The sequence below is a fragment of the Tachypleus tridentatus genome, chromosome 11 (genome assembly GCF_004210375.1).
Source record: "Tachypleus tridentatus isolate NWPU-2018 chromosome 11, ASM421037v1, whole genome shotgun sequence".
Lineage (NCBI taxonomy): Eukaryota > Metazoa > Arthropoda > Merostomata > Xiphosura > Limulidae > Tachypleus > Tachypleus tridentatus.
The window spans coordinates 6223419-6367597 of record NC_134835.1 but is presented as its reverse complement, the minus strand read 5'-3'; the positions used below and the strand labels follow the sequence as shown (position 1 = coordinate 6367597).

The 144179-nt window shown below is 34.1% G+C and overlaps 2 protein-coding genes across 7 annotated transcripts; one reads left to right on the top strand and one right to left on the bottom strand.

Moving 5' to 3' along the window:
- Positions 1-25546: 25546 nt before the first annotated feature.
- LOC143231641 (uncharacterized) lies at positions 25547-63927 on the top strand. The gene is made up of 5 exons (XM_076466185.1): positions 25547-25680; positions 36722-36859; positions 54199-54272; positions 58504-58616; positions 61716-63927. Exons 2-5 carry the CDS (start codon positions 36732-36734, stop codon positions 61857-61859), a joined length of 459 nt encoding a protein of 152 aa, XP_076322300.1. The 5' UTR covers positions 25547-25680; positions 36722-36731; the 3' UTR covers positions 61860-63927.
- nbs (nibrin) lies at positions 62196-139171 on the bottom strand. 6 transcript variants are annotated; one of them, XM_076466180.1, is made up of 19 exons: positions 139050-139087; positions 137247-137385; positions 127795-127916; positions 110651-110784; positions 102384-102538; positions 97228-97387; positions 90475-90578; positions 88870-88987; positions 83834-84015; positions 82932-83023; positions 82468-82558; positions 81885-81954; positions 79903-80069; positions 79641-79735; positions 78546-78757; positions 78220-78312; positions 76018-76308; positions 63921-63958; positions 62196-62858 (listed from the first exon to the last, which is right to left on the bottom strand). In XM_076466180.1, the coding sequence occupies exons 3-19, from the start codon at positions 127823-127825 to the stop codon at positions 62825-62827; spliced, it is 2067 nt and encodes a 688-aa protein (XP_076322295.1). In that variant the 5' UTR covers positions 127826-127916; positions 137247-137385; positions 139050-139087; the 3' UTR covers positions 62196-62824. The 6 variants fall into 6 exon arrangements, with proteins under 6 accessions (XP_076322295.1, XP_076322293.1, XP_076322299.1 ...); XM_076466178.1 differs by lacking the exon at positions 137247-137385 and having other exon boundaries at positions 139050-139171; XM_076466184.1 differs by lacking the exon at positions 137247-137385 and having other exon boundaries at positions 63921-63952; positions 139050-139171.
- Positions 139172-144179: the final 5008 nt, after the last annotated feature.

Below are 144179 nucleotides of genomic sequence, written 5' to 3'. Positions count from 1 at the left end.
AGGAAACTGAAAAAACTCATTTAAATGAAGATAAACTATTATCAGAACATGCTTACAACAACTGAAATTAACTATCAGAAATCATCATGTCATATGAATTAAATTCTGAGAACAGGAACATCGAGACAGAGATTTGGAGCAAGTCTGACGTTTTCTAAGAAGCGAGAATAGACAAACACTGAAACTGATAGCAAATTCTGCCCATGTAAACGTAAGCAACATCATGTGGTTTATCAAGATAAGGTTTCCAGTTATACTTCCTGTTCAACCTTGACATAACTTCAAGCATCTGGAAAATACACGCATCCATGTTACTCCATGCGAAGACGTTGGGTACATTGCTAGACGCAAACCATCTTTGAATTTCTCTTTGCTCCGATTATTGAAAATGGTGCTTTAAAACCATTGCAATCCTAAGTAAGATGGATTATGGAAAGAATATAGAGAGGAGTTGTGTTCTTTGAACATAATAGCCTCAAGTCAATGCCTTTTACAATAACAATTACGCCATAGGGCTGTTGCCAAGTTCCACGATCGTTAGAGAAAGAATAACTTAATGTGGCGATATGACCTGTAACAAACGCGGGGAAGTTCAACACAAAATAGCTTTGAAAAATTTTATATTGAACTAAATTCCGATAAACAAGGACTTAAACTCTGACAAATTTATTCACATGATACACATCTAAATACAAACTAACTGCTCCCGAAAAAGACCAACAAAGACGTCAGATTTATTGATACAACACTTTTATAGATCTAAACTAAACAAAACATTAAACTATGCTGCACTTGCTGAACAAAACCCAGCTAACAAATCCTTAAAGGATATAAACATTACTGGTGTGAAACAATTATGATTTTAAAATTCTTGTCATTAAATATTTTTACTGTAATGATAAAAAAGAAAAATCGTTAAGTGTTATATTTTAAAAATATTTCTAAGTGCTCATCTACGTAGAGAATTAGTTGCAGACTAAGAAACGCTAGCCATCTTAATACAGTGTTGTATATTGTTTTTTATTACGAAAAAAACAAAGAAACATTCACCAAAGATGTCTAGGAACCTAAAGAATATTTTAAAAAGTTAATTTTATATACGTTTGTGTGTATTTTTTGGTGGAGCAAAGTCATATTTGGTTACGAGGGTAATCGAACGCCTTATTGTAGTTTTGCAAATTTGAATAGTTATCGTGTGTGTGGGACCGGTTGTGTGGAGCCGTGTAGATTTTGTGTATTGGAGAATTGTGTCTGTTGTTTGTTAAATAACACAAGTTTTAATTAGCATATACACAATTACATGAATCATACAATGTGTATGATGAAAACATGTGACTCGTAGCTACACTTATAGTATTGTTAATAATTTTACATCAAATATTCATTCTTTTCAGATCTCTAAGTTGTTTCATTTTGGAACTATATATATATATAGATGTCGCTTACACAGAGGAGCTCTTTTATTACTTTAGGTATAAGAGACATATCAGAAGCGTAGGGTGTTTTGATATATAAAATAATGGAAAGATAATTCAAGTTATACCAACAAAACGGCCTGGTTTAATCATGTGGTTGTGTGTTTTGGTTTTGTTCCATCCAACAATTTCTTTATAGTACAAATGGTAGAAAAGGCAAAAGCAAATGCGTTGAAATCGAAATAAATAAATAAACACAGTATCACTGTATCTGTTAACTAATGTGAAACTTTTCCAGTAATCTGTATCGACAAACCTCTCCTAAAACATTTAATTTTTTCCAGTATTCTATATCTTAGTAAAATACTAATACACCACATTATATGTCTTTTAACGTGGTCGATTCACCCAACAGCAATAAATAACGTATTTAGGTATCATTTTTATTGTGTTCAGGTATATAATAGCAAGGAGTGTTAAAAATACATTTATGTCTCAATAGTTCTTTCAAAATAATGAAATACAAAATACAAGGGCAGAAAGACATAAATAATTGTCTGTCAAATTCTTTACTGTTTTGTCCACAAGAATAGTTTTTTGTTACCGCCAAAAATAAATGTTGCACTGAACTTTAGAGCCGTGAGTACATTATAATGATGTCAGTCAAATCTAACTGATCGATTAGAGTATCCATGAGTTGGTGGAGGATGGCATTGTCTGCCCCTTGAAATTAAGGTCGTATAGAGCAACTAGTCCTCGCGAAATTCAACAAACACAGAAACAAAAATTCTTACATTTCATTTGGCTTCCGAGTTGAAAACTGCTTCAGCACAAACAACTAGTATTAATTTCAACTATATAAATACCAACCTTAAATTTAATTTAAAATATGTTATTTCAAATGTATAAAGAAAGAAAGAACAAAAATACTTGACATTAATCGCTACCTGAAGATTTGAAATTATATGGTTATAAGTTTAGCCCTGTGCTCACAGGTGGTGTAAAAAGGGCACTAACCAGGACCTTTTGCAGAGCGCCAGTCAACATGTTTGTTTGTTTTTAAATTTCGCGCAAAGCTACTCGAGGGCTATCTGTGCTAGCCGTCCCTAATATAGCATTGTAAGACCAGAGGGAAGGTAACTAGTTATCACCACCCACCGCCAACTCTTGGGCTACTCTTTTACCAACGAATAGTGGCAGTGACCTTTACATTATAATGCCCCGACTGCTGAAAGCATGTTTGGTACGACCGGGATTCGAACCCGCGACCCTCAGATTAGCAGTCAACATGATATTACTTATTATTGTAAGAAGTGTAAACTGTTAAATTTACCCCACTACATGGTTTTAGTTACAGTTCAGGGTAAGATAAATATCAAATATCTTATACGAGGGTGATGAAAGAAAGCTAATCATAAATACCTTTGTAAATTATCTATTTTTTATAACAAACGTATGCAATTCACCAAGAGTGTTTCACATTTCCCATAGATGTACATAGTAAATTCATAACTGTGGTTAATATTCCTTCTCTTACAAAAGGATCGGTCCAATACACAGAATCAGTACAATAAAATTAATGAGAAACTCGAGACATTTTGAGATCAACACAAGGATATTTAAAGTTGATGATCTTCGGAACTTTTATAGTCGCAGTTAGGCCTGAGATGCATTAATCTTAATCAAAAGAACCACAGATATACACAATTTCAAGAAAATAATTATTTTCACTATTTTTTGTTACACATATATATATATCTTAAAATCATAAAACATGCGAATGACTTGCTCTACATTCAACATAATATTTTTCGACACTAATTGTTTTAATGGAACAATTCCAAAAGAAAAAGATTAATTTGAGAATTTCTAAGCTAAAAAAATATTGAAAATCCTAAAGGAGTAAAATATTGTGTTCATTAAAATATTTAATGTAAAATAAATGAAAACTTATTTGTTCCTTTGTTTGTGCAGAGTGTTGATGGTGAAACGTTGTGGAAACTGCCTGTCGTGAAGACACAAGTGTAGAAGACGACGTTGCCGTCCATTCTACAACGTTTCACCATCAATACTCTGCACAAACAAAGGAACAAATAAGTTTTCATTTATTTTACAATAAATATTTTAATGAACACAATATTTTACTCCTTTAGGATTTTTATTATTTTTTAGCTTAGAAATTCGGTTGTTCTAAAGCATATAAATTAAATACAAATTATTATTCATTTGTCTGTTGTTTTCGTTCAAAGCTGCACAATAGGCCATCTGAGCTCTGTCCATCGCAAGAATCAAACTTCATATTTTAGCACTGCAACCTAACAAACTTAATGCTGACTCAGTAGAGGGCAAAAGAAAAATAAACTGAACCCATGTGTTTGACAATAGAGATGTTTTTTGATTTTTTGGTTTTCATATCACATTCTTTAATAAAAGGAATTAATTAAAGTTCGATTATACACAAAACCAAAACATTTTAAATGTCTATATGATCTGCATAAAGACCGATTTCTATATATATTAATCCGACTGACAGCATCAACAATGGTCAATAAATCTGTATTTTAATTAAATGCAACGGTCCCTTTAAAAGTGCTTCAGCAGGAGACAAGTCACAATAGTTACAAAGTGCTCTACATTGTCGTTGAACATGTGCTTATTTTTATTTGTGGACACGCAAGCATATAAAATATTTTTAAGTTTTAGTTTTAGGAATTTATCTGAATAGTCTTTCAATCACTGACTTAAAGTATAAAATAAAATGTTGGTAGCTGAAGCAATAATGGGTTCTTGTAGAAAAATGTTTCTTTCGTTCGCGCCAATGACATTAAACGAAAGCAACAGCACACGTGCGGTTGATTAGGATTTCTTCAAATAAACTGATGTCGTTTTAGGAAGAAACAGTTTCTCCTAAAGTTCCGCCACTGTTTCCAGTGCACTTCAAACTATGAACCAAGGTCGCACAGAGATCACACGGCATGGTAAGTAGTTCCGCCACTGTTTCCAGTATACTTCAAACTGTGAACCAAGGTCGCACAGAGATCACACGGCATGGTAAGTAGTTCCGCCACTGTTTACAGTACACTTCAAACTATGAACCAAGGTCGCACAGAGATCACACGGCATGGTAAGTAGTTCCGCCACTGTTTACAGTATACTTCAAACTATGAACCAAGGTCGCACAGAGATCACACGGCATGGTAAGTAGTTCCGCCACTGTTTCCAGTATACTTCAAACTATGAACCAAGGTCGCACAGAGATCACACGGCATGGTAAGTCTTCTTTCATTAACTTTTAGGTTTTTCGTAATTAATGGAACCATTTAGGAATAGTAAGAAAGACAAACAGTTTTCGTTCTTCAATCTAGCCCAGAAGAGTTCTTATTTTGCCAAACCTTATATCATGATCACTGAAAAATGTCATAATGGTTCTGTTAAGTGGGCCACTTTGGTGTGGAAACTGAAGAAGATCAAATGATGGAGAATCAGCATATTCTTTATAACTTAGGACGTTGTGCGTGAGGCTAGCAGTAAACTAGAAAAGGAAATACTTGTCATTGTCCATGGTTGAAGTAAATTGCATTTCCAACTCTGAATGACTGCATTTTGTGTTTCTTTTTAACTTATCGATAGTGGTCGATAGTAATAATCTCTAGGTGGATGTAGAAATCTCCTTCTGTTATAGTTTAATGAAGCTTACTTTGACATATCTTCTGTAAACATTGTACGATAACCTCTTCCAGAATATTCCTTCTAGATAAAATTTAAGTGATCATAAAACATATATCTTTATTTCTATTCCAGTATTGGTTGCAAAGAACCCGTTAAAATGACGAAATGATATTATGAAAGGTATTGTCCTCAACTTTGTCCTCTTAGTTCAAAGGTTTTTAATACACTTCGAAGGTACGTGTGTTTTTGTGAAATGACAAATAAAATGTAATTTCGAAATTAAATCGATTTTAATCATTATAACATTTAAAGAATCACCAATTAAAAAGTTAATTTCTCTCATTTTGCACTTTTCTTTAATAGTTTGTATGTCTGGTATCAAGGTAATGTATTTATTATTCATGATAAAATTGGGTTTCCTTAATGCACCTTACAACGGTAAATTCCTCTCGCAGAGACACAGCAAAAATTATATTTTTGGTGTTTCCAATTACAAATTGATTGCATGTGGTTAGATTATGATTTCCAGGCTCTCGTATATTGGTTTATAGAAACAGTTAATTTAATCAAAAGACGAATTGTGATTTTCAAGAAGTTTATATTCACTTTTAGCTAAACGTTGTTTTAACATCTATAAAAAAACTTCTACATTTTACAAACATTGTTATTTCACACTTTAGGAATTAGGGACTTTACTGATGAACTAAGTGGATTCAAGTTTTGGATTTCACACCTGGAATGTCAATCAGATATTAAGATAAAGTCTGTACAAGCATTTTTTCTGTCTCTTTTTCGAAGTAGCTACCATATTTCATATACACTAAATAACCAACAGCGAGAAGAAAAACATAGAGAAAAATTACAAAAATATTCTGATTGTGGGGAACAAAGTGTTAAATTGCATACTTAACTGCTGTCCTTCAGAAAACCTGTAATTTAACAAACAAAATCCGTTAGATAAGGAAAATCTTAAGTTATCAAAGCAATAGAATATTTTAATATTTATGGTATTAACATGGTATTATTTTAGTTGTTTTTGAGAACAGACAAACTAATCTGTAAATAACTGGGCAAAAGTCACGATTATTAGTGTGAATGTTTATGTTTATTCATGTGAATAAGGTTCGATAAACCTGACAAATATAAATTTATTAGTTTATTCTAATGGATAATCAATCTTGAGTACAACTGGCCTTTTTTTCTATTTTGCTAAAGAATAATATACTGTTTTGTGTAAATTATTATTCATTAGCAAATGTATATCTAAAATAAATCATTTATTCTATATCCATAATTAATTTCAAAGAAAAATAACCATTTTCATACTTTTTATAACACTTGTTAGATGATGTCTTCATAAGGATAATTACACTTAATGCCCCAAGTGAAAGAACAACGTAAAAATAATAATTATTCACAATAACCTGTCAAAATAAAACGTATTTCCTACAGCAAAGTTAGTAATTCTTTATTATTCTACAAGCTTTGTTCGTTTGTTTATTTTAGAGCAAATCCACGTTCATCATCTACAATGCACACCGTAAAATACCAGACCCCCAATTTTAGCATCGTAAATCTATAGACTTATCGCTGTCCCATCGAAGGATATTTTCTAAATTTATTAATGAACCAATTATTCATGATATGATAAACACATATAGGTTCAATAAGTCTAAATACAAGATGATCAAAACCCTGCAACCCGAGCCCTTTCTAAAGGTGAACCTTTCTTGTTCAGGAGTAAATTGAAGAAGAAATGAACCTACTATTTATGCTTCTAACCTTAAACTAGGAAATATTAAATTATCACAAATACCCTTTGTAGAAATGAACTAGCTATAATCAAATGTTAACTTCAAAGCAGAGAGTATGTTTGTTTGTAGTTAAAGACAAAGCTAGAAAATGGGTTATCTGTGCTATGCCCACCACGAGTGTGGAAACGTTGTACGGCTACAAACATACAGCTGTGCCACTAGAGGCTAAAGCAGAGAAAACTATATAGAATATCTAAACACATAAATTGAATTCAAATATAATGAAAAATATTTTTAATTGCTGAGAACGTATTTAGTGATTATTGCATTTATGATCAGATGCATATATCAGGTATAAAACTTTTTTTGTTTGTTTTGTTGTGGAATTTCGCACAAAGCTACTCGAGGGCTATCTGTGCTAGCCGTCCCTAATTTAGCAGTGTGAGACTAGAGGGAAGGCAGCTAGTCATCACCACTCACCGCCAATCTTGGGCTACTCTTTTACCAACGAATAGTGGGATTGAACGTCACATTATAACGCCCCCACGGCTGGGAGGGCGAGCATGTTTGGCGCGACGCGGATGCGAACCCGCGACCCTCAGATTACGAGTCGCACGCCTTAACGCGCTTGGCCATGCTGAGCCTTTTTTTTTTTTACTTACGGTCCGAAAAGCACACATGATACACTTAAGCGTGTTGACGCCTGTCCTGGCCTGGTTGGGGCACTGGACTCGCAATCTTTGGGTCGCGGGTTTGAATACTTGTCATCGAACATTCTCGACCTATCAGCCGTGGAGGCGTTATAATGGTACAGTCAATTTCACTTCCTTGTTAAAAGATTATTCCAGGAGTTGGCGGTAGGTAACATTGACGAGCTGCATTTCTTCTAGTCTGTCACTGATAAACAGGTGACAGCGAGCGTAGATATCCTTAGTGTAGTCTTTCGCGAAATTAGTAATAAATCAAACTAATTCTGCTTATGTTGTGCTAACAGTTCGAGTCACTAAACTTAGTGTAATGACAAGGAATATGGTTTTTTTTATAGGTGTAGGATCCTTTGATTCGATTAGAAGGGCGAATAACGTCTAGAATATTTTCGAAATCAGTTGTTGATTTTGTTCATTCTACACAAATAAATTTTCACATTTACACTTTGTTTGATCGAGGGCTCTCCCAAGATGATAATACAAAACGTAACCACATTTTCCTACATTAAATATGCCTTTATTAACATGATATTACAAAATTCACTCATATTTCATGGGTATGAATTCATGTAAATATAAATTGTACTGATCGGTCCAGCATGGCCAGGTGCTCGACTGGCACTTTGAGGGCCGCGAGTTCGAATGCCCGCCACACCAAACATGCTCGCCCTTTGAGCAGTGAGGATGCTATAATATGCCAGTCAATCCCACTATTCCTTGATAAAAGAGCAGCCCAAGAGTTGGCGGTATATGGTAATGACTAGTTGCCTTATCTTTAGTCTTACACTACTAAATTAGGGACAGCTAGCGCAGATAGCTTTCATGTAGCTTTGCGCAAAATTCATAACAAACAAATGTATACTTATATAAAATTAACGTATCGTGTTTGCAGAAGCTACGTATCTTGTAGAAGGTAATTCTTCTCTATATAACTATCTTATTATATAGTTGTTTGTTTGTTTTTTTACAATTCGATAAAATAAAACCATACAAGTGTGTTGAATAGATAATCTCTGATTTTGTAGAAATATTTAGTTACTTTAAGTAGTCAATTGTTCTCATCACAATCCAAATATTATCTACAACTTTAATCATATAGGAAAAGACAATGGGTATAATTAACGTTTGGTGATTCCTCTTTGTCCTTTTGAATATACTTAAACATTCTTTATACCTACAATGTCTTTTGTTCATAACATTAAGCAGCAAAACCTTTCATGCACAGTGCTTTTTGTGGTACTACAGCTCTATGTAAGTTACAAAAACACTTGTTTCAAAAATGTGAGATGTGTCAGAAGTGTTTGTGTAAAAGATTTACATTTATGAAACAAAACACTCTTAGATATTACCACGAGAATATGGAAAGCTTATATTTATCAACTTAGTTGTTTTAGGTCTTTTGACTTGATTGAACCCAAGTCAGCAACAAAAATCTAAGGCATATTTTTACCGGATAATTCTTTTTAGTGAGTGATATTTTTAAAACATAAGACAAGTTGTTCTACCTAGTTTTGTTTGTACAAAGAATTCTGGATAAGATTTGTTTTGGGTTTACTTCCACTTAATTAATGTCGATATTTTCTTTCAGTAACACTTCTCAAGTTGTATTTCAATATTTACTTACAATTCGGATGATTGAGTTATTTTTAGAATTTCCGTTAAGCTGCTAAAATACAGCGACGCTTTTCAATAGTTCTTGAACTGCCAGTTATTGCACGTTACACGCGCAGTGGTTGTTGAATTAGATGTATTTATTAACCAATGGTTGAGCTTTGGTAAGAATTTTAAAATAACCTTAATTTATTACCTTGGAATATTTATTTCTATTTTTTTCATTGATACGTGTGTGTTTTCTTCTAGCAAAAAGACATCGAGATATCTGCTGAGCCCACCGAGAGGAATCGAACGCCTGATTTTAGCATTGTAAATCCGTAGACACACCGCTGTACTGACGCGAGGGGGGCCATTCATACATAAATCTCCTTTTATACTTTTACCTAAATTTTTTTTTAATCACTTGGCGACGCTCTGAATATCTGTTCTTTTTTAGTTAACGACAAACCCTAAAGAACGTTTTGAAATGAAAGTAGACTTGAACACAGAATGTATCGTAGATACAGCAACGAGAATTCAACAGTCATATTTTGCACCGTTACGTATTATAATTTTATTTCGGACGAATCTCCGATTTATTATAATAAGTTTTGTATAACTATCTCAAGTAACAGGAAGTTGGAATTTGAATCTAGTATTCAATTGCTAACATGGATTAATTTTGTATTCGCCAACAAGATTGAAAGAAAGAGTTTCCTTTTCTAAATATAAAAACAAAACAATTTATAATTACAGTTATTTCTGATAGTTATTACAAATGATGGTTTACATACAACAGTTTTATGAGCTTACAAACAATGCTGAGCCGTATATCAGGTTCATAACTGAATATTTTATCTGCGATCAGATAGCCCGGCATGGCCAGGTGGGTTAAGGCATTCGACTCCTAATCTGAGGGTCGCGGGTACGAATCCTCGTCACACCAAACATGCTTGTCCTTTTTAGCCGTAGGTGCGTTATAATGTGACGGTCAATCCCACTATTCGTTGGTAAAAGAGTAGCCCAAAAGTTGACCGTGATGACTAGCTGCCTTCCATCTAGTCTTACACTGCTAAATTAGGACAGCGCAGATATTATTCTGAGATGAGTTAACACTCCTACGAAAAGTGGGGCCTAATAGGCCTCAGAGCAACTTGAAAGGTTATTAATATTAGGCTAATAATTTTGTATTTAAATGAAATTGCCATTTACATCCATTAATGAATGGATTAACGAGATTCCCACTGTCCCTATCTATTATCTAGCGAAACCACAGCTTCGGGCTTGGAGAAATCAGGACTAGAAACGTCTTTTCGTAGGAATGTTAATGATGATAAACACTGGAATGCGATAATGAATGCTATCAAGATGCTTCTACTTTTCACTAACAGATAACACTACAGTCTATGAATAACTTTGTAGTCGAGTGAAGTGTAATAATATATATAATTAGTTTGTTTTTATACCAGAGCTACTTTGGGCTATCTGCTGTGTCCACCACCCAAAATATAACCCAGCAGTTATTGATGTAAGCAGGTGAATGTACTGCTGTTCCACCTGGGAACAACATACAATTAGGTTGCGTCTCTTTGTGAAAGTTCAACATGTGCAAAATTCAAGCTTGTACATATTAAGTAATTCTCCATTTTGTTTATACACATAACTACAAAGACTGGATGATAGCAGCGAAGTAGATTGTGTGATTGAAATTATATATCAGAAATAAAACGCAAAAAATCGGAAAAAAAATGTAATTTTCCTTCTTGTTTCAATTAATTTGCACAAGGGTGTAGATACAATCTTTATTCACACACATTCTGATGCTATTTTTACCAACAGTTACAGTTTAATCCTCTTCTTTATCATGGTAGAAATAAACAAAAGAGATTTACTAACCATAGATTGTGTTAATACTCCACTTTTCACTTACACCAGTGTCTTAATACAGTGTCTCACCATCATACAGTACTCGTTTTAGTGTTCATTTTCATTATACGTTCAAAGAGGAGGAAATAACATTTATCTCATACAAATCTTTGGGCCATCACCTTCATTTATTGACTCCCTTTAACCGAAAAATATGGCTGAGCGAGCACAAAATATCTTCCATGAACAGTGCGATCCTTAATCCCGACTTGACCGTCGTGCAGGGGCGTTGAGAGCCAGCCCATGTGCCGGGAACAGTAATATTATCGGCCTCTTTTATTCTAGTTATTAACTTTAGATGACAAATTACCCCTTGGATCCATGAAAAAGCAGTAGCCATTTTAGCTTATTAAGTATTTTGCATTCTAGTAATAATTTTCAATATACTAATACCGGGTCCCGAAGACGCTTCCCCCTTGATATCTGTTGTCGGCTTCGAATCACAGGAAGCCATGGTTCAAATAAATCTACGACAACCTACGACATGCTTACCTATTACATATGGGTGAAATGTTTTGACAAGTATGTTATGAAAATTTCTGAATAAAGATATATACTTATATTTATAGAGGGATAAAATCCTGATAATTTCAATAGCCACGACAGTAGTTGAAGTGAAAAAAATCCAATATCAGTAAAAGACTATTACGAGAAGATAATAGCAACTTAATAATCTACATTATAGTACATTCTCTAATATTTGTTGGTACCAACTTTATTCTCTTTACCACAATACGATAGTAAGTTCGATAACGTTTGTTAGGTCTCAACTTTATTTTCTTTACAACAGTATACTAAACATACTAATTTTTTAGGCGTCTTAGATATGATTAAAGTCATGCTTAACCGCAAACAATTTTGTAGATCAGGGGTGTGCAACATTTTTCGTCGGTGGGCCATATAACCAACTTCATCAATCAAGCGGGGCCACTTAAAAAACAAGCTTATTCGTGTACATGCACAATAAATTAAAAAAAATTCTCAAAATGCAAGCAATAATATTTTATATTTTTGCATGAGTGATCATTTTAGTGCGACACTTGAAATTTAGAGTCCTTGCAGAGCTTGTCAATATCAGCTTTGACAGAAGTGGTTGCCACTCTTAACTGACTGGTCAAATGTTCATCAGTCAGCTGACTTCTACATTTGGTTTTGATGAGCTTCATTTTGGAGAAAAATTGCTCACAGCAGTAGGTGCTACCAAAAAGGGAGGCAATTCTTTGTGCATGACGGGACAAATTGGGAAACTTTTCACGTACACAGAGTTTGTAAAAGTCTAGCAAACTGTTTTCAGAGAATTTCCTTTTTAGTGTCCATGTCAGCCTGCAGTTCAATGAGTTCCATTTGGCAATCATCAGGACTGTCTTCCACTGCCAAATCAAAGGTTGAGCGAACAATTTCAATCTAATTTCAGTTTGTCTGAAATCTGGAAATCTCTTTGCAAACTCATCACGCAGCTTTTGTACACTGGTTCCATATTTGGTGCAATCCAGATTAGAAATTCCAGTTTCCTGGTTGCAAGACATGTAAAATGGGTCAATATGGCTCTTCTCAACTGAACCTGGAAAGTTCCAATTTCTTCTCAAAAGCACAAATATGCTCAAACAACTTATTCACAAGTTGACTTTTCCCTTGTAGTTTTAAGTTTAAATCAGACAGATGCTGTGTAATGTCTGTGAGGAATGCTAAGTCATTCAGCCAGTTCTCATTGCTCAAGAAGTCCACATTCTGACGTTTGCTCTCCATGAAGAACTTAATCTCCTCTCGCAGATTCCAGAATCTCTTCAAAGTAGCAGCTCTACTAAGCCAACGTACAGCAGAGAAGTACAAAACATCTGAATACTCACTGTCCAGCTCATCTAAAAAAGTTTTAAATTGTCGATGATTTAATCCTCGTGTTCGAATATAATTTACGCATTGGACGACATTTTTCATGACTTCTGCAAAATCCAGAACTTTGGTGCACAAGCTCTCTTGGTGAATAATGCAATGGCTTACAACTACGTCTTGTGCTCCAATTGCAGTTAGAAATTTCTTGGTGAATCCATTTGTCCTACCTGTCATGGAAGGAGCACCATCTGTTGTAACACCACATAATTTATAAGGATTCAGTTCAAACTTTTCTACAACCTTAAGCACTTGTTCACAAATATCCTGTCCTGTGGTTGTGGAGGAAAGGCTTGCCATATCTAAAACTCTTCGAAAACATCAAAGCCTGCAGTAACAGCTCTGATGAAAATGACAAGTTGGGATGTGTCATTGATATCAGTGCTTTCATCCAAAGCCAGACTGAAAGCTTCACACGAATTCAATCTCTCTTTGAAAGTTTCTTTGATGTCCTCTGAAAGATCTTTTGTCCTGCGTGAGACAGTAAAGCGGGAAAGGCTAGTTTGCTCCACCAAATATTTTTCTCTGGACATGCATATTCTGTGAATATTGTTAAACAATTTTTAATAAATTCTCCATCACTGAAAGGCTTTCCCTTTTCTGCCATACATTCACAAAGCTTAAAACTCAGTTTTGTCACCAGTTCTGAATTTTTCTTGAAAGTGGTAAAACACCTTGTTGCTTTTCAATGGATGTTTTAAATGTTCAATTTTGTCCTTTCGTGCCTGACCAACAATTTCATCAAACTGGGAGGAGTGCTTAGTTGCGTAATGTCGCTTAATATTGTACTCTTTCATGACTGCAATTGTAGTTTGACAGACGAGGCAGACAACACCTTGATTATGTGGGACAACAAGATATTTTGTGCACCATTCACTGTTGAATAACCTTCCCTCATCATCAATTTTTCGTTTCTTAACTGCTGACATTTTACTAGCCCTGAAATCAAAACAAAAATTATTCTCACGAAAATAGCAAAGTAGAAAAAAACATAGAACTTATTTACACATGGAACCTCTTATGGACAGAAACACATGTTTCTAAATTGGCATCCCGATCATAGCCTTCCGGTACTTAAATTAATTGAGAATAGCAAAATACAGTGTGACCTCGCCTATTCGCGGTTCGCCATTCGCGGCCCCGCATATTCGCGGGTTATGCGCGAACTGCGTTTTTGTAGGTCACAGAGACTGAAAGGGCTTTTCGAGGAGATTTCTGTTGTATTTACTCAATCAAGCCGATTTTATCAATTGTCGTCTTCACCAAACAAGATTGGACTGCTATTGGCTGACTGCCTCAGCTTCCCCAACAACGCAAACGGCAAAGCACAGCCCGGTAACGCACGGTACAATTTAGTGAAATACATAACAGTATGCAATATTGCTTCATTATTACTGCATCAATGAGTATAAGTATCATTAGTGTTTGGGAAGCATTTCATATAGTATATAATCGCATACATATACGTTTTAAAACTGCGTCCAATATTCGCGGTTTTCGCTATTCGCGGGAGGGTAAAGAACGTAACCCCGCGAATAACGAGGTCACACTGTACATAGAATCAGATGCATCTGAAAGCAAAAATTTTAATAAATTCAGTAAAGTCACAACAATATGCTAAATAATAATAAATTTACCTTCAATCTCTTGTAGTAACTGTAAAAGGTTATAAAATTTTCACCAATAATGAATGACGGACAGCAGAGGTTAGGGAAAATTGTCGCCAGCGGGCGAAGGCGAGGTTCAGGACATGACGTTGAGTCGTAGACAATAGTGCTAGTGCACGTCACCTATTCATGCCCTAAGGAGGCCGACCAATCGAATTCGGCCTGCTCCTCTCTAGCAAAGATAATTTTAGAAGTTTGTCGAGTCGAAGCCTGGGAATCCCGTAGGATCGATGCTTTTAAAAATATTCCATTTGCGTTGGATTACAGATCAGGCCACATGGTTAGATTACAACAACTAGGGCCACACTAAATGGCTTGGCGGGCCGGGTTGTGGCCCGCGGGCCGCCTGTTGCACACCCCTGTACTATAGTATTGTTATAAAGAAAATAAACTGGAAACGTAATAATCGTTAGAGAACTTACATCATATTGTTGTAAAGGAAATAAAGTTGGTACCAACAAATATTAGAGAACATACTATAGTATTGTTATAAAGAAAATAAACTGGAAATGTAATAATCGTTAGAGAACTTACATCATATTGTTGTAAAGAAAATAAAGTTGGTACCAACAAATATTAGAGAACATACTATAGTATTGTTATAAGGAAAATAAACTAGAAACGTAATAATCGTTAGAGAACTTACATCATATTGTTGTAAAGAAAATAAAGCTGGTACCAACAAATATTAGAGAACGTACTATAGTATTGTTGTAAAGAAAATAAACTGGAAACGTAATAATCGTTAGAGAACTTACATCATATTGTTGTAAAGAAAATAAAGCTGAGACACAACAAACGTTGAAGAACGTTCTACTACACTGTTGTAAGGAAAACAAAGTGAAATTAGACCCAGAACAGTGATTGCAAGGAATCCTATCACATTATCACACATAACAAGAGCAAATATTTTAAGTATTTAAATCCAACTGCCGGTAAGAAGTATTTTGTTGTAAAGAAAATAACCTGGAATTAGCTTGAACAAAACGAAATAAGTTAAATTCTGAGAACGGTGGGTAGGGTTAGGTTTCCCTGCCTTGTCTTAGAAAGAGAAATGATGTAGAAGGAGAACGTGAATATTATGCACTGAAATAGTTATCATTCTCACACAAGTTTGTAATACTTGTTCTCATTAGATAGCGTTGTTTTAGTCAAACGATAAGTTACACTTGTGCTAAGTTCAATACAATTGAGGTTAGAGTCAGTTACATTCAAACTGTACTGAAGATAAATGTATGTGTTTTACTTAACATGTTTCAAAGTAAACTTACGTTGGATGGAACAAAACCTAGCCTGATCTAATAGCAGGAGACTGTTTTAGTTCGCTATAATTGGTTATTCTAAACAAAGACTCGTAGCATAATGTTTGATGATAAATTATTTTGTAATCTAGCTCCACATTTCACAAAACACTCAACTGGTTCTTATGTTTATTGATATCCATATATACAAACATATTATTTACACCGAGAAGATGTCCTAATACAACAACAATGGGTCTACTGTAACACTGGTGTCTTATCCCGACACGGAATGTAAGAGCAACCACTTAAAGTTGACACGTAGAGGTTTATATTACGACGTCTGGAAATGTGTTCTCCAGTTCCTTGAAGCCCTGAGACTTCGTGGAGATTATTAGCTTCTGCCACCTTTTATTTTCAACTCTGTCTCTCACTGATAACAGGGATTGCACATTTAAAAAATAATAATTGATAACTGTAAATCAAAACAAACGCACTTGCCTGAAGAATATTTATGTATAATTCTGTATAATCGACAGAGTGCTAGCTTAATGTGCAGAATTCAGTTTAACCTACAGAAACTGTACATTAAATGCATGTCGTTTTGTACAGAAGTAAATATAATCTAATACAACTAAGTACTAAAGTTTTGTGTTTTGCTATAATAAAGCCTCATGGGGCCACCAGCTAAATCCACTGAAGGAAATAGAACCTCTAATTTTAACGGTGTAAATCTATAAGTTATTGCTGTCCTACCGGGGAATTAAACACTGGCTGAGTGACTCTTTTGTAGAATTTAATATAATTAATATAAATTGAATATTGGGTGTTTAGCTATTCCTAATTAATTTCATGGAATGTTCTTTATACGTAACGATAGGGGTATTAAAGTAATACAATTTAGAGTCATTGTGAAATCTCTGCACTCATCAAGTGAAAGTAGAGCGTCATCATCAGCTTTGCACGTGGAATTTATCATCACATTTATCATCTTATCTCAGTTTAGTTGAATGATTTTCCGCAATTTATTTTTGTCGTATTATCGTTTTCGTTTTCTTATTTTTGGTGTGGGTTACGATACTGTCATTACCTATGGATTATGTTTAAGAAATTTCAACACAACCTGATATAACCGTTTTTAGTTGTAATTATTTATTGATTTTTGATATGCTAATATGTTTTTAATCAAAAAGTGTTCTCCAAAAGTTTAGTATCGGATATCACAAACATTATTTCATGAAAACACAAAAGTATAAAGAAAATCGCGACTTATACAGAAATTAAATCAACGAAAGCATAAGCTATCATGTTTCAGATGACAACAAAACATCTAATACATTTTTATTCTTCAAATACCATCTTGTATCCAGCTGTTTCTTATCGATGAAAAGTCCAGGTATTTACATCGTATTGACGAAGGTTAGGTTTTCTTGGTAATGACACTCGATATACAAAACTGACAACAAGATATTGGCTGAAATCACTAATTTTCTAATATATTCAGATAGAACTACATTATTAATTACTAGGGTTAATTGCAATATTAATGGAAGTTGGTTTTATATGTCATATTACTAGGATTAATTATAAAGTTGTTGGAATACCAAATAGCTTATGTAAATAGTGCTTCGACTCCTGTTGTGTTTATCACGTCCCAGACAACTTGATAAGCTCTGGATTTAGTGACCCAGACAACTTGATAAGCTCTGGATTTAGTGACCCAGACAACTTGTTAAGCTCTGGATTTAGTGAACCAGACAACTTGATAAGTTCTGGATTTAGTGACCCAGACAACTTGATAAGCTCTGGATTTAGTGACCCAAACAACTTGATAAGCTCTGGATTTAGTGAACCAGACAACTTGATAAGCTCTGGATTTAGTGACCCAGACAACTTGATGAGCTCTAGATTTAGTGAAGCAATTCGTCGTCGACAAAGGATACATAAGTATAGTGTGGTTAAAATAATATTGTTAACACTCTCCTAATTCTTGATTAAGGTAAAGAAATTCGATAAAGATTGCAGTGTTAAAGGTGTAACACATCTAATACTAGTGTCTTATTACAAATATAATTGATTAATTAAAAGCCTTCATATGGTGTCCTCATACAGGAACTAACGAAATATTTCGTCTTTTATCCTCACACATGTTATGAGAAAATATGATATCTCGTATCCTCAAACGTTTTATAACAAATCTTTATCTGGCTTTTCTTACATATGTAATAAAACATTACATCTGATATAATAAGATATGTTATAACAATGTCATAATCACACAAATAGTAACAAAACTTCATATATCATCACACGTGTAAACACAAAACGTTCATCAAGCATCCTCACACATATAATAAGAAAACTTTCACCTTTTATCCTCACACGTTATAAAAAACTATCCTTAATCCTCACATATGTAATACAAAATACACATGGTATTTTCACACAAGTAATAATAAAATTTGTATTTGTTATCTTCAGGTGTGCTAGGATAACATCGTGACCTGGTACTCTCAATATAGTATCTTTACACGTGTAATAAAAACAACTTGTTATATCGTCACTTACGAAATAATAAAGTCTTCATCTCACATCTAATATATATAAACATATATATAAGTCAGTCGTCTTTTGGTAACTCTCGTTTCGCTTGTGCCGCTTAGCAACAAAAGTATGACCTTACGTTGTTGTCTTAATCATGTATATAAATAATACTTCCAAAGTTCACGAGGGCTGGCTTGAATTCTAATGTTTTTGATGGTTTTACGTTTTAGTTTATGAACATACTTTGGTCCTTTCGAAGTTCTTAGCGAATTTCAAAACATCTAAGCTACAGGTTAATGGCCATAATTCGCATGATTTTATCTGGTTTACACGAGTTTTTGTCTTTTTAGTTTTATTATTACTTTCTTGGATAAAACATCCTTTTTCTTTCTTACTCCCAAATGTATTGTCGTTAGTCTTAACTACTGATGGTACTTGAAAGTATGTCTTAGTGTTAAACTTTCTCACAGAATTTTTATTATAGAACCTTAGGACTATTGAGTTTGGGTGGTTCATCTTCTGTCGTCGTTTAAATCGTAGCTTCTTACGTTATATGACGTAATTAGATAGGTGCACTCGATTTTGTTTGTTTGTTTTGTTTTCTGAATTTTCGTTTGATATTTTAAGGTACGATCTATTAATATAGTCAACTGATATGACTGATCCTTCATTTGGTATTTTTACACATGCAATTGTAAACTTGAAAGAAAATATTTTCTCTCTACAAAATAACAATCAATTTGTTCTTTGAGCCAACATTTTACCATCACGGCCTCATCAGGGCTAGAAATGCAAAAACTGTTTGATGTGAAAATATACTTTAACTTATTATACTTTGTTTTTGGTGTTCTATATCTTTCGTAACTTGCTTTTAACAATGTTGAGAGAGTTATTGTTCTGTCTTAATTGTTGTAATATTATAGTTATGATAATAATTATATTACTTTACTACCTATCACATTTAATAATAAAACCACTATCTCGTTTCCTCACACGTCTTATAATAATACATTCATCTGCTGTACTCACAGATGTGTTAATAAATTTTCTGATTCTTAAGAATGTTATAACAAAACCAATGTCTGGTATCCTCACATATATAATCATAAAACCTTTGCCTCGTGAACTCACATTTAATAACAAACCCTTATATGGTATTTTTACACAACTAATGTTAATAAACTCACGTGGTACCCTAAAATTTAATAACAGCACATCTACCTCTGTCTTCACCAAGTGGTTATAAAACTTGGGGTTGACATTTCCATTCGTATTATAATAAATCTATCATCTGCTATATCTGCACATGCTGTAATAAAATCCGTTGTCTGGTTTAATAGGAATCTCTCGTTCAGTACCTGTACGTATGTAATAACAAAATCTTCGTCAAGTATCCTCACACATGCAGTAACAAAACTTTCATCAGATACCCTCACACATGCAGTAACAAAACTTTCATCATATATCCTCACATATGTAACAACAAAACTTTTATCAGATATCCTCACATATGTAACAACAAAACTTTCACCAGGTATCCTCACATATGTAACAACAAAACTTTCATCAGGTATGCTGAAATATGTAATAAGAAAACTTTCATGAGAAATCCTCACATATGTAATAACAAAACTTTCATCAGATATCCTCACATATGTAATAACAAAACTTTTATCAGGTATTTTGACAAATATACTAGCAAAACGTTCGTGTGTAACTTAAAACGTGTAATGATCAGTTCCTTGCATATCCTCACATATGCAATAATGGAACCTTAGCCTCTTATCTTTTCATATGTAATAAAAACCTTCATATGAGGGTAAATCCCAATATTCTTTGGTAAAAGAGTAGCCCAAGTGTTAGTGTGGGTGGTGATGGTAGTTAGTGTGGGTGGTGATGGTAGTTTTCTACCCACTACAAACGTAGCCATATTTCACTTTAAATTATGTTTATTGTTCTACCACAACGTTCCATACAGAAAAACGTGGACATCTACCACAGTAAATAATCTCTACGTAAAGCATTTACATTGGCCTTAATTACAAGTTCAACAATGGTTCTAGTGGTGGATTAAAAACCTAAATGTTGATATTAGTTCCAATGCTAGGTTCTTCATAAAAATGTTTACATTAGATTAGCGCTGAGCTCATCCTACATATATTTACATTTACACGGAAGTATTTGTATTATGTTTTCATTGGTTGGTTCAGTATACTAATGTTTGTATTGTTTCTGTAGGCGGGCTCATTACACAAATATTTGAATTATTTTTTATTGGTGGCCTGAGTACATAAATGCTTATGTTATTTCAACTGGTGGGTTTAGCACACAAGTACCTCTATTATTCCTATTAGTGGGCTTAGTGCATAAATGTTTGTATTGGTTCTTGTGAGCTCTGCAAACAAATGTTTTTGTTTTTTGTGGGGGATCAACATACAAATGTTTGTATTGGTTCTTGTGAGGTGCTCAACTCACAAACGTTGGCATTTACTGCCTCTTCTAGGTTTCATATCGATGGCATATAAAAGAATGGCTGTTATGTTTAGATATAGTTTAAGGTTTTTGTCTAAGTATGATATAATATTTTCTGCAAATATATTAAATAAAGGAATAACTATGTTATTGTCTTTATTTACTTTTAAAAAGTGATTTTTCGAAAAATAATAGTTGAATTTCTAAGCATATGGACACAGGATTAATTCGCCATGTTTTAACAATTTGTAAAAGCATGTTTGTTTGTTTTTTTTCCTAAGAAAATGCGACACACCTAAAGGTTAAATATTTGAGGAAACCCTTAAGATGGCGCCACTGATTAACAGTAATCAGAACATTATCTCACTTGATCTGGTACTTGTCTATAATTTCCACTTCAGACAATTATTTATTACATAAAAATCATTTAAAATATTTGGACCACCATGAGTGTTCGTTCACTTATTTCCCTAACACTCTTTCACGCAAATACTGAATGATGCATCTTTCATGTATTAGGCTTAGGATATTTATAAAGTTGTTGGTCAAGGGTATCACCTTCGTAGTTCAAATAATGCACCGTGTTTCTTTTGTAATTATTTGATAATTCTAACTATAGAATTAACTTGAATTTTTTTGAATTTATTAGCATAGCCATTTTCTTTCTCCTCTTTCGTAACTGTTAATATTATATACTTTAGTTTAAACGTTAAGTTTTTGAAACGTTAGTAAAGTTATGACGAGTTACAGAAGCTATATGAAACGCGAAAATATAGTAATAAGAAAAATTATATAAAATTTATTCTTTTTATATATAGTAAATGTCTTGATATTAATGCTTTCAGCTGTTATCATCATTCAGAAACGAAATACATGTTTCTCAGAGCAGCAAATTACATGCATGTATGACGTTCCCACGATTACGTAGATATCTAGCCTTCGGTCAAACGTTTCTTTCTGTTGCATAGTAAGGAACTAAAATTTACTGAACCAACATACGTGTTGAATAGATTTGACTAATCCGAAATACAATGCAAATATGAAGTAAATATACTGAAACATGATTTTTTTGTATTTGTTTTTATTATTTCGTATCGATGGTGATACGGTGCGGAAACTCCAGTGATCTTTATTTGTTTGTATACTTTTAGTTTTCTGATTATTTAAATCACAGATCGTATTTTCTGATTATTTGAATCACAGATCATATTTTCTGAAAATATCATTATCTATAGTTTTATTCCATAATAAAGAAATAATAGTCTTTTAAATATGTTGACGTACTAAATACACACAGATATATGTATATAATTATATGGTGGGCCACTCACAACCTTTACCCGCTGTGTCTTCTCATGTAGCAAAATTAAACACTTCTCACTTTCACTTCAACCTTTAAAACAAACCATGTTCATCAACTTTAGCGACAATTCTTTATTGTTAAAAGTACTCTAGACACAAAGCTTTGATTCAACATATATATAAGATTCTAACTTCTTTGATCATAGAACACATAAATAAACAGTAAACACAAATATAACTTGAAATTACACATCCGCACCAGATTAATATTTTAAACTGTGAACTTACACATCTGATAGCGAACTTGATTCTTAATTATGTACTAAAGGAACACATTCAATAACACACTAGATTATTTATTTATATTGTAAAGTCTGTAACAAATTTAATAATATATGGTTGTTTTAATACTGATGCTTGCTTTACTTTAATATATATATATTTAGAAATGCACGTAACTTAAATTGTTAAATGTCTATTGCGCAAGTTCTGCCTGTTCTCTAAATTTGTAGAAGATTCTCGAGTGTCAGAATCAACGATATTTGTTTTACAAAGTTGCCAACTGAGTTTTCGAGAACTTCGCCTTAAAGTTTATAAATTGCAGTATGCGGGAAACAGTTTTAATAATATTATTGTTTGTTTGCTTCATACAGCATGATATAAACCTCAGAAGCTATAATTATGAAACGTTTATTAGTTAGATATTCGACCAAGACGTTTATAGGTTTTAAACATTACAAACCACTTAACTTCAGAGGACTGAGTTCTGATAATAGTATTTCTACGAGAACATTAGGTATTTTCGGCGGTGAAAAACTTACATCTACTTAGTGAGGCAGATAGCTAGCTTCTCCGTCAAGTGAATTGTACCTTTGTATGAACACAAAATCAATTCACTCGTTATGAAACGTCGATAAAATACTCAGTTCCAGATCAGGTAGAAGAGTCAGTATTGTTTGTAAATTTCTAAAACATTTGTGTATAAATTATTATTTGTAATAACCATTATTATAAATTGTATTTTTTTATTAAAATATAATTTTTTTAAGAAAGTAAATTGTCTTTAGAAATCTTGTTGGTAAATATCATAAACTAGATACATATCGACATTCAATTAAACTCTAAATTAAAATTAAATTTTCCGGCTATTTTTAATCGTAATAAGTAATATAATAAATAGGAAGCTTGTCTCTTACAAATTACAACACGTAACAAGTCAAATATTCGATAAAGCGTTAGATTCTTATGTTCAATTGTAAAGCCACATATTACATAGCGCATTAAAGTTTTATTTTATATTGTAATGCCACACAAAAGTCACTAGATTCTTATTATATGTTGTGAATAAATTATAGTATTTTAAATATGTTTAAGTACCAAATACACACACGCGCATGTATATATAATCATGCGGAGGTCACTCCCAACCTTTGTCTGACGTATCTTCCCACACAGCCACCTTTACTTCAACTTTTGAGCTACACGATGCTCAACAATATTTCGTTGTTAAAAGTACTGTAAACAACACAGCTTTGACTCAACAGTCACATAAAACTCTAAATTATTTGATCAGAGAATACACAAATAAACAGGAAACGCAAATTACGCATTCGATAGCGCATTAGGTTTTTATTTTATACAAGATAACGCACTAGTCGTGAATAAATTGTAGCCTTTTATTAATTATAGCGTATTAAATTTTCTTTTATACACTAAAGGTAGCCCCCCGCTAGTGCAGCAGTAAGTCTATAGATTTACAACGCTAAAATCAGGGGTTCGATTCCCCTCCGTGGGCTCGGCAGATAGTCCGATGTGGCTGTGTTATAAGAAATCACACACACATATAGTAAAGTTACATATCCGAGTGCACAGTAATTCGTACTTTAAAGGGCCCTGCATAGTCAGGTGGTTAAGGTGCTCGACTCGTCATCTGAAGGGCGCGAGTTCCAATCCCCGTCACACCAAATATGTTTGTCCTTTCAGCCGTGTGGGCGTAACAATGCTACGGTTAATCCCACTGTTCATTGGTAAAATAGTAGTCCAAGAGTACACTGCTAAATTAGGAACGGCTATCGCAGAGAGCTCTCGTGTAGCTTTGCGCGTAATTCCAAAATAAACAAAATAACTATATGATGAACTGCATATTTTACGAATAATTATAGTATAAATTATATATATTTTGTTAATAACTAAAAAATAAACTACATATTTTGGTTAAAAATTTTATTAGCAAAGGTAAATCATTTTTAATTTTGAAAAATGTGGCTTTGTTATCAATAAAGATATTAAACAAATGTATAATATCCTACGATAATCATTGCTAAGATATTTTACATACGCTCCATGGATATATTCTTCGGCAATTATGTTGACTTTTAGACCTTTTTTGTCATTTTAGTTTATATTGTAAAGTCACAGATCCGATAGTGCACTAGGTTGTCAGAAACATCACGTGAACTCAGTGTTTTGATTCAAAAGTGATTTGAGCGGTCGACGTTTTCGGTTAAACATCCTTCGTCGATTAAAAGCATTTTCAAACATTTGTATGTGTGTATTATGGAGTTTATCATGCTGTAGCTGTTTCTTATTAATGTCACTCATGCATAAAACAGTAACTCATTCACTTTCTCTGATTTTGTTTTGGTTTTTCGATTTTGTGAAATAAAAAAATCTGTATTTTCTCAAAGATTCTTAAAAAGGTGTTACATAAGCTTCTTTTGTTTGTTTGTTTTGAATTACGCGCAAATCTACGCTGGCCGTCACTAATTTAGCAGTGTAAGACTAGAGGGAAGGCAGCTAGTCATCACCACCCACCACCAGCACTTGGGCTACTCTTTTACCAACGAATAGTGGGATTGACCGTCACGTTATAAAGCTCCCACGTCTGAAAGGGCGAACAAGTTTGGTGCGACGAATATTCGAACCCATGACCCAAGATTGCGAGTCGAGTGCCTCAAACACTTGACCATATCGGGCCTAACATAAGTTTTTGTGTTGTTTTTTTCATTACATGTTACAGCAAAATTCAATTATCGGCAAAACTAATTTTTGTTTTCATCATATCTACCTTTCATAACAGCTTCGGACTAGCCATCTGCGATTATTAAACCTTCGACTTCTTTTTAGTGTCGCTTCAGCGTTTTCTATATTTATATTTACACATGCGTAATATGGATGTTTATTAACATTAAACAATCACCGTCTGTACACGAACTTCATTACTTTGACTAGGAACCTTTATTATAATATTATAATATTGTTGTCAAACTCCCATAGAATGCTCATACAAAGAAACAAGTTCCGAGTAGGAATATCATTTGCCAACCATGACGTAATTCAAGATGACGTCAGGAGTACGAGAGCGTTTGACTTACGAAATATAGTTTGAAACAAGCTAGAAGCTGTAAGAAATGCACTGAAGATTTTTCTAACGTCCGAAAGAAACGACTAGAATCGCTGTTATTTCGCAGCACCAAATTCTCTTATTCATCCGCAATTCTAACGTAAGAAAACAATTTATTCTTGTTAAAATGTATATGTTTAAAAATACACAGAAACCAGCTTTGTGTACTAATACTCTTATACTCTCGACATGTGGAGGCTTGCATGTTTGTCTACAAGTTATCTACGCTCTTTTAATATATCAAGTATGTAGTGTCATCACATGTGATTACTAATACCCCTCTCCCTTAGTATTTTATATATCAAGTGATTATTCTCTATTATCATTAAGGATGTTCTAATATGTAGCGTTATTATGGATGTGTAGAAACACCCACATGTTCTAATATGTAGTGTTATCATGGATGTCTAGAACCATCCACATGTTCTAATATGTAGTGTTATCATGGATGTGTAGAAACACCCACATGTTCTAATATGTAGTGTTATCATGGATGTCTAGAACCATCCACATGTTCTAATATGTAGTGTTATCATGGATGTGTAGAAACACCCACATGTTCTAATATGTAGTGTTATCATGGATGTCTAGAACCATCCACATGTTCTAATATGTAGTGTTATCATGGATGTGTAGAAACATCCACATGTTCTAATATGTAGTGTTATCATGGATGTCTAAACCATCCACATGTTCTAATGTGTAGTGTTATCATGGATGTGTAGAAATATCCACATGTTCTAATATGTAGTGTTATCATGGATGTGTAGAAACATCCACATGTTCTAATATGTAGTGTTATCATGGATGTGTAGAAACATCCACATGTTCTAATATGTAGTGTTATCATGGATGTTTAGAAACATCCACATGTTCTAATATGTAGTGTTATCATGGATGTTTAGAAACATCCACATGTTCTAATATGTAGTGTTATCATGGATGTGTAGAAATATCCACATGTTCTAATATGTAGTGTTATCATGGATGTCTAGAAACATTCACATGTTCTAATATGTAGTGTTATCATGGATGTCTAGAAACATTCACATGTTTTAATATGTAGTGTTATCATGGATGTAAAGAAACATCCACATGTTTTAATATGTAGTGTTATCATGGATGTTTAGAAACATCCACATGTTCTAATATGTAGTGTTATCATGGATGTGTAGAAACATCCACATGTTCTAATATGTAGTGTTATCATGGATGTGTAGAAATATCCACATGTTCTAATATGTAGTGTTATCATGGATGTGTAGAAATATCCACATGTTCTAATATGTAGTGTTATCATGGATGTGTAGAAATATCCACATGTTCTAATATGTAGTGTTATCATGGATGTGTAGAAATATTCACATGTTCTAATATGTAGTGTTATCATGGATGTGTAGAAATATCCACATGTTCTAATATGTAGTGTTATCATGGATGTGTAGAAATATCCACATGTTCTAATATGTAGTGTTATCATGGATGTGTAGAAATATCTACATGTTCTAATATGTAGTGTTATCATGGATGTTTAGAAACATCCACATGTTGTAATATGTAGTGTTATCATGGATGTGTAGAAATATCCACATGTTCTAATATGTAGTGTTATCATGGATGTGTAGAAATATCCACATGTTCTAATATGTAGTGTTATCATGGATGTGTAGAAATATCCACATGTTGTAATATGTAGTGTTATCATGGATGTGTAGAAATATCCACATGTTCTAATATGTAGTGTTATCATGGATGTGTAGAAATATCCACATGTTCTAATATGTAGTGTTATCATGGATGTGTAGAAATATCCGCGTGTTCTAATATGTAGTGTTATCATGGATGTGTAGAAATATCCGCATGTTCTAATATGTAGTGTTATCATGGATGTGTAGAAATATCCGCGTGTTCTAATATGTAGTGTTATCATGGATGTGTAGAAATATCCGCGTGTTCTAATATGTAGTGTTATCATGGATGTGTAGAAATATCCACATGTTGTAATATGTAGTGTTATTATGGATGTGTAGAAATATCCGCGTGTTCTAATATGTAGTGTTATCATGGATGTGTAGAAATATCCACATGTTCTAATATGTAGTGTTATCATGGATGTGTAGAAACATCCACATGTTCTAATATGTAGTGTTATCATGGATGTGTAGAAACATCCACATGTTCTAATATGTAGTGTTATCATGGATGTGTAGAAACATCCACATGTTCTAATATGTAGTGTTATCATGGATGTGTAGAAATATCCACATGTTGTAATATGTAGTGTTATCATGGATGTTTAGAAATATCCACATGTTCTAATATGTAGTGTTATTATGGATGTGTAGAAATATCCGCATGTTGTAATATGTAATGTTATCATGGATGTGTAGAACCATCCACATGTTCTAATATGTAGTGTTATCATGGATGTGTAGAAACACCCACATGTTCTAATATGTAGTGTTATCATGGATGTGTAGAAACACCCACATGTTCTAATATGTAGTGTTATCATGGATGTGTAGAACCATCCACATGTTCTAATATGTAGTGTTATCATGGATGTGTAGAAACATCCACATGTTCTAATATGTAGTGTTATCATGGATGTGTAGAAATATCCACATGTTCTAATATGTAGTGTTATCATGGATGTGTAGAAATATCCACATGTTCTAATATGTAGTGTTATCATGGATGTGTAGAACCATCCACATGTTCTAATATGTAGTGTTATCATGGATGTGTAGAAACATCTACGTGTTCTAATATGTAGTGTTATCATGGATGTGTAGAAACACCCACATGTTCTAATATGTAGTGTTATCATGGATGTGTAGAACCATCCACATGTTCTAATATGTAGTGTTATCATGGATGTGTAGAAACATCCACATGTTCTAATATGTAGTGTTATCATAAATGTGTAGAACCATCCACATGTTCTAATATGTAGTGTTATCATAAATGTGTAGAACCATCCACATGTTCTAATATGTAGTGTTATCATGGATGTGTAGAAACATCCACATGTTCTAATATGTAGTGTTATCATGGATGTGTAGAAACATCCACATGTTCTAATATGTAGTGTTATCATGGATGTGTAGAAATATCCACATGTTCTAATATGTAGTGTTATCATGGATGTGTAGAAATATCCACATGTTCTAATATGTAGTGTTATCATGGATGTTTAGAAATATCCACATGTTCTAATATGTAGTGTTATCATGGATGTTTAGAAATATCCACATGTTGTAATATGTAGTGTTATCATGGATGTTTAGAAATATCCACATGTTCTAATATGTAGTGTTATCATGGATGTGTAGAAATATCCACATGTTCTAATACGTAGTGTTATCATAGATGTGTAGAAACACCCACATGTTGTAATACGTAGTGTTATCATGGATGTGTAGAAATACCCACATGTTCTAATATGTAGTGTTATCATGGATGTGTAGAAATATCCACATGTTCTAATATGTAGTGTTATCATGGATGTGTAGAAACACCCACATGTTGTAATACGTAGTGTTATCATGGATGTGTAGAAACACCCACATGTTGTAATACGTAGTGTTATCATGGATGTGTAGAAATATCCACATGTTCTAATATGTAGTGTTATCATGGATGTGTAGAAATATCCACATGTTGTAATATGTAGTGTTATCATGGATGTTTAGAAATATCCACATGTTCTAATATGTAGTGTTATCATGGATGTGTAGAAATATCCACATGTTCTAATATGTTTCGTTATATTTATCGTTTATAAGATATTATTAGAAAAAGACGCAATGTTATTGTACAACGTTAGAAAGGAGCAAGTGGTATTTTATTATATTTAATAGGACGTTTTTTTTATCTTCTGAAACATAAAAAGTAATCTCCTAGAATGCATTCATCATTGTTGGATGTTCATTTTCGTACAGAATCAACATCCATATAACGTCCGATTTGAAATCGTTTTTCAAGCTTTTTTTCGGAACTTTATTCTGTGATTTGATCAGATTTAAAATAACATTTTTGTTTAATTCATATAATTCTTAATAACATTTTGACTTTAAAAAATTTTCAGTCCAAGATTAATTTAATTGAAGAATATTTTCTTCTCATGCTGTTTACTAATGTAAAAAAGGAGTTGGTCTACTTCATATTTGTCCATTTGGTTTTTCATGATAGTGACCACGTCATTCGATTGCTTCAGAAACCAATAATCTGTTGTCCTTTTTAATCTAAGCTAAGATCCGTAGTTGTAGTTCTTTTATTTCTTACTTTAAATGGGCAAAAAGACTCATAAAATGCTCCTGGGATATTTTATATTAAAATCAAATAATTGTCTCCAAGTGTGAGTTCCATGAGATGGCGTAATAACATTATCAAATACCTATAAACTGACGGTCTGACAATAACTTCGCTAATCGTAATTTTGTATCACATTACGCTCTGTTGCAAGATGTACATTTTAGGGCAGCTGTTTGTTTTGTTTTGATTTTTAATTTCGCGCAAAGCTACTCGAGGGCTATCCGCGCTAGCCGTCCCTAATTTAACAGTGTAAGATTAGAGGGAAGGCAGCTAGTCATTACCACCCACCGCCAACTCTTGGGCTACTCTTTCAGCAACGAATAGTGGGATTGACTGCACATTATAACACCCCCACGGCTGAAAGGACGTGAATGTTTGGTGTGACGGGGATGCGAATCCGCGACCCTCAGATTACGAGTCGCACGCCTTAACCCACTTGGCCATTCCGGGCCTTTTAGGGCAGCAATTGGTTTGTTTGAAACTAAGCACAAAGGGCTATTTGTGCCTTGGCCAACGGGTATCGAAAACCTGTTTCTTTTGCTGTGTCACCAGCGGACTTCGTGAAATAACATGCACGTTCATGTCTTTATATTCAACATGTAAAGTTATTCAGTTTGAACATTACATCGATTTTGATTCTGTTATAAATATAGCGTTTGTAGTTTTATTTACGTGTTACTTCATTCTTTATTGTTGCCAGATTCACGTAATAGCATTTGTGTTTTTGTTATACCATATAAACGTTGAATATAAACTTGCATGTTATCTTCATTGCATAGCTTCATATTTAGTGGTACACACTTCGAATGTTAATACATACGTATTGTTCATCATATGTTTAGGATCTATACTTTCTATATTAACAAACCATTGCTTATATTGCACATTATATGACCAGTGGTGTATAATTCAGGTACCAACACGAATGGGTTCTTTATTGTATTCTCACATATTGTGATGTACAATTTGAATATTAACACAAACGTGTTTTTGTAGTATGTAATAACATTGCTTTATATTATATCATTTTATAGTGTTATTACTTTTAATATCCTTTACGATAACACAGACTAAATACTTGTACAACGTATTTTGTTTTTCCTAATTTTTTTGGACCGGACATAGATAAGTGACTAGCATTCCGGGCTGTTTATCTGATGGTCTGTGGTTTGTGTCCGTTGGAGCGATGAAATTCTACTATTCGATTAGTATAGCATAAAGGTTGGCGGTTTGTCCTTTACCTTTTGTACATAACTTCACAGTTAAGAATCCCACGACTTTTCAACGGAGAGCCCGAGGGCTTATAACGTTAAAAATTTGGGTTTGATAACTGCAGTAGGCAAAACACTGATAACCAATTGTTTAGCTTTGTGTTGAATAACAAACAAAATGTCTACTTTAAGGACGGCTAGCACATATAGTGCTCGTCAGGTTGCATCAGTAACTGAAACAAGTCAAATCTCTCTATTAACTAAATTATATACATTAAATCAAAAACGAAAACATCAGACATATAATACACACAGGTTAAGTTATGTTAAAGATTATAGCCGCTTCGCCTAATGATTTCAATACGTCTTTGTATTGAATCGAACGATTACCCGTTTCACTCTTTAGTTGGTTTAAGTATGTGACGGTTGAATCTACATATCGTAAAAGCAATTTGTGCACAGATGCTGGTGTCATTTTTCTAGATCCAGGCATAGTTAGGTGGTTAGGACGCTTGTCTCGCAATGCAATGTGAGGGTCGCTGGTTCCATCCCCCTTCGCACCAACGATGCTCGCTCTTTCAGCTGGGGGGCGTTATTATGTACGACCAATTCCACTATTCGTTGGTAAAACAGTATCCGAAGAGTTGCCGATAGGTGCTGATAACTAGCCACCTTCCGTCTAGTATTTTACTGTTAAATTAGGGACGGCTAGCGCATATGGTCCTCGTGCAGCTTTGCGCGTAACTCAAAATAAACAAAATGCTTTTCTGGACGAAGATCCTTTCTGATTATGTCACTTAGTGTTGCATGTAAAAGGTTTTTGTCACTGACCTTCTTTGCTTAACAACCTCTCTATTCCAACATTACCAACGGCTAGTCATGTCGAAGGCAAACAAATCACCACAGTAATAGTCAATCAATTGTAATTCAAACTATTGGGACTACAAAATACACACATCTCAGTGACACAATAGTGTGTTCGCGGACTTACGGTGCAAGAAACTGGATTTCGATACCCGTGGTAGACAGAGCACAGATAGTCCATTGTTCTTAATTACAAACAAATAAAAAAAAACCATTCCAAAGAAAGTAAATAGAGTGGACGAATGTAAATAGTTGAACATTTTTTCACGTTCCATTTCTTAAGAATCATGATAATGATCCATTCTGTGATGTTTTTACCTTTTTTAATAACATTAAAACCACTTTTGGTTAAACACAAAATTTATGTACCAATCTCATTCGACAGTGGTCTCCGTTCACGAGATTTAACACACAGTGAGGAATGTTTGTGTTCTGCATACATTTATTTTCAATTATATTATTTTGTTTTACGTATTTATAAAGACGAGGGACAAGCTCGTTGTTTAATAAAGATAATTGGAATTGTGTTTCTGGAAACATTAATTTCGTTCTTTTATTGTTTCGTCTTATTTTACGTGTTTGTGAAAACAAGGGGCACTCTAGTTCTTTAACATGGGTGCAGAACATTTTTTTTTTCATTGCAAGCATGATTAATGTAAGAAGAATTCGAACCCTCGACCTTCAAGTAACTAATCGAACGCTGTACCCACCTTGCCATGCCTGGCCATGAGACTTAAGTTGAGTACCCATGTTGTTTTCCACATATTTCTCTTAATTTGCCCATTTGGTCTTAATTGAAGGGGAATTTCAAAGAAATCTTGAATTAACTTAACTTTATATTAACACTTCAGTTAATCTTACTACGGAATCCCGCTTTACATAGAGATCTGACGATTCTTATCAGTTTTTTTAAACCATTTCTTTATACTGCATTGTTACAAACAGAAACGAAAATTCACTTAATATAGTGTTATACGTGGACCCATTGGTTCGGTAAACTATAAAAAGAAGTCAGTCACGTGAAGGTTAAATTCTTCTAAACTTGACGATAATTTAGAGCTGGCCCCTTTTACATTTAATATTTAAGTTTTCAGATAACAGTTACTTGATGTAATTGCCTAAATAACATAGAAATATCGGAGACTGATCTCAATTTCCACTTCTCTTGAAGAAACTTACCACGAGACGTCTGTAACATCCTTGAAATATTTTAAGGTGGTGAGTGAGTGCGATCTCGTTCTTCGTGTAAATAACAATTTATTGTATTATTCGTGGTCCACGTCATTTACTTTGGATTTCTTGATATTGTTAGAGACTAAAGGCGTCAGATCGCTCTGGAAATTCTTCTGTATGACGTGACAGTCTACAGCACGTGACAGTTATTATGATGACGTGGGAATTAGAGCTTTTGTCCTTTTTTAGTATTCTTTGCTGTGCTCTAGAAATGGTAATACCTCATGAAAACCTATTGTTCAAACAAATAAGTTCATGTTTATATTTCTAAGTTCAGTATTACTCCTAAAAGTGATTAGAATGATATAGATATTAAGGTTAACATTTTAATGTGAAAATTTCTCAGGACCGTAAACTGTACTTTTGTTCAGATTCTTATCCTATATATCCCTAACTAAGCCTCATATTAAATGGTTAAAATACTCATATTTGTTATCCGAAACGTTCTACTCACAAGATTAGTGTGTATGAATAATTATTGGTGCTTACAGTGTCTTTGTTCTCAGAGTATAGAACAAACTAATCATAAAAATGCAAATAATGGGTTCGATACCCCCGAATGTCCATAAATAATGTGATAACTGACAATCTATTTAGTTTATTCGGTACTTAGTGAACAATGCGATTACTAATAATATCTTTAGTTTATTTGGTACTTTATGAACAACGCGATTACTAATAATATCTTTAGTTTATTTGGTACTTTATGAACAATGTGATTACTAATAATGTCTTTAGTTTATTTGGTACTTTATGAACAACGCAATTACTAATAATATCTTTAGTTTATTTGGTACTTTATGAACAATGCGATTACTAATAATATCTTTAGTTTCTTTGGTACTTTATGAACAACGCGATTACTAATAATATCTTTAGTTTATTTGGTACTTTATGAACAATGCGATTACTAATAATATCTATAGTTTCTTTGGTACTTTATGAACAACGCGATTACTAATAATATCTTTAGTTTATTTGGTACTTTATGAACAACGCGATTACTAATAATGTCTTTAGTTTATCCAACCCTTAGTGAAGAACGTGATTACTAATAACGTCTTTAGCTTATTCGGTACTTAGTAAGCAATGCGATTACTAATAATGTCTTTTATTTGTTATTCAGTGAACAATATTATCACTAATAACGTCTTCAGTTTATTTGATATTCAGTGAACAATATTATCACTAATAAAGTCTTCAGTTTATTTGTTATTCAGTGAACAATATTATCACTAATAATGTCTTTAGTTTATTCGGAACTTCGTGAATAATGCGATTACTAATATTGTCTTTAGTTTATTCGATATTAAGTGAACAATGTGATTACTAATAACGTCTTTAGTTTATTCGATATTAAGTGAACAATGTGATTACTAATAATGTCTTTAGTTTATCCGATATTCAGTGAACAATGCGATTACTAATAACGTCTTTAGTTTCACTGTTTTAGAAGTAAATGACCTAAAAACCCTGGATTTAGTTGGAGTTTTTTGCTGCTTTGTTTAATTAAACACTGAATGTTTCGTTTTATAACTTCTTCAGGAAGGTTCCAGGAAAATATAAACCTGAATAAAGATGATTTAAACCGAAACGCTAGGTATCCAATTTAAATAATAAAAACAAACCTACACAAGTTTAAAGTTAAAGCCTTTTTTATTTCTAGAAGTAAGATATATTTTATACTCCTATATGCAATACAGAAATCAAATACTCTCTTTAGTTTTGTTTGATACTTAATTAACAATGTGTTTACTGATAATGTTCAGTGTGTTCCAAACACAACAAACAAAAGTGTTTGTTGGTTTGCTTCGGATAGTCTTCGGAAAGCAACATAAGGGCTATATTACATAAACTGTCATAAGTTTTAAACTGATGAACAAGAGAAAGACAACTAATCAACAATACTTACCGCCAATTCTGGGATTACTCCAATCGAATAGTGGGATTTTATTACTACGCTTATAATAAATCCACGACTCAGAAGTACAGACTTTGTTTTTATGGCAACGAGAGGCAAACCATTTGATTCAAAGTTCGACACTGAACTACACATCTGTCTGGTAAACGTCCGGCATGGCCAAGCGCGTTAAGGCGTGCGACTCGTAATCTGAGGGTCGTGGGTTCGCATCCGCGTCGCGCCAAACATCCTCGCCCTCCCAGCCGTGGGGGGCGTTATAATGTGACGGTAAATCCCACTATTCGTTGGTAAAAGAGTAGCCCAAGAGTTGGCGGTGGGTGGTGATGACTAGCTGCCTTCCCTCTAGTCTTACACTGCTAAATTAGGGACGGCTAGCACAGATAGCCCTCGAGTAGCTTTGTGCGAAATTCCAAAACAAACAAACAAACAAAAAAATTTAGAAGTGTTAGCTATGTGTATGAATTCAAGATTAATCTAAACCTACAAAGCTGTTTGAACCTCGTGACGTATTATCAGGATTACGGACAGGATATTCACTGCTGTTTAATACGTTTTATAGATTTCATTTTTCTTGTGTATTAACTTATGCAATATTTATTTATGGCCGATTTAATATAAGGAATTTATTAATAATTAGTAAGTTGCTTTTTATATAGAGCGATCCAGTTATCTTGTATTTGATTGGAAATTTATGATAACTTCTGTTGAACTATATTATTTACATCGGGTTTTATTATTAGTCGTATCATCTTAGTGTAACGTTACAGTTTCCACATATTATTATTAAACAAGATCGTGTTTTAATGTGAACCATTACCGTCTGTATCAGATCAGCCAGTTTCAGAGTTTTATTGTCGTTTTGACAGATCATCGTATTTTAAAGTTTTATTGCAGACGGTCTCAGTTGAGGGTGCCCTCTAGTGGCACAGCGATAAGTTTTAAGGCTTGTAGCGTTAAAAGCCGGGTTTTAATAATCTTACCAGGCAGAGCGTAAACAGCTAATTGAATAACTTTGTGCAGCACAAGAAACAAACAAACAGAGTATCATCATATTTGTTATATTGTTTCTGGCTATATACGTTTATCGTCGTTGTTTGGCAAGTATTAACTTTACTATATAACAAATATTGTGTTTTAGTTGCACTATGTTAAAATGAAAAAACTGAGTATGAGATAATCTATTGTTATAAAATATATGATGAGGATTAATTTTTATTCAGTCCTTCTATAAAAAAAAATGATGTCAAGTTCAGTTTCCTAATTTCTTTAATATAGATTGTTGTATCAGTAATATGGGTTTTAGAAAGGTTTTAAGGCTGAGTCACGAAATGTAAATATTTCCTAAAACAATGATGGAAAACATTTGTTATCACTTGTAAGGCACAATAGTAAAAAAACGGTGTTTAAATTTTTGTTAATCTAAAGCTGAAAGAACACTATGAAATAGGATTTTTGTAAAACCCCCAAACACTGTAGAACTAGAAAGGATATTACCATTACTTACATCTCACAAGACTGTTTTAAATACAGCCGTATTGTGATTAATGCTACCTTTGTTTGTATAAAAGTTTTATATTATGTTTCATATTTTACAGATATTTCGTCATGTTATCCAGCCGTATCCTCTGTACGATATACGTATCAGCATTGACTCTTTTCATTTCTTCCTGTACATCCACAGAGATAAAAGAGGCTAAAAACTCTGACGATTCGATTCTTCATTTCACACATAGGTAAGTTAGAATGGTAGCGTTTTAATTAACCCACGTTAACGCCATCAACCGTTGAGGATAAAACGTTTATTTTTAAAGTATACCTTGTCTTGAGATTTACAACGCTAAAATCAAGGGTTCAATTTCCCTTGGTGGACTCAGCAGATAGCCCAATGTGGCTTTGCTATAAGAAAACACACAATATGGCATAAACATAGTTTCAACTCTCACGTTTTAGATACAAAGCATTGAGAGTGATAACGTTGTCTGGAATTTTTAACTCTCAAAAGACGAAAGATAAAATACGGACAGCCTGCTTTTGTAAATTTTGGGCAAATTTCTAACTGAAAATATTTACAGTTGCTCACAGGAGGAAAAAAAAACACACGGAATATTACATTTAATTATACTTTTAATTACAGGCACACCACAGCCTAGTAACCTGGTGTTATAACTTTCAATCTGCAAAGTTGTCATTCTATTGAAAATATTGGGATTAACCTGAATCGTGTAGATGTTAATATTTTAATGGTAAACACGAATATTAAAGATTAAGCACCTGGAAGAGATACTGGTATTCAAATAAAGTTCAAATATAAGAACCTCTCTCTTTAATTTTGGTTTGATTTGTTTTCAATTTCGCACAAAGCAACACGAGGGCTATTTGCGCTAGCCGTCCCTAATTTAGAAGTGTAAGGCTGGAGTGAAGGCAACTAGTCATCACCACCCACCGCCAACTCTTGAGCTACTGTTTTACCAACGAATAGTGGGATTGACTATCACATAATAACGCTCCCACAGCTGAAATGGTGCGCATGAGTGGTGTGACGGGGATTTGAACCCTCGACCCTTACATTACGAGTCGAGCATCTTAACCACCTGGCCATGCCGGGCCCCTCTTTAATTTCGTATGGACAGTTGGTAGTGCCAGAGTATTGTGTAATTATTAATATCACTCTTGTATTTAAGGAAGTGATAGGAATTACCCTGAAAATTAGACTTATTTCTGAGCTATAAAAATTCTAGAGAGTATAATAAAAGATCTGTGAAATATAGTTAATTAAAAAACTGTTATCGGTCCAACTTTATTTGCTAATCTGTTCACATTTTTCGAGGTTGATACCTCTCATCCTGATGATGAAAATGGTGTGAATTTAATATATTTGTAGATTAAAAAAAAAAAAACTTTTGACAATGGGCCACACAAAGAGGATTGTAAGGGGTTAGATAAGAGAAAGCAAAAAGTTATTTATGAGGTGTAACCAACCAGACCTTTGACACTTATAGTGTGTCTCAGTGATAGTTATTGGCCTTTTCTTATTCTTATTTACATTCATGGTATTGATAGGGATGTTAGTAACAAATTAATTTGTTTGTAAATGACATCAAACTATTAGTTACTCTAGCTTATGGAGCTGCTACAGAATGACGTAGATCCATTGTCTACTTTAACAGATAATTGGTAAAGGTTTGTTTGTTTGTTTGTTTGGGAATTTCGCACAAAGCTACTCGAGGGCTATCTGTGCTAGCCGTCCCTAATTTAGCAGTGTAAGACTAGAGGGAAGGCAACTAGTCATCACCACCCACCGCCAACTCTTGGGCTACTCTTTTACCAACGAATAGTGGGATTGACCGTCACATTATAACGCCCCCACGGCTGGGAGAGCGAGGATGTTTGGCGCGACTCGGATGCGAACCCACAACCCTCAGATTACGAGTCGCACGCCTTAACGCGCTAGGCCATGCCGGGCCAATTGGTAAAGGACTTTTCAGTATAACTAGTGTATAGCCTGTCAAAAATGAGGGGCAAGTACTATCCCCCACACTTCCTAGTATACCCAAACTTCACATTTCGTAGCTGACTGAAAAAAATAAATTTTGTGAAATCAAATTTCACCAAGAAGGAGGCAGAAAATTTAGGTTAAACCGATCAAAATTTGATAAATTTCTCTGTGAGCCAATCAAAATGAAGATCACTCATGAAATGAATTCGTGGCGTATTCACTGAATAGTTATTGGTAAAAATCTGACAGATTAACAATTTCTAATGCATAAAAAACACTACGTTCCAACAATGGCTTTATGTCAAGTTGCTTCGCGGCAAACGTATAATACGGTATTTTTGCTAGTCTACGTACTGAAAGTACAACATTGAATGTATAGACAACAAAAGAGAAAAACAGAAGTTATGCAAATTCATGATTAATGAAGGTTATTTTAGGACATGCAAAGTTACTTCTTTTATGTATAATCGTAAAAAAAAGACCATTCAAACTGCAAAACATAAAGTGTAAAACCACAAATTTGCAGGTAACTTCGCTTGGACCCAACGAACTTTCGTACCAAATCTGGTGAAGATCCATCAGAAGGGGTGAAGTAATGGTAAGAAACGCAACAACGTCCATAAAAACCACAAAATCGAATAGTTGTCGGTATATTCCAATGAAGCCAATGGATCTTCATACCGAATTTTCTCCTGTAGGGACAGTGGTAAGTCTTTGAATTTACAACGCTAAAATCGGGGGTTCGATTTCTCTCGGCGAACACACCACATAGCCCGATGTGGCTTTGCTATAAGAAAACACACACACCCATACAAAATTTTGTAAAGCTTCATCTACAGGGTACGAAGTAGCTACATAGATATACAACAGGCAGTGCTATTATATTTATTTAAATGTTTTTAATTGTTAATTTAGAAACTTTGTTAATATAAAGAGGTTTATTTTTCAGTATAACTTTGGTGATATAATAGAAAATATCTTAATTTAGGAACGATTAGTTTAAAATTGAATCACTATTTTTACTTTCATGGTGGCCTTTATGTACTTGCTCTAAGCTGGCCTGGCATGGCCAAGCGCGTAAGGCGTGTGACTCGTAATCCGAGGGTCGCGGGTTCGCGCCCGCGTGGCGCTAAACATGCTCGCCCTCCCAGCCGTGGGGGCGTATAATGTTACGGTCAATCCCACTATTCGTTGGTAAAAGAGTAGCCCAAGAGTTGGCGGTAGGTGGTGATGACTAGTTACCTTCCCTCTAGTCTTACACTGCTAAATTAGGGGCGGCTAGCACAGATAGCCCTCGAGTAGCTTTGTGCGAAATTCCAAAACAAACAAATGCTCTAAGCTAGGTGATCCTACACCACGTCTTTACTGTGTGCTTATGATACCAATACTCATTGCACTTATGAGGTATAGATGGTAGGACCTGTCCAGTCATTTTTCACGCACTATACGCTAGTAACAGTTTAAAATCACAATGCAGCATTCCATAATAGTTTAAAAAGTCACTCTATAAGAACCTATAAGAGTTTTTTAATCACTCTATAACACTTCATAATAATTAAAACACTTTTTGACGTCCCATAATAGTCAGAAAACATTCTGAACATCCCATACCAATTAACATTAACACTATTAACATCCCATAAAAGTTACAAACCACTCTATAACATCACACAGTTGTAAAAACACAAACTCGATAACATTCTAAAATAGTTAAAAAACAAACTCTATAACTTCCCACAACAGTTAAAACTACGCTTAACACCCAGTAAGGCACCGCATGGTCAGGTGGTCGACTCGTAATGAATCCCCATTACACCAAACATGCTCGCCCTTTCATCCCTGGGGGCGTTATAATGTTACAGTTAATCCCATTATTCGTTGGTAAAAGAGTAGCCAAGTAGTTGGCGGTGGGTGCTAAATTAGGGACGGCTCGTGCAAATAGCCCTCATGTAGCGTTGCGCGAAATTCAAAATAAACCAAACCAGTTAAAACTATCATAATAGTTAAAATAACAAACCACTACAATATACCATAATAGTTCCAAACTATTCTATAACATTCCATAACCGATAGAAACCAATCTATAACATCCCACAACAGTTAAAAGTTATTATATAACCACCCATAATAGTTAAAAGACTGCATAGCATGCTATAACAGTTTTGTAGCTAAGCGACGATATATATACTGTTAAGCATTATCAATGACAAAGTGTGAAAACATTCTGGACAGTGTAATGTTCCATAATAGTTAAAACGACTCTATACCCTAAGTAAAAACTATAATGTAACATCCCATGGTAGTTTGTTGCTAAGCGATGATATGTATATATTTTTGAGCATTACTAAAAAGGGAGCCAAAAGGATATAATTTAAATTTCATTTCAGAAATGACAGACGAGATAAGACAATTTTATTCTTCTAACAAAATAATTGGCTTATAGAATGAATTGCCTTTGTTACTAGTGGAGGCCGATATATCAGAAAAATTAAAGAGTAAATAACTTATTTCCTGAAAATATAAAAAAAACATATATAAGTTTTTATTTATTATCAAGTGTGGGAGCGAAAGAGACAACAGGGAAGAAATAAGTGGATCCTTGTTGTACGTTAATGTTGTTTTGAGTAATTATAATACTCTTTATATCAGGAAAGTTTGACAGTGTGTGTGTGTGTTTTTCTTATAGCAAAGCCACACCGGGCTATCTGCTGGGTTCACTGAACTCGAACCCTGGTTTTTAGAGTTGCAAATCCGTAGACTTACCGCTATAATAGCGAGGGATAAATTTGACGGGCTTCTGTTTGTTTGTTTAGGAATTTCGCACAAAGCTACTCGAGGGCTATCTGTGCTAGCCGTCCCTAATTTAGCAGTGTAAGACTAGAGGGAAGGCAGTTAGTCATCACCACCCACCGCCAACTCTTGGGCTACTCTTTTACCAACAAATAGTGGGATTGACGTCACATTATAACGCCCCCACGGCTGAAAGGGCGAGCATGTTTGATGGGCTTCAACCAATAAGCAACCATAATAGAATTCACTACCACCAAAACTAACTTTATGGTAATAACCAAAACTACCTACAAATAAATGGCCTAAGTGTGGGGAATCCCGTGTCATCAGTTCTAGCCAACATTTTTATGACACAGATTGAATCTCAAGAGATCAATTCAGCCTTACACCCACCACTATACTGTTACAGATATGTTGATGATACAATTGCTGGATTCACATCTACAGAACACACACTTAGTTTTTTCAATCACGTTCACTCGATACACCCCAGGAAAAAAACTAATAAAATAGCATTTCTTAACTTCAAGATCACTAGATATGATACACAATTCAAACCAGAAATCCACAGAAAAATCACCCATACTGGATTATACATTCCCTGAGACTCAGCACATGAAACAAAACAAAAATTCAACATATTAATAAACCAAATAAACAAAGCCACAAAACTATGTTCACCTGATAACATTAACGATGAAATCAACAAAATAAAACAACACTTTATCAACATCAACAAATTTGCTCAAAAAACCGTGGAAAAGTTACACGCACACACCTAGACCAACAACAATAAATCTCAAGATAAATAATACAATATGAATCGTGGTAAGTTTTCCGATTTAACACCTAGCATCTCAAGAAGAGATGCAAAGCAATCGAGGGCGCTCAGAAGAGACGGTTTCTTCGCCCTACTCGTGAAGTTAAATTTAATTGGGATAGTGATTAATGGTTAAACCGACAAGATTTAAAGTTAACGAGATTATGCTGCAATCTGGTGGCAATCCCAAGATACAACAAACTACAAAACCTTATACTGCTGCATACCATATGTTACCGACATCAGCAAAAAAATAACCAACATTTGGAAAAAAAAACAACTTATAACAAAATACAACATTCCAGTAAACACCAAATTTATTCAAAAAACAGGTACAAAACTGAAGTCCATACTATGTAAAAACTACACTGATAAACAGAACACCAACATAATTTATAAAATACAATGCAACAACTGCCACGACTTCTACATTGGAAAAAAAAAAAAGCAGAAAAATTGAAACTAGATTCAAAGGATACAAAAATACACCTTCACACGTTTTTGAACACTGCAAGTCAAATAAACACAACATAGCCATAGAAAACATCCAGATATCAAGTATGGAAACAAATATAAACAAACGCAAGATCAAAGAAGCCCTATTTATACAGCAACTAAAACCAAAATTAAACCAGTATAAAGGAACACCTTTATACCTATACTAATTAATAACTTAACATCCACCTGCAACGCCCCCTAAAATCCGGTACCTGTTTATACTCTCGTTCCTAAGACATGTGTCCGTCAACTGTCACATTCAAACAACTCTCTCTTTCATAACCTAAAGATGAGCAGGGAAGAGCGAAACGTTGTTATCTCCTTATTAGTAAACGTGTTAATATCCATACCAGCCGTTCTGAGATACAGAATTTCAAAACAGCTTATTTTAGTAAAGTTTTTTTATAGAAATACCGAAATTAATAAAACTCACACTGTCTCATTAAAATTAATCTTATTATAAATCTAACATTGAATATTTAAATCTGACGCATACTATTTTCATTATCATCGGGGAACGTTCTTTGCTATTAAAATAGTGGTATTTCCTTTTTTAAATATATTTACATATTCCTACATTCATTGGTGCACCTTATTGTTGCTAACTTTACCCGGTAGTGCATTAAATACTAAATGATTTTCAGAAAATTATTAGGCCTAAGTTTGTTTTCCATCGCTATGAAATACACTATTAGTTGTCCTTGAAGACTGAAATCTTGTTACTTATGTAAAATACGAATGAAGACAAGTAAATCTGGAAGGTACACTCGGAACTCTATCATATACGAGAGTAAATATTCTGCGTCATAAGTAATTTGTGCTTCGAGACAATTTTTTTTCACTAACACGGATATTTATAGGTGTTCATATTTCGTGACTTGATGGTTATCAAGTTAGGGCTAATAATTCAAGCCTGTCAATGTTCTTTTATTGTTAGGGAAAGAGAAACAAAATTATAATAATAATTCTGGAATGATACGTAATAATGTAAATAGAATACATTGCTACTGCACGAGCATTTGGGTCAACGACCTATTACAAAATACGAAGAAAAGTGTTTGTAGACACCTTGATATTTGAGAACCTAATACTAGCTGGAGACTGCCCCTTTCCTAATTCCACGCCTCGAATCACATTTGTCGAAATGTAGATGAAACTCTAACAGAAAACTACGACTGGCGTCTCAGTAAATTGTGTTTATAAGATGAATTCAGCGTTTTCAAGTTTACTATGAGAAGAGAACGGTATTTGTAAAAAGTAGGGTGTAAGAAAATTAAGGAAAAATAATACGTGGTGTTAAGGAACGCAAACATATTATTTAATACATATAACAGAACACAAAAACAATAATAAAATACAAACAAAGAAAGAATGAACGCGTACATCGAATAATATTGTCCATACAGATACAACAATGAAAAATTTTAGAATTGAAAATAAAATAATGAAGAAATATGGGTGGCTTGAGATGTTAATAATTTAACAAACACATGTAAAGAAAATAACTTTGGTTAACATATTCGCTGATACTACAACAATTTTAAGTGGCTGAGGTTGGGACTAAGAGAAAGAATGAACGCGTTCATTGGACAAAATTGTTAATCAAACAAAGATAGTTATGAGATTATAAATATCAGGTATAAGTGGAAGCGAAATGAGAGTTCGTTCACACAAAGGGGATTAATAGTGCCCAATTTGAAGATCAAATGTTCTACCAATTATTATTACCAGTGTTTATCAGTAACCACAATAATCTTATTACTAGATTTTAAGTTTGTAAGCTCAACAACGAAAGACGTGAAACGTCAGGAAACTTACTACCTCTCTTAATATGACGTGATCTCTAAATACTCTTAAGAAAATATGATTTAATAAATGAAATGTAAGTTAAAATTTAATACACCTTGGACGTTTATCTGTGACAAATTCATTCTGGTTATAAATAATATTATGGTATCTTTAAAATACAAAATTTTCGAAAAGCATAATCAAAAGGTTTTATTGGGTGTGTACACTTCTATTTTTCCTATTTATATACACACACATATGTATTTATAACTTATATCCTTATTGTTATGAATATGTTTGAGAGCCAGCCATACTCTATGAACTTTATATATTCAACAAGTCGCTACCTAAAAGTACATCATGATATTTAATAAACAACAACAAAAAACACACCAAACAGTAGCATGCACTTCTCCATAACATAAGTAAACATTTGTGAGAGAATTAGACTTTACATTAAAATTTCATTACCAACATAACATATTTCCGATGCAAACACACAAGCACACTTCAATGAGTCTTAAAGCTCTGTTTTGACCAGGCTTCCTCTATCTGTTTTGATCACTTCACTCTTACCATTCTCTTTAGTGTGTTTGAGCATGAATATTAGTCATGGTTTGACCTTGGATTACGCTTTTTGTTTTGGAGGAGCTATATCAGGTGGACTTTCTTTTGCTTTTGGATGAGTGTTTTCGGTTTCTCCTGAAAATAACCTGGGGAGTATGAACAAGGTAGGCCGTAGAAGGATTTGCTTTAGATTTTACTACAGCTGGGTTCCATGTTTCTCCTTGTGTTTTTACTCTTACATCTTCTGAAATATAAGTTAATGGTTTAATATGCTTATCACAGCACTCACTCTGCTTGTTGTTCAGCAGTGTACTTTTGATTACGACTTCAGTGGTTCTGAGGAAACAGTAAGATCGACTTCAACCTACGTCCTATTAACATTTAAGTAGGCGATTTTAAGTCATTATCACCTGGTATGCTTCTGAATTGTAGCAGACTCAAGTAAGGATCTTGATGGCTTTGTTCAGTCTTTTGTTACAAGATTCTTGAACTATTCGTTCAGTTATACCATTTGATGGTTGAATACCAGAACAAGATGATACATGGATAAATTCCCATATTGTGGCACACTCTATGAACAGCTTACTGTTGTTCTGTGGATTATTGTCCGATACCGTTTCTTAACGAGAAAATTTACTTTTTAGCTTGTTAACTGCTTTTTGCTAGTGTTTATTTCAACATACTGACTTCACCAAACTTTTGATAATAGTCAACAACCACTATGTAGTACTGGACATGTGAAAAAAGTCTGAACCAAGTCGCTGCCATGGCCTATCCGACGTAGAGTGTGACTTCAGAGTTTCTTTCTCATTATCTTTCCTACTTTCCAGATAAACAAGCACCTAAATACACAATCTTGTATCTGGACTGACATTTCTGGCCAGTACAGAACGTTCCTAGCACGACTTTTACACTTTGAAACACCTAAGTGTCTGCTATGTATTTTCTGTAGTATTTCTGATGTACATCCTTTAAGTAAAAGAAGTTGGTCAATCTTGAAAAGTAATTCATTTGCCACATTAATATATATTTTTTTATTTCATCTAGAACTATACTTTTATTAAATGGCCAACCCTTTTGCACTGCATCTTTTGAACACTGTAATGCTTCATCTTCATTTGTACTCCTCAGAATTGTTGTTTTTCTTCAGTAACTGGCAGTCTTCAGATTAAAAATTGCACTTGTGCTTCCTAATTCTTTTCAAAAGTAACTATCTGTGATAGTACTTTGGTTTAATGCCTTTCACAAAACATCCCACATGTACATTTATTTTTCAAACTTATGGATTAATTTTAGATCATACTTTTGCACTTTGATCATCATTCTTTGAATTCTTAGTGGTTCTTTCGCAAAGGGCTCTCACTTTATTGACTCCAAGAGTTTCTGGTAACTTTCAACTACTACTGACTTTTCCTAAATGTATTGATTAAATCTCTCACACCCGTAAATAATTGCAATCGTTTTTTCTAAATTTGGGTATAATTTATTGAGTTGAAGTGAATGCCTTTGAGACATATGCCACTGGAAGCTCTTTTTACAAATGTAAAGGATCTAACACTTTTGGAAAAGCATTCACTAGCAGTATGATATATTTACCAGGAACATAACATTGAGGTACCAGTGTTTCAATTGACCAGGTCCTAGAGCTTATTATACACTAACTAACTCATGAGATGAATTCCAATGTCATTCCACTCTTTCTGTCAGCAATGTTTGAAGGGTTTCTTCTTTTCTGTTTAATCTAGGAATGAATTTTGCCAAGTATTGTGGTATCCAAGAACATTTCAAGCACCTTCTTTGAACTTGGACTAGGCATTTCTAAGATTTCTTGAACTTTTGCACTATCTGTCCTCAACCCATCTTTGCTCAAAATATGACCAACAAATTTTACTTCCATAAGGCCAGTTTTACATTTTGCTTTATTAAACTTTAAGTAATTTTCCCCTGCCCTCTGCAACACTTGTCCAAGTCTTTTATTCTGCACATTTGGTTTTTCCAAACCGGGATGTCGTCAACGTATGTTTGACAATCTTCAATTCCCTCCATCCTTTCAAATATGATTTTATGAAACACCTCAGAGACACAGTGGAGACCGAATGGTAAGCAAAGGAAGTTATACCTCTCAAATGGAGTATTGAAACAACACAAGTTAGAGCTCTTATCATCGAATGGAAACCAAATGTTGGCGTCAAGCACAAAAAAATTACTGTGCTCCAATGAGGTTACTTGTTAACTCTTCCAAGGTTGACAGATGGCAATTCTCCAGTTTCACTTACTTATTTAAGTCTTTCGGATCAAGACACACTCTCAATTCGTCATTAGATTTTTCAACAATTACCATATTATTTACCCAATCAGTTGGGTGATCTACCTTTTGAACGATATTATTTCTCTGCATTGTACCTGTCTCAGGCTTTAACTGTTTACGAAGAGCCTTGGAATCTTTCTTGGTGGGTGTACTATCCTCTGACTGTCTGGAACGAGCTTAATACGATGCTGTTTCTTGAAACACCCTACCTCATTCATCATATTCAAATAGTGTTGGATTATCTATTAGCTTGTTTACGAAGAGCCCTGGAATCTTTCTTGGTGGGTGTACTATCCTCTGACTGTCTGGAACGAGCTTAATTCGATGCTGTTTCTTGAAACACCCTACCTCATTCATCATATTCAAATAGTGTTGGATTATCTATTAGCTTCTTGCTAGCTATCAGAATTGGCATCTACATAACCTATGAACCTTTATAAAACCAAATATGAAGCTTATTTCAAACAGAGATTTTGTGTTATTATGTTTACAACTATGAAGTTCAGAGAATTACTCCGCCCTTTCAGTGTGTACCATAATCTGTATTTTCACTAGTAGTACTCGTTCTCCTGTTTAGTTCGTTAGCTTGATTCCAGTCTCGTATAGCGTTGTGCGACCACCAAAGCTGTAATATGTTGATAGAGACATAAATATTGGTTGTGCACCTGTGTCCAATTTGGATGGTACCATTGTTTCTCAGATCTTCAAATGTATTTTTTACTTTTCCTTTTTCCATTGATGACCATCAGTGAAAGTTACTCTGTTCTCTGTCGTTCTTATTATCATAACTGATATACACATTATACACTTCTTCCCTACTCTGTTCTCTGTCGTTGTTATTATCATAACTGATATACACATTATGCACTTCTTCCCTACTCTGTTCTCTGTCGTTGTTATTATCATAACTGATATACACATTATACACTTCTTCCCTACTCTGTTCTCTGTCGTTGTTATTATCATAACTGATATACACATTATTATCATAACTGATATACACATTATACACTTCTTCCCTGATATACTTATACTTCTTCCCTACTCTGTTCTCTGTCGTTGTTATTATCATATAACACATGACTTCTTCCCTACTCTGTTCTCTGTCGTTGTTATTATCATAACTGATATACACATTATACACTTCTTCCCTACTCTGTTCTCTGTCGTTGTTATTATCATAACTGATATACACATTATACACTTCTTCCCTACTCTGTTCTCTGTCGTTGTTATTATCATAACTGATATACACATTATACACTTCTTCCCTACTTTGTTCTCTGTCGTTGTTATTATCATAACTGATATACACATTATACACTTCTTCCCTACTCTGTTCTCTGTCGTTGTTATTATCATAACTGATATACACATTATACACTTCTTCCCTACTTTGTTCTCTGTCGTTGTTATTATCATAACTGATATACACATTATGCACTTCTTCCCTACTTTGTTCTCTGTCGTTGTTATTATCATAACTGATATACACATTATACACTTCTTCCCTACTCTGTTCTCTGTCGTTGTTATTATCATAACTGATATACACATTATGCACTTCTTCCCTACTCTGTTCTCTGTCGTTGTTATTATCATAACTGATATACACATTATGCACTTCTTCCCTACTTTGTTCTCTGTCGTTGTTATTATCATAACTGATATACACTCTATACACTTCTTCCCTACTTTGTTCTCTGTCGTTGTTATTATCATAATTGATATACACATTATGCACTTCTTCCCTACTTTGTTCTCTGTCGTTGTTATTATCATAACTGATATACACATTATGCACTTCTTCCCTACTTTGTTCTCTGTCGTTGTTATTATCATAACTGATATACACATTATGCACTTCTTCCCTACTTTGTTCTCTGTCGTTGTTATTATCATAACTGATATACACATTATACACTTCTTCCCTACTTTGTTCTCTGTCGTTGTTATTATCATAACTGATATACACATTATGCACTTCTTCCCTACTCTGTTCTCTGTCGTTGTTATTATCATAACTGATATACACATTATGCACTTCTTCCCTACTTTGTTCTCTGTCGTTGTTATTATCATAACTGATATACACATTATACACTTCTTCCCTACTCTGTTCTCTGTCGTTGTTATTATCATAACTGATATACACATTATACACTTCTTCCCTACTTTGTTCTCTGTCGTTGTTATTATCATAACTGATATACACATTATGCACTTCTTCCCTACTCTGTTCTCTGTCGTTGTTATAATAACTGATATACACATTATGCACTTCTTCCCTACTACTGCTAAAAGTGTACTTGCCCTCATTGCAGCACATATTTTGCAGAATAGTTTTTTGTTACCATAGTTCGAACAAATTTAAGTCAGATACTATTTTGACCAATGGTTGTATTCTAGTTGTGTCGTTTGTAAAGTATTATAATTTATCTCAGACGAGTCTACGATTTACTGTATTACGATTTCAAATAGACGGAAATTTGAATATAGATGTCAATCAAATATCACTACGCATAAAATTTATATTTGCCAACAAGACTGATACATACGATTCTCTTTTTTTAACACAAATATATTTTAATATACAAACAACAATACAATTTATGATAACGGTTATCACAAATCATGATTTATATACAAAAATTTTACAAACTTACAAAAAATATTGAGACTTCTATCCGATCTGGAATTAAATACTTTGGCGAAGGTTTACTAACAACAAATTATTTTATGTTGATACAGAGATGGACATTATTTGACGAAAATGCCAGATTGCTCTATTCTTCTTACGTGAGTTTCTTCCCAACTAAAATACCTAATGTCTTCAACGAAATATTAACTTTTGAACTTAATTTACTGAAGTTTGTAATGTGCGAAATCTATAAATGATGCCGGTCAAATATCTGTAGTTTTCCAATTAATAAGCGTTAATGACAGTTATATCTTTCGAGACTTATAATACACTGACTGTAATACATCAAACAATGTTATAAAAACGGTCTCCACGCGTGTTGCGATGCCACCTTTTATACTCGTTAGACGAAATTCTCGAAAATTCACTTGGCAACAATATTCAAAGATACGCTAGTGCTGTCATAAAACATTATTTGTTGATTCTTACACTCGGAAATCTTTAGAAATTTAAAGAACAAGCGGAACTTGCGTATTACACATTTATCAGTATAAGTTCCATGCATTTTTAAATACATATTTAACTAAAATAAGCACTAAAATAAATGCATAATAGTAAATCCGTTACACGTTGTTTGGATTTTAATTACGCTTTTCAATTTCACGTTTTATACTATTGAAGTTTTGTCTTGAAGACCCAGACTAACTAACTTTTGCTATGTCATCTTTGCTGCACGTACAATATTGACAGATTTTTTTTTAGTTTTCTTGTCACACTCCACACATTACGATCAATTATTAGGCCTTCACAGACCTATGTGAACTCACACAATGCTGCTTTAAGTCCACCACCTGTGCATCATTTGTCTCTCCTTCTTGTTAAGGCCCCCCGCTAATACAGCGGTAAGTCTACGGATTTAGAGTGCTAACATAAGGGATTCGATTCCCCTCCGTGAGCTCAGCAGATAGTTCGATGTGACTTTGCTATAAGTACATATCCTTCTTGTTAGGATACTGTGAATAAAACATATTTTCAGAACGCAATGTTCTCTCTCGGTATATATTTCAAAGTTCCGTTTAAAAACTTACGAGTTAAAGTTATCTTCATTGTCACCCAACACAAATGTGGTGAACATTTTACCGATCGGGTGTAAAAACAATGAGGCCTAGAAGTCTTCTTCTTTCTTTTCGTTTCCTATCGCGATAAGAAATAAATCATAACGTTGTACAAACTTTTTCTAAATGTTGGATAGGTTACCTACAAAAATTAATCTATTTGGAGGTCGCAATTGCTTCATTTCTTCGGATAGGCGTAGATTACTTTTGACACTATGTCATATACATGTTTGAAAGTCAGTGGTATTGTATGAACTCTGTTTATTCAATTTAAGGGGCCGGTATCTAACAATAAATCACGATACTTAACAATATTCAGTTCTTTTTATTTATGATCACAGTTATGTCTCCCCTCAGAATCACACTGTTTTTTTTTTTTATTTCTCTTCTTCTTTTAAACACTTTCAGTCAACCGCCATTTTGCATTTCTCGGTGGGTTGACTTAAAACTTGGTAGGGTTACAATTTGGTCCAATATGTTCAGATATCTTTTTCATGCCCTCTTAGAGAATTTTTGTGGAGTCAAAGGCAAAACAACTCAAAAATTAATACTGTGTACTTCTGTGCAGTCATATTTACAGTCATAAAAATAAAAATTGGCACAGTTATAAATTACCTGCGCTCAATACACTGACATACAAAAAGTTGGATTTGTCAATTTCGAGTCTTTTTAAAAGAATGAGAACTAAACAAAAAATACACATTTGAGGTTTTTTTGGTTAATTATTCAGCCATATTTTGATCAATTGACATAATATTTCGTACAAAGATACTTTTATACAGGTAACAAACACTGACAAACAAAAATTATGGTCTTATCCATGTTTAATATTTATTGGAGAAGGGGGGCGTAACATGCCCCAAAGGCATAATTTTACGTTTTTCTTTACAATTACTCTGATGTAATTTGGCCAATTTATGTGGGATTTGGTTCAACGATATTTTTAACAAACAGAAATATAAACAATATTTATCAAACTGTCTTTTGTCAATAGGTTAGAGAGGAAAGTACATATCGGAGGTTTGTAAATTATTCTTACATACGTCAAATACTTTACATGGATTTGGTACAACAATAATGTTGTGCATGTCCCAGGCAGTAAGTGATACAAACAATTTTTAATTTTATGGTGTCAAAATTGGCCATGTTAGGATTGCGTGAAGGCGATCCTTCGCATTCGCCTGCGAACGCTAAGGCTTTTCAACTTTTGTACTTCATTTTTAGAAAGCAAACTACTAGCCCTTATTTGAACTTCAGAAACATGACATTGTCGTCTCACAACAATGTACAGCACCCCACTTACCTATTATTATTATTATTATCTGCATTTTTATTTAAAACTTTTAAATATATCAATAAGTTCAGTTTTTAAGTTTTATCTCAGTATACATTATTACGATTGTAAACAATATTGTTTCTATGATTCACATGTATGCTACTACATTTCTGTTTAATGATGTTCATTTCTAACGTCCTATGTTTGACAACATAGTGGTTTAAACTTTATGTTCTGTTAAAATGTTTAACCTATATTTCTAATGTTTTAATTTATGTGATAGCTAAAGGTAGATGCGGGTCTTAATTATAATATTAAGATAATGTGTTTTAGCAAAATAAGCCTAGGACGTCTAGAAAACTCTTAAGGGTGTTGTGTCAGCTATCGCGATTATTCTGTATAAGTAATCTGATTTGTGACGTAGGCATATAGCAAGTTTACAGCAGTGTACAAATAAAGTAATTTAGTAACATTATATGAACTGGACGTTTAATTATTTTCACTAGATTATCTTTAAAAAAATATCTCGGAAACCGATCCAAAAGTTTGTAAACATGATAAATATCTATTTATCATTTGTCATTTCCGTTGTCAAGTTTTCCCCTTTTTTATATTATTGTGTATTAAATAATATAAAGATTTATGTTTATGCTTTGATCTCTACAGTGGTTACTTTGTTTGTTTGTGTTGGAATTTCGCACAAAGCTACTCGAAGACTATCTGTGCTAGCCGCCCCTAATTTAGCAGTGTAAGACTAGAGGGAAGGCAGCTAGTCATCACCACTCACCGCCAACACTTGGGCTACTCTTTTACCAACGAATAGTGGGATTGACCGTAACATTATAACGCCCCCACGCCTGGGAGGGCGAGCGTGTTTGGCGCGACGCAGGCGCGAACCCGCGACCCTCGGATTACGAGTCGCACGCCTTACGCGTTCGGCCATGCCAGGCCACAGTGGTTACTATTTCAATGAATATTAAAGATGCCTCCAGTGGCACAACAGTGTCTGCGGACTTACAATGCTAAAATCCAAGTTTCGATACCCGTGGTAGGTAGAGCACAGATAGCCCATTGTGTTTAACTTCAAAACAAACAATTCAAAGAACTTCCGAAGTCTAAAATTAGCTGCCTATTCCAAGAGATTAAGTTTTATTACACAAATACCAGAAAAGAAATGCATATTTCGTTCTTAACCAATGTTGAGAAATGTGGTAAGATGTATTTTAACCACATCGGGCTATATGTTGTGTAACCACATCGGGCTATATGCTGTGTCTACAGAGGGGAATCGAACCGCTGATTTTTGTGTTGTAAATCAGTAGACCTACTGCTGTACTAGCGGGGGACTTCGTAGCAACAACTATTTTGATTCAGGTCATTAAAAATTCACGTCTTGAAAGTTGTTTTTTTTTGTAATTAAGCCCAAAGCTACACAATGGGCTGTCTGTGCTCTGAACCACCACTGATATCTGCTTGTATCTCATTCATGCCGTTGATAAAATTTATAACGAAATATATTTTTATCACTTGCGTCTTTAGTGAAATATAACTCATGATGAAATAAACCTTTGATTGTAACTTGCAAGTTGGGCTAATGATCTTTGATATTAAACAAAAGGCCTTGTCGGCACTAAATATAGCAAATATGATTGATGTGGTTGACCTATTATTATACTCTACTTTACTTGCACTCGTAGGTCCTTATAATCAAACCAGTGTGTTTGCCCCATATCTCTAGACACGTGTGTCAAGATATTTTTGTCTATTTTGTAGGAACCCCTTACCTATGAAAAGAACGGGTGATCATAGAAATATCCAAACGCCAATGACGAGAATCCAATCAAAAGGTACTTTAATAGATTTGGTCTATTTATACCAGCTTTATGTTGTTCCATTTTTAAAATCAGCAATTTATCTTATCTGCTAAAAGACGTAAATTAATATTAGGCTGTTGAGTTCTGTATTGAACGAAGGATGTCGTTGATAAAGAGTATGATAGAAATACAATTATACGTTATTTTTTATTGAAAAAGAAAACCTAATGGACTTAATAAATAATTGAATGTTAACAAATATGTGTAATACTTATATCTTACGACAGATATCATTAATTATAATCATACTCCGCTAGCTTGAAAAAGACATTCAAACCATAAATGTTAGCAAATAAGTTTACTTATAATCCGTGATGACGAGAAAACCCACTTGTAGAGAAAAATATATTTGTAAAAACGGCTGGTATGGATAGAGAAAGCACTGTGTAGAGGAGCGAACAGCACTGCCACGATTTCTACATTGGAGAAACAAGTAGAAAAATGGAAACCATATTCAAAGAACACAAAAAGTCACCTTCACACGTTTTCGAACACTACAAATCAAATAAACACAACATAACCACAGAAAACACCGAAATACTAAATAAAGAAATAAACAAACACAAAACTGAAGAAGCCTTACTTATAAAACAATTCATGCTTAAAATAAACCAATACAAAGGAACATCTTTATACCTATATTAATAGATATAATCCAACATCTAGGCCTGCCCTCTACATTTCTACACTCAATTATATAACTGCCTTCAAATATGTGGTCAGCTACACTGCACAACAATTTGTTTGAAAAGTTTTGCTTCCTGTAAAGCTTTTGCTGATTCTGACAGGTACCTGGTGGGTATGCACAAGTACAACTTTGGTTTTGCTTCATCACGCAGGAACTCTGAGAAATAGGCAGTTAACTGTTTACCGGCAATAACGTATTTAATTGCGTTCATATTTCTAATACGTTATTAAGTTCAACATAATTAAAAGTGTTTTGCTACTGATTTTCGTTTGTATTCAATGTCCATGTCCAACGGTAATCAGTAAGCATTGACGGATTCCAGTTGCCCTGATATCATTTTTCCATTGTAGCAATATCTTGGTGAAATCTTTCACCGTGTTCGTCACTGACAGCACCGAGATTTGCAGGGAAGAAGTCCAAGTGTGAGTGGAGGAAATAAATCTTGAGTGACATGTTACACTTCATTGTTTTCTATGATTTGAGAAGTTTGTCTACCAGCTGAATGTAATTTGGGGCTCTGTAATTGCCAAGAAAATTGTCAACAACGTCTTTGAAGGCTTTTCAGGCAATCTTTTCCGGCCCAACTTACAGATTTTCGAACCGCTTGCCACTCATAATATGTCTGATCTGAGGGCCAACAAAAATGCTCTCTTTGATTTTGGCCTCAGTTATTCTTGGGAACATCTGTCTTAAATAACGAAAACCTTTGCCTGTTTTGTTCATTGCTTTCACGAAATTCTTCATAAGTTCCAATTTTATGTGAAGAGGAGGCAAAAAAACCTTTGCTGGGTCGACAAGTGGTTCATGCGCTACATTTTTCATGTCCTGGAACTAACGTTTTACGGGGTGGCCAGCTATGTCTAGAATAATGTGACTCTTTGGCACGACTGTCCCCATTCACAGATGAAACAACAGTACTTTGTATAACCTAGCTGCAGTCCCAGTAACAAAGCAATGACTTTCAGATCTCCACAGATATTCTAGTTGTACTTGCTGTATTGGGTGTGCTTCAGCATCATTTCCATGTTCTCGTAGGTTTCCTTCATGGGTGCTGCATAGCCAACAGGTATTGAAGGGTGAACGTTGTCATTGTGTAACAGAACAGCTTTGAGGCTTAACATTGATGAATTAATAAAGAGACGCCACTCTTGCAGGTCATGGTCACAACCTAAAGCAGAGAACAATCCTTCGATGTCAACACAGGAACACAGACTGTCAACTTCTGCAAATAATTTGATTATATCATCTTAGGGGCTTCGAAAAACAGAAATTTTCGTTCCTGGTGACAGCAAACACCATTCCTGCAGTCTCGAACCCAGCAATTCGGTTTTTGCTTTTGACAGACCCAAATATCTGACCAGATCGTTTAATTCTGACTGTGTTATGAGATGTGGATCGCCTGAGGAGCACGGTTCAAGATCCGGATCAATGTCACTGCCAGTTCCCTGCATTGCAGTTTCTTCATCTGGTTCGTCTAAGGTCCATTTCTCTGGTGGTTTCGGAATTGGAAGACTGTCGTCATGTGGCACGGGTCTCATTGCTGAAGGCAGATTAGGGTATTCAATTGACTACTTGCTTTTGGCAGAGAAATCAGACACATTAGTCAAACAGAAGTAACAGTCCGTCACATGGTCTTTCTGTTCTCACCATATCATCGGGACAGCAAACGGCATTGTTTTTCGAGTGCCTCTGAGCCAAGCTCTCAGACAGACAGCACATGTCGCACAATAAATGTGAGGCGCCCATTCCTGGTCTTGATCACCAATTTTACAGCCGAAGTACAGATGATATGTTTTCTTCACAAGAGCAGCCATTAAGCGTCTCTGATGAACAAGCGTATACTCGCCACAAATATAGCAGAATGTATCGCGGCTGTTACGACATTGTCGAGACATACTAACCGACACCAATCGTCCTGTAAAACGTTTATAACATCCAACTTACTTGTTACAGTGCTACTCAGGCAATGTTATATTCTGAAACAATACGTACACACTATAAGGTCTATATTAATCCAATGAGTAGCATCTGTGTATGCAAGCCACTTTTATAGCCTGCTGAGACAGTGTCAAGCTGGCTCGGGCATGTCAGGCATGAAATCAGGCCAGGTTGGAAGCTGTTCTGTGGAAGTATGCAGCCCGGGCATAAAACATTGTTCATAGGTCTCTTACAGAAACGAAAATTTTTGGACACAAATATGAAAAAAACACACGATAAAACTGAAGATTTCGATGAAACGGTACGTGATTGGCAAATTTGGATGCGATCAGCAGTCAAAATCTATAAGGAACACCCAACAGTGTTCAAGAAGTAAAAACTTTGTTGTGCAGTGAGCTATCGGTCAGTTACCTCTTTCCTTCTTTGTGAACCTGACGACAACTGAAGAAAGTCGAAACGTTATTCTCTCCTCTACGTACAATTTTGTCAAATCATACCAACCGTTTTTACACATACAAGTCCAGTTATAGCTTACTACTCCGTTTTGGGGTCATAGTTTTGAGTGTTTACAATCTTACTGTTAAAACTTAATGAGTGATTGTCAGTTTTTTTATTGGACGGAAATGAAAATTCTCAAGTTTTATAACAATGAGGAAACCCACAGTAAAATGAAGAAACTTATAAAATAGGCACAGAAAATGGAAAATAAGAAAAGAAATTGCAGTTCGAAAAATTTACTTGACGTCGTCACATACAATATACGATTGGGTGTTATATAACTTCATTTGAAAATAGAAAATTAAACGTTAAACAAGCAAAACCACCTGAAATATTACTTGTAAATGAATATAATGATTATTTATTTTTTTATTAATAGAGTTTCCTCAGTTTTTATTTTTTATCTTTCAATATAGCCATCTTAAAAGTTCATGCATATCTGCTTCAATTTCATCTGTACTGACAATTGATGACCAATCATTTTACTGAATAGTGTAGTGTACACACCAATACTGTTTTCGTCTTGTGGTTGTTAAATACTTTAGTGATGTCATTAATTTTACTGGTGATTACAAACCACTTTATTGACTGTTCACCCGTTTCACTGTTGAAAGGTAAAGAATACTCGAGTTTAATTTTAAATTACACTGACCATCTAAGTAGCCAGAAAAGGAAGGTCGTATCAAATATGTTAAAAATATGTATTGTTTATTAACGTTTCTCTTACGACCCTCTGTTGTTCTAATTAGTACGACCAACAACAGTTAGATGTTTATGAAGATATTTCAGAAATGAATAGTGTTTTTTACATAACACCAAACTTAACCACTTGGACTAAAATGTTCATCTTCGTTAATAACCATAGAAAAATCAGTATTCCATATTTTATTGTGCTACAGTGTAGTAACTGATGTAATCGAAAAACCATAATTGTCAATCAGAACGTATACTTAAAATTTTCATTTACTTTAAAGAACGAATGCAGTCGTGTAATAAAAAATTTGCTTAATGTTATAAGTGCATCACAATTATGCTTTACTGCATATTAATATATATATACTTTTTCATCGCTACTCACAGAATATCACGAGTATGCTCTCCTTAGGTGTGGAAACATTTTCTTAAGAGTAACACGGCTCGTTCATTTCTTGAAAGATCACCACCTATATCAAGTCAAATGCTCTTTACGGCAGGTAAGATGTAGCACCATCTATTGTAAGTTTTATGTATTAACTAGTAGTAGCGTATAACCCTTCAAATATGATGGTATCTCCATTCCATAGTATACCCTAACCTAACCTCACCTTTCATAGCTAACTGAAATAAATTAAGCTTGACAAAGGAAAAGACAGAAAAGTGAGTCAAGACAGTAAAACGTTGATTAAGTTCTTTATGAGGCAATCAAAATTAAGATCATTCATAAAATGAATTTGTGGCGTATTTATAAATTAGTAAAAAAAAAAAAAAAATCAGATTAATGACTTCCAATATATAGAAAAGCCTGTGATTTTTGGTAATACAACGTTACAATGTCTTAGCAACTAAAGTATAATATTGTTGTTAGTGTATCCACTGAATGTATATACGACAGCACTGGAAATATTTTTGCCGATTTCTTAGTTTAGTCTTCTTTAATTAAATGTTTGTTTTATTAAAGCGTTGTTGAAATAACATAAAATAGCTTAATTCACAAAGAATTTAAGTTCAAAACTGAATCGGTATTTATACTTTCATGATAAATTTTATCCACTTGGCTCTAGACCTCTTCTTTTAATTTCGTGCAAAGCTACAAGAGGGCTATCTGCATCATCCGTCCCTAATTTGGCAGTGAACGATTAGAGGGAAAGCAACTAGCCATCACCAACAAATTGTAAGATTGATCATTACATTAAAACGCCTCCACAGTTTAGGCTACGTGATCCCACACTGTGATCTTTTAGACTTATTATACCAACACTCGCTACACTTATAAGGTTACAGGGCACCACCACCTCACGAATCAACTAGCACCCTCGTCACTAAAATCGTAGTGAAAAGACAGTAAACAAACTATTCTGTCTGGATAAATGCATTTTGGTTTTTATATCAACATCCAAATGACATAGCTTACTTGTAATATCACAAACCATAATAAAAAAATCTATATTAATGCAAAAATGGTACCATAATATAGAAGCTGTTTGAGCGCAAAGCTACACAGTTGGTTATTTGCACTCTTTCCAACGGATAATTTGAATCTTGGATTTTCATGGTTTTCTTTTTTTTTTCTTTTCTGATGGGTGTGTACAAAAACCAAACGGGGTGGGGTGTGGCTGTACAAGCAAAGTAAGATTTATAATTAGATTATTTATTTCATAACAAAATGACTTTGGCTATACACTTACGAGTAGCAGCTGTCATCTTTAATTTCAATAAACTTGTTATGGTGCCATGGTTTCTTGAGGAAATTAGCGATAGTGTATGCAACCATCAGTTTTATATTATAATGCACTCTTTTTTCAATGTTAGTTTCATTAACATCAGTGATTAAATGTTCAATATATTATTATTATTAGTATATATATTAGTATTCCTGTTGTGATTCTTTTGTTTTGTAAGTAACATATGAATTTATGGCCAACATAATCTTCCCAAGGTAGCCAAATCTCGTGAGACACTGTTGGGATTACAGACAAGAACACTACTACGAATGAAAGTATCCAACTGATGCACTAATGCATTCTAAGCAAATATAAGTTTTAGCTTTATGATTGCATATACATAGTTTGAATGGTATATTAAATTGGATGTGTTAATTACTGGTTTAATTTTTAGTTCTGTGTTTTGACCATAAGTTAATGACAACTTCTTTAGACTTGGTGCTCCCTCTTCTTATTGCTCAGCCCCTCCAGATTTTGTGGCTTTCTGAGCTTCATGTACTGTGTGTGCTCAAGTTATGGAAACACCTACTAGGCTGGTGCTGATCACTATAATAATACCTCAACATTCAGGTTTCCCTATTTCGTTTTAACAGTGAAGCAAAAAGATAGTGTAAAACTTCAATAAGACTATGGAACCAGCTTTTCATAAGATTCAGTTCCATTACCTTCATCATTAAGACTAGTAGCCTTTCTTTATCTTCATTAGGAGGGTAGCAGGTTTTCTTTATCTTCATTAATGAGGGGAGTAACCTTTATCTTCATAAGTAAGGGTAGTAGTTTTTCTTTATCTATCTTAGTTAGTAAAGGGAAGTAGCCTTTTGTTATCTTCATTACTGAGGGTAATAACCTTCTTTATCTTTATTAGCAAGGGTAGTAACCTTATCTTAATAGTAAGGGTAGTAACTTTATCTTCAATCAATGTGACCCAGATGTAACTCATATGTGGATTGGTACATCATCATGGTAGTTGTATTATTAGATTAATCTGGTCTCTTAAGATATTCTTGTAATGTACAGTTGGTTTTCAAAGCAAAAGGTGAATATAATTCATACTAATAAAATCTATTCATAATAGAACTGCTTTACAACTGGAAGCAAAATTTTGAGATGCTATGTACAGAAGTGTCCATTTAAGGTGAATGTTGAGTCATCTGATGAGACAACTTTCCAATCCTTATTGTATCAACATTTTATTGTTCCACTGTGATCCTTGAAGTAAAAATTACTTTGTTTGCTGTGACTTTAATATTGCATCTTGGATGTTCAAAGTCACTTTGTACCTTTTGTTGCTAAAATACTTCATGATGTCTATGTCCAGCACTGAACTCTTGACCATATTTTGCTACCTTCCTGAATGCACTGTTCTGGTACATTAGCAATTCATGAGATATTGAAAACAAGCTCACATCTATACTTTTACCTTCTGTTAACAGAAGTGGCTAAGTTCTCACATCTTCAGACACACATAACATTGGTGGATGAGTCTGCATATCCAACGTGCAGGCTTACCAGCTCAAAGTATTATTATAATTGTACTAAAGCTATATCAAGTTTAACTGAAATTACTGCATGGACGTTATAACTTTATACAACCAAATATACATGGACATGAGAAGCTAAGTACTGCAAAATATTATATTTATCACACTTGTTTCTCTATACTATGCAGTTTTTCAAGAAAATCTCTTTACAGACACTGATGAACCATCTTGTTGATAACAAACCTTTGCTTCTGAGAGACAATCTGACCTCACTCAATCTCTTTACAACTGCTGACACAATGCGCCTCAAATTTTTTAATCAATTTGAAATGCATTAGATAAAGTATGGTTTCTTGCTATAAAACTAAAAAAACTAATTTCTCCATTTCAGGCTTTCTTCAAATGCATAAGAAACTATCGTGAAAGACCACGCATGGACCTGATGCAAGTTATGAGCAACAATTTGCAGAAGTTTCGAAAGAGGCTTGCTGACAGTTTGTGGTCAACTCGTTCTTGTGTTGTCTCACAGAAATAAGTTTAATCAGCAAGTTTGTATGTACATCAACACGCATCACATGTACAGTAAGCTACTGTTAATAAATGATGCTATGTTCTCTATTTCCAGAAAGGTGCTAAAATATCTAAAATTTACATTTTAATTTTAAAACAAGAAGAAAAATTACTTGTAATAACTAAATGCCATTTTCTTTAAAACACTTTAAGCCCAGGGAAATTTACAAAATTGTTTTTAAGTGTTTAACTTGGAGTTTTTAAGTTAAAATATAAATATTTAATAAAGAAGTAACACATTTCTTATGATAGTTTATTCAAAATGTTTACAATTTGTGTAAAAAATATTCTAAAACCTGAATATGAATTCACCAAATCTTTATTTGTTCTCTAATTTATTATTTCCATTTTAAAGTAAACTGTGCTTAACTTACATTACTTACTTTAGATAGTTTACTAAATTAGCCTAAAACAGGAACTCAAAATTATTAGAGGTTTTGATTATATAAAATGAACCATCATGTAACATTCCTGTCAAATGCAATTCTGTTAACCTGTTAATTCTCATATAGTCCAAAATCTTCAAGTGTTTTTCAAAATGTTCCCAGTATACAGCTTATCTTACTGAATGAGTACTTAGCTGCTAAATATCAATAAGCCAGCCCACCCAACATTAACTACAGTTACTGAACAGTTAGCAGCTAGTGATTAACTTGCCAAACCCACAGTAACTACAGTTACTGAACAGTTAGTGGCTGGTGATCAGATAACTATCATCCTGCCAAGTCCATATTACTTACAGATCCAAATACAAATTTACAGTATTTATGGACAGGATGAAATCATCCAAATTGACTGTGATTTTATTTCACAAATACAAAAAAATATTAAAACTGTTTATTCATCATTTTCTATATAAGGTAACATTAATTACTTTATTTGCTGAAATTCTTCAAGTATTTATTAATACATATTTATATTCATCAACCACTATCGTTTCCTTCCTTTTGGCTGAACGTCCCAGCTAAACAAAATGACAATTAAAAAACATCCAGATGTATTTCTCTGATACAACATTAATAATATTTTTCTCTCAATAATAGCTATCAATACCATTAACAGCAAGATTTAACTCACTTTTATTTCAAGTTTATCACATCTTCAGATGATAGTTTCAAGTGATTCACTTTTCAGTGAAGTCAGTTATTTACATTTATGTTACAACTGTCTTGTTTACTAACGTTATGCTTACACAATGCTTTCACTTATAAAAAAACAAACGTAACAAAACCTCACCAGAAATAAGAAATTTTACTAAAACAACTACCATTATTTGTGCCAATCATAAACAAGTGCTTAACAAACTTTAATAACAAGACTACATTAGTTCTACCAATCATGAACAAGTGTTTAATAAACTAATGACAAGACTGCCATTAATTGTATCAGTTATGAACAAATGATTAATAAACCTCAACACATAACAGGAACCTTACTGACAAGGCTATTTTTAGTTATATCAGTCTTGAACAAATGAATAACAAACATTAAGACATATGTACCTTACTGACAATTCAACCATTAATTGTACTAGCAAAGTAAAAACAGGTAGATAAATATAATCAATGTTAAAACCACCCCATGAGAAGAATGAATAATAATTCTATGCTGTAAACATGTACTTAAGGTAACATATACCCTTTTAAATGTCAAAAAAATATCACATTTTATTTTGATTTAATTTTCAGAGGTTTTTCCTTAGTTTAGACAAATTACTTACATTGTATAAAAGTCTGGACCCATTTTCAGGGACATTCAGTCCTGTTTATAGAACTTATCAGGAATGTAAGACATTTATTTTGTATTTCTTTATTCTTATAATATGTAATTTAGCCACAGTGGTAATGTAACACAACATGTGCCAAAATATGTCTTTGTATATATTTCAGTGTTTTCATTCAAAAACACAGTACAAAGAATTTGTATTTCGGTAAAAAGATTAAAACATAGATAATGCTGTGTAAAGGCTATGTGCTAATGTAGACTGGATGGAATGTGTTTTGTAAATAAATCAAAAATTACTTACTCAAAAAGTTCATCATCAGTTCTTTCCTGCACCTGTGACTAAAATTATAATAATGAGTGATCATATTTTATGGTCACTTTGTTCAATGTTGCTCACTCACACAACACACATGTTTTATAAATTCAAAAATCCACTTGTAAATCAAGGTTTTCTGAAACTTGGAGGTAAAGTTTTGAGAATGATAAGGTTAATAAATCAGATAACCAATTACTGTTCAAGCAATGTACATAGCTCATTGATTTGTCCAAATTATGACTACAGAAAAACATCAAGAGCATATCACAATCACTTTCAATAAATCAGACAACATACCAATTACTGTTCAAGCAATGTACATAGCTCATTCATTTGTCCAAATTATGACTACAGAAAAACATCAAGAGCATATCACAATCACTTTCAATAAATCAGACAACATACCAATTACTGTTCAAGCAATGTACATAGCTCATTGATTTAGTCCAAATTATGACTACAGAAAAACATCAAGAGCAAATCACAATCACTTTCAATAAATCAGACATACATACCAATTACTGTTCAAGACTAATGTACATAGCTCATTGATTAGTCCAAATTATGACTACAGAAAAACATCAAGAGCAAATCACAATCACTTTCAATAAATCAGACAACATACCAATTACTGTTCAAGCAATGTACATAGCTCATTGATTAGTCCAAATTATGACTACAAAAAAACATCAAGAGCAAATCACAATCACTTTCAATAAATCAGATTAACATACCAATTACTGTTCAAGCAATGTACATAGCTCATTGATTAGTCCAAATTATGACTACAGAAAAACATCAAGAGCAAATCACAATCACTTTCAATAAATCAGACAACATACCAATTACTGTTCAAGCAATGTACATAGCTCATTGATTAGTCCAAATTATGACTACAGAAAAAACATCAAGAGCACAATCACTTTCAATAAATCAATCACAATCACTTTCAATAAATCAGATAACATACCAATTACTGTTCAAGCAATGTACATAGCTCATTGATTAGTCCAAATTATGACTACAGAAAAACATCAAGAGCAAATCACAATCACTTTCAATAAATCAGACAACATACCAATTACTGTTCAAGCAATGTACATAGCTCATTGATTAGTCCAAATTATGACTACAGAAAAACATCAAGAGCAAATCACAATCACTTTCAATAAATCAGATAACATACCAATTACTGTTCAAGCAATGTACATAGCTCATTGATTAGTCCAAATTATGACTACAGAAAAACATCAAGAGCAAATCACAATCACTTTCAATAAATCAGACAACATACCAATTACTGTTCAAGCAATGTACATAGCTCATTGATTAGTCCAAATTATGACTACAGAAAAAAACATCAAGAGCAAATCACAATCACTTTCAATAAATCAGATAACATACCAATTACTGTTCAAGCAATGTAATTACTGTTCAAGCAATGTACATAGCTCATTGATTAGTCCAAATTATGACATACAGAAAAACATCAATTAGTCCAAATTATGCAAATCACAATCACTTTCAATAAATCAGATAACATACCAATTACTGTTCAAGCAATGTACATAGCTCATTGATTTAGTCCAAATTATGATTAGTCTTACACAGAAAAACATCAAGAGCAATCACAGAGTTCAAGCAATGAACATAGCTCATTGATTAGTCAAATTATGACTTTCAATAAATCAGATAACATACCAATTACTGTTCAAGCAATGTACATAGCTCATTGATTAGTCCAAATTATGACTACAGAAAAACATCAAGAGCAAATCACAATCACTTTCAATAAATCAGATAACATACCAATTACTGTTCAAGCAATGTACATAGCTCATTGATTAGTCCAAATTATGACTACAGAAAAACATCAAGAGCAAATCACAATCACTTTCAATAAATCAGATAACATACCAATTACTGTTCAAGCAATGTACATAGCTCATTGATTAGTCCAAATTATGACTACAGAAAAACATCAAGAGCAAATCACAATCACTTTCAATAAATCAGACAACATACCAATTACTGTTCAAGCAATGTACATAGCTCATTGATTAGTCCAAATTATGACTACAGAAAAACATCAAGAGCAAATCACAATCACTTTCAATAAATCAGACAACATACCAATTACTGTTCAAGCAATGTACATAGCTCATTGATTAGTCCAAATTATGACTACAGAAAAACATCAAGAGCAAATCACAATCACTTTCAATAAATCAGATAACATACCAATTACTGTTCAAGCAATGTACATAGCTCATTGATTAGTCCAAATTATGGACAAATATGATCAATAAATCAGATAACATACCAATTACTGTTCAAGCAATGTACATAGCTCATTGATTTGTCCAAATTATGGACAAATATGATCAATAAATCAGATAACATACCAATTACTGTTCAAGCAATGTACATAGCTCATTGATTAGTCATGTACATAGCTCATTGATTAGTCCAAATTATGGACAAATATGATCAATAAATCAGACAACATACCAATTACTGTTCAAGCAATGTACATAGCTCATTGATTTGTCCAAATTATGACTACAGAAAAACATCAAGAGCAAATCACAATCACTTTCAATAAATCAGATAACCAATTACTGTTCAAGCAATGTACATAGCTCATTGATTTGTCCAAATTATGACTACAGAAAAACATCAAGAGCAAATCACAATCACTTTCAATAAATCAGATAACCAATTACTGTTCAAGCAATGTACATAGCTCATTGATTTGTCCAAATTATGACTACAGAAAAACATCAAGAGCAAATCACAATCACTTTCAATAAATCAGATAACATACCAATTACTGTTCAAGCAATGTACATAGCTCATTGATTTGTCCAAATTATGACTACAGAAAAAACATCAAGAGCAAATCACAATCACTTTCAATAAATCAGATAACATACCAATTACTGTTCAAGCAATGTACATAGCTCATTGATTTGTCCAAATTATGACTACAGAAAAACATCAAGAGCATATCACAATCACTTTCAATAAATCAGATAACATACCAATTACTGTTCAAGCAATGTACATAGCTCATTGATTAGTCCAAATTATGACTACAGAAAAACATCAAGAGCAAATCACAATCACTTTCAATAAATCAGACAACATACCAATTACTGTTCAAGCAATGTACATAGCTCATTGATTAGTCCAAATTATGACTACAGAAAAACATCAAGAGCAAATCACAATCACTTTCAATAAATCAGATAACATACCAATTACTGTTCAAGCAATGTACATAGCTCATTGATTAGTCAAATTATGACTACAGAAAAACATCAAGAGCAAATCACAATCACTTTCAATAAATCAGATAACATACCAATTACTGTTCAAGCAATGTACATAGCTCATTGATTAGTCCAAATTATGACTACAGAAAAACATCAAGAGCAAATCACAATCACTTTCAATAAATCAGATAACATACCAATTACTGTTCAAGCAATGTACATAGCTCATTGATTAGTCCAAATTATGGACAAATATGATCAATAAATCAGATAACATACCAATTACTGTTCAAGCAATGTACATAGCTCATTGATTTGTCCAAATTATGGACAAATGTGATCAATAAATCAGACAACATACCAATTACTGTTCAAGCAATGTACATAGCTCATTGATTTGTCCAAATTATGACTACAGAAAAACATCAAGAGCAAATCACAATCACTTTCAATAAATCAGACAACATACCAATTACTGTTCAAGCAATGTACATAGCTCATTGATTAGTCCAAATTATGACTACAGAAAAACATCAAGAGCAAATCACAATCACTTTCAATAAATCAGACAACATACCAATTACTGTTCAAGCAATGAACATAGCTCATTGATTAGTCCAAATTATGACTACAGAAAAACATCAAGAGCAAATCACAATCACTTTCAATAAATCAGATAACATACCAATTACTGTTCAAGCAATGTACATAGCTCATTGATTAGTCCAAATTATGACTACAGAAAAACATCAAGAGCAAATCACAATCACTTTCAATAAATCAGACAACATACCAATTACTGTTCAAGCAATGTACATAGCTCATTGATTAGTCCAAATTATGACTACAGAAAAACATCAAGAGCAAATCACAATCACTTTCAATAAATCAGACAACATACCAATTACTGTTCAAGCAATGTACATAGCTCATTGATTTGTCCAAATTATGACTACAGAAAAACATCAAGAGCATATCACAATCACTTTCAATAAATCAGATAACATACCAATTACTGTTCAAGCAATGTACATAGCTCATTGATTTGTCCAAATTATGACTACAGAAAAACATCAAGAGCATATCACAATCACTTTCAATAAATCAGATAACATACCAATTACTGTTCAAGCAATGTACATAGCTCATTGATTTGTCCAAATTATGACTATAGAAAAACATCAAGAGCATATCACAATCACTTTCTTTACATAAAAGCAAACAATAATTTTTAACTTTAAAACTTAAAAAAATACATTATACACAAATACATTTATTTTAACATGTAAAAACCACAGTTTGAATTCAGATTAAAGGACCACCTTTAAGAAACAACAGCTAGCAGAATTAAAAAGAGTTAATGAGTTTATTTGTTGACAATAAAGTTAGAAGCTGTTAGTTGAAACATGCTTACTGTTCTTTGTTTTGAACAAAAAGTTCATCTCATTAATACATATATATATATACATAATATTGGCACAGCTAGCTCCTTCTATTATTAACCCTCAGTTCTCATTTTCAAAAACTGGCAAGTTCCAAGAGAATAACACTGGCAGTGGAGAGAAAGAGTGGGAAGCTGGTGAGTTGAGGTAATTATTTATTGAAAATACACTTTCAGCATAAGAAAAATGTTAACTTCTGATATGGTTTTTACCTCTCTCACACAAAGCTAAAACCACTCACACTACAAAGGTGGAGGGGCTGATGAAAGCATAGAAAATAGAAAACATGCAGAAAACAAATAACCAGAATGAATGGGTGTGTGTGTGCTCCGAGATGGTAAAAAATATGTGTATGTGGTGTAGCACTACTTCTAAAACAGATATGCTCCTCTCCCTGGTTGGTTGGTTGATTTAGTGTTTTATGGCACAAAGCAGCTAGGCTATCTGTGCCAAACATCTAGTATAAAGGCAAAAGTAAATGTAGTAAAATTCATACAAAGAAATGAAGGTAAAACAAAACATCATTGAAATACAGAAATAGCATAAAACCAATGTTGACACCTAGTCTACAATGTTAAGAGAGAAAGCAGAGAAGGAGAAGTTGTAAAGGACTACCTGTAGCAGAATGGTAATGATCATAACCCATCAGGAAGACTAACAGGTAAGTACAAGAACCACCATCAGTCACCTGAAGTTGGCCTTTCCAGTCATCATCAAAGAGTAAAGTAATAAAAGTGTTAAAAGACATGCAGCAAAATTGTAATAATAACTTGCCAGGACAACTAATGAATAGTTCAAACAGCAGCGTTAGTCACCTGAAGTTGGCCATTCCAGTCTTGGTGTCGAGTTATTTGATGTTATGGCCATTTTCTAACTTCAAATCGAACTAGAGAGATTGTGACTCTTAAAAGAGAACCACAATAAAAAAGGTGTAATGAAGAAATATAAAACACTTAAATGACATTAAAAAGATTAATGGCCATTGATGGCAGTTTGTTGTTGCCACTCAATATATCTCATGTTCAACGACTGACACGAGATGTGAAAGTCGTTGACATAGAGCCCATTTGCAACAGTGAGAGGGAGTTGTTCAGTGATGGCATTAATCTTTACACTGAAAAGTGTGACATTCAAAACACAGCCCTGAGGGATGCCAAGTTCCTGAAAAAAGAACAGGAAAGTGTCGAACCCACACGAACTTGGAATCTCCTGTTCCATTAAAATTTTTAATAAACATGGGTAAATGGCCATGTATCCCATTTATATGGAAGTCTTGCAAAATGCCATACCTCCATGTTGTGTCATAAGCCTTCTCAATGTCACAGAATATTGATACAAGATGTTGTCGTTTGAAAAAGGTTTCTCTGATTGATGTTTCAAGTCAAATTAGGTGGTCCATGGTGGAGTGCTGTCGTTGGAACCCACACTGGGTGGGCGAGAGGAGGTTGTTTGATTCGAGGAACCAAACAAGACTAGCATTAACCATCCTCTCTAAGATCTTACAGAGACAGCTCGTCAGAGCAATTGGACAGTAGTTTGAAGGAATCTTGGGATCTTTCCCAGACTTAGAGAAAGGTAAGATAATAGCTTGGTGCCAGGCATTAGGAAAAATATTCTCCTGCCAGATCCAGTTTAAAACAATTAGAAGAATATCAAGAGAAGCAGGAGAGAGATAGTGCAGTATGTCATAGTGTACATCATCAGGTACAACAGATGTACTGCCAGACTAATGAAGGGTCAGTTTCATTTCCACTAGCCTAAAGGGACGATTATAGTCAAAGAGGCAGTCAGTTAAAAAGGAAAGAGGTGAACGCTCCACCCGAGTCTTGATGGCTAAAAAGGTGTAGGAACAAGCAGAAGTATTAGATTCCCGGTAAAAGCTTTCATCTAGAGTATTGGCGATGCTCCGGACATCAGCCACCTCTTGACCATCAGAGAGTAAGACCGAGTGGGGGACAGAATTGTAGTGCCCACTGACCTTTCGAACCCTGTCCTGTATGACCTTGGAACTGGTGGTAGAAGAAATGTTAGATGAGAGATCAATAGCAGTAAAGGACTGACTAGTTGTGTGAAAATAAGTGGAAGAACCAGTATTGAAAAGAGAAAGGTTGTGATCAGAGAGCATATGCTCTACAGAGCAACCCCTCTTATCCATAACAGCACTTCCCAAGATGGGATGATGTCCATTAAAGTCCCCCAGGATTAGAAAGGGAGATGGTGGCTGTTCAATGAGAGCATCAAGGTCTGATTTATCATATGTCTCTCCAGGTGACAGGTAGAGAGAACAAACAGTGATGGTGTGATCCAAAGAAACACGGATGGCTATGGCCTCCAAGGGTGTGTTGAGTGACAAAGAGGGTGGGTACATGCTAATCAACCAACAGTGCCACCCTTCCATGCACTCATCCATCACACAGCCTGTCATTTCTGTACAGAGAAAACTGCCGAATGGTGGCTATATCGGCAGGTTTCAGAAATGTTTCTTGTAAAGAAAGACATACAGGATGGTAGGAAGCAATCAGTGTTTGATGTCATCCAGATTAGAACGCAAACCTCGACAGTTCCATTGTATCAAAGTGGCCTTTTTTTAATGACATGGAAGCGAAGTGGCTGGAGAACCCTTCTGTTTACGACCACATCCTTTTTCTTTACTGTCCTTATTCGGAGGAGGTCTATCGACCTCCATGGATCCTGCCCTGGGTCGATTGGGCAGGTCTTTGTCGTTGGAAGGAGATTCCAGTGACTGAGGATGCGAATGAATGATTGTTTTACACCTAGGGGTGGGAGAAAAAGATGTATCTGAAGAAATGCCTGTATTTGGAACCAAACGATGTGGATCTTGAGGTTTGTTGGAATGTATGGAACAGAGATGGGTGTAGAAGGTTTTTCTGAAAGAGAATGTAGGATGAGAAAATGAGGTACAACTGATCAGATTCTTCAAGACGTGGTCATTTACCTGTTGACTGTTTTTTCATTATTTTATTTAAATTTGTAATAGGAAGATCCATAGGGAAAAGGAGAATTTTGGTGCCCACTGACCCCACCCACCAAGGAGCCCTACGAGGGGATGCACTACAATGTCAAGCAAGGACACTGCAGCAACGCCAGGGTTTTGTGAGCACTATACCCAAACACCAGCATCAGACACAATGTCCACAACACCCATTGAGAACTTCCAACACTGGTACTTGGTTGACCCTAGCCCAAGTGGACAAGCCAATTGATCCAAGGGGGCCACCCCAAGGATGCCCGTCTACAGGATTTCAAGGCCAAAGTGGTGTGTTAGTGTTGGACCCCTCAACCACCAGGATCCTCTCCTCCCTTTCACGAGTTGCCGCGCACAGCAAACACGTGGGTGGATGTTTAGATCCCAGAGGAGGTAACCTGAAAGAACAAAACCTAGAACCTTCCCTGAGAGGTCTCCTCACCACTTTTCCTGGAAATACAAAATTAATCTGATGTGGGTGGAAGAAAGGATGTACACTAGAGTAATTTGTTAATACAGATATAATTCATAGTAAAAGATAAACAAGTTTAGCTGTGTACCTTCACAAACTCAACCATATAAATGAGGCTCTATAACCTGTCCTCAACATAAGGAGGTTGAGAATAGAAAATAAATTGTAATATCAAGATAGTGTATCTGGGGCATGTTATATGTACCCATAAACCTCAGCTGTAAGCAAGTGGTATCATGCATAACACAAGTGGAATTACGAAGAGAAAGTGAACTTTCAGCCAAAAATCAGACAAACTCTCAAAACAATCATAGGATTAATAATCAGAATAAACTGAACCCAGGATTATGGGCTTGTTGCATTGCCTCAACTCAACCATAAGAACAGGGTAATATTTGTAATTAGTATTAAAAGCAAAATAATATCTCACTCAACCACAAATGAATGAAGAAACTCCCTGAATATGGAATTATGACGAGAACACAGAACATTTGCTGAACCATATGAACAGTGTATGCATGTTCTTCTACTAGTATTAAGAGGCAAAGTCTCCTAAACTTGACTATAGGAGCAGCGAAAGAACATCTTGCAACCAGAATTAACAATAAGGTAGGTCTCTGTTGCACACAACCATATGAACAGGGTGGTGTATTTCCAAACCTGATATTAAAAGGAGGATCCCACGTAGGCTGGAACTGCTCTGACTGGCATCTGTCCTCTGGGAAAAAAGCATCCAAAAAAAATGAAAGGAGGGAAACAAGGTTGGTCCTCTTCTCACTGAGCGAAAAATCATAAATAGGTGTGGTAATGTAAATAATAAACTTATTCAGGAGGAAACCTCCATGGTCTACCATGCCAGTGACTGAGAACTGGTAAGCACTTCCATGCTCCACTCGAAGAAAAAATGAATGGAGAGCCCAAATGAACACCACACTAGATAAAGTGCAATGGGTGTCTGTGATTTCCTATTTTGAAAAGCTTACCAACCCAAATTAACCAAAAATTGGGAGAAAGTAAAAGTTACAGACATCTAAATTGTGTATATATATATATATATATATATCACTGGTTATATTACAGTGAAAGTTATAGTGCAATCAGTAGATAGTGTGAGTTTGATGCAAAATATAACTGACCAGATAACACCCATAATCAGTGATAAAAACTAGGGTTGCTAAAAATAAAACTAGAAATAAAAGGAAGTGATAAGAATTATACCAATCAAAAGTAAACAGTCATGTATATAATCTCCAAGGGATTGAAACCATATCCATCAGTGAAAGATACAGTTAGAAACTGCAGATAATGAGTCACAATGGTATTGGGAGCAGTCCACCTTCCAGTCTGGATGATCTCCTCCGATGGACTGTAAAGTCAAGAAGCAAAAGATATAGTGAAAGATCATGAAAAGAAACATTGTGAAAATGGATGCACAGGTCCAAATAAACCAGCATAACGAGTTGAAAAGCCTTACAAATTAATTTGAAAGGGGCTAGCTCACAGTAGAGGAAATGGTACCACAAAATAAAAGTTGGGAACTTGAACCTCTGAAAGATGGCAGTATGTGGAACATAACACTATAAAAAGTAAACCAGGTAAAGCTAATCAGAATGGGAGTACCAGTTGGAGATGGAAGTTGAAGAAATTGATGTGAAAGCCATACAGCTTTCATTGGTGAAATAGGTTTGAGGGAGAAAGGATTGGTTGGGATATAACATAAGAGGAATAGTAGAGTAGGCAATAAATATTAAAGGCAGAAACTTGTGGCAATTCCAACTCCAATCATCAACATCTACAAAAATGAAGGTGAAGAAAATAAGAGAGAAAGTATAAGGAACACAAAGACAAAGATGCAAGGGAAGGACAAGACAACAGTGAGATCCCAATAAAGCAAATAAAGAAATGTGGAGGATGCATGACTCAGAAGGAGCAGAAAAGTAAGGGAAATGACAGGGGAACTCAAAACATGAAGAAAATGAAGGTGTTTGACAAGGACACCTGATAGATAGACAAATTGAAAGTGGATAAGCCTCTGTCAAAGAGCCAGAGGAAAAATAGGAAAATATGAAAAATGGAAGGATGGTAACCATGTCAAAAAGACCAAAGGTGAAAGATATACCATCACCTTTGGTAAATGGATGTGAAAGAAAGCCTAATGAATCAGGAAAGGTTTGTTTTTGTTTGTTTGTTTTTGAATTTCGCACAAAGCTACTCGAGGGCTATCTGTGCTAGCCATCCCTAATTTAGCAGTCTAAGACAAGAGGGAAGGCAACTAGTCACCACCACCCACCGCCAACTCTTGGGCTACTCTTTTACCAAAGAATAGTGGGATTGACCGTCACATTATAACGCCCCCACAGCTGAAAGGGGTGAGCATGTTTAGCTCGACGGGGATGTGAACCTGCAACCCTCAGATTACGAGTCGCACGTCTTAACACGCTTGACCATCCCAGGCCATCAGGAAAGGAAAGATGCAACATGTGGAGTGAGTCCCTGAGCTGAGACAATAGACCTCTCAAAAGTTATGCATGAAGAAAAAGTCTAGAAACAAAAGTAAGGGTAAGGTAGGTTGTACAAGGCAAGGTTGGGGCAGTAGGAATGATGCTTATGCCAACCAAGACAGAGCTATCAATAGGACAGGACCCCGAATGGTTTGGAATAAGGACAGAACTTTAGAGTGGAATCTAACAAGAGGATAGGCATAGATATGAAGACCCCTACAATCTTGACAGAATGAAACCACTCCCAGAGTTAGAAGGTGAGGAATGGGGGACCAAAGAGAAAAGAGATTGGCATTCCGATGGATGGTGAAGGCATATACAGGATGTCATCAACTGAGAACACACCCATCTATATATCTGTGTAATGAGGGACCACTCTGTGAGGAGAAAAATGATCCATTACCAGATTTAGAAAGCCAGAAAAGAAAAAAAAAAAAAAGGCAAGACCACAATGTGGTGCTTGTAGGTACAGAAAAAGACATCCAGGTTCTGAAAACACAGTGATCTGGAATTGGTACCCTCTGACTCTGTAATATAAATGAGCAATGTGAAGATGTTGGAATGTATTGTAACTATTAATGAAATAAGTGATGCAGAAATGAACTCTAAATTGTAGATTACAAGGAGAAAATGAGGTTTCTAGTTCCACGAACATTGGAAAATAAGTAAAATCAAAGCTCAACCCTCTAAACAAGAAAAAATATAAAGATGTAGTGATGTAAGAAACTTACACTGATGAAAATTAGAATAAAGCACATAGGTAATAATCAGAAAACAAAATTTACTGAGAACAATGAATTATATATTAGTAGTTGTAATGATATGTAACATAATAACTACCCAATCAATCATACCTAGTTAACAAACTACTTACAAATATAAATGGACAAACTATTTAAAATTATCTAGGCAACAAAGAATGTAAGAATAACAAACATGGAAAACTGACAATAATTATCTAGAAAACACATTAATAATCTGTATGTAACTTACCATTCATCTAAAATAACTGCAAATGTAGTAAAATAAAACTAAAAAAATGGCTATGAGCATGTTCATATACAGTAGCTATATACAAAAAACACACATTTAAATAATACTCTGCAAATTGAGAAAATGAGGTTTGAGTAGGAAAAGCGGAGGGAGCTAGCTGTACCAGTGTAGGTAGGACAATACTATTGGTGAAAAGCAGTCATGTGATGTGGAGATGTTCAAAATTAGTGCAAAACTGATGAGGTATAGATAATGGTGTGTTGATAGCAAAAATGTTTTAACAATGCTTAGAAGGCAGAAGAAGATAAAGATAGCTTCTTGTTAAAGGGGGTAAAACTATCAAAAGTAACAACAATAATGACAACTATGATATAATTAGAGAACAAACCTTGTTTGTAAAGGTTACTTACCTCTGGATTTTCACTAAGCCAGTCGTCAATTCCTCGTGATGATGTTCGTATGTAGATTTGTAAGTCCTGACCTCCAATGATTCGGGGTACCATCCTACATCCTGCATGTTCTACTTTCCTAAATTTCTTAAAGTTCTTTACTGGCCTTTTAGCACCATCAGAACAATCTGTGAGAATCCCACGTGGCCTACTTCTTACATAATGAACCAATGATAGATATTCAGTTTGAAGCACTTTGGAAGGAAGTAACTCATCAAAACTGTAATTATTTTCTCTTTTAACATGAGGATCCTGTGGGAAAGAAAAAACACACACAAGGAAATAAGTAGCTGTTTTAGAATAACAGTGAACATTAATGAATTAAATGTCAGTAACACACACAATTTGGTAAGTTGAGTATTTTGTATAAAGTACTTGGTCTGTGGCAAATTTTGGTACAAGAAATAACACATCATGTCACAATGTACAATTTGAAATTTTCATCATCTCTACCAGTCTATAGCGTGAACCATATTGCATGGAATGTTAAAAATGATATATTTTGACAGAATCATTCCAGAGTCCAAATTATTGTTGAAGTGCCTTGATAATAAATACTTCCACACAGATGGTAGAATGTTTGCCTGGCCTGTGTTCAGTACTGAGCTGAGGAAAGAAAATAATAATAAAAATATATTAGAATAGAAGATCTATCATGGAAGTTCAAACTAGTGGTCATTCAACCCTGACACAAGGATGATAGAGGGTTAAGCCTTTAACTCGGTTCACATTGCACTTTAATGGTTTATGAGAGGTTCCATATTGAAATTCTTCTTTAGAATTATGACATTGTCACTAATTACAGCTTGCACAAATGTTACTACAAATTGTTGTTTATGAAAGTTTTTACTCTAAATAACAATCCAATCTGATGTATCATTCATTCTGATTCTCAGCAAATGCATCATTCTTCCCTATGTTATGACTCATCTTCCATACTGTGGAACTTGATGAATTTTTACATGTTAATATAAATTTTGATAAGAGTTGAGGAACAAAAATCTAGAAAGACAAATATTACTATTGTGAAAAAGTTTATATTTTTTGTAGGTGGACTTGGAGCTTAATATATCTCCTACTGGACACATATTCAGACAAAATAAGTTGAAACTGATAAGTAAACAAGATAACAATTAACGGAACTTTAGATATTGTAATGATCATTGAAGCTTTACACATTATAAAGATTATTGGAATTTTACATATTGTAGTGGTTACAATAAATTTATATATTGTAGTGATTATTGGAATTTAACATGTTATATTGGTTACTGTAACTTAACAAATTGTAATGTTTATTGAATTATTTAGTTACTTGGTGCTAAATGGCCAAAGCAGCTAGGTTATTTGGAAAAAAACACCATTAAAAATTCAAAAAGAGGTAAAACTACCATAAAAAGCAAGAAAGTTAAAAGCAAAACAAACACCAAAAATCAGGTAAAAAGCTAAACAGAAAGATCTAAAAAACAATGTCACATTACCAATGACACTGTAAACCCTTAGAAATTGTGTCTAAAATTATCCCACCACTCATTCATAATGACAGCACAAACATATGTGAAAAATTATGATATGAGTGTCACAAAAGCCACATATTGGTCTGTCAGTCTCAGATTAAAGAAAACAATAAGTTAAAAAATTGTGACCAATGCATAGCTCAGCAAAGGTAACCTCACACTACATCTTTACTTATTACACCAATATTCACTATGTCTTTAAGGTATCACGGCACACCCGCTGTTACTAAAATTGTAATGAGCAGTCAGTAATCAAACTATTCTATCTGGATAAATGTATTTGGGCTTTTATGATGACTCCTATTTCAGGAAATCAGATGCAAAAAGTGTAATATAACACACAGTGGATTTCATACAAGTTACATTTACCATATTTATTACTGCACCCTTCATTTACCATTATATCTGTTAGTGTGGTTTCTGTATACTGTCCTACCTATTAGTGAGACTTGTTTATCATTTCAACTGTAACCTGACTTGTTTCCTTTAAAACTATAGTAAGTTCCTGAAACAGACTTTAATTGGAAAAGTAATCATATGATAATTTACATTTTGTGTGTCCACAAGTTCTTCCAATTGATTTATATCATTATAAAATAACCTTAACCCTTGATTCAGTTTCAACAACTTTTTAGGCTTAACTTACCTGATCTGATATTACACTTGTTAGAAACCCATGAGGAATGTCACCTGGAAAGCTCAGAAAATTCTCTTGACCTTTTTCTCCTCTATTCTGAACCTGAGGAATAAACAAGGACAATTTTGATGTTCCTTAAATCAGTTTAAAAAAATCAAAAAGGATAAATATTCCCTTCTAACATGTATATGATTATTCTGACAAGATAACAGATGTTATGACTGCTTATAAAGAATGCAGAACAGTTAGTCACACACACTGGGTAGCTGAAAATATACAGATTCTAAAGAAATTAATATATTCTATTAAAACTTTCCTGAAGGAGCAACACTTGCCTGGATGGATGCTCTGACTGAGCTTCTATCACTTTCTTGTACTACATTTCCCACTGATGTTATTTTTGTAGGCACGCTCCAGTTGTTGTTATTGAGAATACTTTTATCCAAACTTGTTAAAGAAGAATCAGAAGAATTTCTCTTCTTTTCTGTTGATGTTGGGATGGATTGTTCATTTTTAATTTGGAGAACTGAAGGCCGTTTAATACACACTGTATAGGAGAAATTGTGTTTGAAACACCAGATTAAATATGATGAAAATTTTAATTATATGACCATTAGAAGCTAAAACCACAAGTATGTTACAAAAATTTTCATACTCAGAATAGCTCACAATTTTTTATAATGAAATGATATAAATGCATACTCCTAAACACATATAAATATTTGTTGAATAATTACTCAATGAAGATCTGGAACCATGTTGTGTTGTCATGAAGAAAAAAAGTGTTATATCTTTACAGATTATTATAAATATAGTTCTAAATTACACAAAATAAATTTACACATAGGAACATTACATCAGCTTTGAACAAAAAGATGAACTTAAGAAGTTATCTACATTTAAAAATTTATATATATATATACACAACACACACACATAAAACATGTTTCAAAAACTACATTTTTTGAAATAAATAATAATGCATATTATCACAGCTTTTGACACTAAAATTTCTTTATTTAAAAAGAACCAACAAGGAATACTTAATAGTTGTGCCACATTAAATTCTTTTAGCAGGATTAGAGTAATCTGTGAGACATCTTTTTCCTTTTTATTAGCTATATTTTTGTATGCCAGCAATACCAAACATGGGATGCATGTGTACCCCATTTAATTTTATCACTCATCAAGATCTCTACTAGCTTACCTTCAAATCAAAATTATTTGAAGCACGATTGAAGTAAATTGATGTTGGGTTTGGTCAAATACGACAATCAAAAGGGTTTGACCTCCTGAATCCAACATTGTAATTAGATTTCAAATGGGTCAAGAGTTTGTACTTGAGAGAAGAAACTCAGAGTCATTCTAAGAGTCACTATGTCATGACTAACAATTAAAGAGACCCATTTTTCAAAATGAAGAACCTTTACCATCTGGTTGTTCTGATTCTTCTATATACTCTTCTCTTTCTTCTCTGTTGTGTTTCTGATGAGGACCAGACTGCTCTCCTGAATCTTCACGTGGTCTATGCAAGAAAAAAAGTTTTGAAAATTCACTGATTGATCAATGAATTAGTAAACCTGAGAGTTAGAAATACTTTCTGAGAAAAGTGGTTTTCATATAATACTCAAACTACCTTCTGTTTCTCACAGTTCTGAATTTATACCACAGATAAAGTTAAAAAATGTTTACCTTTTTCTCTTAGCCTCATGATTATCAACACATGAAACTTGACTTCCACTGTATCTGTTATCACAGTCAGATCTCACATTTTCTATGATTAACTTGTTAGTTACGGACATCTCCAAGTTTCTAGGAGTTTCTAAGCTATGTGAATATTTTTCTTTTGAAGATATCACCTATGTTAAAGAAAATGCCTTCATTATATTTAATAACACATCTAACTTAACGTTAAGCTGCTTAGCTTACAAGATATATTTGAATATCAAAGGCAAAAAAATGATATACTCAATATTTTACATGAATATTATATCCCAGATCAATGGTTTCCAGTTGTTCACTCCAAGAACGAGAGAAATGTTTCTGAAAAGCTAACACTAGTTAAGCCTTTATTAAGTACAGTCTTTATTTAATAAAGAAATAAATTAACACTGTGACTTGCTTAAGTTTTTTGCTTTAGTTTAGTTAAGGCTAAACTTCAACATACTTAATACAATCAATTAATAAACTTGTGTTATTGTGTGACCTAACATTAGACCTTTTTAAAAACTCTTATAAGCTTTTAATACATTATTATAAAAATGTCTATTACATCTCTCTTTGGTTTACTTCTGTTGAAATGAAGTGCATGCACAATTTCAGGACAGACAGACAGAAGCTGGGGGCTATTACAATAGACAGTATTCTTCTTTGTTTTCACTCATGATTTTATAAAACTTACATAAAGTTTAAGCTAATATGACTAAATATTTTTACGGGATTAAGAACTTTAAAAATATGTTGTCATAAGGAGATTATATATTCACCAGATGTTTTAGTGAAATAGCACCTGGGAGCCATTGTTATAGATATTTCTGTAAAACAATTTTGTGTTAGTGAAAAAAAAAATAGATAAAAAGTGACAATTAAAACTCATTTACTGAAAATCAACCATTAGTGTATTAGTACAGCAAAATATTACCCAATGTCTACTGAAGATCAGCCAATCATAGACAAGCACAGCCTAGCCTCATCTAATGTTTACTGAACATTAACCAATTATAGACAAACGCAGCCTAGACTCATCTAATGTTAACTGAACATTAACCAATCATAGACAAGCACAGTCTAGACTCATCTAATGTTTACTGAACATTAGGTCAATCATAGACAAGCACAGCCTAGACTCACCTAATGTTTACTGAACATTAACCAATCATAAACAAGCACAGCCTAGACTCATCTAATGTTTACTGAACATTAACCAATCATAGACTAGCACAGTCTAGACTCATCTAATATTTACTGAACAATAACCAATCATAGACAAGCACAGCCTAGACTCATCTAGTGTTTACTGAACATTAACCAATCATAGACAAGCACAGCCTAGCCTCATCTAAAGTCTACTGAATATCAGCCAATTGTAGACTATTACAATCTAGCATTGTCTAATGTCTACTGCACATTAGCCAACCATATATTATTACAGCCAAGACTAATCTAACATTTACTGAACATTACCCAACTATAGACAACATAGTATCATCTAACGCCTAACAAACATCAGCCAACTGCAGACTAGCACAACTGAGTTGTGTCTAACATCTACTGAACATCAGCCAGTAAACAAAACCAACCTAGTCTTATCTAACGTCTATTGAATATCAGCAAACTTGTTTAACATCAAATGAACATCAGCCAAATAATACTAAACCAACAGTCTTATCTAACATCTACTGAACATCAAACTGTAACTAGGTTACAACAGTCTACAGATGGTTAACCATGAACATGCACAATTTAGTCAAACCTATTAAAAAAAAACCAGTCAACTGTGAACAAACCTAACCTACTAAACATTAGAAAATTGTGGACAGATGAGGAGAGAGATAACTTCTTTATTGCAAAAGTATCGAAAAGAAGAAAAAAATTGGTTGATTTTGCTTTTCTGTCGTTACTTTTATTGTAAAGTCATATGAAGGTTTAATCAACAAGTTAGTTTTAAATCTCACCTCAAATGTTTCAGTTGGTCCCTTATTTGTAAAGCTGTGATTTCCTATGCTCAGCTTTTCACTTGAGGAACTGAAGACATAATTCAGACCTTACATATTAAGTACAGCATAACGATAAGATTTAAATTAGTTTTATTTCACACTTTTTCATCAACTTTCTTTAAATAAAATCTCAGACAAATGTTAATGCATATTGCTATCTCATAAAAACAAACATCTACTTTACTTTTAATACAGAATTCTAGTTCAACATAATTCTGGTGCTAATGATTGAAAACAGTATATTGTAGTACTCCTGTGTTATTACAGGTATTAAAATAACTCAACAATAGAAGTTCTATTGTGATTTTATACATGCAATCCTCTGGTCAGCTACTAAAGGTTTTTATGAAATGTATACTTTAAGTAATATTGTAATTTTACAAACAAGCACAGATCTTAAATGCATGTATTTCAACTTTAAAGTTAATTCTGGAAACAATATATTACACACAATTTAAATTTTTTGTCTCATATTATTACAGTAAAGTACACCCGAGTTTCTTAGGTAAAAAACTGTACAGATTGTTTTGAAATACCATACCCGAAATCAGACATTTGGGTTTCAGGTGCATACACTTCTTGTTGAGATAATGACTGAGAACGGAGCCTCGCAGGACCAAAAAGAGCCGAACCTGAGATATATTTCATGACATCAAAATTAGAACACAGTACACTTAAACCCCAAAAACATAAACTAGTGTAGCATGTATTTAATATATACCAAACACTGAAAGAAAATCTCTGATAAAATATCTTAAATCATTTGCTTACCATAGAAGCATACAGCACACCAGCCATTGCTATTATTAAAATTTTCCTGATTGAAACTAATGATATTTATAGCTTTTACTGCCTTTCCTCAATAAAATATATCATAAATCAACCAAATATAAAGTTTTTCATGTTTTGTTAAAGTTTTCGATAGTTTTTGATTCCTTGGAATGCAACATGCCTAACTTTTGAAAGTATTAGCATATAGTTTTAAATGTGAACTATTTTACATACCAAAGTCAAAATCAGGATTACAAAACTTTTCTGTTGAGCAGTAGACAACAGCGAGTCCAATATCTGATTCTGGTATTGGTCGCTGGTTCTTCCTAATAAATAATGAATAGATATACATTTTGTGATAAATAACGGCTGATGATTTACCAACAAGCCACACACAACTCATTTTAAAATAGTCAAAACACTATTAGAAATTAAACCATGATAAAGAGAATTACCAGCAGACCATTAAGAAGCCATTTAATAGTTACCAATGGACATATGGGGATTTAAACATGCTTGTCACTGATTTTCAACCGACTTGGAAGGTATCAGTGAATTTCTCTTACGTTATTACGATTAAAGAAGTTTATTTTATATACTGCTTCACTGATTTTTATGTCTTGTATCTAAAACTACTAATAGTAGGAAAGCGATATAAATACTGTATATCTGTTTAGCAGCTTCACTTAAAATCAGCTTGTACACATGATAGTTATAAGATATTTAATAAGACAAATATCTTTATGGCAGTAGAGGTAGCCACATGAACACAAATGTTTATTAGCCTTTCAGTTGTAAAAAGTCTACTTCAGCTGATTTATTAGAGAATTCTTGGCAACAAATGTAATCACAAGTTTTTCAAATAATTTACTTTTAACTAAAACTGAATATTCTAAAACTCAACACTTTGCTTACTTGCTTTCTTAAAATTTTCTTGGATACATGAGCTAAATGTAAAGAAAGTAAAAGAAAAGAGGTCATAAAAGAAATTCCTCCTTCCGTCAAGCAATTGTTTATGTACTAAGTCTATAAATTATGTTTATGAAGAACATTTAAATGAAGAAACAGCCAAAGTTAATTTTTAATACATGCTGAATCAACACAAACTGAAATTAATACTGAAGTTTTAGTCTTACTGTTTTATAGTTGAAAAAATGGTATGAACATAGTCTGATGACTGTGAAAGTTCTACACTATCAGAATATTCCATGATACAAAGTCCTGGTTCATTCCAAAAACTTTCTTTAAAATTCTGTTTTTCTTCCAATAAAATGGCCTTTCCTCCACCCAGAGTTACAGGTAAATGAAGCTTCTTATACTGTGATACAAAAACAGGTTGTTAAATAGACAGCATATATGGTGACAACTGAGCATATATTGACTTAGTTTAATTTTCAAAATTCAAATTCTTTAGTACTGTACACTAAAATAAATTTATATGTATAAACACATATACTGACATCAAAACAATCTGATATCTTCACTCATTATCATATATGTACATTTACTAATTTTGATATTAGTTTTATATTTTTGTTATAAAACCTAGAAACAAACATGAGTTAATAAGTAGCATGACGTGACATAAACACCATCCACAACAGGTAAACGTCATATGCTATGTTCTACATCAGAAAAGATGTACAATTACAATTTTAGTTCTAGGAATGAATTTCTGAGCTACACATAGTGTAGAACTATATTATTTCACTATACAACATGAAAAATGAGCAAAATGAGCAAATATAATCATTTCAGGACACTGCTGTAATTCCACACGGATAACTACAATAGCACCCAGAAACACTGGAAATATCTCACTTCTCAAATTAACTTTTAAATCAAGGTGAAAAATTATTCATAAAAAGCATTTGTGGAAAGCATAATACCTTGGTATTTAGACCTGCACTTTTTAAGGTTAGACTACTATTCATTTGTGTCTGATTGTGGGGTAAGACAGAAACCTATTTGTATAATATAATTAACAGTTTTCTTAATTAAAAAGCAAATGTTTACTGTTTATTAACTTTTGACTATCTATCTACTAATGGTTCATTTGGGTAGTACAAAGCAGTCAATGTCTACTACTGGAAGTTCATAAATTTACAGATGATTTCCACTTGGGAGCTAATTTGTTAACAGATCAGGATCTGGAGGACAATATCAAGTGTTAAAGGGTTAATGTAAAAACTTGTTTTAATTGTATTTAATAAAAAATGTCTTTAAACAAGTTATTTGCACATCCATAAGAACCAATAACTACAACAATGTCCCTAGTTGTTATTAATTTCACTAAGAATTTTCATTTGTGAGTCATCACATTAATTCTATTTACAATATCAGTTGTGACTGAGAGTCACTTAAAGAACATAGTCATTTAAAGTACAATGTAAAAACTTGTTTTAATTGTATTTAATAAAAGATGTCTTTAAACAAGTTATTTGCACATCCATAAGAACCAATAACTACAACAATGTCTCTAGTTGTTATTAATTTCACTAAGAATTTTCATTTGTGAGTCATCACATTAATTCTATTTACAATATCAGTGGTGACTGAGAGTCACTTAAGGTATTAACAGTGATTCAACTGCTGTTAATAATTGAGATTTCACACAAGCACAACTGTCAATTTATCAAGATGATGTACTATTGTTGATTTCCCCAGATGGCATACAAGTTCAGTCCACAAAATGCACACATATTTGGATTCACAAGTTGTGTTTAAAAAACATAAAAGTAAAATTCACACATTTTATAAAAGATATGAAGTATCTTGTTGACTACAAGAACACTTCTGTTACTAAACATCACAAGATGTGAAGTAGTCACTACAAGAACACTTCTGTTACTAAATATCACAAGATGTGTGTGAAGTAGTTACTACAAGAACACTTCCTGTTACTAAATATCACAAGATGTGAAGTAGTTACTACAAGAACACTTCTGTTACTAAACATCACAAGATGTGAAGTAGTCACTACAAGAACACTTCTGTTACTAAATATCACAAGATGTGAAGTAGTTACTACAAGAACACTTCTGTTACTAAACATCACAAGATGTGAAGTAGTCACTACAAGAACACTTCTGTTACTAAACATCACAAGATGTGAAGTAGTCACTACAAGAACACTTCTGTTACTAAACATCACAAGATGTGAAGTAGTCACTACAAGAACACTTCTGTTACTAAACATCACAAGATGTGAAGTAGTCACTACAAGAACACTTCTGTTACTAAACATCACAAGATGTGAAGTAGTCACTACAAGAACACTTCCTGTTACTAAATATCACAAGGTGTGAAGTAGTTACTACAAGAACACTTCCTGTTACTAAATATCACAAGATGTGAAGTAGTCACTACAAGAACACTTCCTGTTACTAAATATCACAAGGTGTGAAGTAGTTACTACAAGAACACTTCCTGTTACTAAATATCACAAGATGTGAAGTAGTCACTACAAGAACACTTCCTGTTACTAAATATCACAAGGTGTGAAGTAGTTACTACAAGAACACTTCTGTTACTAAATATCACAAGATGTGAAGTAGTCACTACAAGAACACTTCCTGTTACTAAATATCACAAGATGTGAAGTAGTCACTACAAGAACACTTCTGTTACTAAACATCACAAGGTGTGAAGTAGTTACTACAAGAACACTTCCTGTTACTAAATATCACAAGATGTGAAGTAGTCACTACAAGAACACTTCTGTTACTAAACATCACAAGATGTGAAGTAGTCACAACAAGAACACTTCCTGTTACTAAACATCACAAGATGTGAAGTAGTCACTACAAGAACACTTCTGTTACTAAACATCACAAGATGTGAAGTAGTCACTACAAGAACACTTCCTGTTACTAAATATCACAAGATGTGAAGTAGTCACTACAAGAACACTTCCTGTTACTAAATATCACAAGATGTGAAGTAGTCACTACAAGAACACTTCTGTTACTAAACATCACAAGATGTGAAGTAGTCACTACAAGAACACTTCCTGTTACTAAATATCACAAGATGTGAAGTAGTTACTACAAGAACACTTCTGTTACTAAACATCACAAGATGTGAAGTAGTCACTACAAGAACACTTCTGTTACTAAACATCACAAGATGTGAAGTAGTCACTACAAGAACACTTCTGTTACTAAACATCACAAGATGTGAAGTAGTCACTACAAGAACACTTCTGTTACTAAACATCACAAGATGTGAAGTAGTTACTACAAGAACACTTCCTGTTACTAAATATCACAAGATGTGAAGTAGTTACTACAAGAACACTTCTGTTACTAAATATCACAAGATGTGAAGTAGTTACTACAAGAACACTTCCTGTTACTAAATATCACAAGATGTGAAGTAGTCACAACAAGAACACTTCTGTTACTAAACATCACAAGGTGTGAAGTAGTTACTACAAGAACACTTCCTGTTACTAAATATCACAAGATGTGAAGTAGTCACTATAAGAACACTTCTGTTACTAAACATCACAAGATGTGAAGTAGTCACAACAAGAACACTTCCTGTTACTAAACATCACAAGATGTGAAGTAGTCACAAGAACACTTCCTGTTACTAAACATCACAAGATGTGAAGTAGTCACTACAAGAACACTTCCTGTTACTAAATATCACAAGATGTGTAGTTACGTGATTACAAAACACTTCTGTTAATAAATATCACAAGGTGTGAAGTATCTTCTTGACTATAAAAACACTTCTGTTAATAAATATCACAAGGTGTGAAGTATCTTCTTGACTATAAAAACACTTCCGTTATTGAATATAAAAAAAGATGAAGCAGCTTCTTCATTACAAGAACACTGGTCATACTGAATATCATAAGAGATGAAGTAGTTCCATACAGAACTGACTGGTAAGTTAAAGACCCCAAAAATACTTTTGTCATTGAAAATCATAAAGGTTTAAATACATTACAAAATATCATAAAAGGCTGTAAAATGAATACCTAACTAGAATAAAACAATTTATTAAGAACTTATATGTGTGATCCAGCAGTATTGCTGTCAGTGGAGATCACTAGATGCAAATGTGTTAAGTTTCAACAACACATGTAATTGAGATTTAAAGTTTTTGGTTTTTTTCATTTTAAAAAAATGTCATTTAGAAATATTAAAAACAGCATGTTCTATGTATACATGTATGTTTAAAGTTTTTATGTACAGGTTAAATTATTTATAGTGAGTGTCTGTCACATGTTGGTGGTAAATTTCAAGGATAAATAAACAGCACACAATTCACTTATTTTGAATATTTTAAAACAAGTTTATAATAGATATACAAATGTTACACTCTTGGTTATCACAGTTCTATCCAGAGCTTTAAATAAGTTTATTTTTCATCAAACTCCACATAGGTCAGTTCAGTTACTTTAGAACACAATTTGACAAGATGAATTATTTTTCCTGCTCTGTTGTTACAACAGAGTCCGTGATAATTTCTCATTAAAATCACAACTATAACTCTTGGTTACTACACTTATCTCCAGAACATTAAATTATTGTCTCTTTTCATTAAAGTCTACACAGGTGTATCCAATAACTTTAAAACACAACTGACTAGATGAATTATTCTTCTATACTTTGTAATTACAATATAGTCTGTGATAGTTTCACTTTCAAAATTGCCACTATATGCTCTTTACAATTAAACTTACAATTGTGCAGTCTCGGGCTAATTATCTTTTGAATTAAATTTTTAATCTGTATTTAAACATTTTACACGCTACGTGACAATATCTAATTAAAACAATGAGGAAAACTTCGGATGTTCTAGCAACATGACATAGTAATTTAACAATTACCAGTTCAAAATTGAGTTAAATAACTTCTGATTTGTAAACAGTCATGTAAACAAGCTTGCAATAAATTATTACTTCTAGAAATAACTAAATTTAAGACTTACACCCTTTGCCTAACTCTTACATTAAACTTAAATGGAAACAGGAATGCATACCTAACAATGAAAATAATCCAAGTACTGAATTACTAGCACCCAATACAATGTACATTAACAGTAAGTTCAGGTAGTTAATACTAGCATCCAATACAATGCATTAAAGCATTAGTTCAAAATACTGAATTGCTAATACTCAATACACTGTATTTCTTTATATCATTCAAAAACCTACCTGCTTAGCTGTAAGAAAAACAAATGTTTTGTCTTTAAACAGTGTTTTTCTCTTACTTATAATATTAAAGTTGACATCATTTTTGTTTATAGCAGATTCACCAATTGGTGGCAAAAACCTGGTGAAAGAAACAGGTAAAAAATAACTGTGTAAAAGATATTCTTACATAATCGCAACAGTCTATAGATGTTTTATATTCTTTACAAAAAAATGTAAGCCATGTAATACATACTCCTACACAATGCTCACAGTTTTTACATGCTTACCTTATAGTTTTAATTGTATAAATTTCAAACCCAGTGTAATTTTACTTCCTTTTACTTGGTCATATATGCTTTAGGGAAAAATTTGGTATGTTACTTTCAAAATATATACTCATGCATACAAATGTAATTCTTTTACTAATGAGAGATAGCTGAACAATCTAAAGGCAAGCATTCTTAATTATAAAAATTAAAGCAAAACCTTATGATACAGATAACAGTTATGAAATTTAAACTAGGTTTAAATATTATCATTACTGCAACTAATCCTAGAGATGTTCTATTTTTTGGCCTCATGGAAAGTATTTATAATATTCTAAAAAGTGTTCCAATCACCTTATCATGCTTCCTTCAATTTTCAATAAATCTTTAGTTTTTAAGTACACGGAATAACAATAAGCCTAGCCTAGAAAGAAATCCTAGGTACTGCATTATTAGTACATATTATACCAATAACTACAACTATCAAACAATAGTGCCCACTACAAAGTATAATATCAGAAATTCCAGGTATTGAATACTATCAGCTAATACAATTTATAATACCAGTAAGTTAAGGTACTCAATACTAGTATTGGTACCACCAAATACAACGTATAATACCACTGTGTTCAACTACTGAAACATTAGTATTCATTACCATATGTATTAGTGAAATGAAAAAAAAATATTGAACTGTGAGTAAACACCAAGAAATATGCAAGAAAAACTATAAGCAAGTCTTAATTATATATGGGTGAATCATATTACACAGGTAAACAGGACATTTCACCAGTTATCAACTTAGTAAAATTATTTGTTCTGTGGGACAAGATCTTGGCTTTTGCTTCTTTTGTTAAAAATGCTACACTTTTTATAGGAAAAATATACTAATATATAAAGAGAATCTTCCTCATTATTTCAAACAAAATATAAACATCAGCCTCACAAAAAGTTAAGTTTAACAATGTATAATAGTGATAAAAGTATTACACACAGTAAGTTTATGCTGTGATTGGTTGTTATACAACCAATCAGACAGTATTAACCAATATAATACCTGTAAACGTACAGGTAGTCATACTATTTTCAGCAGTAGTCCTTAATTTTTACTACACTTGTAAAGTTTGAAACACTAATAATTCCTTAAAAGAAATAACAACTGATTGATTGTATTTATCATGAGTCCTATTTAAATTTAAGGTACCTTATGAATACTAATTAGATACTAATGTGGTAGAAGACTGATCTAAGAACCAAACATTCCACAATATCAAGTGTAAAATATTATAACTATACTTATCCAAGTTTTTAATTTTGTGTATACAATTACTTGCAGTAGTAGAGTACGCAAGTTTCTTACCTGCAAGCATCTGGAAGTTCTGTTTTATTTTCAATACATTCCACAAAAACACGGAAATAATCTGGAGTAACCAGAGGTTTCAAGGAAACTAGAGCACACACTGTCTAAGAAAAGAAAGAAATAATTCATTAACAGTACTTTAGTCACTTTCACTTCATTTTTTTAACAATCATATTAATAGTAATGAGGAGTTTAGAATATATATTTTGCATTTTTGAACATGCAATGTTTATTAAAGTAAAATCAATGTTTTAAATACCATCAAAGAGAGAAATCTATAAACCTAGAGAATTCTTCTGACTTCTTTAGACAACTGTATAGATCAGTAAAAGCAAACCTTCTTTGCATGATACCAAGTTTTATGAAAGTTTGATAGTGTGGATCTCTGATTTTATAACTAAAGTCTTCAAAAAATTTAAGATAGCAAGAAAGAGCATAAGAACACTAAGAACTGCATTCAATCTTATGATAGATAAGGGCTATACCAGTGAAGCATGATCTGTATATCAGTAATTTGAATGATAATACATACTAATGAGTGTATTAAAAAACATACAGTGATGGACACTGAGGGAAGGTTTGATAAAATCATAACACTAACTATGAAATAATATCATACAATTTTTTTTATCTATAGATAAATAAATAAAACTGAAAAAAGTCAAAGCTAACTCTAACTTTACTGCTACAAATATACAGCGAGATAATTCCACACATATCTGTGGGAATATTGCAACTTCTCTGTTCTTAACTATCAATTTTGGACTTAACCAGAGCACATATGACAGAGTTTTCAGCCAGTCAATTCTGGGATTTTGTTGTGTTTTTTTGCAAATTTGTCAGAGCTGGGATATGTGAGGAACATAAATACAAGAGGGATGGGAAGCCCTAGAACTAAAGCAAGACTTATGTCTCTGGTACATATACAAATAGGAAGGACAAAAGGTGTAGCCAATGAAAGATGTGAGTCTCTGAGCTGGAGCATGGGACTGGACAAAAGACACATAAGATGATAGAGTATGGTGATGTCAGGAAGAAAAATGACCAATCATGGTGGACAGAGGAACAAACAGGGCAGAAAAAGGGGTAGGGTCTGTTGCTCCATTAAGGGTCAGAGCAGAAGGAATTACATTAGAGATGGTCAAACCAAAGCAACCAATAGAGTACAAGAAAGGTGTCTAGACAAGGAAAAGGACCAAAAGAGGAAGGGTCTGAATGAAGAGTAGGGACATAGAAGTGAGACCCTAGTTGAGGCACGTGACTGAACAAGTCACTCTGAAAGAAGTGTGGAGACATCTGGATGAAAAAATATCAGAATGGATATGATTAAGGGGCAGACAGAACAGAGAAAAGGATACATTGTGTTGCTCCAGTAAGAGCCAGTGCAGAAGGAACCCCACCTGAGTGGCTAATATAAAAGAACCAGTGGAGCACTACAGGGTTTCATCTAGATAGGAAAAAAAACTCAAAAGATGAGTCAAATTGGAGGGTAGACATGTAGGTGAAGACCCCTCCAATCTTGACTAAAAGCATCTATCTCCATATCTGAAGGGTGAGGAAATGAACACTAAAAGGAAGAAAGTACAGCATACCAGCAAATGGGAACCATATACAAATATACAGTGTTCCCTGTTTAAGAACACACCCACAGAAAAACATGAGGATAAAGAGAACAATCTGTGAAGAACCTGGTGGGGATGTAATAAGAGATTGGCCACAAAAATCAGATTTTGTGGAGCATGACCTGCTAGAATAATCATGTTGTGGCTACTGGCCCAATACATGAAATCCAGAGTCTGACAAGACAGGGATTGGTATCTGGTTACCCTTTTCTAAATAATAAAGCTGACAATAGTGGAATTCCAAAAAGAATGAAAACCATTCTCCCCTGCAAGAAATGGAGGGAAAGATACAGAGCCCAATGAACTGCTAAGGTACCAGGATGTAGGTATGGAGAGCAGCATCACTGACTGACCACCAAGACAAAAAATCAGAGGAATTGAGGAAAATGGAATGGTCCAATGGATAATGAGGAACATTCCACTGGTCAAGAAATATCCAATGAATGGAATGTACGTGTCCAACCCAAAGGAACCAGCACTTCCAAAGAAAACCATATTCCAAAAAAAGAGAATAAGGGATGGCAAATGTGACTGTCAACTGGAGATTCTTGAGTCAAAGTGGAGAAGGTTTGACTCAACCAAGAAAGGAAGTAAAGAGAACCTCCCACATGAATAAGATACTGTGATGTGCAGTAAAGGACTTCTTCCACCAGAAAAGAAACCTACCCAAGAAGCTTCCTGAAGCCTTGATGGGTGTGAGTTACTGACTAGACACAGGAAGAGGAGAGTTTGAAGAACCAACAAGTTAAGATGACATGCCCACCACTCCACAAAACACATACAGAGCTGAAAAAAGACAGTCTGTGAGCACCTAAAATTGGAAGACAGAACTCATTATGACGTGCTGAAGAAAAAAAATTACACTGGGGCATAAAAACTCGGTCAAAACAGGTCAAAAAAGGGACTTTAAACTCCCACAATAGGGAGATAAAGAAAGATAGGGTAAATTACTGGTTGGGTGGGCTCTGCATGTCAGATAGTTCTGTTGTGTATGGACAAGATATGATCCAAAGGAGTAGGGGAGGAGATCTGGGAAGATGAGAAGCAAATGGAAGTCAGAAACTCTCATGGAGAACCTGCAAAAAGATTGGAACTGTAGTGAAGTGTAGCAAAAAAAGAAACAGAAATTTAAGAAAGTAAACAGAACTAATGAACTAACAAATACTTAGAAACATGAAGTCTACAAAGAGCATTTTATAAAAGTAACACACATGAAAAATTAAAACAAAAAATCAATCACAAACATAAAACAATAAGTAACACCTGAAGTACAAAACCAACTGAAGGAACTAAAAAGGTAAATAACTCTTGAACAGAGAATGTAGAAATTGGCTCAAAGAAACCATAAGACAAAGGCCATGAACAAAAAAACTTATCCCAAAGAACATCATACTATAATGGAACTCTCCCTTGAATGATACTGGAAAAACATTTTTATTAAATAATGTTCAACCTTCAACTTCATGAAATTTTTTCCTGTGTACATGTAGATTTGCAATAGGGGTCTTGAATTTCCCATTTCGCCTCTGTTCCTATCACGGAGAACTATATTTTTCTCCATTTTCAGGTGCAGATACGATGTTATGAAATATCACATACAGATTTAATGCAATAGTGCCATCTATATAAATCTAATAATATTGTCTGTTGTATGTCCATGTAAATATTTTGCAGGGTGTGGATGGGTCTTCATCAAAATTGGTATGGAGGTCCATTAGGTACATGAGGAAATACACACAAATTTTCAATTTTGTGGTTTTTATAAGTATTTTGTAGGGTTTTTTTTTACCACTACTTTACCCCTGTTGATGGACCTTCACCAAATTTGGCATGAAAATTTGTTGGGCCCATGAGAGATACATTAAGTTTATGGTTTCACATTTTGTGTTTTGCTATTTTTATGGCTGTTTTGGAATTTGTTTTTTTTAAAATTATATTTAAACGGACCAACTTTTCATGTCCTAAGGTGATCCTTTTGTCAATTGTGAATTTATATAACTTCAGTCCAGGGTACAGGTACCCCAGCTAGTGAGAATAAAAAGGCATCCACTTACCAAAATCAAAGGTTGCTTCAAAACTTATGCCTAATAAGATGCGAATAATAGTAAAGATGCAAAACAAGAAAGGCACCTATAACTAAAAACATTAATAGTGCAACAATTTAAAATGATAAACCAGATTAATGTAAAAAATTTTAAACTCAAACTGTAAACTAAAGTAACCTGAAATGTAAAAGTATAAAACTCAAACTTACACAACACTAACATGGTACAAATGACAAATTATCAAGTTCAGAAATTAGATCCATACACAAGAGCTCCCATAAACTCTTTGAATGTACATGCATAAACACACACACACACATGCACATAAATATATGGGGAGTGAGAAATACACACTGATGAACTTATCACAGAACTCCTGTGAAAAAGAACAATAAGTACCTTTAAAGAAAAAAATCAAAACCCAAACATAAGACATGAATTTCCTGACATGAAAGTCTGCGCTTCTTTAGCAGACACCGTGAAACCTGAGACTGAGGCCTAATGTTACAACTTCTGTCTACATACAGTGAAAAATTATCAATTGCCATAATAAACCAAAATTTAAATGAAAAAAAATGGAACTGAGAAAACAGAAATATTTCAAAATATATGAGCAAAAATTTGAAACTGATGTGAAATGGTGATCAAACACAATTGAAAAGTGTACAGTCACATGAAGAATGTTAAAAATACAAAAGAATGTTTAGCAAGAAATTGAGAATTGTGCTACAATGTTAGAGTGAGCTACCTATACTGGTACAGAGGGCAAAAATTGGATTGGTTGTGTGTGACCATACGTTAAGTACAAGTTCCTGCAATGATGCAAAAAATATGGGTATAAAAGATTGGTGCACTTTTAAAAGTTTTTACCAATTGGTACAGAGGAAGTAATAGTGTTTTGAAATTTGGCACTGTGTAGCTCTTCACTCATACAGCTTTCAAGTTTCAGATTACAGCAAAATGCTTGGTAGATTGCAACCTGTTCATTGTTGTATATTACTTATGCTTCCTGGAATTGATAGGGACCAAAACCAACCAAGAAAACTAATGCAATTTTCTTTGGTTAAATCATACATCACTTGTTAATATTCAGAGGAACATGATTCTCAAAATTAATTTCAAGCTCAAAAAAATTAATCTATACAAAAAAACCATGTTTATTGGATATGAATAATAAACTGGTAAAACATGCAAAATGTTTTTAGAAAAATCTAAAAAATTAACTTTTCAAAACTTCAAACTTCTTTATTTCATGTTTGAGATAAATTCTGTTAGTTTTCTGTGAAAAAAACCCATTAACAAAGACATGAAATATGAAAAAATTAATTTCATTAGTATTTTGGAATTTAATAACAACTACATTCTTCACACTACATAAAAACAGCAGAATAAAAAATTAGCAAGAATGTAAATAGATAAGCACTTCTTCCATAACAAGTTTAATCTTGTTTAACAACTAGTTTTTTGTATTAAAAATTCCACTTAATTCCAAAAGAAAAATAATTTTAAAAAGATTCCATGTTGTACCTACAAAAACAATGCAGTCATCATCAGCTAAAGATACTAGAACCATATAAACTGGAATATCATCAGCTACAAAAGATTACAAACAAAACTGTGGTTATCACCATATACATGTCAACATCAAGTACTTGAGACTACAACTATACTCTTCAAAACAAGAAACGCAAAAGGGTTATTTTTGTTATTTTAAAGAGAAATATATGTAATAACGTTACAAGCTCAGAGTATGTGATGTTACATGTGTCAAGGCACTGATTGTCAGACCAAAATGACAATAAAAGTTGTGCACTTCGAAAACGGAGGAAAACATTGGATTTTTCGCCAAAACGCATGCGTGTCCAATAAATTTGTTTGAGAGATCTGCATGTTCTGCAAGTGCAACATGTGCAAAATCACTATAAAAGTGACAGGTTCTCGGTTTCCATAGCTCAGTGTTAAGCCATCGACACACAATACAGTTACACCAAGACTGACTGAAGCACAACGCAACAATGCCATTGGTTGCTTGGAAGCAGGCAAATCTCAATCAGATGTTGCCAGAGCTGTGAATGTCCACCCAAGCACCATCACAAGGCTATGGAATCGTCACCAACAACATGGATCAACTTCGTGACCGTCCACGATCTGGCAGACCTCGTGTGACCACACCCGCACAAGATCGCTACATCTGGTTATGTCACCTTCGGGATAGGACCACCACTGCAACGTCTACTGCCTCAACCATACCAGGGCTGCGTAGGATTTCTGATCAGATCGTACTCAACCGTCTACGAGATTCTTAGGCCCCATGTGCAACCATCATGGTGAATGTCAACAACGTTTTCAACATGACAATGCCCGTTCTCACACAGCCCGACTCACCACTGTCTTCTTGAGACACCACAACATCAACGTTCTTCCCTGGCCCTCCAGATCACCAGATTTAAACCCCATCGAACATCTTTGGAACGAGTTGGACCGACGTCTGAGACGGCGACAACCTCAACTGCAGACTCTACCTCAGCTTGCAGCAGCTTTGCAGGCTGAGTGGACAGCCATTCCACAGGATGTGATTCGTCATCTCATCGCTTCCATGGGCAGGAGATGCCAAGCAGTTATTGATGCTCACGGGGGGGCATACTCGATATTGACGTTGAGTGACGTTAAACTTCACCTAGTGAGCGTGGACTTCGCCTTTGCAGACTTTGGATGTTCAGCAGTGAATGTGCAAAGTTTCACACATGTCATACAGAACTACCCGGAATAAACTTGTTAACAATTTGTCTCATATTTTGCCTTTTGCATTTCTTTTTTTGAAGAGTATATATAGGATGTGATGTAATTACAACATGAGATATAGCAAAAAGAACAGGGCTTGACAATGGGATAAATGTTATGAAAAAATTTTTCTGGAAATAAAGTTGTCCAACAAGATGCCTAAACAGTCTCAACTTTTTATGGTATCTGATTTTGTACAGAAATAGAAACAGATGTGCTAACAGCTACATTTAAAAACCTATATTACTTTTTTCTTCAGAAAATTAGACTGAGAATTTGACCAGTTTCAATTAATATCCACACACCTTAACAGTGACTTTAATTTCATTCATTACTAAATGTGTACAATCACTTCTCCATTCTGCAACAACATGTCCACCAAGGTTCAAAATCAATGGTTTCAATTCTTTTTTTCCAGATGAATCAACAGCTGAAGTCGTTACCACCAAAGGTTCGTAGTCAGCCCTGAGATATGGAGCAATATTTTAATGAAGTGATTTTTGAAACACATATACAATTACAGAATCTTGAGATAAGTTATGTCACAAAACAATATTTCAACACTTGAAGATGTTTGTTTTTTCTCCAAAGTTTACCCTCCTTTTCTTTCTTATTCTTAATGTCTGAGTCGGGCATTAATTATCCATGCATTTCTATTATTATTTTAAACTTTACCTCACATGTTAATGAAGGATAAAAGACTTTGCATAAACAAAAATACTAAAAACTGTATATTGATTAGTTAAAAATTAAACTACACAGATATTGATTTTAATACACACAAGTAACTCAGTCACATTAAATATTCATTGCAGACATACATTTACACCATCATCATCACGATCCAGTCATAGATTATAGAAGTAAAAAATGCTATACTTTTTCAAATCAATTAGATTTTATGAACCAGCTTTACATCAAATGAACATTAACACATACTTATATACTTTCTAGAACACAGCCAGCTTAAAAACCAGTAGTGATAAACTACTTTGGTTTGATAACATACAAGTAGTGTTGAAACCAACAGCTATAAACCACTTTAGTCTGTTAACTTAAAAGCTGTCTAAAAAAAACAACTGCAAACCATTTCAGTTTGTTAACATACAAGTAGTCTCAAAATCAACAACTATAAACCACCTTAGTTTGTTAACATACAAGCATTCTAGAAATCAACAGCTATAAACCACCTTAGTTTGTTAACATTCATGTAATCCAAAATCCAACAGCTATAAACAACTTAAGTTTCTTAATGTGATAATTTTCCTGTACTGAAAAGGTATTTCAAACAGGTACTTTCTACTTCTCACAAGATTAGATATTGCCATTTGCTGCTGCCCTCTATATGCCAACTTTATTATACATGTCACAATCATTCTGTACAGCCCCATTGGAAAGAGTAAGTCAGCTACGTCCAAAGCCTCCTTTTTGTGTACCAACATCCACATGAGGGTTGGATGAAAATCATACTGTCTTCACCTCAAACCCAAGAACAGAGGAATTGAAAACACATCAATTCCTGGGTGTAACACAGAATTAGCTCTGAGCTATCAATCTGCTAATGTGAAATTAGGTATCAACAGGATATCTTTTGCATGCATTCAACTTCTCCCAACCAAGGAACTTGGTTGTAACTGTCCAAATGTCAAAAACATCCTCATGAAAAAACAAGAATGAACCAAAACAATCTTGTGTATCACTGCCATGTCCAATAGCACAAACAGAAGAGATGGAGGGAGGAAGATAGACTACTCAAAACCTGTGTGGGGAATTAAATTGATGGGTCCACTTTAAATATAAAATCAGACCAGGGGTACCGATACCAATGAAGCTGTAGGATGAGAACTCCCAACTGAAGAGCTAAACTGTATTTTTGACAGTTCAACCCCAATGTTTGTGTAAACAGTATCAGAAGGCCACATCTTCCAGCAAGGTGACAGCTTAACTCCACTGAAGGTCATGTCTCATCTATGTCAGCAGAACATCACTTCTTGAGTGAATGGTTGAAGCCAATTTTTTTTTTTTTTTATATGGAACCCATTTGGAAGGGTGCCTCCATGGTCAACCATCCCACTGGGATTGGAAATGGTTAGCAGTAAGCACTCCCATACTACACTAGGAGAAAAGAGGGAAGAAAATATGTTGGAGAGTCAAACAAAACCATTATCACCTGAGACAGTGCAATGGGTAATCACAAAACCCTATTTAGAAAAGCAGGCCATAACAATTCATTAAATCAAGGTATGACAGAGATTGACAACTACCCCTTCTTCTTTACCCACAAAGTCCATGGGTAGTACAGTCTGAAATGGGCATATTTATGAAGCATAATATCATAAGGTCATTCATTTACAAGGAATTTTGTGAAACACCTAATCTCTCTCTCTCAAGATGAGATAGCACCATGACCTAAAAAGCCCGAACAACAGATAAACAATTTTTGCAAAGCCAAAGACAACAAACAAGCCATCATAGAGGTGGAAGAGAATGGTCCAAGAAAATGCCTTAGAACTTCTGTGAAGTTCCTCACACAGGAGAAGTATAAACTGAAAAGATGCCACAAAAAAAGTCATGAGGGTAAACTGGAGGCAGGAACACTGAGCATAGGAAAAACTAAAAACTGATGTGGATTCCCCCATTTCAGTAAAACTGAACCCACAGTTGATGATTGAGATATGGACAGCTAAGTTAGCCCTATCATATGAGGGGGCATTCTCATCAGAAACCTATAGGAGATAAGCCATACTAATGCCACCTTGCAACTAAGAGGCAAATTGGTTTGCATGAGTCCAAAGTTCAGGGAAGGGGAAAAACCAAATAGGATTGGGACGTGTAGTTATGCAATAATGAAAGATCTGGGTTATAAGATATAGGAGCAAGAGACAGACCTTCACATACCCAAGAAATAATGTCTGTGGAAGGCTGAACAGAATCCTCAGGAAGAGAATGGAAAGGCATGACAAATGTGGTGTTCACGTTCCACAAGTTCAGAAGGAAGTGGGGCAAGTTTTGGAGATATAGGTTGACCCAAGTAACATTCAACCATTTCGTAAATAAAAGTTGACAACTCTCCTGACATGTCATTAGCACCTGAAGTTTATGTTAGAATGCCTGTTGAACATGAAACATCCACAGCGGTGAAATTAACTTCAAAATTTATATTGTAGCAGTCAAGAAAAGCATCTGAAGTACAAATAAATGCCACCAGAATAAGAGCAAGTGCACTGGACTGCTGTCAAATTACTTGATTATATTAAACTTAAACCACTTTGATAACAGTTGTAAAACATTTTACTTTGTTTATATACAAACAGTCTAGAAATCAACAGCTATAAACAAACTTAGTCTATTAGTCTACAGGTAGATCAGAAACCAAGAGCTATAAACCAATTTAGTTTCCTTCCATACAAGTAATGGAGAAAAAAAAACACTTCAGTTTGTTAAAATACAACTAGTACAGAAACCAACATCTATAAACCGTTTTAGTTTGTTAGCATACACGTAGTCCAAGAGACAGCTATAAACCACTTCAGTTTATCTATAACCAAATAGTCTGGAAATCAGCAGTTATAAACCACTTTAATTTAACACACAAGAAATCCAGAAACCAACAACTATAAACCACTTCAGTTTGTTAACATACAACCAGTCTAGAAACCAACAACTATAAACCACTTCAGTTTGTTAACATACAACCAGTCTAGAAACCAACAACTATAAACCACTTCAGTTTGTTAACATACAACCAGTCTAGAAACCAACAACTATAAACCACTTCAGTTTGTTAACATACAACCAGTCTAGAAACCAACAACTATAAACCACTTCAGTTTGTTAACATACAACCAGTCTAGAAATGAACAGCTCTAAACCTTAATAGTTTCATATACAAATAGTCTATAAACCAACAGTTATAAATAACTTTGGTTTGTTAGCATACAAGTAGTCTAGTAACAAACAGCTATAAATAACATCAGTTTGAACAAAGAAGCCATTTTAGTTTAACATACATGTAGTGCATAAACCAACAGCTATAAACCACTTCAGTTTGTTAACATACAACCAGTCTATAAACCAACAGTTATAAATAACTTTGGTTTGTTAGCATACATGTAGTCTAGTGACAAACAGCTATAAATAACATAAGTTTGTTAACAAAGAAGCCATTTTAGTTTAACATACATGTAGTGCATAAACCAACAGCTATAAACCACTTTAGTTTCTTTACATACAAGTAGTCTAGAAAGAAACAGTTATAAATCACTATAGGTTTAACATACAAATGTTTTAGAAAGCAACAGCTATAGACCATTTAAGTTTGTTAACACAGTAGTCTAGAAAGCAACAGCGACAAACCACTTTATTTTAACATACATATACAGTCTAGAAATTAACAGCTATAAATAACTTTGGTTTATTAGCCTAGCAACAAAAAGCTATAAACATCAGTTTGTTAATATACATGTAGTTCAGAAACCAACAGCTATTAACCACTTCAGTCTAACATAAAAGTAGTCTAAAAAACCAGCTGTAAACCATTTCAGTTTTTTAACATATAAGTAGTCTCAAAATCAATAACTATAAACCAACTTAGTTTGTTAACATACAAGTACTTTAGAAATCAACAACAATAAACCACATCAGTTTAATATACAAGTATATAAACAGCTTTTATGTGTTTTTTGCCATCTAATCTCATGTGATGCATATTTCAAAATTAAAAAAAGTACTTGAAATACAATGTGAAACATATTGTTAGAAGGCTACAATATTTATAAATAATATTTCAAATAAAATTTAATAATTACTGTTACAAAACATCTACCAACAGGACTGTCTCAATCTTCAACAGTCTTATTCTCACTAAGACATTTTCCACAGTCAACCCTCAACTCTCAATATTAGATTTAAAATTGAAGCATTTGCTCCTAAAGTTCAATGTGGTACCTTACTTATTTCAAGTTTAAAATTTAAAATAGCCATTTTATGCCTCATAAATTCCAGAGTACCAAAAATAGGTTTCATCAATTATGACTTAAATACATTTAATGAGATACCTTCTGCATGACCCAAGATAGAATTACCATGTTAATTTGAGGTCATTAAATAGATGTTACAGAAACTGTCTTTGTTAACATAAAAGTATTCTAGAAACCAACAACTATCAAACTACTTAAGTTTGTTAACACAGTAGTCTAGAAACCAATAGCTATAAACCACTTCAATTTCTTAATGTAAAAGTGTTCTTGAAACCAACTGTAAACCATTTTAGTCTGTTAACATACAAGTTGTCCATAAATTAACATCTATAAACCACATCAGGTTTTAACATACAAGTAACCTAGAAACCAACAGTTATAAACAACTTAATTTTGTTTTTACTAATGATTCCATACAGTTTTTTTTTATCCTAAAAAGGACTACAAATTTTCATTTGTTTAAATACTTTAAAACATTTTACTTGAAGGAACTTCCACACTGTCCAAAGCTGATCTCATTTCCCTTGTTGACAATTGTTCCTTTCACATCAGGTGATAGCTTTCTTCCATTCAAATAAGTGCCATACTTAGATCTGCTATCTTTTAACGTAAGAATTGGGAGATGATGTGGTTCAATCTGTTTTGGATAGAACATGCTAGTATATGAAGATTTCTATTGTCATATGATGCTTATTTTAAAATTAAAAAAGTATTTTAAATACAATGTGAAAAAGCTTGTTAGAAGGCTAAAATACTTCAAAATGAGAATTCAAATACAAGTTACTTAGAATAATGAAGAATGGTAGTACGTATCTTTACAGTATAATCACTTGATAGGAGCTGTGTCAACAATAGATACTACACTTACAAACAATACTCAGAATACCACTTTTAAAGAAGATAACTGAGAAACTAGGTCAATGTCTTCAAGTTTAGGTTATGAAACTGAATATTAATTAGTAGGAATTTCAGAGCAGCAAGAACAGTTTTAGTCAATCAGGACTTAAATTGCATTTAACATGCTCTCTTCTGCATGACCCAAGATTGCCAGGGTTGCCATATTGATTAGAGGTCATCACAGTTCAAGTGGCATGCTGTGAACATGTTTCAGCTGAAACATTAAAACTCAGTTCTCCTGACAAAAAACAATAAATTCATTCAATACATGTTAACTTTTAGTGAACAAACAATTGAGATACTGTATTAGCCTGTTAATAGCCCCTGTAGGTTGTTTGGCAGGGGCTGTTTAAAGTCCTCATGCATTTTTCAAATGAGAAGAACTGATACAAGAATCTCACTCTTACATAAGTTATACAAGATATTTCTTGGAAACCCAAAGAGACATTTCTGTGAAAAATATGTCATATAAATTCTGACACAATGACATTATAAAGTTCACAACACTCCGAGATCACTTTAAAAAACGAAATGTGAACATACGCTACCATTCCTGGATGTTTTCATTATCACAAACTCTGAGCTCTTCTCCTACTTATCATCTCTTTCAACTAAATCTTGTTACTTCATATCTTTTAATCACAGTAGCAACCTCATCCTACACAGATGTTACAAGACCGTCTTAGTCTTCAAGGGTCTCATCTTCACTAAGAAATTTACCTCAGTCAACCCTAAACTCCCGATACACAACTGAAGAGTTCACTCCAAAAGACAGTTCATCCCTCACAGTACTCAAAAACCCAAAGAAGAATAAAAACTTTACATACCTAAACCACTAGACCTATTTATAACAAATATGAGTGAAACAGGTATATACTGAAAAAGGAAAGAAATTCCACAACTTGTTCTAAAAAGCAACTGTCTAACTCACAGTAAAATTTTCATATATTTTCAGATAGGCTAAACTATTAGTTCTACACCCTGAGAACAAACCTGACTGAAATTCTGAAAAGTTAAAGAAACCTTTCACAAATTAATCAATTTGCTGAAAACAACCGAGAATCAGCCTGTTACTTGAAACATGCTATCAGTTGGTAACTCAAATTAACATCCGAGTTTCTTCTTCCAGTTACATCCATTAGCTACCAAGTACAAATCTGCAAACCATCAGTTTTCTAATTTTGATGTCTTAATTTTCAGTTGATTCTCAGAAATACTCTACTTAAACCTGTTACAATTTATCTGGTAAATTATTTGTATAGTGAAATATAAAATCCTTGGTCCCAAACAAACTCAAATACAAGAATAACATATATTGAATAATCACCCTGGAATTTTTTTATTTGTAGCCAGATTGTTTTAGAAAACATTTAATAGCCAAACCTAGTAAGATATCGAAACATGAAGCAAACAAATAATACTCCAAACTTAAGAATGTAAACAGTTAATGAAGTCTTCTATAAAAAAGTATAATAAGTATGTGTTTATTTCAATTTTTAAATTAACTGATATTTTTACAGAAGATATCTGTGATTTTATTAATTCCGTTAATCAAACAAAACACATATAAACACTATCTGACATATGTTATTAATTGCTAATGTATTCTCCTTCCAACTCTCAAGTACATAAAAAACTATCTGTAAGTTAAGTTTGAAATAAAATAATAAAAATTACTATTGAAGACAGGATGAATACTGTATCATAATATTTGTATGACTGCAAGAATAAAATGTAATTTTCACATGTAATCAAAGCTAGATGCTAAATAATTTAAAAATGCCTACAATTTATTTTCTAGCAAATACTTACATTAAACGAATAACTAAAGTAACATACTGGTTAATTTTTACATGATATATTTGCACATATAAACTGCTTCTAATAATTCTTTTACATCAAAAACCTTAACTAAGTCAAAATATTTTGATGCAAAATAAATAAAAATCATCATATGGTATTCACCTGCTTTACCTAAATATATTTTACATTAAACCATGTAACTTTTTAAAATAATATCCAAAACTGTTGTGGTCTTATTTTAAAACTTGTCTGAACTAAAAATCTAAGTTCTGGTAAAGACATTATCTTATTTAAACAGCTTATTTAAACTTATTTAAAATAATAAAACTTATTTAAGCTTATTTAAACAAGAATTCTATGCCTAATCTCACCAACATTTAAGGCTGACCATCAGGTTTGGGTGGGAATTTTGAACGTTTTTATATTTGTTTAACATAAAAGATAGCTTGAATGGATAATTATTAAAATAATCTATAATAAACCAACAGTATGACAATGATTTGGTTTAGTGTTAGTGAATCTGTAGGGTAGTTTTCTTTTTTCAACAACATTCTATAAAAAATAAAAGAAAATGTCAGTGTTAAACTTTGTCTATTCTGTAGAACTAAATCCAACATCCAAGCCAAAGTACTATGAATAAAGTTTATAACATTTTGAAATAACTGAATATCTTGCTTACACTTATTTTATTGATTATTATCAAAAGGTAACAACTGCCTATCACTTTCATGATTTTAAGAGAAACAAAAGTAAACATCCCTGATGAAAAAAAAAACGATAAACATTCGAAATAAAAATGTATCTCAGAATGGCTGGTATGGGTATTAACACTTTTATAAATAAGCAGAAAACAACATTGACTTTTCTAGGTCATCTTCAGGTTAACTTGAAGGAAATGACCTGCAGTTATTATGTGGTTTTTGGCTTCTAATTTACCAACTCATGCAACTGAGATACTGCATCAGCCTACAAACAGCCCCTGTGGGTTGTTTGGCAGGGGCTGTTTATAATCTTCATGCATTTTTAAAATGTAAAGAACTTATTACAAAAGATAATTGATATGCCATGGAAGGTCAAAACGTTGTTCTCTCCTTATCAATAAAAGTGTTAATACCCATACCAGCCATTCTGAGATACAAAAGTAAACATATTTTTGTTCTAACATAAAGGTGGAAAGCAACATTACTTGATCAAATTATTACATAATAGTAGAATCTTTGATAATTTAAACTATCTAAACTTTTATCTTACATAATAAGTTAATTTCATTCTTATGCACAATAAAGACAACATATTAACATAACAGAATTTCTGGAGGTAGATTTAAAAGAAAAGATTTAAGCCACAGAATGTCCTCCATACTTCCCACAATTCATCAGCAAGGACTTAGTTTAGGGGTCTATCATGCCTTGAAATTAAATGCTTAAAGTTTATATTTTATTCACCTGAAAAACGTTTTTGAGATAAACATTTACCTCTGCGCATCACAAAGAGATATTAATTTGCTCATACTGCCATGTAACTTCCTAGATGTGTCACAAGCCTTGAACATAAGACTTACTACAGTTTTTACCTTAAAATTTTAACCTTTCATTACTATTCATCACGTAGTTTTTTCTTTCCTTAATTTTCTGATCAAATGAAGAAACAATACTAAATTTTAAACATACCAGTTAAAATTCATTTAAATTATCTTCACTTTGATTTCCAATTGTCCTCCACTAATAGAAAGAAGACACATCCTCCATGTGAGAAAACCTCATTTGAGCTAGCATTTGTATGTAGGTTCATCCAATTATTATTCAAAGCTACCTAGACTTTGGAGTGGTTAGGGAAGAAGGTGAACCCACTCCTTTGGTAAATAATGTGGGAAGAGGGCACAACAATAGTGAGCGATGGTACCAACAAGGAGGAAGAAGTATGCCAAAAAACAAGAAGAAAAGGAGATTGAACTAAACCATATACAGAGAATCCTCAGTCAGAATTTTAGTCTGGGACTGGATACCAAATGAACTGAAACAAGGAGTGTAAGGAATATGGAAATACAGTGATAACAGGATACATATAGTTGGGATAATTCTGTCAAAAAATACCAGAGAATGGAGAAACATTTCTGCAGTAAGGGTCCAGGATAAACAAGGTAAATGATATGCCACAAATGCCTAATCTTTCAAGGCATGATAGACCAATAATGGAATATGGTGGAGAAAGTCCAGAGCCAGGAAAACAGAGGTCCTGGTTGCAAGTGTCTTCACATTGTAGAAATGAAAAAACTAAGAAAGGGAGGCTTTTGACTGGATCATGATAAAAAGAACACCTGTGAAGATCACCAGCAGTAACAAAGAAACCTCCTCTCAGTAGATTAGACACTCAAAATGGATCAACAGTCCAAAACTGTACTTCACAGGAACAGAGAATTGGTGTAGTTTAGGATTGATTGTTTGTGCCAAGTGTAAAGTCAACATGAAATGCTACCCGTGCTTTGCTCACCACAGATATGGAAGCCATCACATGTAAACAGAGGGAACTCGTAAACTGACTTCTGAGTCGTAGCAGGCTCCAAACATACAAATTTGGATAAGTTGAAGAAAGAGGGATGTCCTGAAATGTGAGCTACAGTGAGAAGTGAAAAGAAGGTGACAAGACAGAAATCACTAAAGAGTACAAGCAGGTGCATGTACATGAAGGGCAAAGGTCTCAAAGGAAGAAAAAGTCCTTAAAAATACTCATGCAGGAAATAGAGACACATAATAACTTGGTATGAAAAGCTCCATGTCACAAAAGCAAAAGCGTGGATAAACTTGCTTCACATATGAAGTGAGACAGATCTCTAAGTGAATGAAATACAGGGTGAGAGTTGACATTAAAGTAAGAGCTGAACCAACTACCCAAAATGAAATTACTCTTGAATGGCAAGGGAGTTCACAACAAAGGAAGCCACACTGGAAGATAAAATTCAAAGATTTTATGTGAGATACCATACCAGTTCTGAACACAGTATACTCTTCACTCATCTGAAAAAGGTGTTGCACATACAGGTGGAAAGACAGAGGAGAAGAGCACATCTAAATGAGAGCATACTTTGGCCGGGTAGTATTCCCAACAACCTAATATTTATGGAACTTCAATTACATAAAATATATATGTGAAGAAAAGCAATGGATGTACCCTGAGGTAGAGGAATTAGGATGCAATGGACTGTACATGGCAATTCAAAAACATCCAAAACCCATGATGCCAGGTATTGACTTCCATGTGTGGGCAAGAAAGAGGATCACACTGATGGCAAGTCAATTATAATCTAAAACCCAGCCATACGGTGGGGGGTAGGAAAGAGAATAATACCATTTTCACCTCAAGTTCAAGAAACCAGAGTGAATCCATAAACTCCTGTACCGAATCCTGAACAATGAGTGTGATTAAAATAAATTGATATATCAATCCAGGAACCCAACATCCAGTATAAAAAAGAAAGATGTCTGCATGATATTCATCAACCCTGTCAGAAGTAAAACCAGCTGGAACAAGTCCATAAATAATAACATCCTCAAAAGATACACTGAAAGGTATCAGAAGGGAGAGAACTGCAACAATCCTCAATACGTCCATCCTACCCACAATACTGATGGAGTATAACTAAGAGAGGAATACACATCCATAATATGTGTATAAGGACTTATACTGATTGGTTCAATGCTAAGTCTAAAACCTGGCCACTGGAAACTGACTACCATGTGGGAGTAAGAAGAGGGATTGCAATCAAAGAGTTGAATTATAATTTTTGACATCTCATTTCCTTGTTGTTGTTTTTTTTATGTTTCTTATTGGAGGATATCATGTCAACTACACCAGATGGGGTTGAGGGATGTGACAAAGTCACTGGAAAATAAGCAGACAGAGAAACCACTGTGTTGCATAAATTTTGTGTGAACAGCAAAGATGATCCACAACATGATTAAAAGTATCTGAATGGATATGTCCATAAAAATTTGTAAATCTGAACAAGGAGAAGGAAGTGGGATACCCGTTGACATGTGGGTCCTGTCCAACCACCATTGTAGATCATTGATAAATGCAGAAGGAAGAGTGACAGTTTTTAAAGGATACTGTGCAAGATCCACTTGTTATGAAGAGTCTGCATATACGTATGGCCTAATAGGACAAGGGTTGCCGTGGAAAGCCACATCCCCAAAAATAATAGAACCTTGTGAGATGTAACAGAGGGAGCAGTAGGAACATGAAAAACTGAAATCTCTATCAAACAAAGAGGAAAAGATTGGGTTTGACTAAGATTGATGTTGAGAAAAACACTTGAAATAATCAGATATTATGTGGGTTGAAGAAATGACTTCTCCAATTTGGTTAACCAGCCAACTCAAGACATCTCCATGAATAGCTGAAGAGAGTGATGGGTAGAGTCCTGTTTAGAACATGCAAACAGTAGCCATATAATGATGAAATCACAACTTGAGAGCATATAGGTGATGAGCAAACACTCAAACCACCTAACAAAAAACATATCCAGCCTGAAGAACTGTGCAAAACTGATAAACCACCCCATGATGCATAAACTGAATATTTGGTAACAACTGTAAGTAAGCACTCATGATGTCCATCTTGCTCACCCACAAGCCTGGAGAAAAGGCCAAACTGAAGGTTAGAAACAACTCAACGGTAAAACGAGGAGACTGAGAAATTGATTAGGGTGGGACAAATCTATGACAGGCTGCCAGTTTCTGGTTTTGTTGGGGGCAACAAACAGCCTGGAATAAACACCTGGAGAAAGATGATGCACAAGTCTGATGGTCTGTTCAGACTAAAGTTCTTATACTGTCTCTGATAGATTGCTGGCTGCTTATGGGATCCCAAGGCATGGGGAATAAAATGGGTACCCTAGGCAAGGAAGGTGGTGAAAGAAATTGCAGGTGAAGTCCCTCTCATAAAACCTGAATAACTCACTAATCTGTGGTAAAGGATCATCAAACAAGAACAAATTCACACAATCAAGCCCCAACTGGACTGAACCCACTGGATAGCCACCATCTATGCTGAATAAAACAACAAGATGAGGAATCCTTGGAAGAAGTAACAGGTACGGGCTGAAAATGACTAGCCCTGAAAACAGAAATGGGGACTTGTCATGGTTCTGACAACTGCAAGCAAATCATACAAGATAAAGAATAATGTTAATCCACAGATTTCACATGTTATTTCAAAGTCTCAGGGGCATGGTCAAAACATGAAAAGAGGCCATACGTAATTCCCCAAGATAATAAAATGGGAAACAAACCTGGGACAAGGCCAATCATGACCAAGAAGATATTGACAACAGATAAACAACTTGTGTAAAGCAAGAGTTAAAAACAACTATAACCTCAGAAATGAGATGGATGGTAGATAAATACTATAGAAATGAAGCAAGGGTAAGACGAAGGCTTAAAAACTTGGCATGGGTTAAACATACAGGAAAATCAGAGACTGTCTGATAGACAAATACAAAAATTAATAAAGACTGAAAAATGAATGTAAAGTTAAAGGTGTCAGCAATACAAACAAGTTATTAATAAAAAATACACTTCAAAATTAGAATTATTAAACTTACAAATGCAAAGAATTTTAAACACAATATGTTTAAACAAAAGCACTAACAAACAAAAAGTGATAGTTAGGTGTGATTTTTTTAATAGAAGGAGTCACATAAGTAATAGGAGTGTGTTGAATTCCTACTGGTGGAGGATTGTTGCATGATGACTTGCAAGAGACACACTGAAATTGTCATTTCCAATGGACAGGAGATAAAAGGCTTGTGGCCTGAGTAAATGTTTTTTTTTTTTAAAACAGAAAGCAGCACTGATTTAGAATAGCTATTTCAGTGAGTGGAGGTAATTTACTATATCAGAGTTTCCTTCATTCAAATGGTAACTTATACTAATGAAGAATTAAAATCTTCAGTAATGTTGTCAAATATGTCATTTTGTTTTATAACAACACATGACAATGAATGTTCAAAAATATATACATCTTAGAAACTAAAACCTAAGAAACTTACCAAACTTGCTTCAGAATGTGAAATGCACAAGACAGCGTGTTTACGGCTAATTGATAGGTCATTCAATATCAATAGGTCAGTATTCTTACGTCCCACAGTATAGCCCTTTCCAACAAGTAGCCTATGACAAATACCTATGAAATAAAGCAGTATTAGCAATATCTATATTTAATAGCCCCTTCAATAAATGTATGTGGTTTTCCATTAAAAGGATGAAGTGGGTTGTTGTTCTATATAAAAGAATACTTGAAATATAATTAAATTTGTTTTTCATTGTGTTAAGTTTTATAAAAATTCTGACTGAAGGCAATTTTATATTTCAAAACCTAATTTACACTTTTTTTGAGAAAGTTTTTCATTAATTTACACACACACACACGAAATGTGTGTTTATTTCTACCACAACTCCTCCAGGCCTATTAGGTCAATCTCAACCAAAATTTGCATGTAAACAATATAAACTATGTGAAATGTCCAAAGAGAGTCAAAATTGAGCTTAACCATATTTCTATTTTGTAAAACCTGAAGGTTAATTACTCCCAGCCTATTTAGTCAAACTCAAATAACCTTAGCAAGTTGATGCTTCAGGATTCAAGGTCAAAGTATACAAGTTGCTGGACTGCTTCTCAAATAGCCATGTTTTTCTCATAGTTAATGAGATGTAGGGTGTTCTAGAATGGTATCACCTCAAAATCTTCATTTGCTGATAGAAGGAAAGCAAACTGCAATGGTTGTTTATGAGGAACTTTTGTTATAATTTTAAAATTTTGAGAAAAAATTGAAGTTATTATTTTGATATACATGATATATACAATGATGATATATATATAATGTTAAACTTACATTATTTTAATTAAGTTTAAACATTCCCCATAAGTTTATGGGTATTTCAGCTTGTACTAAACACAATTGTTATTCATAAAAAGTAATGATAAAATTCTTAAATAAGTACATATGGAGATAAAAAAAATGTTACATGTATATCAGAATGACACACAGAACATTAAAATCCAAACTCTATAAACCTCTAAATACAATATTTAACACAAGAATCACTCTACTGTTTGTTCCACAATAATCAATATTTAACATGAATCATCTAAGGTCTGTTTCACATTATTCAATGTGCCTGAAACAGTTATTATAGGTGACTTTGTTTCACATTATTCAATGTGCACAAGTGAATTATTCCAGCTGTCTTTGTTTCACATTATTCAATGTCTACTCACATTAGGTTCTCTTTCACTTTATTCAGCATTTAAAATGAACAAATCACTCTAGCTATACATACACATGTAAATACATACATATATATTTGTTTCACATTATCAGGTATTGTTTACCTGCAAACTGAATGGGTAAAATATTTGCCTGCATAATGGACAATACTTTTCAACAACATCAGATAAAATTGAAAACCATGATGCTTATCTGTTTTGAAAAGTACCTAAACAGACACAATAAATACACTTTTCTAGAGCTGATTGGCACTAACACAAAACTACCTTAGTAAGTGCAAATAAAGCCTAAAAATTAAATCTTTCATAACATAACAGCTTTTTGGTCGGATTCAATACTTTAGAAAATATTAAAACACCAACTGTATCCCATGTTTACCATTAGACTCTGCTAAAGTTTCAATTTACTTGAAACATTTTACTTAATACATTTGCTGCCACATAATAAATTATCCGACACTCGAGAGGTGTTAAAGGAGCATAACACTGTCCAAAATTTGTATGTCACAAGAAAAATTTGGCTTTGAAACATAAATGTCTGTGATCCAGAGGTGTGCCAAGCAGTCTTTAAATAAAAGTTGGTTGTGACCTATCAGTGGGGTGTATGGCAGTAAACATGTTAATCTATTCCAATTTATCCACACAACTAGACCATATCTCACTCCACTTTGATTGTTTGAAAATACGTGGCTTTCAAGTAAGTTTGCTAGAAAAAATATTGATAAAATTGGGGAGGAGTTTAATAAAACATAGTAAAATTTTGTGGAATTCTTGAAATGAAGTAGAATATTATTATTACTTAGTTTTAGATGAATGATTGCTTTTGTGTTTCAACCTTGAGGTTGGGTCTCAAAACATATGCATATTGTACTTTAAATGTTTCAGAAATATACTTATGATAGTCAGTATGTCAGGTTTTGTATGTGGGCAAGCCACAATTCTTTACAGCATGTGTCTGTGAATTGTTGGAAATAAATTTCAACAATAAACAGACAGCACACAATCCACTTGTTTCAAATAATATATTCAAAACAATCAACGTACTTAGAGAAAAAATTATGTAGACCGTAGGTATCACACATGAAAGTAGAAGTTCAAATAATTCTTTTTTTCATCAAGTCCACACAGGCTGGTTCAGCTACTTCAGAATAAAAGTGATGAATTATTTCTTCTCCACTCTTTTATCATAACAGAATAAGTGGTAAATTTATTTATGTTACTTCATGGGTTACCACAGTTGTATCCAATTTTCAATAATTTTCTTGTACATCAAAATACCACACAGGCTGGTTCAATCACTTTAGAATCAAATTCATCAGACAAAGTATTCTTTTCCATTTCTGTTGTTACAATGTAAACATTGAAACTTTTACATTAGAAATTTTCCTTGATGATTAAACAGACAATCACACAGTCAACATTTACTTTTTTTACCAACTTCACTTTCCTTTTACTAACTTACTTATTTGGTAATCAAACCATTTTATATAAGGTGAAATCACCTTATAGGGTAAAGAACCTAAAGGGCACACAAGAATGTACTATTATGGAGTATATATATATATATATATAGCTTTGGAATCTGGTCCATCATTCCTTAATTTAGACTTTGTCACCATCACCCCAAAATTTCTGCAGAAACCCATTATAACAATATTCCTGACACTTGATGATGAAAAATTCACTTGAAATAAAATATATCTCACAATGGCTGATATGGGTACCACAATACATTTATTGATTAGCAGAGAACAATGTTTCAATCTTCCTTTAATGTTCAAATTATTTTAGTAAAGATTACAAAAATTGTTAAACTTATTGGTATAAAACATAAGCATGACTTCAAATGACTTAGGAAGGTTGAAATGTTGATCTCTGTTTATCAATAAAAGTGTTAATACCCACACCAGCCATTCTGAGATACAATATTCCTAATGTTCACAGTGGCTAACATAATAATATTTCATGAGAAATACAGTAAACTTTAATACTTCTTTATTGATAAAACTTGTTCTACATAGGTTACATTATATACAGCTGTGTTCTAATGTTAACACAGAAAGTACTGATTTGGTACAAGTTACATGATACAATTAATCCAAGGTTGTTTCTAAAATTGTTAACATTTGAAAGAAATTTCATTAGTAATACAGATTTTAGTAGTGAAATATTTCACCAATAAATAACACATTGTGTTGTAAAGAAACTATTGTAAAATGATAGAACTAACAGTTAAGTTAGTAGGCTGCAGCTCATGATCACCACAGCTACAACCTTACTTGATTTTTGACAAAATATACCAATGGCAATATTGCTCATATTTATATATTGTTAAAATATTTATAATAAATCAGTAAAAAAAATATTTACATTAAACTATTTCAAACTTTAGAATTTTTTGTGTTGCTTTTTTTCTAAAACTATTTAAATTGCTTTACTGTAAAATCAGATAATTTATCCAACAAATAATTATACTTTAAAGTTTTAAAAACTCCAACATTCATGAGAACTTGTATGTAATTAAAGATTATTTTATTTCTAGAACTAAATATGAAAACAAATTAAATACAACTTAAAAAAATATTCCAAAAGCTAAGAAAAACTATGGTCACCATTAATGAATAAAAGCTAATTCTGTCCAACATATCCTAAAGACTTTTTTACCCCAGGGATCTGATTTGCCCATGAGGAAGCATAAAATGGACTTAACACAGAATAAGCTATTTTTCTATTGAGTAAACTTAACCTATAGCTCAATGAGCCTTTCATAAGTAAAGATGAAAAGTTTAACTCTGATCAGCTGTTGAATAACAACATAGAATAACATATGAAATGGATAATGTTTCAAATTAACATAACTTTTGGCTAAGTCCTTTGGCTAAATAACTAAAGAATATTTAGCTGTTAAATAATTGACACTTTTATGTAAATAATTTCTTTAGTTTGATGTGACACTGGAAACTACAGGATATATAAATAAATGTGAAACTTTGCAAAAAAAAAACATTAAGTTACAGACAGACAATTATGCAATAAAAATACTTCACCAAAGATTCACATAATAATTACAGGTGAATATTCATGTTATAGTTAGCCATCTCTAGTGTCTACACTTGCAGTACGTTTTTACAAAGCTGAAACTTTTACAAACAGTTCATATTTGACTGAATGTGGCCAAAGTTTCTTTAAATCACAATCTATAAAAAGATAAAATATACTGTAATATTTATGAAACAGTATAAATGTTAACTATTCCATGGTTGAATATTCTTTTATTTGGCCAGAGGATGTGACTGGATGTTTATTTGGCTGAAACACAATCCATTACCTTTCCATTTTAGAGCTGCTGTTGTAACATAAGTATAATGTGTTGTACAATGCAAGTTGTAGTATCTAAGCAAATGATGTATAATCTCCAAGAATCTTATTTAGTTGGTGATTAACATCAAAAGAAGAAGATAAAAACATAATGTGATACTGAAGTAATTAGTGATTTTATAGCAAAACGCAAACTATGCAGAATGTTAATTTAATAGAATATCAAAGGGAAAGCAGCTTCTACTAACCCAATGGACAAAGTCATTGAAATCAGATAGTTCAAGTCTACAAGAGGATTTCACAAAATTTAAAGTCTTCTAACATTAATCATATTTTAATATGGTTCTAATATTAAAAGGTGTGAGATTGGCCTCAAGTTACTGGATGTTTAGCAAACAACAAACTGTTTGGGAATGTTACAAAACAAAACAAAAAACCTGCAAGGCAGTAATTATTACCTTGCAGAAGAGTTAACACTTTGCAATCAGTGAAAACAAAGATTCATGGATAACCACCTGTATCCAATTGTTATTAAAAAGATGGCAAAGAAAGCAAACTACCAAACAAAAATTATTATTCTGAAAATATTGTCCCAGGTGTATACTAAACACACAAGTAAAAACTGCTGGTCAAATTTCAAATGTCAGTACCATTTCTCCACCATCTGATCATCTGGTTAACCTCAACAACAGTCTCATGACTTTATATAACATCAGATTATATGTATTTACAACATGTTGTTCTTAATGCCAGGTATTTTCCTAGAAGATACAGTTATGTCACAAAAGAAAAATGTAGTAAATACATGACAAAAAGGATCACATTCAATCTTAATAAAATATAATGAAACAAATACTGTAGAAGGTTCTAATGACATTGGATTGTTTACTTGAAAAACAAAACCTCAATTCAGGTGTGTTACTGTGTGCAAAAATATCCATACCATTTTGAAATAATTTATGAATCCCATTGAAATATTCTAATCAGCCTTTACCATATATTCTTACATCTCTGAACATGATCTTAAAAAAAAAAATCAAGGTTTTGAAAAATAATAAATTATCAAATTTTAAGTCTCTCTGATATGTATCATTGGGCAAAGGATCACATTCAGGGCATTCAGTTCTTTCTTGTCAATTAGGAATCAGTCCTGTTAATTGTGTAAAGTTTGATCTACTTGAGTGCTATGAAAAACTGTGGCAGGTATTAGGTCACATCATAGCTTTATTCTACCAACACATTCTATATGAGAAGGCTATCAGATGATGATGTGTAGACAGTTGTAACTGTTGGTAGTAACAGTGAAAGTGATGCTGCAGCAGCTTAAATAGGGTCTAATGATAACAATGACAATTATCAGCCAGGGAAATATGTGGCATGCTTATACGATCATGAATGGTATATGGGAAACATAAAAAACATAAAAGATAGATCAGATGAACATTTTGTTGTATTGGTGTCATTTACGAAGAAATCAAGAAACGAACTGTTTTCATGGTCTGCAAGGTAATGTAAAGATGAAAGCTGGATTCCTTACCAACATATTCTTTGTCTGATAAGTGAACCTACCGTGCAAGGCAGAAGCGCTCACCACTATGTTCTAAGTCAAAGTGATCTCAACATAATCAAACTCGAATTTCAGAAATTTATTCAAGCTGTTTGAACAAAGTAATGTTTATTTGATGTTGTTAAGGCTAATTTATCACCAAAGTAGTTTTTAAAACATTTCATTGTCACGATTATTGCAGTTTGGTGTGACTATAATCTTTCTCAGTTATCCCCTGTTGTAGTACTGTGCTTTTTTTTGTGATTTACCTTTGTATTTATTATATTATGAATCTTAAACTCAGCCATATCTGCATAACTGTAATGCATACACAATATATTTGCATTGCCATGTGATCCAACTAGTTATGTCAATAAACTTGTTCAGAAATGAATTAATTCTTTCTTGTTTCTTACAACTTCATTATTTAACACTGTGAAAGGCTGGTTAGAATATTTCAGTGGGAGTCATAAAATTCTCACAGGAATTTTTCATAATTGTATGGATATATTTGCACACACTAACACACCTGAACTGATTTTTTTAAAAAATAAAAAAACGTATGGTCAGAGGATATTTAAAAAAATTATTACTCAAAAAATAGGTTGAACACCATCCTGATTTTTTTTTGTAGATCATATTCAGAGATGTAAGAATATATGGTAAAAATCTGAAAAGGCTGAATAACTGGTGACATGGTCAAACTGTGGCTTGAAGTAGGGCTATTTTTAGCTAAATCATAAAAAGTTGCATGCAACTAAATTTTTTAGACATTTAGTTACAACAACTGCTGATTTATCAACTGATATGTTATAGGAAATTTGAAAACAAAATTTAGCTTTGTATCATATTAAGTCTTAGAGCTATGCCTTTTTAAATTAGCTAATGTTTTTTTACAATATTGGGTTTTCAGGTGATTTTACAGCCTCACTATGCAAATCCTAAGAGAGATAAACTTGGTTTGAGACCATTTTTAAATTCTGTGAGATTAATGCAGTCAGTATAGCAAATTTCAGCCTTCTACCACCATTACTCTTGCAGCTTTAAGCAGACAAAGTTGCCTGAAAATGAATTTGCCAAAATTAGAAAAAATTAAGGCTGTAAATCAGAAACTATTAGAGATATTGATCTAATCTTTGGTGATTTGTCATTATATGGGTAGATGAGCACATGTGAAATTTTTTCAAGGCATTCTGAGGGGACACCTGGAAAATTTTCCAAAATCTGGATGATTTGACATGGAATGACTCTGCTTATGTTTTTCACAACTAACTTTAACAATTTTTGTAATCTTTACTAAAAGGATTTGATCATTAATGTAATTATTATTCTACTTTAATAAAGTTATTAATTAATTTTCATTCTGTTTATTAGTTTGTAACTTTTAACTTTTTAGTGTCTAAAGTCTGCTTTAAGTTATATCACTCTAGTTGTCAAAATGGATCATTACAGTTTTGACTCTCAAAGCTAGCAGAAAATGAGCCATTGCCTAATGAACAGTAAGGAGACCTAGAAAATTGATGTGTAAACTTGACTAAAGACCAATGGCCCAAAATCTCTTGGGCATCCATAATATGCCCCTGACAAGGAAGCCACTGATAAAAGATGTACCTCAGATTGGGAAGGAAAAAGAGAGACATCACACCAGCCACTGTGTTCTCTTTATCCAGCCAATAGTCAAAATCAGTCAGTAAGGAAGGAGGAAGGGTCACTGGGTACTCAATGGAAACCCTGGTGAAGTTCCACTGGTTATGAAGTATCTGCTGAACAGATGTCATGAGAGCATGGTCAAGGGGAATAAAGACTTCCAAGGAAGAATGCAAAGGAAAGAGCCTCTTATGGAGGTGGAATAGTTAAGGAGTGAGCCTTCTGAATTAATTACAAGCTCCATAGAAGAGTCAAAGGAAAGAAAGCTGGGCCCAGCTGAGATGAAATTTGAAAAATATCCCAAGATAAATGAGATATTGAGTCAGTGTGAGAATGGACTTCTTCACCTTAAACCTACCAGAGCAGCTTCCTTAACAAGAAATTGTATGTTGCCAGATGAACCTTAAAGTTGGTTGGTTTGGTATTTTATTGTGCAAAGCAACCAGGTTATCTGTGCCAGACATCCACTAAAAAGTTAAAATTAAAGTAAAATTAGTAAAACTGATAAAAGGAAATTGAGGTAAAATAAACCAAAGTTTAATTTTTGATTTAAAAACATAAATAACATTAAATCCAATTTTTACATCTAGTTTACAGCAGGAAGAGAACAACTACAATAATACAAGACTTTATGTAGTACAACTGTAATTACCATAACTCACCAAGAAGACTAAAAGGAAAGTTCAAGAACAACCATTAGTCACCTGAAGTTGGCCTTTCTATTCCTGGTTTCAAGTTATTTGACATTATGGTCATTTTCTAATTTCAAATTGAACTAGGTGTACTTTGATTCTTAAAAGGGAATTACATTGAAAAAGGTCTAATGTATAAATTAAAAAAACTTAAATAGCATTAAAAAGATTAATGGACTTTAAAAAAACTAAAAACATTTCTAAGGTGGACAGTGTAACCATCGCCAATAACACTGTCTAATGTTATGATAAAATCTTGGGACAGAACATGTTTGAAGTGGTGCAGTCGTTAAGAGTCATAATGATGGTAAGACAATAAAATTTGGCTTATTGTGACCTCAGTGTTAAAAAAACAAACTGGTGCATCAGTCCCAGATAAAAAAAGCAATGAGTTAAAAATTGTGACCAATACGTAGTCAAGTTAAAAGAACTTCCTCTTTCCGATCCTTATGGAAACAAGAGGGCCAAAGTCCAGTCGAGGATTTTATTTGGAAAAGTTTGTTTTCACTTTCCTCACTCCAAGTCGACTGCCAGCTGGCATGGAGCCGAGCCATGAATACAGAACCATAGTCAATGTATGGAACAGGCACAGCAGTGATAGTGCCAACATGGCCCTGTATCCAGAAAAACTAGATAGAAGTAGATGTTAAAGAGAAATGGGCCAGTCAGTTTTGTATATCGGCAAGAACAGGGTGTGAAATAACGTGACACAATTGCAGAGCCAGTAGAGAACAAAGCGAGTCAGTATAAACAGTGCACTTTGAGTCCTGCTTAGCTTCTATGTGATCCAGGGCAAGAGAAATGGCATACAGTTCAGCAGTGAACACAAAAGCTGTAGAGGGTATTCTGTGCACAAAAATGAACCACAACAAACCATGGCAGAGCCCACAGAGTCACCTGATTTGGAACCATCCGTATAAATTGGAATGGAAAGATTATTCAAAAGATGTTCAGTAAATAAAAGATGGTACTTCCAATCGGGAGTATCTGCTTTTCTCAGATGACTTAAAGATTGGTCACATTTGGGGACTGTAATAAGCCATGGTGGGATGGGCTGACTAGTGAATACAGCATTGGTATCCAAGGACAGACCCAAATTATCCAACTGCACCTGGATATGAAGGCCAAAAGGAGCAATGGCAGATTGTCTGTTCTGAAAAAGTATGGCCCACTGAGGAAGGTAAACACAACCCCAGGTGGAATGCTTTGGTAAGGAATGAGGTTTCAAAGCATATAGTGAAGACACTTGCAAACAGCAGATGTGCAAAGAAGGTTCATGAGACTCTATGTGTAGACTCTGAACTGGGGAAGTGCAGAAAGCCCTGGTGCAGAGCCAACGCCCTTGGTGATGAATGGGGTCCAGCATCTTTAAGGCCAAGGTTTCTGACAGAGCCATGGAACAGTGGACCACAGTTAAGTTTTGATCAAATAAGAGCACAATATATCTTTTGTATAGAACATTGATTTGTTCCCCAAGTGGTGAAGAAGAAAACACGAAGGATGTTCAGTGCTCTAGCATATTTGACCCACAGCTGCGTGATATCTGGTATAAAGGTCAGCTTATGGTTAAAGATAAGACCCAAGAACTTTGTCTCAGGGACCATAGGTAGCACAACTTCAACGATACGAAGTTTAGGATCAGGATGAATATTCTGTTGGTGGCAAAAGTTCATGGAGACAGCTTTAAAGAGAGAGAAATTAAAGCTGTAGCTGCCTCTCAATCAACCTCATTTCGGCGACTGACATAAGATGTGAAAGTCATCGACATAGAGCCCATTGTTCAGTGATGGCATTTATTTTTATACTGAAAAGCATGACATTCAAAACACAGCCCTGAGAAACTCCAAGTTCCTGCAGAAATGAAGAGGAAAGAGTTGGGCCCACATGAACTTGGAATCTACTGTCCATTAAAAATTTTTTAATAAAAATGGGAAAATGACCACGTAACCCACATATATGGAGGTCTCGCAAAATGCCATACCTCCATGTTGTATCATACACCTTCTCAATGTCAAAGAATATTCATACAAGATGTTGTCATTTGAGAAAGGCTTCTTTGATAGACGTTTCAGGTCGATTTCGGTGGTCCACAGTGAAGAGCTGTCATTGGAACCCACCCTGGGTGGGCGAGAGGAGGTTGTTTGATTTGAGGAACCAAATCAGATGAGCATTAACCATCCTCTCTAACTCCTTACAGAGACAGCTCGTGAAAGCAATTGGACAGTAGTTTGAAGAAATTTTGGAATCCTTCTCAGGCTCAGAGAAAGAACAATAGCCTGGCACAAGTTATCAGGAAAAACATTCTTCTGCCAAATCCAGTTAAAAACAATCAGAAGAATAGCAAGAGAAGCAGGAGACAGATGGTGCAGCATGTCATAGTGTATATCATCAGATCCAACAGATGTACTGCCAGACCAATGAAGGGCCATTGTCAGTTCCACAAGTGTAAAGGGATGATTATAGTCATAGAGACAATCAGTTCGAAAGGAATGAGGTGAACGGTCTGCCCGAGTCTTGATGGCCAGAAGGTGGAAGAAGAAGCAGAAGTGCTAGATACCTGGCAAAAGCTTTCACCTAAAGTATCAGCGATGCTCCAGGTATCAGCTACTTCCTGGCCATCAAGAGAGTAAGATCGAGAGGGGGGCAGAATTGTAGTGCCACTGACCTTTCGAATCCTGTCCCACATGACCTTGGAACTGTTGGTAGAAGATATGCTAGTTGTGAACTTAAACCAAGATTCCTTCTGGCTTTGACGTCTTACTCACCTAGCATGTGTACGAGCCCATTGGAATGCGACGTGGTTTGAAAGTGTGGGATATCTACGAAAAGTATCCCAGGCCTGTTTTTGAGCCTTCCGTGCTAAGTGGCAAGCAGGATTCCACCACGGACGAGGATATCGTGGAAAACGTGTCGAGGTTTTAGGAATACACTGAGCAACAGCCAGTTACCGCTGCCACACAGTCGTCTATTGATGGCTGATTCACAATGGCAGGATCAAGTTCTGCGAGAGCAGTGAAAGTGGACCAGTCTGCCTGATCCAGCTTCCACCGGGGCACGCGGGTAGGGTGACATCGACCACGGCCATTATCTCTCAAAAGTATAGGAAAATAATCACTGCCTAGTGGATTATTGTCAACCCTCCATGAAAAATGAGAGATTAATGAAAGGGAGCAAACTGAGAGATCAATAGTGGTAAAGAACTGACTAGGTGCATGAAAATAAGTGGAAGAACCAGTACTGAAAAGAGAAAGATTGTGATCAGAGAGCATATGCTCTACAGAGCGACCTCTCCTATCAATAACAGCAATTCCCCAGAGGCAATGATGTCCATTAAAGTCCCCCAGGAGTAGAAAGGGAGACGGCAACTGTTCAACGAGAGCATCAAGGTCTGACTGATCATATGTCTCTCCAGGTGACAGATAGAGAGAACAAACAGTGATGGTATGACCCAAGGAAACACGGATGTCTATAGCCTCCAAGGGTATGTTGAGTGACAAAGACAGGGTGGGCACATGCTGATCAACCAACAGTGCCACTGCTCCATGTACTCATCCATCACACAGCCTGTCATTTCTGTCCAGAGAAATCTGCCAAAAGGTGACTGTATCAGCAGGTTTCAGAAATGTTTCCTGTAAAGAAAGACATACAGGATGGTAGGAAGCAATCAGTGTTTTGATGTCATCCAGATTAGAATGTAAACGTTGACGGTTCCATTATATCTAGGTGGCCATATTTAATGAAGTGAAGGTGAATTGGCTGGAGAACTTTTCTGTTCATGATCATATCTCTTTTCCTTACTGTCCTTATTCGGGGGAGGTCTATTGACCTCCATGGATCCTGCCCTGGGTTGATTGGACAGGTCTTTGTTGTTGGAAGGGGATTCCAGTGACTGAGGATGCAAACGAATTATTGTTTTGCATTTTGGGGTGGGAGAAAAAAGATGTATCTGAAGAAATGCCTGTATCTGGAACCAAAAGATGTAGATCTTCAGGTTTGTTGGAATGTATGGGAGGAACAGAGATGGGTGTAGAAGTCTATTCATCAACCTTTTTAACCATGGAGGTCAAAAGGCTTTTCATTTGTTTTGAAAACAATTCTCTTGGAGGCACAGAGAGATCTGTCTGCACTCCCATCGTAGTTGTGGAATGAAGTGCAGCAGCATATGCCCGAGATGGAGTGACGGGCAGTAATTTCCAAGCCTCAGGATAACTGATGTTACGAGTCGTTTTCAAATGCTGCACCTCTTTTTCCTCTAACCATTTTGGGCAAGAACCATTGTAGTTGATGCAATGTTGGTCCATGTCACACTCATTGGCATCGTGGTCCTTGCCACCACAACGAGCACATGTCAGGGATCCACAACATGATGTCTTTGAGTGGCCGAATCTCTGACATTGGAAACATCAGAGAGGGTTCGGAATGTATGGCTGTACCCTGCAAATGAGATAACCTGCCTTGATGGTGGCAGGTGCACGTGATGAAGTAAATGTCAAAACGAGGGTATTTGTTGGCAGTGTAACTCCATCTTTGCGAGTGTAGATGCTCCTCACTGCAGAAACTCCTTGAGTGGAGAGACCAGCAAGAATCTCTGACTCAGGGACGTTCTTCAAATCCCTCTCAACAATAACTCCTCATGATGAATTCAAGGTAGCATGAGGGGTAACCCCAATAGGTATATCCCCAATTGCTGTTGAATTCAAGAGGAGTTCACTGTGGTGGGTTGTGGATGTTTCAACTAATATGTCTCCAGATCGAAGTTTCTTTACTGACTTTGGAGAGCCAGCAAGACCCTCTAGTCCCTTCTGAATAAAAAAGGGGGGCAATTGCCCTAAAAGTGTTTCTAAAAGAGAATGTAATATAAGAAAATGAGGTATGTGTGTTACAGATGTTGAAGATTGCTGCTCAGAGTCTTCAAGATGTGGTCGCTTACCTATTGACTGTTTTTTCATTAATTTATTTAAATTTTTTGAAGAAGCATCCACAGGAAAAAAGAAAAATTTCGGTACCCACTGACCCCACCCACCATGGAGCCCTACAAGGGGATGCACTACAATGTCACGCAAGGACAATGCAGCAACGCCAGGGTTTCGTGAGCACTGTACCCAAACACCAGCATCAGGCACAACGTCCACAACACCCGTTGAGAACTTCCAACACTGGTACTTGGTTGACTCTAGCCCAAGTGAACCAGCCGACTGACCCAAAGGGGGCCACCCAAAGTCCGCCCATCTACAGGAATTCAAGGCCAAAGTGGTGTGTCAGGGTTGGACCCCTCAACAACCAGGATCCTCTCCTGCCCTTCACGGGTCGCCACACACGGCAAGCATGTGGGTGGATGTTTAGATCCCAGAGAAGGTATCCAGACAGAACAGAACCTTCCCTGGGAGGTCCCCTCACCACGTACACGAATCCAGACAGAGTGGGTGGAGGCACAGAGAGATCTGTCTGTACTTCCACTTTAATAGTGGAATAAAGTGCAGCAGCATACATCTGAGATAAAGTGGTGGACAGCAACTTTCAAGCCTCAGAATAAGTAATGTTATGAATCATTTTTAAATGCTGCACCTCTTTTTCTTCCAACCATTTAGGGCAAGAACAAATGTAGGATGGGTAAGATCCATTGCAACTGATGCAATGAGGGTCTGTTTCACACTTGTAGGCATCATGGTCCTTGCCACTGCAATGAGCACACGTCAAGGAACCACAACATGACATCTTTGAGTGACCGAACCACTGACACTGGAAACATCGGAAAGGTTTTGGAATGTATGGCTGTACTCTGAAATTAAGATAACCTGTCTTGATGATGGTAGGTGGATGTGGTGATGTGTATGTGAGAATGAGGACATTGGTTGGCACCATAATTCCATCTTTGCGAGGGGATATACGCCTCACTACAGAAACTCCTAGGGTGAAGAAACCAGCAAAAATCTCCAACTCTGGGATGTTCTTCAAATCCCTTTCAACAATAACTCCTCGTGATGAATTCAAAATAGCATGAGATGTAACGTCAATAGGTATATCCCCAATTGCCTTTGAATGCAAGAGGGGTTGACTGTGTTAAGATGTGGAAGTTTTCGGCAAAACGTTACTAGATCGAAGCTTTTTTACTGACTTTGGAGAGCCAGCAAGTCCCTCTAGTTCCTTCTGAATGAAAAAGGGAGACATTTGCCTTTAAGGTTTAAAAGTGAATGCAATAAAAGAAAATGAGGTACAACAGGTGGTACAGATGGTGATGATTGCTGCTCAGAATCTTCAAGATGTGGTCGTTTACCTATAGACTGTGTTTTCACTATTTTATTAAGATTTTTAATTGGAGTATCCATGATAAAGAAAGGGGAATTTCGATGTCCACTAACCCCACCCACCATGGAGCCCTACAAGGGGATGCACTATGATGTCAAGCAAGGACACTGCAGCAATGCCAGGGTTTTGTAAGCTCTATACCCAAACACCAACATCAGATACAACACCTGTTGAGAACATCCAACACAGTTACTTGGTTGATCCTAGCCCAAGTGGACCAGCCGATTGATCCAAGAGGGCCACCCCAAGGATGCCCGTCTACAGGATTTCAAGGCCAAAGTGGTGTGTTAGTGTTGGACCCCTCAACCACCAGGATCCTCTCCTCCCTTTCACGGGTTGCCACGCACGACAAACACGTTGGTGGATGTTTAGATCCCAGAGGAGGTAAACTGAAAGAACAGAACCTTCCCTGGAAGGTCCCCTCATCACGTACAGGAATTTACACCAAGGGGAGATTTTAAAGTCAAGAGGTGGTAGGAAAATTGTGCCTGTGAAAAGTGCACAGAGGTATCATGGCTCAAACCTTGAAAGGGCAGAGTAAATTTAACTATTGTGTATCAAGAAAAGGATTCAGCCACTGATGGTACAGTAATGCAAGAGTCTCAGCTGCATGTTGGAGATGTGGGATGCTGACCCCTGAATACAATTACTGGTCAAAATGCTCAGCATGAATCCAAATGTCAGGCAAAGGAGGAAGGACAAAATATTCAGTGTTAAATGCATCAATCAATAGGGAAGGGTAGGTATAGAACATAGGACAAGGAAGACACAACATACCTGTGGTATTAACTCCAGAAATGGAGAAAGCAGCCATGGCATGTCCATGGTCTTGAGGAGGAGACTGCATAGCAAAGGAGGTAGGAAGAAAAAAGGTGATTAAATGTTCATCTCGAGAAGTAGATGATGTTTGGGAGGCTCCCTAGTTCACATGAGAAATCCATCTCTTGATGAACAAAGGCTGAAACGTCTTTGGCCAGTAATGTTGAACCTGAAGCCATCATGATAAAGTACTGTTCATTGGTAGCATCTGAAGCAGTAGTGGTTGTGATTTGAAACTGTGAATTCACATTAACTGACCTGAGTATAACAGCACAACAGAGAAAGTTAAATCAACAAGAAGCAGTTAAGAAAAAGACAACCCTTAAGGCTAATGCTTCTATTAGCAAGCACAAAGTACACTAAATTTAATTTCGATTTCTTTACTTGGTTTTATTTATTCCTATGAATAATGTTTCAAAATGTCTTTTACTCATGCAGTAATTGTATATTTATACATAAATTTCAAAAATATGCAGCATATATGTTACTAATTTGTTGAAAATTATTCATCCAGGCAAGCTGTTTAAAACAGTAAAGAACTAGAAACCCAATCTAAGGTTACTGGTGAGAAGTGAAAGATCCAACACTGGTTTTACTCAATGACAAGTGGTAAATCAAAGGATAGGTTGGACTTCACATTTATTATTTAATTTTATAACCCCAACATAATATTTCCATTAGCAAGTACAAAGTAGTTTCAACTTCAATGCAAGAGTCTGTGATATATCTGTTTGTTTACTGGTAGTTACGCACAAAGTTACACAGTGAGCTATCAGTGCTTTTCCAACCCCAGCGATCAAAACTCAGTTTCCAGCACTGTAAGTTTTTAGGCAAACCACTGTGTTACTATGGGCATATTATCAGAACACTAGATGTAATAATTATAAGCTTTGGAAGCACAGACTTAGACTTGTGTAAAGTTAATTTTTCATTGAAATGGTGTTCATCATAAAACACTGTACAATGTCAGTTTAAACCTAAACTTATATAATGTAATTATATGCCTATGAATGGTTATGAATACAACTGTTTATTTTTGGTAAATGGAAGTGTAAACTTGAATGGCTAAAAAGTCTTCTGTCACTTTGTTCTTCTTAGAAGTATGTTATTCATTGTTTAGCTATATATATAAAAAAACAACTTCACATAATATATAAGGCTTTACACGTCTAACACAATGTTTATTATCATACATTATGGATTAACATGTATCTACCACCTTTAAATCGAAAATCATTTGAAGTTGTATATTTCTTTTTCTTCAAGAAAAACATTACATGTATAATGAATTATTGCAGCTTAGAAGTTTCCAAACAAGAAGCTATTACTTAGATAGCAGAGCTAATGTTAATCTAAGCATCAGTTGTCTTAGTACTGCATACACTATACTTCTAAAACATAACATGAAAAATTACAAAAATTTAAAACAAGTAAAAGAAACTTAAAAGCCACACAAGTAAGTGTATTTTAAACTGATTTTCTTGGAGTACCAAATCACAAAAAATAAATAGTTGGCACAAGAAATATCTTTATTAGAATTTATACCCAAGTTATTAATTCACTTTAGTTTGTACAAACCTTCATCTTTCAAACTAACTAGTTTCCACATAATTCCGTTTTCTTCGTGTACACTCCAACAAACTTTAGTTTGTTTAAAAAATCCTAAAGTTCCTTCAATGCTGTCTTATACTCGTAACTTCCTGCATAAGAAAACATAAACATATACTCTTAATGCTTTCTAAAACTATAGGTCATAACCAACTTTAGCTATATATACAGCACCTTATAAAAACTAGATTTTGTTAAGTAAATTGCTAGCCTACATTCAAATCAATACATCTTAAAAAATGTCAAAACAATTATGCCAAATAGATATTGTTTCACTACAATTACATGAGAAAATATACAAAAACAGACTGTTTAAAAATATTTTTACTGGGCAGACAGTAGCATTGCCATTGTAGGGATGGTTCAGATTGCTCATCCAAATGTTATTTCAAATATTTCCTCAAATCTTATGATACTAAACCGCGTTTCCTTTTTTAACAATGTCTATATAATGACTGAGTCACAAATTCTGGGTGTCTTTAAATATCATACCAAAAAGTTTGAATTTCTGCTGTTTCTTTCTTCTGCTCATTTGTTAATACATGATAATACACAAACCAGAACATTGGTGTCAACCAGTTTCATTAAGATGACAGTTTTAAATGCAGTATCCACTTTTAGAATTATCATTAATAATTAGTAGCAATCTTAAAAAATCATGATTCTAGTGTAACCTAACAACTAGAAGGAATGTAACTGGCTGGAAACATTTACCACAATATTTTTTCTTTTTTTCTCTTTTTATCTGTTAAGTAGAACTAGAGGGTAGGCACTGGAGGGCAGCATCAACTACCAACTTTTTTTATGGAATGCTGACCAGAAGAAAGGCATTTGGTTTGCAGTACCTGCCATCAACATTTGTGTGCATGTGCTAATGTGTCATGGTTTGAGGAACACTATAGTAATCGATTGATCAGATATAATCAATTAATGGTACTGTTGATTAGCAAATACCACTAATTTTTCAGATCTACTTTTAATACAACATAAAGAAAAATTAAAAACAAAGAACCATTTGCCACACCCACCAGTGGGAAAGGTAAATATTTAAACCCTCCCTTTACTTTCCAGGAAATTACCAAGTCCTCTCTGAACTTCTTGTAAAGTGCTGGCTTCCACTACTTCTCTTTCCATAAGCCAATTCCATGACTGAAGAGTAGCACTTTACACATGGAATATCACACATGTCTTGTGGGGTGATGTGGTATTACTGGGACCCAATTTGAAAGTTACAGAATCTTGCATGTTGAGCCGTTGGAATTATAGAAAGAAACTAAGCAACACAAAAGTACACAAATTCTTGCCTCAACATAAAGATGTGTAAAATGCAGCAAATTGAGCTCTAAATTATGAAACCTGTCATGCCTCACTAAACCTGAAGAAACAGAGGTTATCCAGCTTGGAATTACAAATTAAAAGCCTAACTATTCAATGTGAGAAGCAAAGCAAATTTGCCAGGCCATGGAGAATAGCCACAGGGGGTAGCTGAAAGACTTCCAAATAGGCAATGGCCAAATCATATAAATAATGATAGATAAATATATTAGGTTTGGTCTGAATACCAGCCTGTACAATCTTTTCCAGCAAGCTTTGGCAAACTTTATGAGAATACCCAAAGAAATCAATGTACATCCAATGAAAATCCAGAGAAAGTAATATGAACCAAAATAATATTATCAACTTGTCAAAGTGACAGGAGATAAGTCACAGGATACTTGAGTAAAGAAATCAATCCTGATGTAAGCCTCAAAACCTATTAGTGCATGCAACAAAACGGTTGATTTGGTGTTTCATGGCACAAAGCAGCTAGGTTATCTGTGCCAAACATCTGGTAAAAAGTTAAAATTAAATTAGTAAAATTTATAAAAGGAAATTAAGGTAAAACAAAACAAAGTTTAAAAAAACAACATAAATCCAATGTTTACATCTAGTCTACAACATTAAGAAAAAAATAAAGTAATACAAGATGTAATGGACTTCCTGTAGCAGAGTTGTAATAATCATAACTCGCCAGGAAGACTAACAGGTAAGTACAAAAACCACCATCAGACACCTAAAGTCGGCCTCTCCAGTCCTGGTTCCAAGTTATTTGATGTTAAGGCTATCTTCAAAAAGTAAAGTAATAAAAGTTTTAAAAGACTTGTAATAATTACTCACCAGGATGACTAACAGGTAGTTCAAACAGCAGCATTAGTCACTTGAAGTTGGCCCTTCCAGTCCTGGTTTTGGGTTGACATTACAAACTTTTTATAATTTCAAATCTACCAAGATAGACTGTGATTCTTAAAAGAGAATCACATTAAAAAAGTCTAATGTATAAATTAAAAAAACTTAAATGGCATTAAAAAGATTAATGGCCATTAAAAAACTAAAAACATTTCCAAGATGGACAGTGTCATCATCACCAATTACACTCTCTAACGTAATGGACAAACCTTGGGACAGAACATGTTTAAAATGGTGCTGTCATTGAGAGTCATAAGACAGCAAGAAAGTAAAATGTGGCTTATTGTGACTTGCGTGTTAAACATATTATACATTGGTGCATCAGTTCCAGATAAAAGAAAACTAGGAGTTAAAACACTGTGACCAATGCATAGTCTAGTTAGAACAACTTCTTCTTTCCGATCCTTATGGAAGCAACACAGCCAAAATCCAATATAGGGTTTTATTTGGTAAAGTTTGTTTTCACTTTGCTCACTCCAATTCGACTGTTAGCTGGCATGGAGCCGAGCCATGAACACAGAACAGATTTAGCTGCGATACCAACAATCTTGTTCCCGTGAATACCAACGTGGCCCTGTATCCAGAAAAACTAGATAGAAGTAGATGCTAAAGAAAAATGGGCCAGTCAGTTTTGAATATCAGCGAGAACAGGGTGTGAACTAACATGAAGTGATTGCAGGGCCAGTAGAGAATTAAGCGAGTCAGGATAAATAGTGCTGTTTGTGTACTACTTAGCTTCTATGTGATCCAGGGCAAGAGAAATGGTGTACAGTTCAGCAGTGAACACAGAAGCTGTAGAGGGGATTGTGCGCGTAACCACCGAACAACAACAAACCAAGGCAGAGCTCACACAGTCACCTGATTTTGAACCATCTGTATATATAGGAATGGAAGAATGGTTTGAAAGATGTTCAGCAAATAACAGACAGTATTTCAAATCGGGAGTGTGTGCTTTTCTCAGATGACTTAAAGATCGGTCACATTTGGGGACTGTAATTTGCCATGGTGGGATGGGCTGACCAGTGGATACAGCAATGTTATCCAAGGACAGACCCAACTTATCCAACTGCACCTGGATATGAAGGCCAAAAGGACCAATGGCAGATTCTCTGTTCCGAAAAAGTATGGCCCACTGAGGAAGGTAACCACAACCCCAAGTGGAATGCTTTGGTACGAAATGAAGTTTCAAACATATAGTAAACATACTTGCAAATGGCAGATGTGCAAAGAAGGTTCATTAGACTCTATGTGTAAGCTCTGAACTGGGGAAGTGCAGAAAGCCCTGGTGCAGAGCTGACGTCTTTGGTGATGAATGGGGTCCAGCATCTTTAAGGCCGAGGTTCTGGCAGAGCCATAGAACAGTGGACCATAGTTGAGTTTTGATCAAGTAAGAGCATGATATATCTTTAGCAAACAACCCCAAGTGGAATGCTTTGGTAAGAAATGAAGTTTCAAGTATATAGTAAAAACATTTGCAAATGGCAGATGTGCAAAGAAGGTTCATTAGACTCTATGTGTAAGCTCTGAACTGGGGAAGTGCAGAAAGCCCTGGTGCAGAGCTGACGTCTTTGGTGATGAATGGGGTCCAGCATCTTTAAGGCCGAGGTTCTGGCAGAGCCATAGAACAGTGGACCATAGTTGGGTTTTGATCAAATAAGAGCACAATATATCTTTAGCATACAACATCGATCTGCTCCCCAAGTTGTGGAAGAGGATGGATGTACAATGTTCTTGAACATTTGACCCATAGTTGCTTGATGTGTGGTGTAAAGGTCAGCTTTCGGTGAAAGGTAAGCCTCAAGAACTTTGTCTCAGGGACCACAGGAGCACAACTTCAAGGATATGGAGTTCAGGATCAGGGAGAATACCCTGTTGGCAGCAAAAATGCATGCCAACAGTTTTAGAGACAGAATTATATTGCCCTCTGACCTTTCAAATCTTGTCCCATATGCACGGGCCCACTGGAAAGTGTGGGATATCTATGGAAAGTATCCCAGGCCCATTTTTGGTCCTTCCGTGCCATGTGGCAGGAAGGATTCCACCATGGACAAGGATGTGGTGGGATGGGCTGACCAGTGGATACAGCAATGTTATCCAAGGACAGACCCAATTTATCCTGCTGCACCTGGATACAAAGGCCAAAAGGAGCAATGGCAAATTGTCTGTTCTGAAAAAGTACAGCCCACCAAGGAAGGTAAACACAAGTCCAAATGGAATATTCTGGTAAGGAATAAAGTTTTAAAGCATTTAGTAAAGATACTTGCAAACGACAGTTGTGCAAAGACAGTTCATGAGACTCTATGTGTAAGCTCTGAACTGGTCAAACTGATGAAGGGCCAGTTTAGGTTCCACCAGTGTAATGGGAAGATTATAGTCGTAGAGACAACCAGCTTGAAAGGAAAGAGATGATCACTCTATCCAAATCATGATGGCTAAGAAAATGGAGGAAGAAGCAGAAGTGCTAGATACCTGGCAAAAGCTTTCACCTTGAGTGTCAACAATGCTCCAGATATCAGCTCCTTTCTGGCCATCAGAAAGCAAGATCGAGAGGGCGACAGAAGTATATTGGTTACTGACTTTTCGAATCTTGTCCCATATGACTTTGGTACTAGTGGTAGAAGATATGCTGGTTGTGAACTTAATCTAAGATTCCTTCTGGCTTAGACGTCTTACCAACGAGATGTGCGAGGGCCTGCTGAAAAGTGATGTTGTTTAAGAGTGTGGGATATCTATGGAAAGTATCCCAGGCCTGTTTTTGAGCCCTCCATGCCATATGTCAGGCAGAATTACACCATGGACGAGGATATAGTGAAAAACATGTCAAGATTTTAGGAATACATCGAGGGGATGCACTACAGATAGCACCCTCCTCTCAATGCTTGGGTAATTCAAGGCACCAAAGGTGTCCGAGTCGGAGCACAAAAAAAGTGAATGTTTGAATTCATATCCGAAATGTAACACAGATTTTTTTTTACATCTACTTTTAGTTGCAGAATATTTATAATGCCAATATTAATGAAATTATTCTGTTAACTATTACTTCTAAGTTTCATTTTCTCTATTTTATGAAATAAAGATAACAGACATGAAACTATTCCCCCCCCCAAATAAAACAGGTCTTAAAAAAAAAAAAGAGTCATCTTAAGTGTAGGTACAACTGTACATGTTCAACACTGAAGAGGAACCTGCTGCAATCACATAAAAACATCATCATAACATTCTGCATTTACAGAATGAATAAGAATTAATAGTGGGGATCTTATAAATGGATCTGAGATGGGGGCACATTGATATAGGTGGAGAGAATCACAAGATTTAACTGGCTTTCAGCAATACAGCAGGGTATAAAGGTTGAAGCATGCAAGGTAATATTTATACCAATGCTCAGATGAATAGAAAAGAAAAACTTCTGTTAAAAAAAGCTGTGTATAGTCTTAGAGAAGGTGTGTTTTGGAATACACAATTACTGAACTATAATTTCCAGAGTTTGTAAGTGTTGTATTATCAAACATATTTTTGTGAACAACTTAAAAAGATAGGTTTTTGTATTAAGCTTTTTCCCTATCTTTTTTGGTCAAAGTTATCTGTTGAAGTTCTAAACTTGTTATGTTGTCGAGTTCAAAGTTCCAAGTTTATAGCTATAAATTATTTTATTTGTAAAAGTTGAAATAAACAAGCACTTTGTAAGAATCCCAGTATCAATTATTGTTAGTGGAGAATAAATGGTTTGTTACACTCTCCGTTCAAAAATGTAAATTTATTACCCATAAAAATTTAAGTTTATATTTTCAATCTTTTCCCTCCTAAACCCAATCACACCAGTAGATTATCTGTAGTTCTATTATTAATTATTTTATGCATAGCTTCCCAACACCATGTAAGTATATGCTATGCATAGCATGAGAGATGCAAAAAGGGGTCCCATGTAACTGTCCCATTCATTTCACCAAACACCCTTCTGCTTATGTACAATAGTCATTCTCTAAGTACTTGTCAAATCCTCTCTCTGGAACTCTCTTAATCCTGATGTAACTAACACATTGGAAGAGTAATTTATTTCAAAGGTTGATAACCATATACAGTCTTGCACGGTCAAGGAATATGACAAGCAATAAATTTCAAAAACCTATTAGACAATCAGTAACAGGTATATACCCATTTTGTCTTTCACAGCTATCTCTACACACTTATGCTAGGAGAAAAGTATGTGAACCCAACCTTTATTTTTAAGGAAATTAATAATTCATGCTTAATGCTAAGAGCTTAATTCTCTCTTAATGCTAAAACCAACACATTCTAAGCTAATTACACTGTTAGAAAAATTGAAATGTCTTAAGTGGGACACAGCATGTCTTTTCTAAATCTTTAACTTTTGTCCTCTAGCCTCGTCATCTGAGGTCTTTATCCAATTAATCTCACTAATAAATAAGGAAACTTCCATAGGATCACTTCTTATCTTTCTATTCTCAAGAGAAAATAAGGTAGTTTGATCTTAAAATAACTCCATAGGATAATCCTTTTATATACATAATCATCATTGTAGCCCTCCACTGCATCCTTTCCAATAAATAAGTAAATATTCTTTTTTAGATAAGGAAACCAAAACTGTACAAAGTATTTCAAATGAGGCCTAACTGGTGAACTGAATATAAAAGTATAAACTTCTTTGAATTAGTAATCAATATCTCAAAGTAAAACTAGGTGATTTAACTGATTAATAAATATAATTGATTAGATATGTGCTGTGATCAAAATCTATTTGTGTCATATAAACAATTAAGTTAAATAATCATAAATTATATGGACTATTACAAAATGAATTAACTAATTAAAAGTTAACATTTTCTTAAATCAAAATGTATTTCCTATAATACTTATCTCGACTCATACAATAGCTATTATTCAACAGCTACAGTTTCTTCCTTTTCTCACCTAAGCATTGGTCTGAATTTTTCTCATTTGTTTCAGCCTTTTATTATCCACTTAACTGCCCTTGAAGATGTGTCTTCAATCTTGTGACGCTCTCCACCTAGATCAATGAACTCTCTATTCTGATACTATACATAAGTAACTATTTCAGATAATGTTATCACTTTTCAAGACTGATGCAATCTGCAGTATCTAAAACCAGCTCTCAGTGGAGAAGATGGATGAGAGAGTGTGAATGTATTAATGGAAGTATGTGTTACTAAGAAAATGCTAACTTTTCAATCATCCCAATTCTCATACTACAATTAAATCTCACATTGATGAGGTGGAAGGGTTGGTGAGGGGCATTAGCTATACAGAATGCATTTGTACAGATTGTGAATGTGCTAATAGAAGAGCAGTATCCTAGTGGATGAGCTGCACCACATCCAGAACAAATATGCTCTTCACCTGGAACCTAATTCATATACCGTGGATGGAATATTACATGCTCCAAAAGCACTATTATCCAGGTTCTATATATATGTAAAAATGGCTCGTTTGGGTTGAAAAAATATTTTACCTCTACATGAGATATTTTCTCAACCCAAACGAGCTGTTTTTACACATATATTTTTCTCTACAAGTGGGTTTTCTCGACATCACTGATTATCCAGGTCCTAATTGGATAGCCAAGGTTCCACTGCCAGGGGTTGGAATTACAGAACCATGGTACCTAGCTGTCATGTTGATGGCTAGAGAACTTGGACCACAATATATATACTTATGAGTGGATCCCAAGCAGTAGCTATACAGTGATGAATTCCCAGCCACCAGGATCATGATGAAAATATAAGTAACATCAAAGTGGACAAACCATTTCCTCAACCTGAAGAAGTTTGAAAGGTAATGCTCAAACCCTGGAATAACAGGATCTTCTGTGCCATACTCAATCTGAAGAAAGAACTTATCTGATCTGTAATTATGAATACTCATCTTCACTCAACAAGTATGTGGACAAGGTAAATTCCACTTGTCCCTCAAATTATGAGAAGGATGTGGAACAAACTGTGCTCAATCTGATTAACATGTGTAAGATTAAAGGAACTGACAACATGAATGCATTACATCTTTTCACAATTAATATTGAAAATGATAAAATTAAAAGTTACTGATACAAACTGTAGTAGGGTAAGTACAACCTACAACAAAGACAACTTTATTTTTCTAAACAGGGAAACAGACCTTTGGAATGGTTTGAATTCAGATGTAATGTAAGCAATAAATTTAAAGGAGCTTAACAGAAGATTTCATATATATTTGTGTGATAAGTGCTGGATTTGAATTTCTTTTGCTCTCAGGTTGTCTTAGAAGGACCAACAGTCACTTTTCCTTAAATTGTATTAATGAAAACTGGACAATCAAACTGAATCCTCCTTACTAGTGGAAAATTCCATGATTGGGACTTGACTCTTTCTCATTTACAATACCGGTAGAAATATCTACCATCTGAACAGACATAACTGCTACTTTCTGCAGAAGGTTTTCAGGCCTGGGGTCTTTTCTGGAATTGTCTGACAGTTCTACAACAATGTACTCATACTTGATATTCCACAATATTCACTATCCACAAGGTTATATTGAAATTTTAGTTTAAAAATGAGCCATTATCACAGCATTACATCACAGAACAGATTTCATTCAAGTACTTCTTCATAGACACAGGCATCAATGAAAGTGTCTTCCTTTTATGTTGCAACACTTATAAGATTTTCACTACAGGAAAACAAACTTTTTAAAGTTTTTTTTGTTTTATAGTTAAAACCTACTCCTTTTTTGAGAGTATGAAACACTTAAATTTTGTGAAAATTTGAATTGTTTTATTTGTATGTCAGCTATAAAAATACTGCCTAGATATAAAAATATTTACTCAGTTGTGTTTGGTGATGATTAGTGCAGTAACTTCTAAGACCCAAAGTTTGTATGTATAAATTGCAAGCTCTATTATAATAATACTGAAAAAGTATCATTACAAAATTAATGTTTGTCAATAGATAAGCTCTTTGGTATTTCTGGCTGTAGTTTGTTAAAGTATTACAGAATGACTTGAATCAACTGCTACTATTAAACAAATATTTGGTAAAAATGTTTAATTATAAGTGTGAGGCAATGTAAATGGATTATCATATTTTAGATCAACAACTAATATAAATAAGAAGCTACTAAACAGTGTAATAAAAAGAAGTATGTACAGTGTTGGTCTCCTTTAAAAAAGGATACTAACTTACAGAAAGGGTTCAGGGAAGAGCAACCAGTACAAGGTCAAGTCCAGGATGGCAGAGTTATCTTACAGGGAATGGGTTAGTATCTCTGTCTCTTTAAAGAAGAAAGTTAAGAGCTGATCTTACTGAAGCTTTGAAGATTATCCTGGAAATTAATATGAAAAAAAAAAAAAAAGTTGGAAAATGGCTAGGTTCTAGTTAAGACAGTTTTATTATTCTAAAAGGGTTATTGACTTTACTGAGTTCCCATTGGATGTAGTGGAGGCCAGTAATTTAAGAATTTAAGAGAGAATCAATGATTCCTTGAAGAGAAAAGAGTAGGTTTGAATTGTATTTTATTTTTCCATGAATTATAATGTAAGGGCAGTCTTGAAAGACCAGACTGTTCTTTGTTTTCTATATCACATGTAAATTTTATAATTTACTACATATGCCCCATTCAATATAAATAAATAAAAAAAGAAAGGCCCAAGCATTGATTCTTCAGGCTCACCACTAGTAACAAATTTACTTTATCTCACCTAATCTTTCTACAGTACAATTTACTACTCCTTTTCCCTACTCTCAATGATGTGACTTTCTTGGCTAATAATTTTTTTGGTACTTCATCAAAAGTTTTTCAAGATGGAGAAAGTCCACACCATTCAAATAACATGCAATATTCTAAAATAAAATAGTATTATTTATTGAATCCATACTTAATTTCTTTTTACGAAATCATATTTCACTATATAATTTTTCAAAGCTTTCATTATGTTCTTAATTTTTTCCATTACACACATCACATATGTTTAAAAGAAAGCCATTGTTTTCTGTTAAGATTTCAACTAGATGGACTTTTTCAAACCATCAAACAGAATGTCTCAATAATTCACATCTTAATTACTATTCAATAATTAGTACCAAGTAGTAAATGAACCAACATTATCTTGGTGAAATTTCCTACTCTTAAAATTAGACACTTGATTTACTCTTATTCATTTTCTTCAGTCATCACAGCCTGAATTTCAACTACCAAGTCACCTGCGAAAAATCCGAATTTACTACTTTGAAATTTTACTTTTTAGAACTTAACAATAACATTAAAGGAAAACAGGTTCAGTCTGTTTAGTATTTATTCTCAGTTTGCCTTACATCATTCGTCTATATTGACACTTAACATAAAATATGGAACATAAAAAACAATAAAATTACGTAATTTATATTTTTATAAATAGAACTGTGGAAGAGAAAAAAATCATCACTTCTATCTCTTCCCAACGTAAGTGTAACATAAAACAGTTGTAACATGAAACATTTTTAACTGTTTCCTTATGAAGCCAGTCTATACTTTATTTACAAAGATTTCTTCTAAATAAATTTTAAGACAAGCAAATGATATTCACTAAATATTGTTCAAAACCGTGACGTTAATTCATTTTGTCTTTAAAATGCTTTTTCTGAGTTGAAAGAAAATATCGTAATAAACCAACTAAGTAAATACTTATTCCTGAAAGTGAAATATTTAATTAAAGATGGTTGAAGTAAGCTTTGTTTTAATATTACACTTGGAAAAACTCCTCAGAAAAACAAATGTAGCACATTCATTTATATAATTTATCAAGGTTTCTTGTTTTGGCCTCCAAATGTTCAAGCTCACCATGCATTTCTACCTTTGGCGCACATGAAATAAAGACTGACGTCAGTTAACTATCTAAAATTAAAACTTTTAAAGGTTAAATCTACCAACTCAAGTTAAATGTTTCATCTCTCTCAAACAATTATCAATAAATAATTTCTAAAGTTCGAAACATAAATAACAAAACTTACCACCATACCTTACCGCTTACATTATGTTTATATACTATACAACATGGTCTCCCTCTAAGTTTCTTATCTCCCGCCGACTCGAAAATGGATTAGTTAAAGAGTTAAATATACCTCTGTAATTTTCCAATAACTTACTAAACATTCTAACAAAATAATTTTAAATAAAGAAATAGAGGAAAACAAGTTTAAATAGAATATATTACTGTGAAACTTAAATTCGTAATTAATTTACTTACAATTTTGTAATCTGTGACATCAGGTTTTGCAAAACAAGTATGATTTGTTACAAAGCATAAATAATTGTTTTAATAAGAAAAAATTATTAAAAAAATTAAATTACTCTCTAATATTTAAAATTCAGGTCAGTACGCCCAGTACAGATTTGAATAATCTAAGCTGAGCGAGTATCACTAAAGATATGATCATAAGACAAATGAGCGAGAAAACAAAGTCAATTTAAAATGATTACCGCTATTCTGTTTGCTACCCAGCAATATTTTGCAGAAAATTAGGTGTTTGTGTCACAAACATTTAATGTTAGAGTAAATCATACCCTGTATCGGCAGAATTTTTTTCATACTAATTATTAAATTATATTGATTTCATTCCTATTATACTCAAAGCCTCGACGTAATTTCTTTTATATACTGTATTTTCGATTGGTTCAATAATTTTCAGAAAATGTTCCAGCATCAACGAGTATCATGTTATGATCTATAATCTATATCTTTTTGTTGGAATTTAGTCGTTAACTATGATGTTAAGATCAAATATATTTTGGAGAGTTGTAGAATATGTTGAATTGACGTCAAGAAAGCCTAGAGATATTGCAAAATATATAGATCAAGAGCTAAACATAAATACTGGTGAGCCAGTCAATAAGTTAAATAAAGTTGTAGAGTGAAATAAGAAATAAAGATAATTCACGATGACGATATACCCATTTGTAGAGAACTATATATTTACAAACGGCTGGTATGGGTAGAGAAAGCAATAGTAAAAAATTACAAAACCATATACAGCTGCATACCATATATTCCTGACATACGCAGAAAAATAACCAACATTTGGCAAAAACTAGCAACAAAATATGACATTCCAGTTAATACATTTTTTTTTTTTCAAAACCAGGCACAAAACTAAGGTCTATACTATGTAACAACTACACTGACAAATACAAGATTAACATTATTTATAAAACACAATGTGATAACTGCCATGACTTCTATATTGGAGAAACAAGTAGAAAAATGAAAACCAGATTCAAAGAACACAAAAAGTCACCTTCACACGTTTTCGAACACTGCAAATCAAATAAATACAACATAATCATTGAAAACACTTAAATACTAAATAAAGAAACAAACATAAACAATTGCAAAATCAAAGAAACCTTACTTATACAACAACTAAAGCCCAAAATAAATCAATGCAAACAAACACCTTTATATTAATAAATATAATTAAACATCTAAGCACGCTCTCTACATTCCTACACTCAATTACACAACCGCCTTCAAACATATGGTCAGCTACTGGTCAGTTACCTCTTTCTTTCTTTGTAAACTTGACGATGATCGAAGAAGGTTGAAATATTGTTCGCTCCTCTACTAGTGCTTTCTCTATTTATACCAGCCGTTTGTAAATATATAAGAAACAAAGATAGAACTCAATTTATAGTTAGAAAGATAGAGAGTGAAAAACACGAGGGGGGGGGGAGATAAACTAATTCGTTATTATTACGTAGACAGGACTTTCAATTATTTTTCCAGATGATAAACCATTAACAATAACAACATTAAAACAGTCCTTTCAGCGTAAAGTTAGACACAAGATCCAAACCAGGTTTGATTGAGATTATATAATTCTAGTTTTAAAATAAAATCACTCAGCACCTATTGCATTAATAAATAGAATTCTATAGATACCAATTTGTATTTTATAATATTTCATACGTTAGTTAGTTAGTTGTAACTTTTATCATATTTTTGATACTTTAAGATAACTGATATATAAAATCTCATTTAACCTGCAACTCCACTTAGCAAACAATCTCTGACTCCTAAAAATTAAACTACTTTTTCTAAAAAAGGGTAACTCGTGCAGACACACCTAGAATAATTTTTGCAGACTTAAAAATAATTCATCTAATTCCTAGAATGCACCCAAAAAATGCAAACTGTAAAAATCTAAGAATACTTTTTACTTCAGCTTCACTCTTCAACCTTTCACAAACATCTTTGAGATTTTTGATATTGTCTTTAAATTCTTATCAAACAAATTAAATCGTCCTTAAAGAAAAAACTCTGATACAATTACTTTCATCAAGTTCTATCTCCCATTATAGAAAATCTAGTTCGCGCAAAGCTATACGAGGGCTATCTGCGCTAGCCATCCCTAATTTAGGAGTGTAAGGCTAGAGGGAAGGCAGCTAGTCATCACCACCCACCGCCAACTCTTGAGCTATTCTTTTACCAACGAATAATTGGATTGGTCGTCACATTATAACGCCCCCATGGCTGAAAGGGCGAGTATGTTTGGTGCGACGGGGATTCAAACCCGCGACCCTCAGATTACGAGCAGAAGCGCGTTAATCACCTGGCCATGCCGGGCCTCAAGGGATATAAATTAATCATAACATTTTAAGGTGTTCAAGGAGTCACTTATTATATACTTGAAAATGTATTTGTTTTTATAACTTTGTTGATTTTTTTGGGCATAATCAATCATTCTTGTAAAGTTGTGTGCTCTTATTTTATTTTTAAGCTACTGTTGTAAACTTAAAATAATCTTAGGGTAGTTATTTGATGAAAAAATTCTTATGGTATTCATGTACACAAATATACGCTAAAAATATCAAGTGTTAAAAATTTCAATTTTCAGGTAAGTCAGGTAGCAAATAATTTATAATATGGAAAGCAAAATGATTAAAAGTAATGCAGGTGTACAAATGACAATTTTGTTTTACTTATTCTATAAATTGCGAATGTTTCCACGTGATTGACAGACTTTCAACTTTTCTATAAAGATTAAATGGCTGCTGTGGTATAGCAAAAACTTTTGTTCTTTTACGTGAGATGAAAAACAGAATTGGGTAACTAGGAGTGTAAGAGAAAGAGAGAATCACATAGATATCCATTTTTCTGTGCACTATCTCACAATCTTTATATCACTTGTCCCAATAATCATTCCAATTAGATGCATTCAAAAAACACAATCTCTAACTTATACTAACTTGTGCAAGTCACTGATCACCTCTTGAGATAGATATGATATCCGTTGATTAGGACATGACGTAGAAACGGAACCAACTAAGGAAAAGTATAACTATCGTGGTACTTAAGGTTTGCTTGAGAAAGAAGAATTAGTGCAGGTTTGTTATCTGCCTACGACCAATTTATGAAGATGCCACTAATTACCCTATAACACTATGTAACAAAATTTTTACTTTTTCTTGTTCCTGGGCAGAAAGTGTTATTTCCCAATTTCTTATGCCTAAACTAAATGGAAAAGGCCTATTTTTCTTTTCAAACTTTGCTTTTGTGACTTGGGTAAGGAAATTTTCAAATCTACCCATTTTTCAGAATATTCCAGGTAGATTCAGTGCTGAGTAGCTGATAGAGAATATTCTCAAAGTTAAAAGTATTTTCAAGAATTTTTTAGAATGTTGTAGAATTTACAAATTTTCTACAGTGTTGTAGAACTTACGAAAAATTTCAAGAACTTTTTAAAATTTTCTAGAACTTTCCATAGTAATATATATACATAGGCTCACCACTCACTACTTCATTTCAGTTCTACTTGCCTAAGTGAACACATAGACCTATCTGATTTTGTCAGAGATGGCATCAAGAAGCTGCAAGCATTCTCCAGACGCATTCTGCTATGCATGTGGCAAATGTATAAAGACAAGAGCAAAAAAGTACTTTGTGACAGCATCTGCTAAAATGTGTGAAGCCCACAAGGCATATTTCAGCATGCCTGTCGGGGATCAACCTGGGCTCCTCATTTCACGTGCGAGCACTGCAAAAAAGAACTCTAGTAGATAAGAAGGAAATTTCTGCTTGCTTGAATAGTAAGATTTTATACTATACCTTTTAAAATTTAATTTCTTTTAATTTATTTATTTTTAAATTTCCTATAGTATAGAAAAAACATCACATATAGAATATTTTGCCTGAACCTCTTACACATTAGTTGTGGATGAAATAAATTTATTCTTTATAATAACAATTTTATTTGGCTCTTTTGCAGGATGGTACATAGGGGAAAAGAGAGCCATGAAGTTAGCTATTTCAAGAATTTGGCGTGAATCCACTGACCACTCAAAAAATTGATGCTTCTGCATGGTGGACCCTTCCAAACGTCGGGCTGGCAATAATGTATCTTCTATCATGCATCCGAACCTTCCACCATCCATCGCACCAGTGCCACACTACTCTGAGCTTCCTGTACGAGGGCTGTTCAAAAAATACGCGGACTGTTTGAATTGCGCGGCTCCAGTTGGTTTCAGGGGAATCCGCTTGGTGTCGCTAGGCTCGCACAGATCAGCTGATTACGACGCCATTTCCCGATTGCAGATATCTTCATTTGTGTATTAGCTACGCGGTTTTAAGTGAAGTGCGATTTTTTCGTTTGGCGGATTTTAGAATGAATGACCTCAAGGAGTAACGACTTGCTGTGAAATTTTGTGTTAAACTTGGAAAATCTGCGACTGAAACTTTTGCTATGCTTAACACGGCTTACGGTAATGTTGCTATGAAGCGTACGGCATGTTTCAAGTGGCATGAACGTTTTAAGGATGGTCGACAGTCCATTGAAGATGATGAGCGTCCTGGACGTCCTTCCACGTCAACTGACGACCCACACGTCGACAAAATCAACACCCTGGTGCGGGCAAATCGACGTCTGACTGTCAGGGAGCTTGCTGAAGAGTGTGGGATATCAGTTGGATCTTGTTACGAGATTTTGACCGAAAAATTGAAGATGCACCGCGTTGCTGCGAAATTCAGCCCTCAGAACTCGTGAGTTTTTGGTCAAACACTCAATCACTGTTCTTCCCCACCCTCCTACTCACCTGACCTTGCTCCTTGCGATTTTTTCTTGTTCCCCAAGCTCAAAAGACCCTTG

What these genes read in the sequence shown, in the direction of transcription:
- nbs (XM_076466178.1), bottom strand. Translation starts at nt 127,825, where the DNA reads ATGTGGAAACTAGTTAGTTTGAAAGATGAAG. An exon ending in TTTTTCTTACAGCTAAGCAG is followed by an intron (nt 84,016 to 88,869) that starts GTAGGTTTTTGA and finishes TTTGTATCACAG; the next exon opens with TATAAGAAGCTTCATTTACC. An exon ending in ACCCAAATGTCTGATTTCGG is followed by an intron (nt 81,955 to 82,467) that starts GTATGGTATTTC and finishes TTATGTCTTCAG; the next exon opens with TTCCTCAAGTGAAAAGCTGA.
- LOC143231641 (XM_076466185.1), top strand. Translation starts at nt 36,732, where the DNA reads ATGTTATCCAGCCGTATCCTCTGTACGATATACGTATCAGCATTGACT. An exon ending in ATTCTTCATTTCACACATAG is followed by an intron (nt 36,860 to 54,198) that starts GTAAGTTAGAAT and finishes TCTATTTTGTAG; the next exon opens with GAACCCCTTACCTATGAAAA. An exon ending in TCAAATGCTCTTTACGGCAG is followed by an intron (nt 58,617 to 61,715) that starts GTAAGATGTAGC and finishes TCTCCATTTCAG; the next exon opens with GCTTTCTTCAAATGCATAAG.